We start from the raw sequence: 144,179 nt of genomic DNA, 5'->3' as shown, positions 1-144,179 counted from the left end.
GCAGCAGTAGTAACATCAGTGGTAGTATTAGCAGCGGTAGCAGCAGCAACAGTAGCGGCAGCGGTGGTGATGGGTAACAGCCAGAGAGGGTTTACGCTCGCCGGCCCCCTACTCGCCGTCCTCGGGGAAGCCATGTCAGCCTTGATAAAATTCATGAAACAATTAAAGGGCGCTCTGTCTATGCAGAGAATGAGACACAAGGTGATACTGGGAGATGGTGTCAGTGAGGTTTCTGAAAAGGGAAAAGAAGCCTTCACTGCAGCATCAGCAAAGACAGAGCGAAGGGTTCCGGCCTGTCAGTGGTCACGGTCTGAGAACAAGGAAGGCACAGGCGTAGGTTCTTCATCTACGGGCCCATCTCCTACTCCACCCAGGTCACAGAGCTGGGCTCAGCAGTTGGGGGCAGGAAGGACAGAGAGGAAGCTGCCCGGCTGCCCCCGAAATGTGCTGTCTTGAGAAGCTGCCTTCTTGTGTAAGACCACATAAGATCCAGATGGCAATTTTTGGATTTGTGACTTCCTATGCAGAAGTCACATTTTCCAGTACATCCTAATTCTATTTAGTGCGTGTGTTTGCAATGGCCAAATGTCGTTAACAATGGACAGGCATGAAAATGAAGACAGTCATTAGGCCCGATGGGCTTAGCAGCTGCACCAGCTCTGTGTTCGTAGAGGGGAGGTGTGGTGTGCAGGAGCCCTGGCAGGGCTGCATCCAAGTGTCATGGGGCCTCCAGGGACCGTCACTCATCTGTAAGCACAAATCGGGACTGACAGCAACGTCACATTCAATCAAGGCCTAGTCTCACCCTCGGAGCCATAGACTTGCTACAGAAAATGCCCGAAAGGCTTCACTCAGCCAACAAATAGCTGCGTATTTGCATTAGAACTTGAATTTGTATGTTGTTGACTTCACTTAGGCACAGAGAAAGGAAGTGTATATAGTGTATTCTCACATAGTTCTCCGTCCTTCTGCTCTCAAACTGGGTCAGCTAAGACTAAACCAACCAGCCATGGGGCGGGCAGGGGTGAGGTGGCTCATCAATCAGACGGCCTGGGTCTGGATGCTGGTTCTGCCTCCCACTCTAGCACGAGGCCCGGGGACATCTGCTTAGTTTCCCAGAGGTTTGCTCTTTCTGTAAAATGGGCACAGTAGAAGCACCCACGTCACAGGACTCTCATGAGAACTATATGAGGCAAATTTTTAATTTGGTGCCTGACGTACAATAGGTGCTTAAGCAATGCAGGGTTATGACTAAGTATGCCTGATTTTTATTGTGGCAGTCTTTACTTAGACAGGAAGCTAACTGAATAAGGAGACATTACACTGAGGTGGCTCTGATGCCTGGTGGCAAGCAAGCAAACCAGACTCTAAGCAAGCATATGCCCCCAGGTTACGAAACCAAAACCTAAGGACGACCAATCACAGACAGCCAAGTAGGCTTTGAGCTGTGGCCAAACACCTTCCTCCCTTGGCTTCTGTACCTTCTCGAAGTCTTTCCCCGGCTCCAGTCAGTGGAGCTCTCACAACCACTTCCGGTTTGGAGCTGCCTGACTCCAATAGACTTTCACCCAAATAAACTCTCCAAGTTTTAATATGCCTCACTTTCTCTTTTAACAGCACAAAGAGGAATTTACCCCAAAACGGGGACAGGATTTGCCCAGATGCAAGCCTTACAAGAAGAAAAAAAGAAGAGAGAGGCAAGAGAAGGGAGTGAGGTTCTGAAATACCCAACACGAATGGAAGTTGGGAAAAAGAGAGCCTGTCACAAAAGTACTCATAAACACAAATTAATCTGACTGACAGAGCATAACATTTAAAATAACTTGGTGGGGAAATGCATATGTTTATTCATAAATAAAAAGGGAAATGAGACAGAGGATAATTAAAATGTTTATGGTAAGTGGGAAAGGAAGTCATTCTGCTTTTGCAGGCAATATCAAAACACTAACGCTGATCGCAGTCTCCTGTGGGAGGACAGCCTTCTCTTGCTGCCACCAGAGAGCCATGGTCTCCCCTGGACCATGGTGGCAGCTTCTCAGCGGCCTCCTGCTTCCACTTGCGCCCTTGCACAAACTAGTCTCTGCCCAGCTGCCAAAGTTATCTTTTAAAAATATAAATTTGAGAGGCGCCTGGGTGGCTTAGTCAGTTAAGCCTCTAACTTTGGCTCAGGTCTTGATTTCATGGTTCATGATTTTGAGCCCCACATTGGGCTCTGCACTGACAGTGCGGAGCCTGCTTGGGATTCTCTCTCTCCCCTTTTCTCCGTCCCCGCTTCCCCCCACCCCCATCCCGCTCAGTAAAGAAATAAACTTAAAAATATATCTATAAATCAGATTATGTTACTGCTCTGCTTCCCATTCTCTCTAAAGGCTTTGCAACAGACTTAAAATAGAATCCATACTCCCTGCAATGGCTGAAAGGTCATGACCAGGTCTTTAAACACTTCCTCGGTCCCATCATACATCGCCATCTCGCTGATGATTCTAAAACAGGCCAAGCTCTTTCCCACTGCAAGACCTTTCCCTCCCCCTGGACCACTTCTGCCCACATCTTCACCTGGCTGGCTTCCTATAGCATATGAGGCTCAGTTCAGACATCACCTCCTTGAAGAAGCTTTTCTCAACCACTCAACCAAATGTTAATTCTCCTGCCCTATTCTGTATCCTATTACTTTCTTTTATTCTCTTTCTAGCATTTTAATGCTAGGCACGGTCACCTTCTACATTTCTTTATGCACTTAGCATCTGACCCCCACACATACTAGGATGGGAGCCTCTGGAAATAAGGAGCTTGTTCACCAATGAATCTCACAGAGTAGAGTGGCATCTAACACTGAGAAGAGATTTCTTGAATACATAAGTAAATAAATATGTATTTCAGTCTCCTATAACCCTCTCCCTCTCTACCTCCCAGTGACACAGAGCTAAAAGCAAAAACTGTCCAAAGCCAGCCAGTTCTTCTCTCTTTGTTGAAGATCTTACCAAGCTCACCAGATGGAAGGGGGCATAGCAGATCTACACAGTGAGGGGTCTGACTTTGGGGAGATGAGCAGGGTTTTCTCCAGCAGAGGGAGATCTGCAGACTGGTGAGTGATGGGACCCTAGAGATATTCCCCTGCAGATCCCTGGGATCACATGGAGACCTGGGGCATTAAAGCATGGGACGGGGAGAGCTTCATGGTGGGCTCAGGGAGGCAGGACCCACATGTGGAAGCCCAGCTTGGGACTGTTCCTCCCTGAGAAGCATGCAAATGCAGGGTCAGCAGGCTACAGGTGCTCAGCTGTGCCTGGACAAGACCCAAGCATCTGTCTGTGGTGTCACCTACAGAGGTCTCTCCACTCCCTGGGCACTCTGTGAAACCTGGGGATGGAGGAGCTGGAATAACAACTGAAACTGAGTTTCCTGAAAGCCTCATGGAATGGGGGAGTACAGTTGGGTTTCTTTGGATTTTTTACAAAAATAACCAAGTAATGGGACATTTCAGACACATCTCAGTTGTGGAAGTAGATTACACTTGTCACAGTCACTTTTGTTTAGTAAGACATTGCAATGCCAGGCCTGACCTGGGCACTTTTCACACCTTACTCCCCCTTAAACCTCAAGACAAGGATATGAAGAAGGTGCTATTATCTATCTATCTATCTATCTATCTATCTATCTATCTATCTATCATCTATCTACCAACAGATTTAGAAGCTGACTTCCAGTGATGCTTGGCAGCTAGCTCCCAGTCTGTCTGGGGCCCGTGGCAGAGTGTGGTGCTCTCACGCCCCTCACACTTAGAGGTGACCCCACTTTGTGATCGGCATCCCCGCCCTTACCCGCTTTGACTGTGAGGTCTGTGAAGAACCCCTGCTCCAAGACCAACCCCTGGCCTAGGTCATTCTGCATCAGCTCTTTGTCCTGCTGCTAGAAACAAGAAAGGGCTGCCAGCCTGACTGTGGAAGGGAACAGTCACAGCAGCCTGCTCTTGAAGGGGGAACAAGGTGTTCTGTCCTACAGGGCCGCAGGGCAAGGGAAGGGGATATCGCTTTCCTCCAGAGGTTTGGGCAGGGATAGTTTTCACCCCGAAGAGGCTACAACAGCAAAGTGCTTAGGTAGACTGTGAGCTCGCTCTGACGTCCTCCTCTCTCCCCCATGCCTGCTGGAGGCACCCAAGGGGACATAAACACTGCCTGTTATTTCCTTTTCCTAGTCCACCCACTGCACGACATTAAGAGTTGTTTTCTTGCCTCAAAGACACAAAGATCTCTTCCTTGAATATCTGGAGACAGGTCAAGTGGTCTTAAGCACATTAGAAAAAACAGAATTGCCTGCACCCACCTGGCAAGGAACAGTGGTCTATTATATAATACATCATGTTTTCATGGTCGGGGCTTCCCATCTGCCCCCCTAACCACTCCTCCTCACTGTGCCCATCCCACCCCCTTATACACAGCCAGTTTAGTCCTACGGCCCAGGGTTTTTCCTGGGATTGAGAAAAGGTCCAGGGAAATGAGTTCATATGGGAGCATTTGAGACTTAATTATTTCATTCTTGGAAAGTGAGGGCAGGATGGGGGTGAGATGAGGAGCATAGTCCGAAAGGAAGAAGCCAGGGCGCCCACGTGACTCAGTCAGTTAAACGTCCAACTCTTGCTTTCAGCTCAGGTCACGATCTCACAGTATGTGGGTTTCAGCCCCATGTCGGGCCCTGCATTGACAGCATGAAGCCTGCTTGGGATTCTCTCTCTCTCTCCCTCCCTCTCTCTCTCTCTCTCTCTGCCCCTCCCACACTCACTCTGTCTCTCTCTCAAAATAAATAAATACATTTTATTTATTGGGATTCTCTTTTATTGGAAAAGACTGTTTTGGACCCAGGAATGACTGCTTTGGTAGAAGTTCGGTCCACAAAGGCAGAGCAGCTGAGACCATCACCAATCACTGTAAGTCACAATCCCACGCCTTTCCAGTTTTCATTCCTGAGACAAGGCCTGTACCCAGGGCCAGTGAGAGGGATGGGCATGGGGTGGGATGCGGAACAGGCAGACCAGGAGGGGCATTTGGCTGAGCTTCTAGGGCAGAAGGGGGCCTCCAATTCAGATGCTTGGAGGTTCGGGGCATTTACATATTCTTGCCGGGCTTAGTCAACCAGAGCCTATAGTCAGGGCACCCACAGCCTGGGAGACCAGAAAAAGGCTGCTCAGTTCTCACGCTGCTGCAAGAAGCTGGGGAGGGTGGGGTGTGTAGCTGACCGACAGTCCCTCTAGTCCCTCCGTAGGTCTGTGCCCAGTCCAATGCTTTCCAGAACTGCTCCCAGCAATGACTCTGCACAGCAGAGTCCTAGTGCACGATTCCTCTAACTCTGGCTTGAGAACTCTCCACTGGCCTGGCTGAAAGTTTCTTAGAACCACTCCACAGTCAGAGACTCTTCCTGACCATCTTTCCTCCCTAGGTCTCTTTTAAACTTAAAAAAAAAAAAAAAGTACACTTATTTATTTTGAGACGGGGGGTGGGGGGGCAGGTAGAGAGGAGAGAGAGAATTCCAGAAAGGCTCCATGCTGTCAGCATAGAGCCGGATGCAGGGCTCAAACTCATGAACTGTGAGATCATGACCTGAGCTGAAATCAAGAGCCGGACACTTAACCGACCAAGCCATCCAGGTGCACCCTACGTCTCTTTAAATAGATATCAGACACACAAAAGGTCTGAAGACTCCCCCTGCCCACTCCTGCTCCCTCCATTTTCCACAAATAAGTCTTGTGAACTTCATCACATCTTGGCATCTGCTTCTAGAACCCAGTCTAGCACAGGAATGGTTGGAGAAAGCAGGCGGAAAGATGGGGCTGCGGAACTGGCCTCACTCACCACCAGGAATGCAAGGAGGACACGATCCTGAATAGAATACGGGGCACAGAGTGTCTGGCATAAGGTGACAACCTCACTGCTGAAGTTTCACTGGTGGTGGCCTGGGGCAGCATCCCGGCGGAAGGGAACAGCCTGATGGGAGTGGTAAGAAGTGGGCATTTGCACAATGTGGGAGAGCAGTGTGGCTGATGTCTACAAGGGCAGCAGAGTTAGCTGGTTATTGCTAAATTGTCTTGAAGCTCTGCCAGCAGGGAGAAACTGAGGGTCATTAACAAACTGTTAAACAAACAGTTAAAGGCTAAGTATGACAGCCAGAGGGCTTATCTGGTAGCTTACAAAGAGGCCCTTATTTCCTGGAGTAGAGAAGCTAACCTAGCGGAGGAACAGAAGCAGAACTTGATTGTTGGGAGTTGCAGAGTTGCAGAGACACGTACAAGCTCAGCCCGGACTCACTGTTATACTGAGGTCAAAGTCCTGGCTGGAAACCCTGAAACATAGGATGGGAACATCTGGGTAGATGCTCTGGTCTTGTTCACATCCACGGGGAGGCCTCCCTCTCCCATGAGGTGCCTCTGCAGAGGTAGCCCACTTCTTCCTGGTTAGAGTTAGCCCTTGCCAGTGCTGGATGGTGCTGTAGAGGCCTCTCCCCAAAAACACCTCATGGAGCTGCCCTCACTTCCCAATAAGCAGGATTAAATTCCAGGACATGCTGGGCTTCTTAAGGGAGAAAGCGATTATACAATAAGAGCAGTAAGAATTAGCTAGCCTGCATCACCTGCAGCTAGAGAAGGCTCTCAGGGGTTATATTTGAGGGTTCTTGAGCAAGGGGCAAGAACGTAAGACTCAAAATACTTTGACTTAGAGGCACCTTCCTGGGACATGGGATTTAATGTGTGAAGAAGGGACACACGGGTGGCTCAGTCAGTTTAAACGTCTGCCTCTTGGTCTCGGCTCAGGTCACGAGCTCACAGTTTATGAGCGTAAGCCCCACATCAGGTTCTGTGCTGACAGAGTGGAAACTGCTTGGGATTCTCTCTCACAGGTGCACACACACACACTCTCTCTCTCTCTGCCTCTCCCCTGCTTGTACACTGTCTCTCTCTCAAAAAAAAAAAAAAAATGTGTGAAGGAACCCAGGGTTTGAGGCAAACTTGCGGTTAGAGTAGCTATGACAGACAATCTCCATTGGCCCTCCTCCTCCTAGTACTCATGTTCTTTTTTATAATCCCCTCCCACTGAGTTTAGGTTGGATTTATGGACTCATTTGTACCACACAGAATATGGCAGAATTGGGGCACCTGGGTGGCTCAGTCAGTTGAGTGTCTGACTTCAGCTCAGGTCATGATCTCCAGGTTCATGAGTTCGAGCCCTGTATCGGGCTCTGTGCTGACAGCTCAGAGCCTGGAGCCTGCTTCACATTCTGTGTCTCCCTCTCTCTCTCTGCCCCTCCTCTGCTCATGCTCTCTCTCTCAAATAAATAAACATTAAAGAAAAATTTAGCATATGGCAGAAGTGATAGGATGTCACTTTCGTGATTAGATTGACTTGGAAGTTTTGGGCTTTCTGACTCTTCTCTTTCTCTCACAGAGTCCAGCCACCATGTAAAGAAGTTCAGACTGTCCTGCAGGAGAAGCCACATGGAGAAGAAAGGTCCTGGAGGATGAGAGGCCACGCGGAAGAGAACTGAGGCATCCCAGCCAGCACCATGTGCCAGCCATGTGAATGAGCCTTGCTGGAAGCCCTCCTGACCCCAGTCAAGGCCTCAGACCATACAACCCTGGCTGACGCCTTGACTACAACCCCATGAGGATCCTTGAACCAGAACCATCCAGCTAAGCCACTTCCACCCCGGCCCACAGAGAGCATGACATCATTTATATTTGTTGTTTGAAGCCACCAGGTTTTGGGAAATTTGCCCACAGCGACAGACAACTAATCTACAGACCTCAGAAGCCTGGGGGAAATGACGGTCCATAGTGAACACAGTGCTTTTCTCTGAAACGGGGTCGAGGGAGACCAGACGGATCTGGAGAATGGCTGCAGACTACCGTAACTCAAGCGGGTGGCAGCCCTGGCTGTGTGTGCTGCACTGAAGGTGCTGTTTTTGCTAGAGAAGATTAATAAGGCCAAGGTACACAGCATGTGGCTCTTGCTTTGGTGAATGTGTCTTCTATGTTCATTAGAAAAGAGGATCCGAAAAAAAAAAAAAGTGATTAAAGGCAACACGTACCGCTCTGGGGAAAAAAAAAAAAAAAAGGATCAGAAACAGTCCGCATTATCATGAAACGGACAACATTTATAGTTCTGCTTCCATGCTCTTTTAACTCTCTCACCTTCTGTCATATACAGTTCAGCGAGCTGGATCACCTGGACATCCCACAGAGCATCATGCCGATCCGCTAGACTGATGGCATCAGGCTGATCAGACAGGATGAGGAAGAGGTGGCCACACACTGGAAGGCTTAATAAGACAGGGCAGCCAACAGGGTGGGATAAAAATGCTGTGAAGGTTCAGAGACCAACCACCCCACTGCAAAGTGTTTAGGGGTCGAATGGCCAGAGGTGTGCCAGAGTTCTGCCTCTAAGGTATAAGACAAATTGCTAAAAGACCCAGGGGAGAATCATAATGCAGTCCAGGGATTCTGGAACAAGGCCATGCAATCTGTAGCAGACAAGCATACACCTTTGGGCAAAGAACGTGGTGAGCCCTGGTAGAGACAGAACGCTTGACCATCGGGAACAAAGTGATCATGTGTCTGTAACTGCCTATCACAAGCTGGGTTCTGTCACATCCACCAAGTCACGAAGTTGGGTGGGACCAGCAGCTGTACGGCTGTTGAAAATGGTGTATTTGGGATCAAGCTGCAAGGACAGATAGTCCAGACTTCCAGGTAGCCTCTGACAGTGGCACAAACGTCCCTGCACCTACGCCATGGTGGGCGCCCTTAAGATCAGCTGAAGGAGGATGAAAAAGCCCTAGCTTGGTTTACAGATAGGTTGGTCTGGTTGCCCAATATAAGGCAAAAATGAATGGCAGCTATATTACAGCCACATTCAAGAATGGTCTGGAATGAATGGGATGGACGTGAAAAATCTTACCAGGCGATGGAGCTGCAAATGATGCATGGTCTGAGGTGAGAATTTATAGAGATTTATGGGCAGAGGCCATCAGGTCATTGGATGAGGAGGCTGGCAGAAAAAGGACACCTCAGTGGAATGGGGCAAGGACTCTAGGGTCTGCGTGGCCTCGAAAAAGTGAATTGAGACAGAAGACCAGAACGGCATTGCCTAAAAAAAGAACAAGAATTCTGAATTTTCTGTTGTCACCCTAGAAAAGGATTAACACTCCAAAATGAGAGAAGAGGGCAAATGGAAGTAGAGGCCTTCTTGGCTTCCTTTGCTGGTATCTTCTCACATCTTGGACCTCTGAATAAGCAACCATGGTGTCCTTGGATACTTCCATTCCTTATTAAATTAACTTCCTAGAGACTCTCATGGAGTCTTGTGGCTTAAAATAATATCTATATGCTGATGGCTTTCAAATTTATATATCAGTTTGTCAAAATTAAAAACTTTTGGGGGTGCCTGGCTGGCTCAGTTGGCGGAACATGGAACTCATGATCTTGGGGTTGTGGGTTTGAACCCCATGTTGGGTGTTCAGATTACAGAAAATAAAATCTTTTAAAAAATTAAAAACTTTTGTGTTTCAGAGGACATCCTTAAGAAAGTAAAAGACAACCCAAAGAACAGAGAAAATATTTGTGAAACATATACCAGACAGGGATTTGTATCCAAAATATATAAAGAACCCTTAGCACTCAACAGTAAATAGACAAATAGCCCAATTAAAAATGGGCAAAGAGCTTGGAAAGACATTTTTCTGAAAATGAAAGACATTTTTCTAAAAATGATATCAAGTGGCCAAGAAGCACATGAAAAATGTTCATCATCATTAGTCTTCCAGGAAATGCAAACCAAAAACCTCATGCCCACTAGAATGACTATATGCAAAAAGACAGTAACAAGGGTTATACAATATCTGGAGAAACCAGAATCCTCATACATTGCTGGTGGGAGTGTAAATTGGTACAGCTGCTTTGGATGATGGTTTTGAAGTTTCTCAAAATATTAAACAGAGAGTTACCCTATAACCTAGAATTCCTCTCCTAAGCACGTACTCAAGAGAGCTGAAAATACGCATTCACACAACAACTTTCTCATGAGTGTCCAGCATTATGTAGCAATAGCAGCATTATTGCTACAGCCAAAAAGCAGAAACAATCCAAAAGTCCATCAGCTGATGAATGGATCAACAAAATACGGTGTACCCATGCAATGAAATCTTATTCTTCCATAAAAAAGGAATAACGTGCTGATACTCGCGGATGGACTTGGAACACATTACACTAAGTCTAAGAAGCCAGACACCAAAGGCTATCTATTGTAGAATTCCATGTTTATAAAATGTCCAGGCTAGGCAAATACATAGCGAGAGAAAGTAGATTAATGACTGCCAAGGGCTTGAGAGGAGAGAGAAATGGGGACTGATTGCTAAAGGGCACGGGGTTTCTTTTTGGGGGCTGATGAAAATGTTCTAAAATTAGATAGTGGTGATGGGTGCACAACCATGTGAATATATGAAAATCCACCAAATTCTATACTTGAGCCAGGTGAATTTCACAGTATGTGAATTACATCTTATTAATGCTGTTACCAAAGAATGCGAAGAAATCATAGAAATGAGAAAGAATAATTGCAGGTCAGTAAACGCTGACCTCTCTCCTCACCTCCAGACTGGTGTAGCCCAGACTGGCTATTTGACATTTCCTCTTGGATGCCTCAAACTTGACATGCCCCAAACTGAACTCACTGATCTCAGCATCTTCCTGCATTTGTTCTCCATAGCTTTCCTTGTCTCAATAAACGCCAACCCCGTGCCTCCAGTTGCTGGGGCCCCCCAGATGGGAGCCATCCTTGAATCTTTTCTTTCTTCACACCCTCTGTCCCACCCATCAGCAAGCCCTATTCTCCCTTTAAGGTATTTGCAGAATCGGACCACTTCTCCTTACACGCCTATCGGTCTGCTCTACACACTGCCAGTTCTTGCTAGCTTCCAAAGCAGTCTTCCTGCTTCTACCCGTGCCCCATTGTGGGCTGAATTGTGTTCTCTCCAAGTTCATGTGTAGAAGCTCTAACGCCAGTACCTCAGAATGTGAGTACACACACATATATACATTTTTTTTGAGAGAGAGAGAGAGAGAACAGGCAAGAGAGAGAGAGACACAAACAGTGGAGGAGGGAGAGAGAGAGGGAGAGAGAATCCCAAGCAGGTTCTGCACTGTCAGCACAGAGCCTGATGCAGGGCTGGAACTCGCAAACCGTGAGATCATAACCTGAGCCGAAATCAAGAGTCGGATGCTTAACTGACTGAGCCACCCAGGCACTCTCAGGATGTGAGAATATCTACACATAGGGCCCTGAAAGGGATAATAAAGTTAACATGAAGCCATCAGGATGGGCTCTGATTCAATCTAATTGATATCTTCACCAAGAAGATGACATTTGGACACACAGAAACCAAACATTTGTGTGCACAGAGACCATGTGAAGACACATGAGGAAGGCCTCGGAAAAAACCCCAAACCTACCGACATCTTGATCTTGGGCTTCCAGAACTGTGAGAAAATCCCCTTCTGTTGTTCCAGCCACCCAGTCTGTGGTATTTTGTCACGGCCTGCCCTAGGAGATGAGCCAACACCCTCTGCAGCCCATTTTTCACACAGTGGCCAGAGTGATCTCTTGAAATCATATCACCTCTCTGCTCGACATTCCCCTATGCTGCCCATTTGACTCCAGTTGAGAGTCAAAGTCGTCACGTGGCCTGGAAGATGCCACTCTCCTTCTGACCTCATCTCTTCCCGGGGGCTGCCAGGCTGCACAACCCCAAAGGGCATCGCACACAACTTCCTGCCTCCCCCCTGGCCCCTCACTGTGCTCGAGCCCCACTGAGGTCTTAGAAGTTTCTCCAACGCACCAGCTGCCCTCCTGCTTTGTCGTCTTTGAATGCTGCCCTCTGTGCCCCAAATGCTCTTCTGCCACGTCCACACATCTCACTTCCTCACTCCCTAGAGGATAGCCCCAACCGTTTAGTCTGAAATGGCTGCACCCTCCCCTGGGCTTCGTACCTCCCTGCACATGGTTTCATTTATCTTTTAGCATTTATTATCACCTGACACATGGTCACAGTTCACTGTTTACTTGGATATGGTTTCTTTCCCTCAACTGGAGGGACCAGTTTTGAAGTCAGGGACCTAGTTTTGTTCATATGGCTCTATCTTCAGTGCCTAGGACAGTGCCTGGCACAAAAAAGCTCCATAAATGATAGATTTCTTTTTTAATAAAGGAGAAGGTGAAGGACTGGAGGATATTTGAGTTACCTTTAGGACTGATCACTTTTTTTTTTTTACTGTTTATTTTTATTTTTGAGAGAGAGAGAGAGAGAGAGAGCAGGGGAGGGGCAGAGAGAGGGGTGGACAGAAGATCTGAAGCGGGCCATGCACTGACAGCAGCAAGCTCCATGTGAGGCTTGAAGTCACGAAATGCAAGATCATGACCGGAGCTGAAGTCAGACGCTTAACCAACTGAGCCACCCAGGCGCCCTGATCACTTTTTTGCTTGCTAAAAGGCTCAGAACCAAACCTGGGTGCTGCCTTTTACTTAGTATACCAGAGAATTCATGCAAAAAAATTCTACCTGGTTTTGTCTGTTTCCCTTCCTTTACTTTCCCTTTGTTTTCATTCCTCTTGCTGAGATACACTGTGTACATTTTAGCAATCTGTCTCAAGTTTTGAAACAACACCAAGTTTAATAAAATGAAATTTAAAACAAATTTTAAAAACATCTCCAGTTTCTGGCCTTCTGGGATGGCTGTTTGATCTCTGGCTCTCATGGGGGTGGTAGAAAGACATTCTGAGCATTCCCAGTCTGTACTGCTGGGTGGACATAGGTTTCTCTTGTCTCCAGAGTTCCTAGGGGAATTCTTCTGAAGATCTATAAATTTTCCAGGGATCAGCAGCTGCAGAGGAAGAAAAGGGACCCTCTTGAAGGCCTCAGGGGCAAAGAGTATGGAAAAACTAGGCTTTGGGGGAGGAAAGGGCATCTTCTCAGCCTCTGAGATGTTGGGCCAAAGTTGAAAGGAGAGCTTTTAAATTTGCCTGCCCCGAAGGGCACAAGGGCAGTTTCTGGGTTAACTGCCTGGGTGCTAGCAAACACAGGAACAGACTGGCCATTGTCTGGCCGGCTAGGTTCCTTAGAGAATGGCTCTGCACTGGCCCTTAAGGGACTCACACTGCTCACAGTGACCGCCGGGAGAGGGGACACAGGGGTGAGGGCTCCATGGGGCTAGCAGCAAAGCCTGCCCTAAAACACTGCACAGACACGTGGACTGCACTCCTATGCTCCCTTGAGGTCAGACGTTGCAGGCTAAGGCCAGGGCTGAGGCATCTGACATTTGGGATACAAGTTCCCAATCTCTCTGCTCACACCGTCCTGTCCCAAGACTGCCATGAGGAGTCAAAAGCCACATAAGTCTAGAAGCAGCTTCTTCTCTGGGAGTAGGTTGCTAACTACAAGCAGCCCCTGTATAGTGTCGACAGTTTTCAGAAAGTTCACACATCCCATTTCACCCTCCCAAGCTTTGTCACAGTCAAGGTGAGGAGCCTTAGTGTTTTTCCATCAGAATTTCTTGGACTCAGACTCAATGTGGCTTCAGATTACATCGCTTTTCTACTTTCTTTGCTTCTTTGTGTTCTGTTGGCCAACACTTCTCTGAGTTGCTGAGGGAAGCATAGTTGAGTCAGGGAAAAAATATCTGGGGTCTGCAAGATAGAAGTACAACTTTTATCGTTGCAGAGCAGTGGCATTCCAAGCGTCAGGATGTGTCAGAATCATTTATGCAGTAGCTCTCTAACGTAAATGTATTCAAGACTGGAGGTTAAAGGCACTTGTTAAAAATGAAGCCATCCTGGGGCGCCTGGGTGGCTCGGTCAGTTAAGCATCCGACTTTGGCTCAGGTCATGATCTCGCGGTTCATGAGTTCGAGCCCCATGTCTGGTTGTGTGCTGACAACTCAGAGCCTGGAGCCTGTTTTGGATTCTGTGTCTCCCTCTTTCTCTGCTCGTCCTCTGCTTGCACTCTGACTCTCTCTCTCAAAAATGAATAAACATTAAAAAAAAATGAAGCCGTCCAATGAGAAAGAATAAAATCCTGCCATTTGCAGCAACGTGGATGGAATTGGAAGGTATTATGCTGAGCAAAATAAGTCAGTCGGAGAAGGACAGATATCACATGTTTTCACTCATCTGTGGATCTTGAGAAACTGAACAGAAGACCATGGGGGAAGGGAAGCGGAAAAAAAATAGATACAAACAGAGAGGGAAGGAGGCAAACCACAAGAGACTCTTAAACACAGAGAACAAACTGAGGGTGGATGTGGGGGTGGGGGAGAGGGGAAAGTGGGTGATGGGCATTGAGGACGGCATTTGTTGGGATGAGCACTGCCTGTTGTATGTAAGCCAATTTGACAATAAATTATATTCATAAAAAATAAAAATAAAGCCATCCATAGGGAAATAAATCAGATAGACAAATACTGTATGATTCCACTTATATGTGGAATCTAAACAAAACCAAACCAGTGAACAAACAAAACAAAACAAAAACAAAAACAAACGCATAGATACAGAGAACAGATTGGTGGTTGCCAAAGGGGAGGGTGAATGATGGTGGCCAAATGGATGAGGGGAGGTTAGGGGAATAGACTTCTAGTTATAAAATAAGTCATGGGATATCATGTATGCCATGGTGACTATAGTCAGTAATATTGGACCCCAAATTTGAAAGGTGCTAAGAAAGTAAATCTTAAAACTTCTCATCACAAGAAAAAACTTTTTTGGTAACTTTGGGGATAGATGGTAACGAGACATATTGTGGTGGTCAGTGTATACAAATATGGAATCATGAAAGTAACACAATGTGGAATGTCAAGGACACTTCATTCAAAACAACCTGAGGCCTCAATATTCTAGAGCTGTCTATTTCATGAGTCTGGGGTGGAGCCAAGGAACCTGCATTTAAAAATTTTTTCTAATGTTTATTTATTTATTTTTTTTGAGAGAGTGAGCGAGCGCAAGCAGGGCAGAGAGAGAGAGAGAGAGGAAGACACAGAATCCAAAGCAGGCTTTAGGCTCTGAGGTGTCAGTATAGAGCCCGACGCGGGGCTCAAAGTCACGGACCATGAGATCGTGACCCGAGCCGAAGTCGAACGTTTAACTGACTGAGCCACCCAGGTGCCCCGGAACCTGCATTTTTAAGCAAGCACTCCAGGTGATTGGATTCAGGCGATCTATAGACCACAGTGTGAGAAGTCCTGATGATACAGGTGTCTGGGTCTATCCTTCCAGAACTTGCAGGCCTGTGGGTGTTCCTACTCCATAGAGGAATCTAGCACACAGGTAAGTGTGGGACGCACCGTCACAGAAATGATTTCATTCAGAAAAAAAGTAAGCCAGACTTCCACTTTTCAGGTCCCTTCCCCCAGGGACCCTAATCACTACCTGAGAATCAAGGCACACAGCTGCTGGCACAGAAACCCTGGAGAAAAACTGACATGTGCCCCAGCAGTTGAGATCCTCAAGCAAACATAACTACATATATGGAAAGCACGATTGTAATCATTTTACAGAGTTTTTCCTCTCTTTTCCTGGGAATCCCCAAGGTGAAAGTGGCCACCTGGAGCTACCCAAGTGGCCGGGAGACTGTCCTGCTCTGTGTTATTTGGGAGCAAGGGACACTGGGGCTGCAGCTGTATCCATCAATCACTCGGGAGCCGGCGTGGCTGTCATGCCTCCTGAACGGATGCTTATTTCCACCAGATGGGCTCTTCGGTGCCAGGAGCTACAGATTGCTACAGCTGCCCCAGAGATAGGGTTCTGCTGGTGGGGCTGTCTGCACCTGGAGGGAATGACGAAGCCTGCCGGAATGCTAGATTCACCTGAGTGCAGACAAGCCCTCTGGTGAAAATCAGCAGCCTCAACACCAAATGATGGCTGATTCAACTGCAGGGTCTGTGGTCAGACTTGCATGTTGAGGCAGGTTGCTGCTCAGGGGGACTAGATAGCTTCCCTCGGAGTTTATCATCAAGCTGCAATGTATGTACGTCTCAAATGAATGTGACCCTTATTTCCCAGGCCTCAAAAGACATGTAGAATCACGGGCCAGTCTCAAGCTCCTGCCCTGATCTCCCAACTCCAGTGGGTATCACTGAGGTGGCTTAAGCAATTAATCTCCTTCATTCATCGAAAAAACATTTACCACGTGCCTCCAATGATGACAACTCACATCGTCTAAGTGATTGCCCTGGCCAGGCACTAGCCTAGACCTGGCATGGGCATCTTACCCAACACTCACCAAACTGTGAGCGAGAGACTGACTCCATTTTGCGTGTGGAAACTGAGGCTCACAGAGGTGAAGCGGCCTGCTCAGAAGCACCACACCGATAAGCAGTAGTGTGTCCTTCCCAAGTGCCAGGCTCAGTTCTCACAATGCCCTCTTCCTGCCTTCCAGTTCATTCATCCTGCCCATTCCCTCACAAACCAATCTTCATTCTCTCTGTGAGGTCTGCCCCTTAGCGCAACAACCCTGCCTTCTCTGGCAGTGGCCTATCAGCCCTCTCGTAGATCTAACCCTGCCATCCCAGACTCCTCTTGAAGCCCACACCCTACACCCTCTGCCTCTTCCAGAGCTGGCTTCTAGAACCTTCCTGTTCCTCAGAGTTCTCAACGTTCAGCCCCCATGACATTTCTTGCAGGAAGTCATCTCTGGCCTACCCCTTCCCCCACCTGCAGGACTCCACTGTGTGATCTCACCACATCCTGGAGACGCCTTTATTCCAAGATGATATCCCATATTATGTTGAGATTTTGTGCTTCTGTTTGTCACCGTCTCCTATTAAAATAGCTGCACGGGGGCGTCCGGCTGGCTCAGTCAGTAGAACACATGACTCTTGACCTTGGGGTGGGTTGTGAGTTTGAGTCCCACATTCGGGGTAGCGTTTACTTCAAAAGTAAGTAAAATAAGAAAATGAAATGAGACAGTTTCATGAAGATGGATGACTGTTGCCCAGCACGCTGCACGGCACATTGCAAGGACTCATAAATATTTGACAAGCCAACCAGAGCAGACTCACATTCCGCACAAGGGCATGGGCAAGGGAAAAAGCACACGGAAAATTTAACACAAGAAGGTAAACACAACCTCATGAATGTCACTCATGTGTGGAAGAGGGAAAACCGTGACTGACATACGGTAACTGAACTACACAGGAAAGGATATTACACACAGGCTAAATGTATGACCCAGGAATCTGACCACCTGGGCTGGAGTCCCAGCTTCCCCGCTTACTGTGCGATCTGGAGCAAGTTATTTTACCTCTCTGAGAGAACTAAGGGGTCTCTCTTCTATAAGAGTAGCTAATCTTATAGGGCTGTGTGAGGATCATGGAGACTATGATGTTTTTGTGCAGTAAATGTTATACTCATTTTTTGGCTATTCATAATAAGTTGATTTAATAGAAAAGAGTGAAGGAGGAAACTAAGAAGACACAATAGTTTTAGTATGTTGAGAGTATGGTACAGATCCCCAGGCCAGATAAAAAAATCCAGTCAGATGGGCACCTAACTCAGCTGGAAGAGTGTGAAGCTCTTGATCTCAGGGTCATAAGTTTGAGCCCCACACTGGGTGTAGAGATTACTTAAATAAGTAAATAAAACTAAAAAAAAAAAAAAAAAAAAAAAGGATTAAAATCTTTAAGTTAAATATTAAAAAAAATCCAAGTCAGAATCGACCAACCAAAGGCCCTGATTTTAAAATTTTTAATTAGCTGCCATATTTAAATTTTTAAAAATGTTTTTATTTATTTTTGTGAGAAAGAGAGAGACAGCAAGTGGGGCAGGGGCAGAGAGAGAGAAAGAGAGAAGGAGACACAGAATCTAAAACAGCACAGAAACTGACGGGGGCTTGAACTCAGGAGCTATGAGATCATAACCTAAGCTGAAGTTGGACACTAAACTGACTGAGCCACCCAGGTGCCCCACAAAATGAAGAAACAAATAATCTGATTAAAAATGGGCAGAGGAGCATCTGGATGGCTCAGTCAGTTAAGCATCTAACCCTTAATCTCAGCTCAGGTTTTGATCTCAGGGTTGTGAGTTCAGGCCCCACACTGTGCTCCATGTGGGCATGGAGTCTACTTAAACAAACAACAAAATAGCTGGGCAGAGGATAGGAATAAAAATGTTGCCAGGTCACGTGGGTGGTACAGTCATTTCAGCGTCTGACTCTTGATTTTGGCTCAGGTCATGATGTCATAGTTTCAGTGATCCAGTCGGGCTCCAAACTTGATCTTGGAGGCATGGGGCCTGCTTGGGATTCTCTGTCTCCCTCTCTCCCTGCCTCTCCCCGACTCACGTGCATGCACAGACTCTCTCAATAAATAAATAAATAAATAAATAAATAAATAAATAAATATCAACTAAAAAACAATTTTTGTCAAAGAAGATATACGGATGGCCAACGGGTACATGAAAAGGTGCTCAACATCACTCATCATCAGAAAAATGTAAACGAAAACTACAATGAGTGATCACCTCTTACCAGTCAAAACGACTACGTCAAAAAGATAAGAAATAAGTGCTGGTGACGATGTAGAGAAAAATGAAGCCTTGAGCACTCCTGGTGGGAATGTAAATTGGTACATCCACTGTGGAAAACAGTATTGAAATTCTTGGAAAAATAAAAAATAGAAATACTATACTATCCACTACTGGGTACTCACCCAAAGAAAAGGAAACTTTTCTAACTTGAAAAGACACATGCACTTTTTTTTACTGGAGCATTATTCACAATAGTCAAGATATGGAAGAAGCCCAAGTGTTCATCAATGGATGCATTGGATAAAGAAGATGTGATATATATGAATAGTGGAATATTACTCAGGCATAAAAAGAATGAGATCTTGCCATTTGCAACAACATGGATGGACCTGGAAGGCATTATTATGCTAAGTGAAATAAGTCGGAGAAAGACAAATACCTTACGATTTTACATATATATGAAATCTAAAAAACAACACAAAAGAACGACACCAAAAAGAAGCAGAAACAGACCCATACATACAGAGAACAAACTGATGGTTGCCAGAGATTAAGAGGCTGAGGGTGGTGAGCAAAATAGGGGGTGGGGAGTGGGAGGTACACGGTCCAGTTATGGAATGATTAAGTCGTGAGAATGAAAGGTACAGCATCGGGAATACAGCCGTCCTCCTATGGCGACAGATGGCGGCTACACTTGTGGCGAGCATAGCGTCATGTACAGACTCATCGAATCACTATGTGGTACACCTGAAACTGATGTAAAGTGTGTGCCCATATGCCTCGATTTAAAATAAAATCTAGTCTGTTTTTAAAAATGAAGAAACTTCACGTTAAGGAAAAGAAGTCGAGTTCTGACTTCTCTCGGGACATTGTAAGATTTGGCACCTCTGGACTCCCATTTTCCCGTGGCATTAACTGTCTGGATTCGTGTAGTAAGTGCCCACTTTAGACTGAGGGCATGTGCTCTAGCTGACCACAGCTCCTCCAGGCCCTACTGCTTCTGATCTGACCTGCCTCACTCTGCAGGCGTTGTAACTGCGACTCCTGCAAACAATGATGCTTTCTTAATACCAATATAATTCATTCTTACACACAGTTCTCTGCTTAAGAACTGACTCCAACTTTATCTGTCACCTCCTCCATCTGGGGAACCATCCAGCCTCACTTCCCACGACTTTGCATCATATCCATCACCCCTACAGGCTAATATGCCTCCTCACACTCGAGCTCCTTCCTGCTATGGGCTGAAAGGGCCCCTCCCTCCCTTCCGCTCCCCCGGAGCCCCCTCACCTGTCAGGGCTTAGTTCACGTCCAATTGCCCTCAAGGGTTTCTTCCACGCTCTGCAGCCCACAGCGTGGTCTCCCTGCCCCAGGCTTGCACTGCACAGGGACAGAAGCGATGACTGTCCAGTGCACTTGGGTGTTTCTCAGTCTTTATCCTGAACCAAAATCTGTCCTTATCCACTCTGTTCTCTCCTTGCCTCCCCCCACTGCCGTGTGGGGTATCTGTCCTTGCTAAATCTATCCCTGAGACTTGTGTGATTTAAAACAAAACCAGAACCAGGTTGAGGGAAGAGGACAAGAGGTGCAGGAGATTAGGGGCAAAAAAGGAGAAAACTAGGGCAAACCGAGGGTTGGCAGTGAGCGGGAAGGAAAGGGGGAAGGGGCTGTAGCAGCAGCTGGGTATGAGAGAATAGAAAACCAAGGAAGCAAGGAAGCAAGAAAAGCAAGGAGGGGGATTTTGCAATGTGACTGCTTCCACATGTAGTCAGAACCACACCGTTCGGGGACCCCTGGTCTTTGGTTCTCTGTGGCAATCCCACCTACATGGGCCAGGGACTGACTGCACATATTCATGCAGAATGACTGACCTCAGTGTCCTCAGGTGTTCTCAGGTAAGTGACCTGAAGAAGATGCCAGGCATCAAGAACGTGGACTCTTAGATTTCACCTCTTGGCAGAAGTGTGATGAGATCAGATGGCAACATGGTTTTGCATCCCAGCTAATTCCCAGAAAGATGTTCTGGACTACAGAGCAGTAGTTCTCAAACTTGAGCCAGCGCCGCAGTCACCTGGAGGGGATGGGGGAGAAGAAAACACTTGTTAAAACAGAAATCATTGGGCCCCGCCCCCAGAGCTTCTGATTCAGCTGGTCTGGGACACAGTCCAATAACTTGCTTTCCTGCAACACCTCCCAGGTGATGCTGATGCTGCCAGACTGGGGACCACACCTTGAGAAACCCGGCTCTAGAGTTCAGGGCGGAGGTCCAACCCAAAAGTCACACCACTGAGCCACTCTACCAACAAAGTAACCATCCCCTCCTCCTTCCTTCACTCTTTAATAGGTCATGCAACCTTCCCCTTCAGGGTCTTTATTTGGACCATGGACTCCCATGGCAGGGTGGCGGGTGCCCCCTTGTGGCTCAAATGGAAAACTTATGTGAACGGTAATGCACTCGCCGTAATCCTTCAAGTTTGCCGAACAAATTTAGTTTTATCTGCCTGACAAAAGATCCACAGAAATCTTAGATGTTCATCATTCACCAGGAGGGATCCAAGAGCCACTCAGGTGTGCGTTGTGCCAAGTGCTTGGCCCAAAGGTGCTCCAGGCAGCAGAAATGATTTATTCTCATGGCTTGGGATTTTGTAGGGTGCGAAGTGCTTTAGAAGTCCAAACCAGATTATTCCCCGCATTCTTTGCTGGTGAATATGCCTCAGTAACTTAAGTTACAACTGAACAATTTCAAAGCCCTGTAAGTGCTATGTGGCTAAGAAGGGACTCTGAGTGAGTTGGAATCATGCTTTCCCCCCTACCTTTCCCGAAATTAGAAAGGTGGCATTATTGAGTGTGAGGTAGTGCACTGGTGCCAGCTGTCCCCAGTTAATCCGGCGCAAGTATGCAGTGTCTCATCTCAGCTTTATGCAGGGCTTACAGTTATCTGGTCCCGTTATTCTGGTCGGCTGCCACCTGCTGCTCAGGCATGGAGCGTGCGGGAGGAGGTAACCTGGGGACACGGTCAGCTAAGCAGGCTTTTCAGCCTTGAGAGTGTATTACAATCACCTGCAGGGCTTGCTTGTTAAACCATAGATTTCTGGGCTCCACCCTAAAGATTCTGATTCAGTGGGGAAGGGGCGGGGCCTAAGAACGTGTGTTTCTCATAACTTCCTGCTTGGTGATGCTGCTGCTGGGGGCGGGGGGCTACCCAAAGCACCTGGATGGCATCTGTAGTTCTCCCTGTGCCACACATTTCTTGACGCTTGATTATTCATCAAAGTCTGTAAATAACCAAGAGTCTCTAACTCAGCGCTGCTCACCTGGGGTACTAATGATATTTTGACCTGATCCTTCATTGTCCTGTTGGGGAGTGGAGCGGAGGCTGGGCTGTACATTGTAGGATGTTTAGTCTCATCCTCGGCCTCTCTCCTCTAGATACCTGTAGCAGCCGTGCCCCCCCCCCCCACCCCCAGGTTTCGACAAGCAAATGTGTCTCAGACATCACCAGATGGCTCTGGGAGGCAAAACTGGCCCCAGCCGAGTATTACTGCCCTAAAAGGTGGGCAGATTTTCCTTTCCCATTTGGTCGAGTGTAAAGGCATCCTCAAATGTTGCCTCAAATACATAATGATACTGACATAAACTAAACTGTCAGCTCTTTGGAATTAAATCACAACAAAAAACCCCCCATAGCTTACATATGTTGAATACCTACTATGTGCAAGTCACCCTGCTAATGCTTCTTAAACTAGCCCCTTTAGAGGAAAAAGAGAGAGGGGCAAACCAAGAAACAGACTCTTAACCATCAAGAACAAACAGTTACCAGAGGGGAGGTGGAGGTGGGTGGGGGATGGGGCAAATAGGTGATGGGAATTAAGGAGTGCACCTGTTGCAGCAGTGCTGAATCACTACATTGTACACCTGAAACTAATATCACACCGTAAACTACACCAGTTTTTAAATAAAATCTTTAAAAAAATTTTTAAAATAAATTACCCCCTTCAGTTCTTGCCCAAGGTCATGGTTACTACCAGTGTGGCTATGGGTGGCACAAGGGGAATAAAGGGGTATCCAGACCACCACAGCCCAAGAAAGATATAAAGCAAGTCACAAGGAGGAGCCATGTGCATATTTTTACATTTTAAAGAAGCCACGTTTACAAAGAAAAAGAAATGGTAAAATTAATTTTAGTATATCTTATTTAACTCAGCATTTATATCCCAACTGTGATCATTTTAACATGTGATCAATATTTTTAAAATTGTTAATAGAGTTTACGTTCTTTCTATGTCTGGTACTTGGTCTCTGAAATCTGTGTGTATTTCACACTTCAATAAAGCACTTCCTCAGTTTCCACTAGCTATGTTTCAAGTACCCGAGAGCCACCCGTGCTACTGGCTGCCCCTCTGGAAGGCACAAGCCCAGACTCTCTGCTCAGCTGTCTTCGAGCCTTTATTTGTAGAATAACATGTGCCAATTTCACTTCAATGTCCTTCAGTTTCTGCCTGCGCTTCAGCCATTTTGTCAGACTCACATACCTATTCATGTACTCTACAATCTGTTCCTGAAATATCTCTACTTATTTTAAAACGAGGTCTACAGTTTTATCACAGTAGATGCCTCCTCTGGTGGCCAGACTGTTGACTACTGTCTAATTTTAGTTCTGATAGCTTTTCCAGTGGCTGTTTCCCCACACAGTCTGTGTTTGTACTTGCATAACAGAGATGTTTCATCTTATCTGATGCTAACCACACAGGCACATGTTCATCATGCTCTTGTGCCTTCTGGTTTATCTCCTGACATCTAGGAATGTTCATCCTCATGCGAGAATGCCGACTTTCTTGCGCCCCCATGCAAGGTTTCTCCCTGTAGTTTCTCACGCTGTCCCTTTTAAAAGTTTCTGATCACTCAGGAAACGAGTGATTCTCTAGAGAGTTTTGCAATACACCTCTTAGCCTTATCACATGTGTTCATTCACCTTTTACAAGATGAAAATCGAGATGGACTTAGATACTGAGGTCAACTTACACCCATAAAAAGTAGTGATGAGAGTGACTGCTTACGAAATGGTTCCTATGAGCCACGCACTACGCTCAGCACAAGACACGCATTGTCTTACTCATTTTTTCCAATAGTCCCATGACATATGTGCTATTGTGATGGCCATTTTCAAGCTGAGGTGAGGAGGCACAGAGAGTTCAAGTAATTTGCCCATAGTCTCCCAGGTAGCAACTGGCAGAGTTGGGGGTCTCTCCAGGTATGTTTGATGATAGAGTGGCTCTCCTCGCCTCTAGGCTCCACTGTCTGAAAGATGTTTCGCAAAGATTGTTCTTGTTCCTGAGTTTGTAAGGATATAGTTCCATAGATCATACCCTTTACCTGGGTTACCATACACCTTCATGGGGAAAAATAAGTATTTTTGGTATTTTAGGGACTGCCTCTGAAGCTATATGCCAAGGCTTCTCAGGATGCTGGGCCCTTGCTGCCTTGAACAGGAGGCTGAGACTCAGGTCCATCATAAGCTCAGACCAGGAGACCCAGCAAGACCCATCAGAACCCAGAGGAAGAAGAGCACAGAGGCAGAAGCCAGAGCAGAGTGGGTTAAGGAGTGAAGTGAAGTGGGATATGAAAGGGGATGGTGAAGACAGGCTTGGGGGGGGGGGGTGGGGAGGGCAGAGACAGAGAGAGAGAGAGAGAGAGAGAGAGAGAGAGAGAGGGTGGAAGGTGAAAGACAGGGCTCAAAGGAGGGGTTGTGCTTTTGTCTTGCGCTTTTGTTTTGTAAAAGACTTGAGCATGTGGCAGTGCAGAAGGGGTTAAGTGAAGAAGACACTGGAGAGCTCAGGGAGGGGTAAGTGGGAATCAACAGGGACCCTGGAGAGTCAGGATAAGAAGGTGTTTGGAACCCATGTGGGGGAGACATGCCTGCCAGATTTAATGCCAAAGCCTTTTTGTGCCTGCATCATTCTGTCACCTCCCAATGTCACTGCCTGATAAAAATACCCACTGTCAAAATTCCCATGGCCAAGTGGCTTAGGAAGTTAATTGTTTATACATTTTCTTCCCACTCGGCATTACTTTGAATCCTTTTCAGTGAGGAAATACAAAATACATGTATCTGGGAGCAGTCCCGTATGCAGGTGACATGGTTTGATGCAAGGAACACTAAGTCTCCATCTAAAACAACTCTCACCGGCTTTCTTGGGTTCTTAAAATATCCCGCCTTTGGAATTATCTTCCTGAAGAGTCCTGTGAAAATACAAACAGGTCAAAACAATCTTGAAACGAGCATCTATGTTCATTGTAGCATTATTCACAATAGCCAGAAAGTGAAAGCAATCCAGATGTCTATCGATGGATCAACGGACGCACAAAACTTGGTTTATACATACAATGGAATAGTAGCCTTAAAAAGGAAGGAAATGTTGGGATGCCTGGGTGGCTCAGTCAGACGACAGGCTTAGGCTCAGGTCATGATCTCACAGTTCATGGGTTTGAGCTCCACACAGGGCTCTGTGCTGACAGCTCAGAGTCTGGACCCTGCTTGGGATTCTGTGTCTCCCTCTCCCTCTGCCCCTCCCCCACTCACCCTCTGACTCTCTCTCTCTCTAAAATAAATAAATCTTTAAAAAATATTTTTAAATAAAAAAGGGAAGAAAATGTTGATACATGTTACCACATGGATGAAACTTGAGGACATTATGCTAAGTGAAAGAAGGCAGTCACAAAAGCCCAAATACCGTATGTTTCCACTCATATGAGGTGCATACAATAGTCAAGATCATAGAGACAGAAAGCAGACTGATGTTTGCCAGGGGCCAAGGGGAGGGAGCGATGGGAAGTTGTTGTCTAAGGGCATGGAGTTTCTGTTTTGCAAGACAAAAAGAGCCTCTGCTTTTCTGCCTTCTCCCTGCTTTCCTCCCCAGTGGAGCACTGCTCAGGCTGCACCACTCTCTCCAGGCTCCCGGCTCCTGCTCACCCAAAGCCCCACTTGGCTGTCTCCACCTGCCACTGTGATCATGTATTGCAACTTCATCAACCATGATGGTAAGTCCTCAGACGTCAAGACCTGGGAGATCAAGGGTGGGCAGCCCCTGGAGGTGGAGGAGAAGATGGCCAGGAGGACAGACATACCGCTGGTGATTCACTCATTTATGGCGTTGCCTCTGCTAAAGACCCAGAGAACGAAAGTACCAAAAACAATCGCCGGTGTTGATACTATCAACGAACTATCACTTGCAGTAAACCAGCTTCACAAAAGAAGCCTACAGGAAGTTCATCAAAGACCACATAGACCCAACCAAAGGCAAACTTGAAGACCAGAGACCAGGAAGAGTAAATAAACCTTTGATGAATCCAAATCAAGCGTATCTTGGCTAACTGCAAAAACCACCAGCTGTTTATTGGTGGAAACACGAAGCCAGATGGCAGCGTTGCCCGGCTGGACTACGGCGGTGAGGATGGTGTGGCTCCTTGTATGACTTTCTCTTAGGATGGTTTAGAAATGGAAAAATGTTAACAAGTTTGGCTATGACTTTAGATCTGTCGCCTGGTGTCATCACTGCTGCTGCTTTTGATCCATGCTACCAGGACTTCGAAAAGTGGGAGATGTCATCTTGAGCTCTTCATTCATTTTCACCTTGATTTATTTGGAGTAGAGGAATTGTTTTTAAGAAAAAAAAAATCATGGGGCGCCTGGGTGGCTCAGCCGGTTATGCGTCTGACTTTAGCTCAGGTCATGATCTTGCGGTTCGTGGGTTCAAGCCCCAAGTCGGGCTCTGTGCTGACAGCTCAGAGCTTGGAGGCTGCTTCGGATTCTGTGACTGCCTCTCTCTGCCCCTCCTCTGCTCACACCTCCGTCTCTCTCCCTCTTTCTCTCAAAAGTAAATACACATTAAAAAAATTTTTTTAAAGAAAAAAAATATCATGTAGGTTGTCTGAAAATAAATACATTTAAACTAAAAAAAAAGATGGAAAGAGTTCTGGAGATGGAGGGTAGTGATAGTTGCACAATAACATGAACGTACTTAATCCCACTGAACCGCACACTTGAAAATGGCTAAAAAGTCAAATTTTATGTTACATACACTTTATCATAATTTTTTAAATGTTTTTTAAAGATTTTGTTTTTAAATTTTTTTAAAGTTTTTATTTATTTTTGAGAGAGAGAGAGAGAGAGAGAGAGAGAGCCAGCAGGGGAGGGGCAGAGAGAGAGGGAGACACAGAATCCAAAGCAGGCTCCAGGCTCCAAGCTGTCAGCACAGGGCTGTATGCGGGGCTCGAACCCACAGACCATGAGATCGTGACCTAAGCTGAAGTTGGATGCTTAACTGACTGAGCCACCCAGGCGCCCCAAAGATTTTGTTTTTAAATAATCCCTCCACCCAACGTGGGGCTTGAACTCACAGCCCCAAGATCGAGTCACATGTTCTGCTGACTGAGCCAGACAGGCGCCCCAACACAATTAAAACAAACACACACAAAAAAGCCCATTAAAAACCCAGGTCATTTAACAGGGCCACTTGATCACTTGTTCTCGTCTGCTGTTAGCTTGGCTCAGCTTTGTTTTTCAGTAAAGGACCATCGGTCTGGAGCAGGACCCCGAAGAACAGGTGACATGCATGACGGTCACCAGGAGAGTTCAGGGGGCTCTAGCACGTGCTTTGAGGAAGGCCCAATCTGGCGTTCCCATCCTGAGCTGAGGGGGACACCTCTGCATGTCCTCGGTAGCACGAGGAAAATGTGAAAGCCCCAGGCACCGTGAGGAGCTGCTTTATGAAGTAGAGGACATCAGCCTCTGTTTTCTCTGCCCTTTTACCGAGGGCTGCCTGGCCAGAGGCCTCCCTCGGGGAGAGTAATAATACTACAAAGGTATGGTTATCAATTAGGTTCCTATGAGCCAGCGACACTGGCTAGTCTGGAAAACCTTCTCCCAGCTCCCCCATCTCACAGGCTGGTGGGGCCCTTGACACCATGTCTCAAAGTCAAGGGTGGGTGTGAGGATGGTAGAGCCACACCTGACTGGCCAGAGGGGGCTTCACAGCCTGGTAGCTTTCCTCAATTCGGCCAGCACCTCCTCCACCTTCAGCCCTGGGAAGGAGAGGCGTTTTGGTCACAGAAAGCAGCATCTTAAGCCTCTGTCATTCATTAATGAGGAAGACAGAATTGTTATCCTAGTAGGGGAACACTCAAGGAAGGAATAAATTTCATTTCCATGCATCTCCAGCTTGAGTCCCAGGCTTAACAGATGCTATTTTTATCAAATGCTTTCTATTCTCTGACATGCTTTGCTAACTTTCTACTATGAGGCAAATCAGGAAAAGTCCACATTTGATTTCTCTTCCTTCTGGCTTCTCTCTCCCCATTTGCGAGAGGGGTGGTGGCATGGGTGGGGGCCCTGTCCTTTCAGTAGGAGGTAAGTGACAAGGCAGGCATACGAAAACTCAACCTGGTGCCAAAGCATCCCGGAAATGGGCTCTGCTTCCTCTGCAAATGACATCGCGTCCTGGCTTCACCCCATCCCAGATGGCAGAGCTGATGGGACAGGGAAAAAATACAGATTTTAGAGTATTTACAGCATCCTGGCTCCCTACCCCCACTTCCTGTGACGGAGGATTTAGTCTTGGCAGCTAGGTTTTGGAGCCTTTCTTGTGTGGAATGTAGGAAAATGCTGGAAGGGATTCTGAGTCACGCAGTGCTGTGAGCGTGGGTGGCTTGGTGAGCCCACCAGAGAAAAGGCAGGGAATTACCTGCAAAGGAAAGCAGAATAGATCAGAAGGTAAGAGGGAGGATAAAGGAGCTGAGAGCCAGAGATGAGATGAACTGAGGGGAATTCAAGAGATAAGTTAAAGGGGATTGGCGTACCTGGTGGGCTATCATGAGAAGGATTTGGAAGAGAGATGAGAGGAGATTTTCCAGAAGCCTTGTTGGTGTTATGAATAGACCTTATCCTCCTGGTTGGCATATTTAAGACATTTCAGTAAAGACACAAATTTATTTCAAACTTTTTTTTTTTTTTTTGATATGAGGGACTGGGGTTTATTCAAGGCAGCCTGGACTACTGGAGGCTAAGGTTAATAGTGAAAGATGACCACCTTTAACCCTCCTTATCCCATCAACACATCCTGTAGTTCAGCTATTTCAAACTGGTGTCCTATGGGCTGGATTTGAACTGCAAATGTGTCTTCTTTGGTTTCTTGAGAGTTAATTTTTTTTTTTTTGTAGCCACCATTGAAAATTGTGATTTCACACTTAAAAAGCTTGCAGTTCCTACTTCTTTTGAAAAAAAAAATTGAAAAATCTGGCAACAAGAGACTCTCACTTCTATAAGGCAAAAAAGACTCATGCTCTCCGGTTAACCCCAGTGTCCACCACTCACATAAGGTGTGCACGTGCACATATACCTGGCCTGCTTCCTGCATTTATATTTCCTACCATCTGGAAACAGCAGACTAGATAGTTGGGGCCTGCTCTCCTGCTGAGGACAATTACAAAGGCTGGACAAAATAAAAATAAAATCAACCTGAAAGCATCAAACAATTAAAAAGACAATAAAGAGGTGCCAAACCAAGATCTGGGAAAAGACGGGCATTTAGGGAGGCAAACCCAACAACCATCTTTTCCCCCTTGGGATATTTGCTGCTTCTGGATGAGACAACTGAGAAGCTCAGACGCTTCTTTGTAGGCAGTTTTGCATGTAGGCATTTTTGCATAGTAAGCAGTTTTGCATAGTAAGGGGATGAAACTTGGAATCCAGTGCCCATCAAAGGAGAGGAGTGCCCGTAATTCCCCATTTTAGGCTAGGGGCCATATGGATTGCACCTTAAGACTGGATGAATAGGAGATAGACCATATTGTGCAGGGGCTCAGCTCAGCTGCCAATGAGCTTAATTCTTCAAATTGGATTAAGGTGATCCCAGATTGCTAGTATCCCCAAGTACCTCGCAGAAGCAAATGTAAATACTCTCTGGAGGAATATAACACCATACTGTCTCGTGTAACTTCTACCAATAATTTTTCACACACAATTTCTGCACACATGAAACTAACCAGATATATAAGGAAATAATATGAATGAGATCCAGCAGAAACAACTACCATAAAAACCCAGGAAACTGCAGTTACTAGAGTTATCAGACAGACTATGCAAAGGAGATAAAATATTAAAAATTCTGGCAGAGAATTAGAAACTTAAAAAAAAGACAATGATGATTTGTAAAATAACCAATAGAAATGTACAATTGAAAAGCATAATAAATAACAAAAGAGCTCAGAGGATGAGTTTAACCACTGACTAGACACAGTTGAAGGGAGAATTGATAAAGTGGGCAGTAGGTTAGAAGAAAACATCAGGACAAGACACGAAAAGACAAAAGGATGGAAAATACGGTGAGAGAAGAAGAGATATGGAAGATAAAGTGAAGGCTGAAGTTCTAGGAGGTGATGAGAGAGAAATTAGCAGCAATATATGAAAGTAAAAATAGCTGGGAAAATGCCAAGATTCCAGAAGACCTGGACACCCCAAACAGTAAATAAAAGAAAGCCACTCCTAGGTACATCAGGGTAAAATAGATGAAAATCAAAGACAAGGAGGATAAAAATGTTAAAATCAACTAACATTACTTGAAAAAAAAAAAAGAATAGACTGTTATCTTGCTTCTTAACAGAAATAATAGCAGCTAGAAATTAGGAGAATTTAAATGTCTTTAAAGTACTGATAGAAAACCTAGAATTCCATACCCAGAGAAAACAGCCTGCAATCATAAAAATGAAATGAAGATAATCTTTGGGATTCTTTACCAGCAGCAGATACTAAAGGAGTGTTCTTTAAGCAGAAGGAAAACGATTTTAAATGACAGGTTATAGATAATAGGAAAAAATGAAGAAGAATGCAAAGGCTAATTTGAAGAATCCAAATGAATTAGACTGTACCAAATAACTTAACAATGTCCATTGGGGATTTAAATTTTTTTAATATATAACAAATATATATAAGTCAGAATGAAGGGGTAAATGAAATTAAAATGGTCTAAGATCCTTGTATTACTGTGGAAGAAGATAAAAATATCAATTAACACTAGACTTTGATTCAGTCAATGACACACACTGTGGTCTAGGATAACCTCTAAAGAATAGTCAAAGAAGTATATAATTTCCAAGGTAATAGACAGAAATATAGAATATTCAACCACACCAAAACAAGCAAGAAAGGAGGAAAAAAAGAATATAGAACATGTGGGACAAATGAAAGCATTTAATAAGATGGTAGACTTAAATCCAAATATATTAGTAATTACATCAAATGTGAATGAACAAAGTACTTCAATTAAAAGTCAAAAAGTATCAGGGCTCCTAGGTGGCTCAGTCAGTTGAGTGTCTAACTCTCGATCTCAGCTCAGGTCATGATCTCACAGTTCATGTGTTCGAGCCCCATGTCAGGCTCTGCACTGACATTGTGGAGCCTGCTTGGAATTCTCTCTCCCTCTCTCTCTGCCCCTACCCCATTTGTGCGCGCTCTCTCTCTCTCTCTCTCTCTCTATCTCAAAATGTATAAATAAACTTAAAAAAATTTTTTTAAAAGTCAAGGAGTATCGAACTGGATAAAAAGATATGCATGCTATCTATAAGAAAACAGATAAACATTAATTTTAAAAATGTTGAGTGGTGCCTGGGTGGCTCAGTCAGTTGAGCGTCTGACTAAAGCTCAGGTCATGATGTCATAGTTCATGAGTTTGAGCCCCATGCTGGGCTCTGTACTGACAGCTCAGAGTCTGGAGCCTGCTTTGGATTCTGTGTCTTCCTCTCTCTCTTCCCCACCCCCGCTCACACTCTGTCTCTCTTGAAAATAAATAAACATTAAAAAAATTAAAAAATGTTGAAAGTAAATGGTGGAAAATATGTAAATATTAATTAAAATTAGATTAATATTAATAGTATACATTGATATCAAACTATATTTTAAGGCAAAAACATTACTACAGCTAAAGAAAGATTTATCATCATAACAAATTCACAAGGAAGATACAGTGATTATAAAACTTGCACACATCTTATAATGTACAGTCAAAAATATGAAGCTAAGATTGGCAAAACCACAGGAAGAAGTGAGCAGGTAAATGAATAAGGATACAGATTATTTGAACACGATTACCAAATGACTTAATGGATTTATATAAAATATCATACCTAACACTTAGAGAATTCAGGTTCCCCAAATATTTAGGACTCCTTACCTTCCAAGAAACTAATAGGATTGAAATTCTCTATATCGGGGCTCCTGGATGGCTCAGTTGGTTAAGTGTCTGACTCTTGATGTCAGCTCGGGTCGTGATCTCGCAGTTCGTGGGATGGAGCCACGCCTCCAGTTCTACACTGATATCAGGGAGCCTGCTTGGGGTTCTCTCTCTTCCTTTCTGTCTGCCCCTCCCCTGCTCTCTCTCTCTCTCAAAATAAATAAATAAACATTAAAAAAAATAAATTCTCCATCTCATTTTATGTAAGATGTGGACATAGGATTTGTTTTGGTCAATGAAATGGGGAAAAAAGTAGCTTCTAGGTTCTAGAGTAGTAGTAAACGTTACCTCTTTTTTCTTTCCTGAATGCAGAGGACGAGTTCCTTGACCTCCTTGAGCTCTGGGTCCTTGATTAAGGATTACACGGAGCAGAGTTGCCTAGCCAACCTGAAAATGGACAGGTTGATGTCCATTAATGAGAAATACAGTTTTGTTATTTTAAGTCACTGAAATTCGGGGATTATTTATAACCACAGTATAACCTAGTCTATCCTAATAAAGGTATAAAAAGAAGAGGACTGCTTTTCAGGCACAGAGGTGAGCTTGTCTTGAAAGGATATGGCATGATGAAGTCCCAGGAGTCCACCGTTGGACTCCCAAAGCTCCAGGGAGGTGGGGGTGGGAAAAAGGCTGGGAAGGGCGAGCAGCTCCCAAGAACAGCCTAGGAGGACTGACTAGAGGCAAGTTTGGAAGGGCCTTGTATTTAATAAGGAATGGGAATTGTCCTAGAAGTTGAAGGATCTCCAGAAGTTGGTGAGCGGTTGAATATTGGTAGTAGTAATGAAAAGGATAAACTGGAGACAATCTAAATGATGTGAAAGGAGGAAATTATGTAGAGGGTTACTATCAATGAACATGTTCCAGAGTTATTTTCCATTCCTTAGAGGGAACCATTAGTAGGATTTGGTGACAATTTCTTTAGTAATTGCATGCATATGCAAACACACACATAAACCAATTTAAAAACACAAATCACATCAGGGTGCCTGGATGGCTCAGTCGGTTAAGCGTCCGACTTCAGCTCAGGTCATAACCTTGTAGTTTGTGAGTTCAAGCCCTGTGTCAGTCTCTGTGCTGACAGCTTGGAGCCTGGAGCCTTCTTTGGATTCTGTGTCTCCCTCTCTCTCTGCCCCTCTTCCACTCACACTCTGTCTCTGTCTCTCTCTCAAAAAATAAATAAACATTAAAAAAGTTAAAAACACAAATCACATCAGTTATACTCTACGTGCTATTTCCCATTTTTTTCCAGTTATCAATACCTTCATGGTTATTTTCTGTGTCATCTCAAGGAGACTTGCTTCTTTCCTTTTTATTGGGCGCTATTATACGGATATACTAGAATTATGTAACCATTCCCTTACAGACAGATACTTAGGTTGTTTCCACTATTTACAAACAATGCTTCAGGGACCAACTTGCTAATAATACGCATACATTTTTATCTCTTATTTCTCCAGACAGTAAGACCAGTTTTGCCACTATTTGAATGGTGACAGTTTTAGGCTGGATCACAGAAACACAACTGGGCAGGCCATTTGAGGTGACAATTGTGGTTAAGGGATACCTGGTATGCCTCAATTATGCCCAGAATGGTGTCTTGAACATAGTGAGCACTCAATAAGTATTTGTTGAATGAATGAACAAATGAATCCACATCTACTACAGACACTTGTGTGGTCTGCCCTGCCCTCTTCTTCAACAGGGTTTCTCAAGCTCAGCACTATTGACTTTGAGGGCTGCCTGCTTTGATGTGGGGGCTGTCCTGTACATTGCAGAATGTTCAGCAGGATCCCTGGTCTCTACCCACTAGATGCCACTAGTACAACCCCAGTCGCAGCAACCGACAATGTCTGCAGAAATTGCCAAATGTCCCCTGGGAAAGAAATGAGTCCCAGTTGAGAAACATTGATTTACAACACGGATTTACTTGTGTAGGGGCAAAGGCCCTTTCTAAAAACACTTCTGCCAATCCTCCCATATTACAAGGGTTTTCATGGAGATTCTGCATTATTCTTGGTTCAGATGTTATTTCCCTGACATCTCCTTCATGACTTAAGTCAATCCTCATTATTTGTCAGTCTCCCTTATACCTTCTCTACTCACCAAATGCTCCTCCTTAGTACTTATCTAAAATGAATTTTAGATATGAGTATTATTAAATTAAGCTATTTGCCTCACTCAACTCTCTAGAGGCAGCCACAAGTAAAAATTTGGCATGTAACATGGAACTTTTTGCTCACCATGTTTCTATCTAGTGCCCGAAACAATGCCTGACATATAGTAGGTGCTCACTTCTCTTGGATGGATGGACAGCAATCTGTTACCAGTCAGCAATGGCCAGCCCCAGGTACAACAGGCTTCGGCCAGTTTTTGTTCCTGTGACTTCTGAAACAATTTTGAAAAACAAGGCCATCTCTACCTACATTTTATTTTTTTTATTTATTTTTATTTATTTTTAATTTTTTTAACATTTATTTATTTTTGAGACAGAAAGAGACAAAGCATGAATGGGGGAGGGTCAGAGAGAGAGGGAGACACAGAATCTGAAACAGGCTCCAGGCTCTGAGCTGTCAGTGCAGAGCCCGACGTGGGGCTCGAACTCACAGACCGCGAGATCCTGCGAAGTTGGACGCTTAACCGACTGAGCCACCCAGGCGCCCCTCTACCTACATTTTAAAGTTGATGTGTGACATGCTCATCATTAGGTTCATAGGGCTTCAAGATAATACCTTCCAGCATATTGTAAATATTGGAATTAAAAACTTAAGTTGTGACATCATTCTTTAAATATACTTATTCACGGGGCGCCTGGGTGGCTCAGTAGCTTAAGCGTCCAACTTCGGCTCAGGTCATGATCTCGGGGCTCGTGAATTTGAGCCCCGCGTCGGGTTCTGTGCTGACAGCTCAGAGCCTGGAACCTGCTTCAGATTCTGTGTCTCCCTCTCTCTGCCCCTCCCATGCTCATGCTCTGTCTCTCTCTGTCTCTCAATAATAAATAAACGTTAAAAAAAAATTAAATATACCTATTCATCTGTTATTATTTCCGAGATTCCCTATGATTCACTTTCACAGTAGTTTCCCTCAAATTCAAGGAATAGAAGAAACAAATTTTGTTAAATAAATAAAAAAAGCAAACTTGGGGCACCTGTGTGGCTCAGTCAGTTGAGCGCCCAACTTCGGCTCAGGTCATGATCTTATTGTTTGTGTGTTCGAGCCCCGCGTTGGGCTTCTTGCTGACAGCCTGGAGTCTGGAGACTGCTTTGGATTCTGTGTCTCCATGTCTCTCTCTGCCCCTTCCCAGCTTGCACACTCTCTCTCTCTCTCTCACGAAAATAAACTAAAAAAAGAAAAATACCTTAATTAATCATTAAAGGAAGCTGAATTAAATTATTAAAGGAAGTTTCCAGTTTGGGGACCTGGAGCTGGAGATTTTCACATTTGGAGTAATGGCACCTTAGTAAGATTTGTGGGATGAGGGGTACACTTTCCAGTAAGGGTTATTACAACACAGGCACTTTCTTAGGCAAATCAGTTTTAGGAAGGTGTGCCTAGAGGAACCAGTTCCCTAAAAACAATCCTTGTGAAGTCTGGACGGCCATTCTGGGGGTAATGCAGCCTAGAGGCCTGCAGGGGGCAGTATTGGACAAGCTGTTCGACTCGATCTCGGGGGCTCTATCTCAGGGGTAGTGGGCCGCCCAGCCGGGTCCCCTCTGGCGTGTTTGTGTTTGCACAGTGAATTATTCATAGAAAACGGGCTCCAAGGAGAATGGAGGCCAGACTCCTCTATCCTGTATCTAGAATCAGGGCCCAGGACTGTAAACAGATGAAAACCTTTTTCTCTGTTTCAAGAACTGGAATTAGGAAAGAAATTGAGGAGTGAAGTCATGCATCTGAATCCACCGTGAGGTTTTTTATTTTCCTCTTAGGAAATGAAAACAATAGTGAAATCTCAGTAATTTATAGCTTCAGCACACAGTAAGCACAGTGGCCCAAAACTCCTGCTCTGGAATCAGACAGATGGGTGGCTCGGGTCTTTCCCTGGCCAGCACACCTTTCCCAGCCTCTGCTTCTCTTGCTGTCCTATCCGAACATGACTACCTTCCTCAGAGGGCTGCTGGGAGGAGAAATGAGCCAGCGCAGGAAAAGGGCTCAGCACATGAATGGCATTTAGCAAGAGCTTAATAAATAACAGTGATGATCGTGAAGATGATGATACAGCGTTTGTCAGGCATGAGTGTTTCAAAACTTTGATTCATCTCTGAAGAGGAAAACTCAGAGGTGAAAAACCAAGCCATTTAAACATTTTAAGTTTTATACCCCTGGGAGATAGAAGCAGAAGCAGCCACCCGGTTGGGGGAGGGGGGAGTCAGGGCCCTTCAGTGTTACAACCTCACTCTGTTCCTTGACTTTGCTCCTGAGCGCCTTCCAGGTCCGAAGGTCCCACCCCAGTGCTGATAAGAGGGTCTCTATGTCTAAGATAGTGTTGTATGTTGGTTATATGACAGGTCAACCAGCCTCAGACATAATAGTAATGGCATTGTTCATTATACTTGTCCTCTGTGAAACCTCACAGGATGGGGGTAAGCTAGTTGACATAAAGTTAGTAATGTGGACTAACTGCTGGGATATATGAAAAGTAAGGTTCACAGCAAGATCCCCACAGCTCTGCCGTATACGGGGAGAGGCAACAGAGACTAGCTCAGACAGAGGCACGGAGACAACTTGGATAAGATAATGGTCCTTTCACCTGGCAGCTATCCAGCCCCCAAATAGCTTTTGTATCCAGCCCAAAAATAAGATCACATGAGAGGGGAGAAAGAAATACACAAGTGCCTGTCCTTGGGCTTTCCGTGGGTACCCCAGCATCAGCCGCACTGGTGGGGGGCCCCCGGAGAGGGTGGCCTCCCAGTGCACTGGCTGCCTCCCTCCCCTGGCTCTCCCGGGCTGGGAAAACAACCTGTATCAGGGCGGGTGTGGTGTGTGCTTTGCACTCAGCTCTTCTCTCAGGACTCCCTTGAGCTCCATTCACACCAGAGAGGCAGCAGGAGAGAGAGGACAGGCGGAACCAACAGCCTCAACTCCAGGGGAATAAGGGCATCGCCTCCTTTTGGTGAAGGACACTCCCTTCTGATGGAGAATGGGAACTCCCTTCCTCCTGCAGCGGCCTGCCTGCAGCACTCCCGTTAGGTCACCCTGGACGCTGTAGGCTGCTGTGGCTGCCTCGCCCCAGAAAGAAAGTGCCCCAGAGCCAAAGCAAAGAGGTGAGTGCATCCGTTTCGTTTCTCTGAGGGGCTCATGACTACAGACTTCGTGCTCGGGTCCAGCATGAATGCTCTCCCCTGCCCCTCTTCTTCCTCTTCGCCTCCCTGATCTGGGTCTCTGGCAGACTTGAGTCTGTGTGATGGATGCTAGCTTAAAATACCTGTACTCTCTTCTCTCATTTTGAGGCTACTATGCTCCCAGAAAGAACAGGGTAGGTCCAGTTCTTAGCGGGGAAGTGAGAAATGATTCCCACCAAGTGAATTATGTTTGCTGAGATCCAAGAAGATGTTTTCCAAGAAACCATTAGACAAATCCCATTGCAGTCGAGTTCATCTTAGTTTTAAAAAGCCCTGCATGAAATAGGAAACAAAAGGAGGCCGGCTCATTCCTTATTATTGGACAAAAGGGGGAAAAAAAACCCACAAGGGAGATGTGCAGATCTTCCTCTCTCCTCCTTCCTTCCACACCTTTTCCTGACTTCTTAGAACTCTGTAAAATATACTTAACAGATCCCAGAACTCATTTCTTTGGTTGAGAACAAGAGGGATAAAATGCAGGGTTTGGGGAGAATTGCTCTGTAAGCCGAGTCAAGGGACAAAGAAGACAAGGCAATTGTGCAGTCTCGGCTTCCCCTCCCAAGCACGTGACATGTACTTGTGCCTGTCTGGGGATGTGTACAGATGTCGCCATCACTAGCAAATGCGTACCACTGACCCTTGTTACACACCACGCCACCCCCTGACTATGGACTACAAATACCTATGCTAAGAAGAAGCCCACAAAACGTAGGTGGGAGCAAGACACTCCAGTAAAGCAGGATTCTTTTAGCGACAATAGACTGAAACCCGGTTTGAAGAGACTTGTGCCAAAAGAAGGAAATTTGTTTGCTTGTGTAACTGAAAAGGCTGTGGTATGGTGGGATCCAGGTGCCCAGATGGTAGCATCCCAACTCTGTCTCTCTCTGTTTCTTGGCTCTGCATCCCCGTGTCATTGTAGCCCAGGAAGACTCACCTAAGGCAGTGGCAAGATGGCCACCAGCAACTCCAGGCTGACACCCTAATGGCAAAGCCACCCTCTAGAAGAACAGGCATGTCCTTTTCCCAAGAGTCTAGAGTCTCAGAGTCGCATCTCACTGAACCAGTGTGGGCACTGTGGCCATCCTTGCCATGGGGTGTAGTCATCCCCACCCAAACCACACAGACTGGAAGGAATGAAGGGCTGGGTCCCCAAAGATAACCAAGGTGCTAGTCCTAGAGGAGGGGCCTGGACACAATGCTTGCCACTGTGCATTGCTATTTTTGTGATGGTCTGGATGAAGACTTAAAACTCCTCCAACATCACTTTTCCTCCCTCTTATAGTCCACAAAAATCAGTGACAGAAAGTCTCATAATAAGGATAGTTATTAGTAGAAGTGACTGAAAGACCCCATGGCATCTCATTCCTAGAGAGACCCCCACAGAGTGCAAAAGAAAACAGAAGGCTTTTCTCGGGCTCAGTGCCCAGACGACCCATCATGACGAGACGCACCTAGGCCCCCAACCTTGCCTGTGTGCAGACAGATCTCCCCTCCTCGGTCCCCTGTCCTTGTCCACCTGTGTCTCCCTCTGCTCTGTGGATGTGAACCCACCCTGCCTTTCAAGGGCCAGCCTCAGTGCTGCCTCCCCTGAGGCCTTCCCTGGCTCGTCGAGCCTTTCTGCAATCTCGCACCCTGTAAAAAACTTGAATTTTACATTCCTGGGGGAAACTGGATTTTATCCCTAGCCCTCTCTGTGGTGTCTGACACATAGCAAGTGCCAAGTGACCAATAGAAACCCAGCTTCCATAAATACCTGAGAGAGGATGGCTAGGTTATGTGAAGTCCTAAATTCTGATTTTAAAAGTAATAATTATAGCAAACATTAATTGAGCTCCAGCTGTATGCTGCAGCCTCAGAGTCATCATCTCAGGTAACCTTCACGATGACCCTACAAGGCAAATATTGGCATTATCCCTCATTTAACATATGGGGAAACTGAGGCTCATAGAATTAACTTACTTGTCCCTTAAGCGGTGACATGGGAGTTACAACCCAGGCATGCCTGCCATCTCATTTCCTATTAAATTTGGCATTTACATACTTACCAGGGGAGCTTCTGGCTGCCTGATTTTCAAGACCAAGGAACACCGTTGGCTGGTCAAAGAGCATGAGTAAGCTTGGGTGTTTTGGACCCACCTTCTGCCACTTGGGTCTCCGAGTGCCTCTACAGGGGGGTCCTTATTAGTTTGTACCCAGGGGCGAAGAGACACTTGCCTACCCCAAAGCCACAAAGGTCAGGGGAGCATGGATTTCACAAAAGGAGATGCCTCTGGGGCCCTGAAGAGGGAGGTACTTTTGAGGAAATGTTAGCTGAAAGTGGGTTTTAGAATTTCAACTTGCCCTTTTGGCTGTCCATCATTGGGCAGATGGCCCTGACGTTTCTACCCTCACAGGGTAGCTCGCAGGATTTGGAAAGCAACAAAATCTGATCTCAAAGGAAACCAAAACGTTGAGACTATGGTGAGTATTTTTTTGGACTAGCTATGCTTCTAACAACCAGCCACTGGCCTCTTGTCTGATGCTGTCACCTCTGATGCCAGCGAGGCCCTTGGTTTGAGGGTATGTGGTTTCCGTGACACACACTGACCTATTCGTATGGGTCAGCATCTTCTCAAGAGCAGATCCTATTTGATTTAGGCCATTAATCCTCACAAGGTCCTGCAGGAGGGTCAGAGACCTGGCGCCCTCACAAGTGAGACACGGCAAGACTGATCGGGTCCCAGATTACCTAGAAGCAGAGAAGGGCCTAGCCTGGGGGTAACAGAGCTCTGAGGTCTTAGGATCCAAGCCTGCTCGCTTCTCCATGAGTTTACTGTAAAAAAAAAAAAAAATTAAAACCAAAAGAATTATACAGGCTAAGTAAAACTCTTTGGGTAAGTCTTTCAGAGGAAAACCACTGTCAGACCCAACAGAAATGAAAATATATGTTCTCACAAAAACTATACATGTCCATGGCAGCATCATTCATCACAGTCCAAACAGGGAAACAAGCCAAAAGTCCATTCACCGATGAATGGATAAATAAAATGTGGCATATCCACACAATGAAATACTACTCAGCGATAAAAAGGAATGAAGTGCTGAAACATGCTGTAACACCGATGAACCTCAGAGACATTATGCTTTTGAAGGGAAAGAAACCCATACTGTATGATTTCATTTCTACGAAACGGCCATAACAGGCAATTCTACAGAGACAGAAAGTACATTGGTGGTTGCCTAGGCCTGGCAGGAACATGGTGTGGGGAGTACTTGCTAATGAGTATGGGGTTTCTTTTTGGGGATGACAAAACTGTTCTAAAATTAGCGGTGATGGCTGTACAACCACGTGAATACATTGAAACCATTTAATTGTTTACTTTAAATGAGTGAACTATATGGTATATGAATTATATCTCAAAGTTGTTTAAAAACCCAACCATGGCTAATCAAATAATGAACCCAGTGACGGCTTCCCTGAAGGATGTGGCCTCACCCCATCTGCTCTGATAAGCTTAGGTCTTCTCCCACAGAGCTCGGCCACAGACCACCCAGACAATCCAAGTGGAAAGAATATAGATGGGAAAAACGGGATCCTTAGATTTCTCCACAGAGTCTAAGCTGGGAGGATTTCTGTTCCCCTCTTTCCTGTGTGGATTATTCAAAATGTTATGGAAGCAATCTCACTATTCTCTTTTCATTTCTGGGTTTCAAGTCCTGCTCCAAAAAGCATTCTCCCTTCTAAGATTATAAATCTTATTGGGGCTCTGAGTGCCTCTGAGTGGCTCTGAGCAACTCTACAGGGGGGTCCTTATTAGTTTGTACCTTATTTAAAATAAATAATAAGATTATTAATCTTATTAATTCATGTTTTCCTCTAAGGTTTGTCTTCTTACATTTAACTTTCTGATTCCTGAGGAATTTAAATGCTAAACTAAGGATCCACGTTGTTTTTGGTTTTTTGCCACATAGACAATTCACAAATCAGGAGTTTTGAATTTTGACTTGGGGTATCTTGTAACTTCCAGGAATTAAACATAAAAAAGGTGTGTGTGTGTGTGTGTGTGTGTGTGTGTGTGTGTGTGTGTGTTCAGGAAAAGGGTTACAGACCTTACAGACCTTGTCAGATTCTCAGGGGTTTTGTGACTCACAGGAAAACCACTGGACTCCCTACATTTCATAACCTGGGGTCCAGGTAGACTATGTATGTGTGTTCCAAAGCACGAGGCAGAATCCAAGCCAAGGGGACAATTATTAAACAACTACAGGGGAGGCCTGAGCGATTACTTCTGGGCAAAATTCTCCATCACATGTCAAGTGAGAGTCATCCCACCTTTTGTTCTCATGGTTTACTGAGGCAGAGAACAAGATGGGACTCCCGTGGATCTCCCAGGGCCTATAAAACATTACATTTTTATTCATCTGCTGACGAATCAGTGGAGCTAATAAATCATGTTCTAAAAGTAGCTGACAAAACTTGGACCCTCTTGTCACAAAGAATTTGAGGAGACTTACAGACATAAATATAAGTAAATAATGAAGTGGAAAAGCCATGACAAAGAAGGTGGCAGTCCCTCAGGTGCACACTCATACATTCATGTGACAAATACATATGCACACCCACCGTGGGCCAGGCACTGTCGAGACTAAGGGTTCTCAGAGTTTGGTTCCTGGACGCAGTTTCACCATCATCTGGGAACTTGCTAGCCGTGCACATTTCCAGGCCCACTCCAGACCTCCTGAATTAGAAGCTTTGGAGTTGGGGCCCAGCAATCTGTGTTTTAATCAACCCTCCACGTGATTCCAACGCACATCCAAGCTTGAGAACCACTGGTCTAGACACGGAGGATGTAATGGTGAAAAGACAGATGAAATCCCTGCTTTCCTCATGGAGTTTATATTCCAGTGTGTGTGGCAGAGGGGTCAGGAAACAAACCAGTAAACAGCTAACTGAATATCATAATGTTCCATGGCAGTAAGGTCTGTGAAGGAAAAGAAAGCAGGAGGATGTGAAGAACAGTGATAGGGGCTGATTTAGAGCAAGTGGTCAGGGAGAAGGTGATCTGAAATGAGACAAGAATGATAAGCAAGAGCTTGCCATACAAAGAGGGGCAGAAAACAAATGTGTACACCTCAGGAAGCAAGAGTAGCAGGGGCAAAGGTCCTGAGGTAGGACGTTTGGCCTAGATGAGTAGTATGACTGGAACAAATGACCAAGCAGCTCATAGGAGGTGGACTTAGGGAAGCAGTTGGTGATAGCAAGCTTAGCTTTCATTCTTAGAGCAAGTCAAAGGCCCTGGACAGTTGTGAACAAACAGGTATATGATCTGATTTATCTTTTAGCAGGATCCCTCTGGAATGAACTATAGAGAGTAAGTTGGGTAGAAGCAGGGAAATCAGCTAGGAGGATTTTGCAATAGCCCAGGAACACTGGTGCTTGGACGGACTACACCAATGTGCAAAGATTTATTACTAAGTGAAAAGCAAACAACAATGCAGGACATTGCTCGTAAATTGTTTTTGAGCATATACACATTCAGGTGTATGAAGCCGTTTCCCCACTAAAGGGTCCAGGAAAAAAAAAGTTAATAGTGGTTATCTTTGGGGAGAGGGGCTTAGTGAGGGTCATTTTATACCCTTCTGTACACTGTGCATGTCGCCGTGTGTGCAAAGCATTACTTTTATTTAAAAATAAAATATATTAAAATAAAAATTTAAAAATTGAGATAAAGGAAAACATAAAATAGAAGAGGCAGTGGATGATCAATATCACAGAGAAGAAGAAGCCCACCCCTCATGGGTTAGTCCCTTCCAAGTACAATCCCCTGAAGAAGCGAGAGAGCCAGGCTGACCCTGGGGTGAGCTCCTGTTCTTGGATTACCATAGGATCAGGTGACTGCCCCCTTGAGAACCACTGGGCCCTGTTTCTGTCCTGCAGCTCTGTGACGTTTGTGGCTTTCAGGTCTCCTCAGGCAACTAATACAATTTCCTGTAAACGTCTGCGGCATTTCCCTATGCCCTGTGTGTCAAATCCCTCCCCTCCGTCATCCTGGCAGTTGGTTCGCCATGAGGCCAGCATGCCCTTCATTTAATTGCATGATTTGGCATAAACAGAAGGAAATACTTTGCTAGGGGAGAGAGGAGAGTGCAGCATCTGATTTCTCCTGTCAGCTGATCAGGATTTGTTATGTCCCAACAAGGTCAAATGGAATTAGAAAGAAAATGCAGTGTGTCTAGTGTGTGTTTCAAATAACTGCATCACTTACGGAAACAGGACGAACGAATGGGGAAATTTTAAAGCAAATACTGACTGTCAGCTTCAAGATTCAAGGCACAAGAAGCCATTGCTTCTATGTTATGCCCAGAGAGAGAAAGAATAGTTGCTGGGGGCATTTTGAATTCTGCTGATTCTATCTATCATGCTTTGGTTCCACTCTCATGTTGGGGCAATTAAAAAGTGATGTCTGCTTTTCAGAAGCCCCAAGCACAGAATAAGTCAAGGCATGGAAATGCCACATTCTACTTTTAGCACTCTTCTAAGGATCTTATAAGAGGTTTAGAGCCACGTTCTGTGATAGCAACTGCTGAAGCGCTCCATTGTGAATCAATCTCTTAGGACGTGGAAAGAAAAATCTCACTTCCAGAAGCAGCCACAACATTTCAGGTGTGGATGACTCCGGCCATGGCCACACCTCTGTGGATAAAACTACAAGGCTTCTACAGGATTTCTGTTGGTCTTGCAAATCTGTCATGTTCTTCCTTTCACAGACCCACCCCCTGCAGTGTTAGTAGGCCTGCATATAGGGTGTTTTTTTTTTTTTAATGTTTATTTATTTATTTTGAGAGAGAGAGACCACAAGCACGGGAGAGGGGCAGAGGGAGAGATAGAGAATCCCAAGCAGGCTCCATGTTCAACACGGAGACTGATACAGGGTTTGATCTGCCGACCCTGAGATTGTGATCTGAGCCGAAATTGAGAGTTGGACACTTAACCGACGGAGCCCCTCAGGCATCCCCCTGCAGATAGGTTTTAATCATTGCAGAAACGGCTTTAAATGTGGTCTAAGAGCTTTGAGGGAAGGTATGTTTCTGTTACATGACCTGCATAGGATCTAGAGCATTATGGATGCTTAATGAACAGCCTCAACAGCTATTATTTCCTGGCCCAGAGCTGGAGGGCTCTTCTGAGGCCAGACCTTCAGACAAGGCAATCTCCAAGTCTCTTCCCAGGCTAAATAATAGGCCAGAAAGCATTAACATTATCATGTCTCATGACTCAAAACATCCAAATGTATATTATTTAAAAGACAAATTTAGACGCTTGATATGAAAGTTGAAATAAATGTGGAGTTTGGGGGATATTAAAGTGAAATTTTTAAAAATTCAATATTGAGGGGAATTATATTACAGTAAATACTCTAAGGAACTGAGGATTCATTATTTCCCAGTATTTGGACAGTAACATTGCTGAATATCAGATATGCAGTAAAGAAATTAGTTTAGGGGAGCCCAGGTGGCTCAGTCTATTAGGCATCCAACTTTGGCTCAGGTCATGATCTCATGGTTCATGAGTTCAAGCCCCACATCGGACTCTGTGCTGACAACTCAGAGCCTGGAGCCTTCTTCAGATTCTGTGTCTCCCTCTCTCTGCCCCTCCCTCACTTGCACTCTGTCTCTCTCTTGAAGATAAATAAACATGAAAGAAAGAAAGAAAGAAAGAAAGAAAGAAAGAAAGAAAGAAAGAAAGAAAGAAAGAAAGAAAGAAAGAAAGAAAGAAAAAGGAGTTTATATCAGTAGCTAGGGATTATCTTTGTGGAAAATTCTTGTAGGTTTTTTTTTTTTTTAACAGCAGTTCACAACTGGATATAATGGAGAAATAACACTAAAATAATAACTTACACTTGTGTTACCCATTTTCAAGGTGCTTTCACACATTTTGGCACACTGGATGGTCCCATTACTCCTGTTGGCTTGCAGGGAAGATGCGGTTAGCAGTCTCATCCATCTCCTTTAGGAAGGATGGAATGGGAACCCGGCCGAGCTGCACAGGAAGGGTCAACCACACAGTGTGGGCAGGTTCAAGGGCATGACCCTGAGCTAGGGACACCTGCTTTTAGTCACAGCAAAGGCTTTTATTAGGGGATGCACGCTGGGTGAGACCCTGAGCCGCATCTCTGTCCTGAGAATTTTTAGTTAGCTATTTAATGGGTTTAATTTCCTAATTTACTGTTTCCTAACCTTAAGATCTATCTTTCCATGTGGTTGAAAGTTAACATGCACACTGGAGGTAGCATAATAATTCTCCAGTATTGAGAAGACGATTATCCGAAATATTTTTATCTTTCTGTGCTTCAGAAGGTCCTTTGGAATTGTGTAGACACTCAGGAAGATTATTATTTTTGAAAGCAAATTATGAGTACCTTTGAATACATAGACATGGCAGCTCACGGAGGTTCCAATTAATAAAATTTAGTGAAATCATTTTTTTTCTGTACTTTTCAAGTCCCTTTCAGGAGAGCCGTGGCTTATCCATCCTGTTCCAGGGAATGAGCTTCTCGGAGGCTCATCTCCTCAAAAGGCACAAAAACGGCTCCCTGGATGCCACGTGATGCCTTTGGAGAGAGGCTCCCACCTCCACCTTCCAAGGGGAGGTGGAGACCAGAGAGCATTATTTTTTTTTAATGTTTTTGTTTTTGTTTTGAGAGAGAGAGAGAGAGAGTAGGGGAGGGACAGAGACAGAGGGAGACACAGAATCCGAAGCAGGCTCCAGGCTCTGACCTGTCAGCACAGAGCCCGAGATGCGGCTTGAACCCGCGAACTCAGAGATCATGATCTGAGCCAAAGTCGGATGCTCAACCGACTGAGCCACCCAGGTGCCCCCAGAGAGCATATTTCTAGCTCTCACAGGTCACTCCGTACCTGTCTATCTGAATCAGCAGGCGGGCGGGCTGGGACAAACATTCATGCATACAAACACATACCTCCCAGGCTTCCAATGCCTACATACGGAGTAGAGACCTTCTTCAGTTATAGGAAACTATTCATCATGTTTCCATTTAGTCTCTTCAAAGATACCTCCTGATCCACATCCTTTTAATCCAATTTCCAGCTTCATTCCCTACCTGCCAGCCAAAGTTATTTGTACAGGCAGCTTCCTCCCTTCCTCACCCTGCGCTGGCCAGTGGCATGAAGATGATGCCTGTGGTCCTTTAATGAAATCCCCGCCCCTGGAGCTGGGCTCACCTGAGGATTCATTAGCCCGGTTCAGCAGTGACAGGCTTGACCACTGGTCAGGAACGACAGAAATACTCGCTCCACAGCCCCATCCAGCCCTACCCTGGACAGCCATTGCCTTGGATGGCTTTGCAACATGCCCGTTGCAAGGCTTGGCCCTAGGAATGGCACAAACAGACACACACACACTCTGCCACACGCAGACACCTACACCCTGCGCAGGGATGCCAGATGACAGAACAGAAAAGGACTCTTTCATCCAGCAGCCTTCTGATTCCAGAGGAGCGTCTCTGAGCCACGACCTGCTGTTTCCCTGGTGACTGAGGCTTCCAAATAAACAGGATTCTGCTCAGACAGGCCAGTAGTCCATTCGGCTCAGCCATTTGCCCCAAGACAAACCACGTTAAAATAACACCCAGGATAGCTGCCGTCTGTCGTCTCTGCCTCCCTTCCCTGCTGGCCAATAGCTCTGCCTGCTGCTGGCTGTCCAGAGTTGGGGGCACTTAGAGCTCTGTGTATGTCCCTGTGGGTGGGGTCAGTGCGGGCTAGAGGCTACAGGCAGGTCCCCTCTGCTGATAAACAAGGTCAGAGAGAGACCCAGAGGCTGGCATTCTCAGCTCCCCAGCCTGCCTCCCTGCTTCCCACATGGCCCTGCGGGACTGGTAGCCGGCTCTGTGGCATGGTGTCTGGAGGCAGACCAGCAACCTGATGTGCATGCCACGGCCCGTCCCCTCTCCCCACACAGAGCTGCAGTAACCGAGAAGTTCAGAGAGCCGGCGTGGAGCTGCTGGGAAAGCAGCCGCAGCACAGTGACAGTGACACGGAGCAGACGACACCCAGGGGATTTCCGTGTTGCCCTTGGACGAAGAGACACAGTCCTCAGCCTACAAGGTTTTCAGGTAAGAATCTGAGTCTCCGTTTCAGGGAGGAAAGAGCAGGTTGTGTGCAGAGCTGAGGGCGTGCGTATGTGTGTGTGTCCAAGTGCAAGGATAATATTACATGAAGAGGGGGGAAAAAAACGGGAAGACTGAAGGCAGTGGGATGTTTTAAGCAGATACCACTGGAACCAGTTCCCCGGCAAGTGGATCCCCAGAAGCTCGCCTCTGGCTGGGTTGTTTAATCCATGGTGCTGGCCGCTCTGGGGAGAGGCATCGCCCGTGGCACAGGCATGTAAAAATAGCACCTAGACTTCAGAGACTGTAAAAACGATCCTGCACCATGCTGCCCCAGCACCTTTATTCCTCCACTGCCGGGCCAGTGAGGACTGGAGGGGGCGGAATGTCCTCATTTACTGAAGCGCTGGATACAGCCCCTTGGGTTCCACAGAGGCCAAAATCGGTGGCTTTAGTAAGTCTGGAGGGCGTGAGCCCGCTGTGTCACACTCACCCTCTTGGGGAACCTGGACATTCAGCTGCCTCGGGAAGGCTGTTCACTGAGCACCTCAGACTTTATCCAAATTTCGATACAAAAGTCGGGCTGAAATACAGGATTAGCCGAATGTGATACGATAGGCGGCTATTCGGATGGCCCCGTGGCTCACCTGGACTATTCCTTACCTTCCTTCTGATCTTTGAACATCACATGCTCATCTCAGTGCCCCTGCAGACTGGCACTGGAGGAGAAGGTGCGGGAATGGCTAGCCACATCCACGTCACTATTACATGCCCAAAGTGTGCAAGGCTTCTAGAGAAGAACACTTGAAGAATTCAGACCTCCAGGTCTGGGGGAGAATTTAGGCATCAAGTGCCCATTTTCAGAGACCCAAGAGGAACTCACCTTATCTGGGCACTGGGGTCTAAGAGCTCCCTGCGTGACTCAGCAGAATGTAAACATTCAGTGCTTTCTCTAGCTGCTTTAACCACTGCGCCGCCACCCCCCCCCCCAACCTCCCCACACATTCTTCTGCATTCTTTTTCTGCTTTGGCACTTTCCCTTTCATTCCCCACAGAGATGTGATTGTTTATGATGTAGTTCTGCAAACAGCGGTGGGAGAGGCGAGCATCCGCCAGAGGATGACCGGGGCTTTGTGTGAGGCTCAGCCAGCCCTGATGGTGGCAAAGGGTTGAAAAGAAATAAGCCCGGCTTTGCAAAGTGGTGTCCAGTGAAGGGCTGGCCGGCTGTTTACTGGGACTGTCTGGGTGAATGAGTGTGGATTTTGGTGGAGACTGTGATTCACAGTCACAAATTCCCTTTTCCTTTGTTTTCTTTGTGTTGGTCATTGAGGGCTTCTGAGGAAATTCCCCTTTTCAGATCGTATATCTGAAGGCAAGATCATCAAAGGTGCTGCTGAGGGCAGCTGGTGAGCACTGGAGGCTTTCTTCTGTTGACCCTGCCTTTGCTAGTATGAGTAAATGGCTTTGCAAATGAAGTACTTGATCAAAGGCCAAACTGATACACAAATAATGAAGGGAGAAAAACAGAGTTTCTTGTAAACTCTCCCAGATCTGCTGTGCATACATACAGATACGGCTTGCCTGGTTCCGAAAAGGATTTAAGGAAGCGCTATGAGGTTGGTTAAGTGGTTTGACGTCATAGGCCAGTAGCATCAACCACAATGATGTTGCTTTCAGTGGTGAGGGTGGACGGCATCTTAGGCTCCACCTACACGAAGTGAAGGGATGCCTGACCCAGGATGGAGAGTGTGCTCGCTCGCCTGGCTCACATGCGTTCTGTGGATGCTAGTAAACCATGGAGGATCACGGAGCTGCCAGGCCTGCTGGGCCACCCTCTAGGAGTGAGGGAGGTACAGAGTGTAAGGCATTCCCCATCCACCTTATCAAAGGGTGTTGCTTGGCCAACGCAATGCTCCTTGAGTTAAGCTGCTGGAAAAGCAATCTGTCACGGGTGCCGCAAGCATACCCGGTTTTAGGTAAATCTAATGCCTACACGTGAAACGAATTATAGGTGGATGAAGATTTTTTTCCCCGTTTTTCACTAATCAACACATGCTCACGGAGTACTGACAAGGGGTCCCATCTCAAGGTACAACTGGATTGAGCCCACTCAGCCACAGAAAAGGGAGGGCACCTACCTGGGGGGGCGGGGGCAGGTAACAGACAGTGAGTGTGGACTGACAGGATGTCCAACTCAGCTGGGAGGCAGGGTCCAAGGTATGGGAACAAGGGCAAGCATCCAGGCCAGTGGTCTACAGAGAGAGAAGAGGAAGGAAGGGAATATGAAGTGTCTGATTCCTAAATATTCCGAATTAAGAGAGGCAGCCTAATATAGTGGTCAAGTGCATAGATTCTGCAGCGGGGCTCCCTGGGGTTCAGATTCAGACTGTGCCGTTTATTAATCTTGTGGCTTTGTGCCTCAGTTTCCGCATCTGTAAAATGGGGTAAAAAAGTATCAACCTTGTCGCTGAAAGGCTCATATGAGTCATGCTCTTAGTGCCTGGCTTATAGTAACTACTATGTATTTGCTCTTATTATTATTATTAGTGAAAGGTGAGTTCTGAACACGCTGTACAAGTCCTTTTGTTCCGAAGTCCAAAGTGACACTTTATGTTTCCTGTGCCCTTACTATGTGCCGGGTACTCGACTTGGCTTTATGTATCTGACCTTGCTGAATTCTCATAACAACCCTGGGAAGTAGGAATTGAGGCTTGCTGGGCTGGGCCATTTGCCAAAGTTCACGCAGTCACCAAGTGACAGAGTCACATGTCATACCCAGGCTGTGCTCCCACCTGATTTGCCATGTATGTTTTATCGGATCACTGGAGGGGTCCTAAGAGACAGGTGGAATTTGGTGACAGGAATTCACGACAGGTGATATTTGAAGACCTAGGAAAGTAGGCCAGGATTTGGAAACTCTCCTAAGAAAGGCAGACCCCCGGGGGTGCCTGGGTGGCTGAGTCGGTTAAGCATCTGATTTCAGCTCATGCCATGATCCGTGATCTCATTGTTCATGGGTTCGAGCCCCACATCAGACTGTGCCAATAGCTCAGAGCCTGGAGCCTGCTTCGGATTCTGTGTGTGTGTGTGTGTGTGTGTGTGTGTGTCTGCTCCGCCCCCATTCACACTCTCTCTCTCTCTCTCAAAAATAAATAAACGTTTTTTAAAAAATTTTAAAAAAGAAAGAAAGAAAGGCAGACCCCAGCTTGACCCACAGTCAGACTCTCCACTTTGAGAACCTACCGCTTTTGAGACCAGGTCTTCAGGAACAAGACACGAATTCAGTCACGGGGGAACAAGAGGGGCCTCAGGTTTTCCTAAACCAGTCAGCAGATGATGCCCAAGAAGAGAGGAAATGGTGCCTGACGACAGACACAGAGGCAGAGGCACAAGCCTGCTGGGCCAGCACCCCGCTTCAACTCTGCAGGCCTGAGGTCAGAGGTCAGCTTGAGGTCAGCTCAACGTCAAGACTGGGTGACTCCAGTCGTAGAGAGAGAAGGGATGGGCCATCCAGAACTTGGTGTCTGTAAAAGACTCGATCTGCCGGTGCAACCCCTCTAAGGAGAACGTTTAAAATGCGACAGAGATTTGTTTTCTGCATAACTGCTCACGACCTCTGACTTTGTCCAAGGAATGCTAGTGGTGGGGACAGGCGTGAGGAGCAAGCCCCTCTTGCACCAGAGCTGTACAGGTGTGGGAGGGGGACCTCAGACAAGACTCCCCTCTGTCTCTCCAGGACCTGTAGTTTGCAAACAAATGTGTATAAGAATCACAGGGGAGCTTGTTTAAAAAATCAAGTACCCAGGTCCGGCCCACCGAAGTCCCGACTTAGCCAGGTTCCGGAGGGACTCACAATTTTGCATTTCCTGGGTAGGGCCCAGGTGATTCCATCTTTGGTCCACAGGGGACAGTTGAGGAAACCCAAGTCTGACCATGGCTCTGGTTCTTTTCCCTTCATTGCTGTGAACGAGAACACAGAGTCATTTGGTCTGAGTCAGGGACAAGTGGCCTCTTCCTTGTCATCCCCTCCTTCCTGAATTACCATCTTCCTCGGACTAGCCCTCCACGTGTTGCAACATCCACGACAGTGTCCACACTGCACGCCGAGCTGTTATGTGCCAGGCACAGGGCCAACCCCTTCATGCTATTCCCTCACTCAACCCTCACAACCACCCCATAAGTTAGGTGCAATTATTATCCACCTTTTACAAGTGAGGGGAAAGCCCTCACTGCTAGGAAGTGGCCGATCTGGGGTATGAACTCTGGACAAGCAGATTACCAGAGCACCATCATGGAACCTCCTATCAGTGGAGTTTTACCTGTTGGTCACTTCAGCCTTCCCTTCTCGCTCTTGGGTGCCTTTCTCTGGTTCACGTTCCTCTCTGGTCCGCTTCCATGCCCAGGCCCCTGTATAACTTCCTCAGAAGATGATGCGGCCCTGTGCTCCCCTACTTTTTTCTCATTCAATCAATCAGAAAGGGCTGGGGCAAAGGGCAGGTGGAAGGCAGGTGTTAGGAGCTGAACTACGTCCTCTCCTCAAATTCACACGTTGAAGTCCTAACCTGCAGAGTATCAGAATGTGACCTTATTTGGAGACGCCTTTACAGAGGATATCAAGTTTAAATGATGTCATTAGGGTGGGCCCTAATGCCAGCATGACTGGCATCCTTATAGAATGGGGAAATTGGGACAGAAAGACATACCTAGAGGGAAGATGGCATGAAGACACAGGGAAAAGAAGGCCATCTACAAGTCATGGAGAGAGGCCTGGAACAATGCTTCTCCTCCCAGCCCTCAGAAGGAACCAGCCCTGCTGATACCCTGACCTTGGACTTCTGGCCTCCAGAACTGTGAGCCAATACACTTCTGTTGTTTAAGCCACCAGTCTGTGGTACTTGTTGGGGGAGCCCTGGAAAACTACTATGGTGAGAGCCTAGGTTCACCCCCAGGTCCTGAGTTTGGAGTGATCTAGTTTGAGGCCAACACATCCTACCAAGTTATGACAACTTTCTCGTCTCTTTAACTCAGGAGTCAACTTGTGTTGACTTTAAACAGTGTTCATGGGACTCACAGAGAGTCCAAGTCCCAGGAAGGAAGAAGGAATGAGCAGCAAGGATGACGAGGGGAGGAGAGAGGAGGGAAGGGAAAGTAAAGAAATAAAGAAGCAGCCTGATAAAGAGGACAGAGAATGGGGACTGGGAGGGGGGTTACTTGAGGGTCACTAGTGCCTTCACCTCAGGTTCATTCACCTCATTTGTGAGCTACTGCCAGTGTGCCAGGGAGCATGCTAGACACTGGGGCTGTGATACAGCCTGGAACGGACGGTTCCCGCCTTCCTGAAAGCTAGAGGCTAGAGAGGGACACAGACTCAATCACACAGTAATTTTCCTGCGTGTCTCAGGAAAGCATATGCAGTACCGGACCCAGTCATGGGGTCTGGAAAGGTTTTGGTGAGTTCGTGACGCTTGGGTTGAGATGTAGGGGATGGGCAAGCGTCCACTGGGTGAGGGACGAGTGTTTCAGACGGAGGGAAAATACTGCAAAGGTCACACAGTGTGAGGAAGTGCGGCATTGCCAAGGGGTGGAGGAAAGGCTAGTATGGCTGGAAGAAGGAAGGGAAGAATGAATGTAGGGAAGAAGGGGGACGGGTCAGAGAGCAAGGCCCAGGAGGGGGCCAGACCATGGCAGCTGGGTTGACAGTTTGGGTCCTTCAAGTGAGAACCACAGAAGGCCAGAGAAGGAAGGAATCCTGGATACGGCAAACTCCTTTCAACAAAGGGAATGCTGGGATAGAGACATCAAAGGCATGCTTTAGCAGTGGGTCTTTCCAAAAGCAAGACATCAGACTTTCTGAGTTCACAAACTTGGGGTTGGCTGCTTCGCCTCTAGGGAATGAAGTTCTAGCCATTGTCGACCCTCAACAGAGCACATTCTAGGTGTTTGTCAAGGCTCCATTGGGAAGGGTCAAACGGGGACAGTTCTGTCCTGTCAACGGTTAATGAGCCAGCTTGGCAGCTCGGACAGGTTGGCTGGGCAGCCCCCCATTTGGCAACACTTGGAGGACACAGGGGGGCCTCCGAATATAACCCGTCTGCTTGCTGTACTTTGTCTGAAGGTGCAGGAGCAGGCATGCATTCCAGAGGCACATTATTCAGTGGGGGCTGTGGAGAATGGCAGAGATTCCAGTTATGAAGGGGAAAGAGGTAAGGACAGGGAGCCCAGAGAGACCGCTGAGGGCACTAGGGGTGCAAGTGGGCAGAGAAGCATCTGAAAGGAGCAGTGCAAAGGACCTGATGCCAAATGCTGCCTCACTGGTGAGCTCACGGGAGCAGTGGCAAGATGGGCCCACAGCCGGCGAGTTCCCACTTGGGTGGTGCCTGAGCGCCCCACTACCACACGCACGCCATCTCCATCGCTGGGAAACTTCTCGTCAGTGCCAGGTATCGTTGGCGTAATACACTCAGGAGCCCCCATGTAAAAGTGAACGCAACGCCTTTGCCAGGAGCCCCGCCTGCCACAAAAAGAACTCTCTTCCTTTTTCTTCCTGGAGAGGGGCTGGATCTGGCTAAGCAAGGATGAGTTGTGGGGGCAAGCGGGGCACACTTTGGAAAATAGAGGGGATTTTCAGGAAGGTGAGTAAGCAGCCCAAGGCCTCTTGGGGAGCAGGATCCCCTGACTCTGCTCCTCTTACCTCTCCCACCCACTCGAGCCCCACTGGCCTCTTTTCTGTTCCTCTGAGGTTCCATGTCCTTACCAGCCTCTTGGACATTGTGACTGCTGTTCCATCCACCTGGAATGCTCTACCTTGTTCTTCTTTTTTTTTTTTTTTAATGTTTACTTATTTATTTTGAGAGAGAGAGAGAGAGAGGGAAAGAGAGTGAGCGAGCATGAGCAGGGGAGAGGCAGAGACAGAGGGAGGGAGAGTATCCCAAGCAGGCTCGGCACTGTCAGCCCAGAGCCCAACCCAGGGCTCAAACCCGTGAACCGTGATATCATGACTTGAGCCGAAGTCGGATGCTTACCCGACTGAGCCACCAGGTGCCCCAACCCTGTTCTTCACATAGCAGATCTTTTCATCCTTGGGCCTCACCTCTCTCAGCAACTCCCCCAAAGAGGCTTCCTTTCCCGTCTCTATCATGGGACTTGCCTCAGTCTGTATTTATCTTGTCAACTTTTTAAACACTTGCTATTGTCTGAAACGTGAGCCTCACAAGGGCAGGATCTCATCCATCTTGTTTTGTGCTGTATCCCTGGGACAGAGCCTAGCCACAGAGGTGCTCAGTAAATACTGGCCCAATGAATGAATGAGTGACTCATAGAATCTTGGATTCAGAAATCCAAGGCCCAGGACAGAAGTGGGATCTCCCGCTCTCTGCTGCTCCTCACAGTTCTAGAAAAGGGTGCACCACATGTGAAAGCAAAGCTGACAAGTTTGTGTCTAGGGCCTGTGACCCTGACTTAGGGGACCACACTCCTCGTGGACCCCAGGCCATATGCCACCTACTCTGGCTTAGCCAGCCTACTCTCAGCTCTTCAGAGAACTCACTTTGGTTGCCTGGAAAAATCCAGCTTAGTGGTATTATTCATGCTTAGAGATGAATAACTTCTTTTGGCTGATGGGCATCAAAGGGAAACAAGTGATGTCAGGCACCTAGAAGGGAGACATCGATCTGGCGTGTTCCGGGCCTCGCACCCATGGGGGCAGATGGACCACAGCATCTCTGCCTTTGCCATCGGTCTGATGGGGACACAAGCAGTCTGCGTTGATTAATCAATGTGTGCAAAGTGCTGCACCAATACCTCTGGGGACATAAAGAGCCTCTAGAAAACAAGCCTCTTCTTTTACTTCCTCACAACCTCTGTCAGAGTTTAGAAATGGCAACTGTGGGAGAGCGGAGATGAAGGCTCCAGTCATTCCCTGGAGCCCACACAGAGCAAGTCTGCAGCCCAGAGAACATTCCCCTGGTTCAGAGTCACGGGCTGAGTCGGCCCAGGCTTCTTGGCCTTTGGTGACAGGGTGTTTAAGTTGCAGGAGCAAAGGCAAAATCTCTACTCAGTTGGCCAAAAAACCTTGCTGCCATTTTCCCTGGCTGGTCCTGGATGTCTTTGCTGAGGGCTCTGGAAGCAGAGTCCTAACTTCCTTGGAAAGAGAGCTAACATGGAAGCCCAAGACTCTTCTCATTATTTCATTATTTCAGGGTGACAGTCAGTGGTGCATAATGGTAGGGTAGCAAAATGGCCAACAGCATGGACTCTGGCGCAAGACCGGGTATGAATTTTGGCTCTGACCCTCAATAGCTACGTGGCCCTGGCCAAGTTTCTGTAAAATAGAGAGAATAGGGGCACCTATTTCCTCAGGTTGTGGCCAGGACAAGTCCATACTGGGTCCCATTATCGGCACTAGGGGCTGCTCTCTCACAGGGCTGCCCTAAGACTTCAGTGAGACAGTACATGTAAAGCCCCAAAAATGTTTCAGTAGGCAACACACAGCACAGTATTTGCCCAATAAAATATTAATTATTGCTACCAATAGGTTTGCAGTCTGGCTAATGCTTTTCTGGAAGCCTTCATAAGAATGTATTTGATGTTAAAAAATGGTCCTGGGGCATGAAGGTGGTCACCTGCTGTCCTGCTGTTCCTCCATCAGCTTTTTTTTGTTGCAAGGGGCAATTATCACCCTGTGCTTTCTCAGCACTTAAAAGCCTCAGATCAGGAAACTAGAACTAGCCGAGAAAGCAACAGACCCCTTACAGAGCTGAAGCATGGAACAGACACAGGCCATTTGTTCAGCAGTTTTAGGCTGAGGGCGTTTCCAACAAACAATTAAAGAAGGAGTCAACCCCAGCAGGCTCCTTCTGCTCAATCCACAAAAGGGCTTTGGGATTCCCACGCACAGACAGGCACGGGGTTTCTCAGGGCACAGACGACTCAGAAATGCTGCTCAAGGGCCCTGGCCCGGGGCTTTGAGCTTAAATCATTTGAAAATCAACTACAGGGATGAAAGGGACAGTCTGCAGGAGGCTGGCCTGCACTGGATCTTGCATTCGGGCCGTCCAGTACTCCGCCTCTCCCTCCGGAGTGACCTTGGGTACGGAACTGGTCCTTTTTAGACTTTGGGTTCCTTCTCTACAAGAGCTGCCTCTGGAGAGTGGCTTGGAGGTTAAGCATGGTGTGCAAAGTTCCAGCTGTCTCCCTCCATACCCGTTCCTCTGTGGCCCTCTTGACCATCACATAGCTGTGGATATGGAAAAAACCCAGTGGTGATCAATGTTGTAAAGGCTTGCAAATATTTGCTTGCACCAGGTGACCATGAGCGCATCACTTGGCTGCTGGAGCAGCATAGAGAGATGGATTATGGGAAGGGGTCCAGGCCACAGTCTGAAGGAGGGGATGTTGGCAGCCCCCACACTCAGCTCGGCCCATCCTTGCACCACAGGGACCAGGCCGAGATTATGGATTTTTAGCCTGCTGTTCCCCTGGGTCGTCAGACTTCTCACGAAGGCCTGAAGATTGATGGTCTTCCTTAAAAGAGGTGGACCCCTTCCTGACCCACTCTGACCTTCCCCAGATGCCTCCCCACCTCCCACTAAGGCCCGAGGATTTAACACACAGCTGGTTCAGGGTGGATCCAACTGTAGGCAGTGCACGTGGGGGGAGAGCGTTTCCAAGGCGATGTCCGAGTTGTCTCTAGTGACCCATTGACCTGACCCTCCCCGCCTTACGCTGCCCCAAAACTGAGCTAAGACTTTGGAGGGCGGATACACCTTAGGATGTCTGGCGGGAGCCCTATTATGGTGGGAGGTTCAGATCCCACGCTGGGATGGGCCCTGGGGAAGGTCAGGGGGAGGGTGAGCCAAAGCTGGCTTCATCGCCTCTGTTACCTCCCGGCCTTTCCTTCTTCTACTGGAGAGGCAGTCAGATGCGGGGTGTGGAGGCCCCCGTTTTAGCAACTGTAAAGAACGTCTTGTCGAAAATCTCTCAACATGTCTTGTTGTAGGATGGAAGCATATCCTGAGTTGGCCACTTTAAAGTCTTTTTATACTGGAGATCAAGAGAAAGACCTCTGGTGACTAATTAGGAGTCCTACATTCGCCAGACTATTACAGCCCCAAAGTCAGTGTTTCCCCGGAGTCAAGGTCCCTTTCTCTTCCTGGCCAGTCCCACATCCTGCTGGGCCTGCGTTGGCTACTCATGTTTCTCATTATCTCTCCCCCATCCTCTTTAAAGGCTTCTCACTCCACCCAGGGGTTTTATTTTTAAACTTGCACAGTAATGCTAGGGCTGAACAGGACACACTGCCCACATTCACGGGAAACTGGGCTGCCTGGAAAAGCAGCCCCCTTTTCGGAGACTTCCTTCCTCCCTCTCTCCCTCCGTTCCTTTCATCTTCATCGGGCACCTTCTCCATGAGGGGCTCTGCCAGAGAACACAACAACAAAGCGAAAGATCTGGTTCTGCCCTTGGGGCGCTTACATTCTAACAGGGTAGGGAAGACCGGGGATAGACAGACGGAGTATGTAAACACACACCAAATAAGCCAACAAATAAACAAACGAAATAAGTAGAAATTTGTTAAGATCTACTCTATAAAAGGGACATACAAGGCACCGGAACAAGAGAAGCTGTTACAAAATAGGTAGACAGGGGGGCGCCTGGGTGGCTCAGTTGGTTGGGCAGCCGACTTCGGCTCAGGTCATGATCTCACGGTCCGTGAGTTCGAGCCCCGCGTCGGGCTCTGTGCTGACAGCTCAGAGCCTGGAGCCTGCTTCCGATTCTGTGTCTCCCTCTCTCTCTGACCCTCCGCCATGCATGCGCTGTCTCTCTCTGTCTCTTAATATAAATAAATGTTAAAGAAAAAAATTTTTTTAAATTGCATTGAGGGGTGCCCGGGTGGCTCAGTGGGTTAAGCATCTGACTCTTGATTTTGGCTCAGGTCATGATCTCACAGTTTGTGAGTCTGAGCCCTCTGGTGAGGGCTCTGCCCTGACAATGCAAATCCTGCTTGTGATTATCTCTCCCCCACACCCCGTCAATAAATAAATAAACTTAAAAAAAAAAACACAATAAAAAACTCCATTGAAAAAGACCTAAAGGAGATCATCCAAAATGTTAGTGAAGCAGGGATATGAGTAGATTTTCTTTTTTGTTATTATTTCTTTTTAAATTTGTTTTAATGTTTATTTATTTTTGAGAGAGAGGGAGACAGACAGAGAGAGAGAGAGAGAGAGAGAGAGAGAGAACGTGAGCAGGGGAGAGGCAGAGAGAGAGGGAGACACAGAATCTGAAGCAGGCTCCAGGCTCTGAGCTGTCAGCACAGAGCCCGATGTGGAGCTCGAACTCACGGACCGTGAGATCATGACCTGAGCCGAAGTGGAACGCTTAACTGACTGAGCCACCCAGGCATCCTTATAATTGTTTTTTAATGTTTGGAATACATAGTGCCTGGTACACAGTGAACACTCAAAAATAATTTATTTACTGAAATTACTGGGTTAATAAGTTACTTAAAAATTACTTTTACATCATTAATATATTTCATTATAGGAAATGTAAGAAATACCGGAAAAAAAATTTACCCATTATCCAGAGAAAATCATTATTAAAATATTGGTAATATTGATGTCCTTCTAGTCCTTTTCCTGTATTTATGTATGTCTATTTCTGTCTGTCCCTATCTATGCATAGAGATAGTATGTGTGTAAAACAAAAATGGGATCATACAATACTTATAGGCTTTTAACTTACTTTTTCACTTGGCAATATATCATGGGCATTCTCCGTTGCATTTTATATTCTTTTAAAATAGAATTCTTAACGGTGGCAGTGCATTCCCCTATAATTTATTTAATGAGCACTATATTATTGCATATTCAGTTTGTGGTACCCATATTAATAATGCTGTCTTGAACTTCCTTCCAAAAAACCTTTACGCATACCTATATTACTTATCAAAGAAAGAAGAGAATTATATATTGAAATACAAAGAGAGAAAGATACCTATCTTGGGGTTTTTTGGGGTAGGCCAACTAGCATATTTCTTGCATCTGTCCTTCAGAATTCAAGCAAAGGCGAGGTCAGTTACCATACCCTCCGTTTTCCCAGTCTTGTCATTACTCACTTCTCAAGCATGTTTCCGGTGCAGTTGTGTCTCAATGCAGGTAGATTAAGAAAAATCCCAGTCGTGGCTACAGTGTGGGCCCTGACGTTACGCAGCCAGGCATAAGTTCCAATCCTACCCCTAACCAGATATGTGACTCCGGGTAAGTCCATTTTTCTGAGCCTTAGTTACTTGGTGTGTAAATGGCATATCCCCTGGAGGATACAACGAAGTAAACCAGGTAAAGCTCTCTTAAGTATGTGCCCAGCCTAGAAGGAATGCTCATAAAATGGTGATTACTATTATTATAAAGATAGAGGAAGAGTTTTCTCCGAAGTTCAGTGCTTTGGAAGACTCCCTCCCAGCCTACACTGCAGGATCCCAGTAACATGAACTTAACTTAAAAGAAAAAAAAAAAAAATCACTGAACATACCCTCTGGCTATATTACCCTTTTCCTCTTTGTAAGACTAAAGTGTTAAAAAGCAATTAACTTTTTTCCCCCTTCCTTGCCAAAAGCCAGGTTTGTTGGATTAGAGATATATTTAAATTACGTTGTTCACAGCTGCATTTAGCATTTAGCCAGCTGTGTTTTATAAATGTCTATCCTAAAATAAAAACAAAGAGGCAAAAAAAAAAAAAAAAAGCAGAACTGTCTACATCGACCTTAAACTGCTCTCAGTGTTCTATAACAAAACAGAAATTATCTAACTCCTAAAACACAGACCACAGAAAGAATTGACCTGAGTTGTATATTGTACACTGTTAACACAGACACACTGTTGGCACATAGTAGGTGCTCACTGAACTTTGTTGAATATATTTATTGAATACATGTTTTCCTTGCAGACAGCAAGTGGGTGAGAAATAAATCAGTATATTCACTTCATCTAAATACTGTCAGTGCCTATTTGGAGGGGCAAAAGAAGAGGGTAGAAGATTGAGTGAACAGATGCTTTTTGAGTCTGTAAATTGAGTGTTGGGAAACTTTACCCTCGTAATTCAAGGCCCGTGAGATACATTTATGATCCCAACGGGATTGTGTAGGGATTTCTCTAACCTGCCGTCAAGGAGAGCACATATGAATGATAAAGCACTTCTGATGGCCAGACCAAGTTTTTCCATTTTGTCTAACTATGGGAAACGCTCTGGAAAATATTAGTGTATGTGCAATAGTGTATCCTCAATATCAAAATGGCTCGAGAGATCATGGGGAACACATATGATTATAAGGCAACCCACCACTGGGCCAAGGCATTAATTATAGGGCAAACCCTTAAAGACAAATAACTATGAGGCACCCCACAATTTCCAAAGAAATAACTGGGGGTGCTGGAACTGCCAGCATCTACTGCTCTTAGGCATTTCTCGCTTCAGATGCTTGGCTGGTACTGGTTGACTGCCTTCCCGCACAAGAGCTCATGCTGTGGGTGATTCAAAGATACAATGTGTTCTTTGCTTTCATACATAAGCTAGGGGAGGAGAGAGACAAGCCAACAACTCCATGGAAACTTAGAATGAAATGATTGCTAGGCAAAACACTGCATGGGTCCTTGAAGGGAGGAAAGACCTTATTTACTGGAGATATCACAGAACGCTTTGCAATGGAGAGGTAACATTTGATAGAGGCATTGAAGGATAAGAAGAGTTGTAATTAGCAGCAAGTGGAAGGGAAGGGCATTCCAGGCTGGGGAACAGCATACACTAACCATGAAGGCCCGAGAATACTTGGTATGCAACAAGGAGAGGGAGAGCCCCAGACCGATGAGATGGGGAAGGATAAAGTAGGAGGTGGGGCTTTTCAGACGAGATCTGGGGTCACTGAAATGCTTTGCAAAGGACTTTGGGCAATGGGAAGCAATGGAAGGTTTCTGATAATGGAAGCACTGGCACACGCAGGTCCTCTGTTAGAAGAAAGGCTTCAGAGGCAGCAGAAAAAGAGACTGGAACAACAAAGCTTGGAGGCAGGAGACCAATCCTGAAGCTCTGTCTTCCATTTTCCATCTGCTTAACCTCCGTAGTCGTGCACAGTGTGGACCAGTGCCAGCCTCCCCCTTGGATGCCGTGATCCTGTACCTTTGGGCCTGCCTCCTGTGGCTTCTCTGAGAGAAGGGTCTTACATTGCAGATCTTGGAGACCGCGGGGCATCCCCCGCCTCTGTTCACTTCTCTCCTCAGGCTCCGGGTTATTCTCCCTTGAAGATCCCACCTCACTCCTCTCCTGCATCTGCCCCCAACTCTGGCCCCTCTGCAGAGCCCTACTGTCACTGCGGGCACTACCCTCAGCTCCGTTCCGATGGGCGACTCTTATTTCAGACGTAGCACACACCATAGGTAGCTAGCTCATGTCTGCTCTGCACAATGGGATTCTCCTGGTTACATCCACTCTGTCGGTAAACAGCACTCCATCCCTGTCTCCTTCCTGCACACTCTGAGTCATCATCTGATGATCCCTTTGCTAAGTTCCCATCATCTGCCAAATCCTCCTCATCGTCCTCCCCAAGTGGTTTTGGACCCATCATCTGCCTTCTACTCACAGCTCTAGTTTAGGACCTTCTATTTCAATTCAGCAACTCTTTACAGAGCACCAGGAACTGTGCTGAGGATATGACACTGCACAGGAAGCTCATGGCCCCTGCCCTTGACTAGCTTACAGTTTAGTAAAGAAGATGAGCATTAAGCAACGACTTGAAGACTGATGAACGTTTCAGGGAGGGAAACACAGAGCACCGTGCTCCTTGGCCTCCGCTCTGCCTCTGCCCTGCCCTCTCCCAGCACTGCCATTTTCCTATAAGTTGTTACCAAAAGCATCTTCCAAATTCCCTTCTCGGAAATCTCCACTGGCTCCCCAGGGCTCGCAGAGAAGAGTGCAAACTCTTTAGGATGGCACGGAGGTCCTCTGTGATCTGACTCCACATGAGTGTGCGGGGACCCTGTGAGTCCTACACATCCCCCTGCCCAGCAGAACCTGTCCTCCTGCGGGGAAAAGGCCACCTCCACTCCCCATGCCTGGGTCTCTGTTCAAGCTATCCTGGGATCCCGTGTCCATATGCATGAAGCCTATGTGTTCTTCTGGTTGAGCTCCCACTGCTTCCACCAAATCCTTCACGGCCCCTTCTCCCTCAGGCTTTCATCCCCCACCACGGCATTTACCACAGTCAGTCTCATTTACAATTTCACTTCCCACCCTCCATCAAGGACAGGGAGTTGGTCTTATTTGTTCTGAAAAATCATAACAAAAATAATAGCTAAACCTACCAGATGCTTTACAGGCAACAGGAGTCATGTGCTTCACCCTTTAAAAAAAAGTTTTTTAATTTATTTTTTAAATTTACTTTGAGAGAGAGAGAGAAAGAGAGGCAGAGAAAGAATCCCAAGCAGACTTTGTGCTGCCAGCGCAGAGCCCCATACGGGGCTCGATCTAATGAACTGTGAGATCATGATCTGAGCCGAAACCAAGAGTCAGATGCTTAACCAACTGAGCCACCCAGGTGCCCCACCTTGTTGCATCTTTATAACAAGCACGGGCGTGGGGGGTGGACACTATCCCTGGTCTCACTGTACAGGCTAACTTTCTGGATTTAAATCCAGGAATCCTGACCTAGGAGCCCATGCCTTTGACCATGACTCCACCTTTATTCCCTCACTGGGTTTTGTCAGGTCCCTTATACGTAATGAAGGTCACTCCATATTAAGTGAATGGGGACAGTGACAACCAGGGCAGTCAGTGAACTTCAAGGTCACACGACAAATCACAATGTTTGAGAGATGTCAAAGGCAGAGCAGTGAGTGACCACACCTCACATGTATTAACTAGGTTACAGAAGCGGGTTTCAAAGAGAAGCCATTTTGACTGATGCGGGGGCAAAGGACTGGGTGACAGCTCGTGGCATCCCGATTGGTTTAATCTGATTTGATTCGGGAGGTGACCTGGCCCTCTTACGCAGCCCCATGACACAGGTGCCCCCAGCAGAGCACTCTCCTGTCACACAGTCACCTCGCCTCTCTGCCTGAGCCTGTGAGGAGATACTTAACAAGGGCAACGCCCTCTCCCCAACTCACTGGACTGGACCTGTCTGTTTCCTTAAGGAGAGAAGAGTGGAGCCCAGGCCCTCCCCTGGGGCCTGCCCTGCTCAGCTCCAGACAGACCTGCCTTTGTGAGTAAGGGCAGGACCTCTGTGGCATCCTACTGCATGGGAGCGGGGCCAGAGGGGAGAGCCAGGATGGGAAGGTTGGGAAAGGGGAAGAGCTGCTTGCCCAGAGGGCTATGCACAGGCAGCCACCATGAGACCAGCCAGGGTGCCTCCTCCATCCTTTGTGGGCACAAACAGGGGAGTGTATGAACAGGCAAGAGCCAGCCCTGGAGGGCCGGGAGGAATGTGGCCCCAGGTTCCAAAGCCTGGCCGTACAAGGCACTTTGATCTTTCATATCCCCCTGGAAGAAAACCTCTGCAGTGTGGACATGTGGCAAGGGAGAAAGCCCACTCCTTTCTATCTACTGCTCGGAGGGACTGCCAGGTGCCCAGCCTTTCTTTGCTTTCTTCCTTTGCCTGGCTTGAGTTTGGCTCATCTTGTTACAGTCTGGACATCTTTCTGATGCCACACTGTCTTCCATATGCTGGCTTAAATGCCGCATTTTGGGGATGGGGGTATGTCTGACAATATACAGATGGGCAGATAGACAGATAAATAAATCATTGTGGGGAATCTCGTGTAGGAGTCCGTGCTTTCTAGTCTCGATGGGACTAGATTCAGCGATGCCACACTACGGCTGCTTGTGTGAAACCTTACACCCCAACCCAGCCAGCACACTGCACTACGCCCTTAAGATTTCTAAGTGAGCAGAAACACGTTTGGAGAGGCTGGGACTTTTTTGACCTGCTCCTAAGATCATGAGAGCCATTCTGTTGTGTTGCAAACCCAGCAAAAAAGTCCTAATTCCACAGCTTCCCCCAGGAGCATCCACAGGGCCCCTGCTGCTATTCCAGGTCTGATTCCATGATAACTGGACCTGGAGGGGAAACCAGTGGCTGTTAAAGATAAAGAACTTCCAGGGCGCCTGGGTGGCTCAGTCGGTTGAGCAGCCGACTTCGGCTCAGGTCATGATCTCGCGGTCCGTGAGTTCGAGCCCCGCGTCGGGCTCTGTGCTGACAGCTCAGAGCCTGGAGCCTGTTTCAGATTCTGTGTCTCCCTCTCTCTGACCCTCCCCCATTCATGCTTTGTCTCTCTCTGTCTCAAAAATAAATAAACATTAAAAAAAATTTAAAAAGATAAAGAACTTTCACTGGGGCGCCTGGGTGGCTCAGTTGGTTAAGTGTCCAACTCTTGATCATGGCTCAGGTCATGATCTCATGGTTCATGAGTTCGAGCCCCACGTTAGGCTTGCTGCTGTCTGTATGCATACAGCCTGCTTTTCAGATCCTCTGTCCCCCTCTCCACACCTCCCCTGATCATAGTGTCTTTCTCTCTCTCAAAAATAAACATTAAAAAAAACCCTATTATTAAGAAGAAAAAAAAAAGAATTTTCATCAAATGCCATCCTAGAATCACTCAGGTTACACTGGAATTTCCACTGGCAGAGCCGTACATAAAAGTCTGGGTATTCCTGCCCCTGGGATGGATGCGATGAGGCAGGCCAGTTATTAAAGGTACAGCAAGGCAGACTGCAGGAGCGGGTCTCCCCTCAAAAGAGAAAGGCTTGCCAGAGAGCCAATCTGGGGAAGAGTCATTAGTTCGGGCTTCTGTCCTCATGATGTGAGGAGAAATATCAGGGGTGAAGAAAGGAACTGGCAGAGACTCTCTGGGCAGCCTCCCCGGAGGAAAACCTGTTTATAGCGCTTGCAGAGGAAGTCTGGGCAATGTTTTCAGAACCATAGAGAACTTTGTTTGTTTCTTTTAAATTTTGTAAAGTTTATTTATTTATTTTTGAGAGAGAGAGAGAGAGAGAGCAGAAACTGGGGAGGGGCAGAGAGAGAGAGAGGGAGACACAGAATCCGAAGCAGGCTCCAGGCTCTGAGCTGCCAGTGCAGAGCCTGACGCAGGGCTCAAACCCACGAACCACAAGAGCATGACCTGAGCTGAAGTCACATACTTAACCAACTGGGCCACCCAGGCCCAGGCCCATAGAGAATTGGATAGGAATAGAGAATTTGGATGGGAAACACCAGGGAGATTGGAGATATGGGGAGATTCTGGTGTGTGAGTTATTGATGTGATAAATGTAGACCTTGACTGATTTTGATAAGCCAGTCTCATTAGGGAGAGGTAAAAGGCACTTGTAGGCTACTGCAGGTTGAGGGACAGAAGCAGATAGCTGGGCAAAGTGAGCAAGTATGCAAGACAAGACAGGAGGATGACAGGACAGAGAAGAGCCTCGTTGGGGAGCTCTTGGGTTATTAATTGCTTGAGAAACCCCATCCAGGATCTGTGGTGGTCTTTTCCAAGGGAGATGACGGTGCCCTCTTTTCCAAAGGAAACAGTTCCTAAACAAATGTGTCCAGAGATGCCAAAGTCCTAAGGAGGGGAGTGCTGGAGAGACGGAAAGCTGGCTCAGGAAGAAGGATGGCAGTGGGGGAAATGGTTCAAGGTCTTAGGCTGCAGTCCTAGATACCCACCATCACAGAACAGAAGGGCTGATTTGGGTTCTGAGATCCCTGCCCACCCAGAGTCCGAGCTGGCTGTTTTGTGGTGGGGCTCCCCAGGTATCTCAGGAATAATAATAATAACACTTTTTAGAAAATGTGATCTTGTTATCTAAGTCAATGTACCATTTAATTATTACTCTTGTCATCATCATTATTCAATGTATATACAACTGCAGTACTGTGCTAAGCACTTTACAGAACTCTGTGCCATTTAATCCTCACATAAATCTAGGAGGGTGCATAATACTGTTATCCCCCTTATAGAGGAGAGGACACCAAGGTTCAGAGAGGTGATGTCACATGACCCTGGTCTCACTGTGATTCGTAGCCAAGTCAAGACTAACCCTCAGTGGGGCTGACTCCAGGACCCAGGCTCCTATCCCCCAGGGAAAAGGCTCAGCCAGCTAGAGTCAAGAATGAAACCTCTAGACATTGACGGAACCATGAATCTAGCACAGGTAGAATAACCACAAAACACCGCAACTGCCTTTTACTGGATGTCTACTTCCCTATCTCATCAAATTTAAGACACCATAAATTGAATCATACACCATCATTTTACATACAACTGTGAAAAAAAATGCTGTACTTCCTGATTTTAGAGGTGGTAAAACACCCACAGAAAAGTGCCTGTGAGGCTTGGGAAGCATTCTAGGTGCCATACTGCTAGGAGCTTTGCCTCTACTATCTCATTTCATCTCAATAACAGTCCTTTCTTCTCACCCCTGCTTTTACAGACGAGGCACAGGGCTCAGTGTGGTGCAGCCAGTGTGCATGTTCAGTGACACAGAGCCAGGGAGCCACAGAGCCTGGGCAGCGTCGTGGGCCAAAGTCCCTGCCCTTGATCAGCAGGCAAGATGGCCTCTGAAGGAGATGGGCTATCTTTGTCATCTGGTCCTCCTGGTGGGTGGACAGCTGGGCAAATCAAAAACAAAATGGAGGCGACTGACCTCAAGAATAAAGAAAACCTCACCTCGTTCATCTGTGCCTGGGTTCACTTTAATTCTCAAGCTTCCCTGAACTCCGGGAGTGTGTCTTCTAGTTGTAAAGTCAGTTGTAAACTTACAACTTCTAGTTGTAAAGCCAACCCCTTTAGGAAGATCCTCCAAGATCTTTATTTTCTAGCTCATAAGCCTCCTGGGTCTCGGTTCTATCTCTGACCCATCTTTCCTTCTCCCCAAGCTCTAGTTAGCAATTTGCACTGGATTCTGTGGCGTCATCCTTGACCCTGAACTTTATTCTGCCCACATCTTCCTTGTCTCCTCCCATCTCTTCAAGTGTCTAAACTCTCTGACCCTGCCTTGCCTTGTGCAAGAGCCATGTTCATGTCTCAGTCAGTTCCTAGCCCTGTTTCACATCTCCTTCTCATTACAGGTTTTCTAGAAACCCTGTGTATTAAAATGAAAACATGGGGGTCGGGGCACCTGGGTGGCTCAGTCGGTTGGGTGGCCGACGACAGCTCACGTCATGATGTCACAGTCTGTGAGTTCGAGCCCCGCATCCGGCTCTGTGCTGACCGCTCAGAGCCTGGAGCCTGCTTCCGATTCTGTCTCCCTCTCTCTCTGCCCCTTCCCTGCTTGCTCTCTGTCTTTCTCTCTCTCTCTCAAAAATAATAAACATTAAAAAAATTTTAAAAAGAAAAAAGAAAACATGGGGCAAGACAGAGGTGGAATGAGGAGGTTGTATGTGTAGGAAAAGTCAACTGGATGAGTTTTCTTGCTTTAATTTTGACCCAAGACCTCCATCACCCACCGTGGGCTGCGTATCTACAAGCCCGCCTCTCGGGTTCCCAACTGTGTCATCATTGTATATCTTCTCGCCCTCTATCTTGACCCCTTGGTTATCCTTCCCATAATTTTCCATTGTGAAGAAGGCTGTTGTACGGTAATGAAATCTTCCCCATCCCTTTGAAACACCCTTGTTCCCTCCCCTCCCAGCCACTGAGTCACTCTTTCCCTTCATATCTCTTCTCGAAGACTTCCCGACACTGGACATGAAGGATGGTACTTGGCGCTTTCCCCTTTCTCGATACTATCCTCCACCTCAACAAGAACTTAAAATCACAGCTTGGAATTGCTCCTTGGAACCAGCAAATGCACTGGAAAATGCCGTTTTCTTTTTGTCTCGCCTGACCTTCTTCTCACTCACCCCCAATCCCTTAGAATCGGTCTTCTTTTTCTTTGCATGACTGTCTCAGCTCAGCCTAAATGCCCACAAAGCCCCAGTAAGGGCAACTTTAACAAAATCCCCACTTTCTGTGTATGTAAACCTTCAGTGAATGTTAGATATTACTTGTTTTCAGATTTGATCAAAGTGCTAGACCTGCTCAGGACAGGTTTCCTTTGCTGTAAGTTCCCCCAGGGCAGAGACATGTGTGTTTCATTCATTCACTCCATACACCATGAGGCTGCAGTAGACATGTCCTGAGTGAATGATGCCTATAGCAGTCATCTCATGCCTAGCTGGGATTTTGTGTCCATTTGGTATGTGAGTTCCATGACTTGGAACAGGTTAAACATGGTGGATATAACAACCAACAAAACAAAAGTTCCTGCTCTCTTGGAGCTTACTTTCTAATGGGAAATAACAGTTTAAAAATCATTAAATAGGGGCACCTCGGTGGCTCAGTCACTTGAGGGTCTGACCCTTGACTATAGCTCAGGTCATTATCTCATGGTTGTGGACTTGAGCCCCGAGTTGGGCTCCATGCTGAGCGTGGAGCCTGCTTAAGATTCTTTCTCTCTCTCCCTCTCTCTCTCTCTTTGCCTCTCCCTCTCCCTCTCCTACTCTCCCTCTGCCCCTCTCTCCTGCTTGTGCTCTCTCTTTCCCTCTAAAAACAAATCAACCTAAAAAATAAATAAAAATCATTAAATAGATGTCTAGCTACCTAACACTGGATCTAAAAAGTGTGTTGGAAAAAGTCCTAAAATAACTGGAAGTTGTATTCATATTTGTCCTAGGAGAGCTAAGGAACTGGAAAAGACATTCAGTTAGAGAGATGAGAACATCTTTTAACAGCTTTCTTGAGATATAATTTACATACCACACAATTTACTCACTTCAAGTGTTCGATGCAATGGCTTTCACTATATTCACAGAGTTGTGCAACTATTGCCATTAAATAATTTCAGGACACTCACCACACTAAAAATAACCCACTCCTATGAAGCAATCACTCGCCATTCTACCCCCTCCCAGCCCCTGGCAACCACCAATCTACTTTCTGCCTGTATGGATTTGCCTACTCTGGACACTTCATACAAATGAATCACACAAAATATAGTACTGCGTGGCAGCTTCTTTCACACAGCATAACGTCTTCAAGGTTCACTCATGTCATAGCATGTTATCAGTACTTCCTTCCTTTTTACAGCCCCGTAATATTCCATCATATGGACATACCACATTTTGTTTCTCTATTCATCATTTGAAGGCCATTTGTGTTGTTTCTACCTTTTGGCTTTATGAATAATGCTGCTATGAACATTAGTGTACATGTTTCTGTATGAACGTATGTTTCATTTCTCTTGGGTATATCCCTAGGAGTGGGATTGTACTTTCATATGGTAACCCTATGGGTGACCACTCGAGGAACTGTCAAACTGGTTTCCAAAGTGGCTATACCAATTTTACATTTCCATCAGCAATGGAAGAGGGCTCCGATTCCCCCACATCTTTGCCAACATTTGTTATTAACCATCTTTTGATTGCAGCCGTTCTAGCGGATTAAAACATTGTAGTTTTAATCCACATTTCCCTCATGGCTAATGACGTTGAGCATCTTTTCACATGAGGAGAATACAGTTGACACTTGAACATGGGCTGACCTCCCATGCAGTTGAAAATCCATGTATAACTTTTGATTCCCCCAAAACTTAACTACTAATAGCATACTGTGGACTGGGAGTCTGAATGATAATGTAAAGAGTCAATGCACATTTTGTATGTTATCTACTGTATTCTTACAATTAACTAAGCTAGAGAAAAGAACATGCTAATAAGAACATTATAAGGAAGAGAAAACATATGTGGAAAAACCCACATATAAGTGGACCTGCACAGTTTAACCCCATGTCGTTCAAAGAGTTCAAGTGTATTTACATTACGTCCGTAAGGCAGCTACTGACCTGGTTCTCGGCACAGTGCCTGCATGTCAGGTGCTCAATCACAGTTGTTGAATGAACACATGCATGAATGAAACAAAGGAAAATGCCTTGAAGGACAATGATTCCTTTAGCTATGGTAGGCCTGGGAGAGGCATGGCTGCCTGAGGAAGAAAATAAGGCAAATATGAAGCTATGTATCTTGATCCCTCCCACCCCATCCTGCTGCCTTTAAACCATGCTCCACTTGGAGTCTCCTTGCCCAGAGCCTGGGTCAGGGGACCTGTCACACAGCGCCAGAGAAGGAAAAGGGAACAGAGAATAAAGAGGACAGTCAGCTCAGCTGCCAAGATTTGTGAAGAGAAGACTTGCAAAATTGCTTGAGCTCCCATTTAACACAGCAATCTGGTGGACAGATCGTGGTGTTTCTACCACTGTGTAGGGGATGCCGTCTGCCACGGGAGCATCTGAAGATGGAGGTGGAAAAGAAGGTGTGTGTGTGTGCGTGTGGGGGAGTGAGGGGTAGAGGTGGCTTGCCCATGGAAACATCCCGATAAGCCGAGCGCAGGATGGCTGGCCCTGTAACATGGGGAGGGCTGGAGGGTTGAGAGTATGGGTGAGTATGATCCAGGGGCAAGTGGGCGTAGTTCATACTCTGTATCTCCTGTGATTCCTGCATGATGCAGATGCTGAGATGACAGCCAGAGGCCACTGTGGGGTGACCCTGCTGTGGGGCCAGGGGGAGACCTCCTGGCTGGGGAAACAAGGAGCCCATGGCCAACAGGAGCTGGTCAGCCAAGGAGCCTCCCTGAATTCTGACTGCAACAAGAGAGACCAGGACCTCAACTTGAGCCATAAAGGCAGTGAGTAGGCAGTGATAGGGCAGGCAAAGGGTTCCACGCTGAGACCTTGGGCCCCAGAGGCCTATGAATGAGTATCTCAGCTCTTCCAGTGAGAGACTCAGGGACCTCCACTCCTCTTACTGCTAGATGATACTTCCAAAAGCAGCGGGAGGGCAGCCAAAGGGGAGGGAATCTCAGGGGCAGAGTAGTGCCTAACAGGACTGCTTAAAATCTTGTTTTTTTAAGATTATTTATTTATTTTGAGAGAGAGAGAGAGAGAGAGAAGCATGAGCAGGGGAGGGGGAGAGAGAGAGAGAGAGAGAGAGAGAGAGAGAGAGAGAGAGAGAGAGAGAATCCCAAGCAGGCTCCAGGCTGTCAGCACAGAGTCCAACGTGGGGCTTGACCCCAAGAACCATGAGATCATGACCTGAGTTGGCATCAACAATTGGATGCTCAACTGACCGAGCCACCTAGGTGCCCCAGGACTGTTTAAATTCTTATACTGGACAAGACTGAACTGTTTTTCAGCCACCTAAGAGCTGAGGTCTTGTGAGGAAGCCCAGATTACAGGCAAATGGAGAGAAACTACAGCCATACTGTGTGACCTGCCACCTGGACCTGTTTATGGCCACTTAGCACAGCCTTGAACCAGGCTAACGTACGGCAGTGGGAGCAGGGAGATGTTCAGAATGTGAATGAAGCCTGTTGTGCGTTGTGTCTGTGGCCACTTCTGTGGGCCTGCTATGGAGCCAGGGAGCGTATGAGCAAGAGAATTTCTTTTCTTCAACCAGAAAAATAGCTTGAAGTGCATGTCCTTTGTCGTCTTTGGCTAGGATTCTCTTAGAAGCTTTTGGAGGCATTTGGATGGGCTGAGCTAAAGAAACATCAGTCCTGTGACAGCGGCACCTCCCAGTTTTTGAGTCCTAACTTTGTTTCAGGTGCTCTGCTCTTATACGTGTCATTGAATCCTCCCAGCCACCCTCTGAGAGTAGGTACTGTTATTAGTCATATTTTACAGGTAAAGACATTGAGGGCTTGGTGAGGTTTCCCAGGATCTACTGTGGGGAGTGGCTGGACCAGTATTTGAACACAGGGATCTAGCTGCATAGGCTGGACATTTAAGCACTGTGTATACTGCCTCTCGTTTTCCTGCCTTAAAAAACTCCCCTAGAATTGAAACAAGATCTGGTTAAGAGCTGTTTATTGAAGAAAAAATGTAAAATATTATTGTTTTCTTAATTTCTAAGGAAAAAATGTTTGCCCAGAGTATAGTGAATAATATTACATTAACTTTATATGGTGACAGATGGTTATTACACTTATTGTGGTGAACCTTTTGTAACACATGTAATTGTTGAATCACTATGTTGTATGCCTAAAACTAATATATTATTGCATGTCAACTATACTTCAATTCAAAAAAGACTTGCCCATTTCACAATAATAAGGATGAGTAGATAGAAAAACTAACATGTAACTAAAGTGGTAGAGAACCTGAGTGAGAATTCTTTTTAGTCACTCTTCTCTAGCATGAACCAACTCCTGCAAAGTCAGAGCCTCAGCTTTGTTGGTTATAAAATTATCCCCCAAAGACAATAGACTCAGTTCAGCTTAAAGCATGTGTGTTTTTACTCACCCATCTATCCATCCATCCATCCACCTATCTATCCATCATCTACCCACCCATCCACCCACCCCCCACCCATGTATCTGTCCATCCATTTACCCATCCATTCACCCACCCACTCACCTATCCCTCCAGTTACCCATCCATCCATCCATCCATCCATCCATCCATCCATCTATCCATCCAGTTTTTCATCTCACAGTTATTGAGCCTACTACATGCCAGGCACTGGGGACCCAAATGAACAACTGGGGACCCAGTTTGAACTGTTCTCATTGAGAAGATCACAGTTAGGGCAGAAGCACCCCCAAGGACAATGTATACAAGTACTAGATGATGGTTCAGCCTGCATGGAGTGCAGAGTAGACAGGAAAAGGGAGTGAAGAGAGGCCAGAATGAGAAGGAGGGATTTTGTTTAGAATCTTTTCTCCCTTCAGGTTTCAGGTTAAATGTCATCTCCTCAAGGAGTCTTGCCTGACCATTTATTCTAAAGTTGGATTTACTCTTTATTCTCTTAGTTCCTTGGTATTGAATTTTTCCTTGTCCTTTAACGTGTGTGGTGCATATTGAGGGTGGGGAGTCTATAAGGACTCAGTTACAATGTGGTCCCATAAGGGCAGGGACCACGACTTGTTTTCACAAAAGTATCTTCAAGGCCTGACAAATCATGGGTGCTCAGTTTGTTGCCTGAATGAATAAAGGCTGAAACCAGATCATAAAGAGCCTTGAATGCCAAGCTAAGAAGTTTGAACTTTGGCCTGTAGGCAGTGAAGAATCATGAAGTACATTTGAGGAAGTGTGAGGCCCAATCAGATCTGTGGTTTGAAAGGACAAGGCTGGAGGTGTCGTGCATGAGTTAAGAGGAATAAGCTACAGAGGGAAAAATTAGAAGCAATTGCCCTGGATAAGGGGTCAAGATTTTGCTGGCCTGACTCAAGACAATGATGGCAGGGAAGGAAAGGAAGGACAACGTAAGGAATAGTTAGGTCAAATCATTAGGAGAGGCCTGTGGGTAGTGAGGGAAAGGGAGTATGACTAAGGTCTGTGGTTTGGGTTACTTTATAACCACTGTACTGTCATTAATTAAGGCAGAGGCAATTTGGGATTTTGGAGACATGAGTGGAACCTGAGGAAGACCGGATACTCAGGGAGACAAGGAGAGCATATATACCAATGACGGACCCCTGAGGAATGCTGGACTTCAAAAGATGGCCAGGACAGGATGCTGAACAAGGGCAGCTAAAGAGAAAGAAGAAGATCTAGAAGCTGGTGCTGTTGTTGAAACTAGATAGAGGAGAAGGGTCTAAAATGGAATGAAAAGCTCTCCTGCCCGCAGGGCCAGGAGATTCCACAAGACAGAGCAGTGGAGACCCTGGGTCAGGCTGACACTTAATTCTAGCCACGTGGGAAGGTGGGTGTAGTGGGCCAGATCTTCTGGTGGTTGAAGAGAAGACAGAGAGCAGGAATTCTAAGTGAAACTTCCCAGGTAGTAAGCATCAAATCGATTAAGAATAAACACAACCAAATACGTGGCTCTAGCAAACTATACAGCCTTAGGCCACACCTGCCTCATGGGTCACAAGTATGCTACCCTGGTGTTGGAGGAGATCACAGGCACTTTGGATAGAAGAGTGAGGTGGAAGGAGGACTCCAGAGGCCCAGGGAGGACTGTAAGGTGTTGGGGCTCTGGCATCCTTTGGGATGCCTGGGCCTGCAGGAAGCAACAGGACTCAGGGCAGAAGTGGGCGGGGGAGGGGGGCATGGGAAGCATTCTCCAGGAGGATGGATTTAGCAAGTTTGGGAGCTGTAGGAAAGGACTGAGTGGATAGCATTTTTGCCCTCTTTTCAGAGGGCTTTAAAGATGTTATTGGTTTTTCCTTTAAGTTAGAAAAATACCTGCAAAAGCAAAATAAAATGTGAGTTCCTCCTTACCCACCCCATCCCATTTTCTAGAGCTCATCAGGCTTTCAGGTTTCTAGCTCTGTATCTACAGATACACACATAATTTTAAAATTCGGGGGCACCTGGGTGGCCCTTGGGGTTTGGTCAGTTAAGCGTCCCACTCTTGGTTTTGGCTCAGGTCATGATCTCACGGTTTGTGAGATTGAGCCCTGAGTCGAGCTCTGTGCTGACGGTGCAAAGCCTGCTTGGGATTCTCTCTCCCCCTCTCTCTGTCCCTTCTCTGCTCACGCTCTGTCCCTCTTTCTCTCTCTCAGAATAAAAAAAAAATTTAAAAATCAGTTATAGAATAATTCCACATATATTGTTCTAGGGCTTCCTTTCCCCCCCACTCATCTATGGACATTTATGTCTAGCTCTCTTTTTTATGGCCGCCTGGTATTTGCTTGGCTGTATAATTTATCATACCATTACTGGGGCACATGCTTTCCAAATTCCTGCTATTAACAACGCTGCTGTGAACCTCATGCATTGGCCTCTGGGTACTGGTGTGAGTCCTGCCATAGGACAAATTCTTAATATCGAATTTGCCAGTCACAGAGCCTGCACATGGTATGCTGTCTCCTCCAAGTACTTGTTGAAACTGTCTGCTCTTTCCTCAGGGCCTGGGAATAAAAACTGTAGGGAAGAAACTGTATTTCCAAAGAAGTTGGTAAATGGAAACAAGGCTTTAAAGTATCTTTTAGGCTTTAAAGCTGACAAAGATACAGCTTCCTTGTTAGTCAGGATGCTGTGGGTAAGTACCACACTCACACAGATCGGTACCTTTCATTCATTCACTTGATAAATATGTAACACAGACACGTAACCCTCAGAAACATCAAGTAAGTCCACCCTGCTTGGTTTGACCATCCATTTTTCTACGTGTAGGGTCGATATTCGAAGAATACACCAATTCCTGAGGGACCATTTAAACATAGTGAAAGAGTCCATGGTGTGGGAAATTTGTTCACAGATTTTCGGGAGACCAAAGGTTGAAGGCCATTAAAAAGATTTTTTTAAACATGATGATCCTCTTGGGGTTTGGTATTCAATCTGTGAAATCCTCAGTTTAGTACTACTTTCAGAAGATGATTCGCTGGCACAGGGGATGAAAACTCTCTCTCTTATGCCTACAAGACAACACAAAAAAGTAGAAAAAAGGAAAGACAAGTATAACCAGTCTCTTCTAGAGATTCGAGATTTTACCACAGCCGTTGGCACACTTAGTTCAGAGCGCCCTCTTCTGGACCTAGGGTTCCATGGCACCATCTGGGGCCCAGCCCACCAAGGGCAGTCAGATTTTCAATCTGATTTTCAGTTTGGAAACCTGCTCTAATCTCCATTTCCAACTTCACCGTATCTTTCTCCTACCTCAGCCACTGGAACCCCAAGATGTTCGCTTTCAATATGTGTGCTATATTTTCAGGTTACATAGGATTCTTTCTCCTCTTTAAAAATGACTCTTTGATTGCTATTTAAAAAAACAAAAACAAAACACCCTCCTTTGATCTGATTTGCGCCAGTGGGATTCCACTTAACTTGTTAACTCTCAGGAACACATTCAAAATTTTCGATGAGTGGGAACTAAGTCTAGAAGCTAAAGGAGAATGGCAAATAGTTCTATGTGCCATTACCCAAAATGTTGGAGCAAACTATGCTTAAAATGAAGGCTTTCTGTCCCACTCTGGAAAACTGTCAGAACCTTAAGTTAGCCTCACTCAGTAAATCCCGGAATTAGTTTAACAGATATTTGCAAAGCAAAGTTTACGTATCTGCCAGGGAGCCTGCTAGGAGCAGGTTCACAGTGGGGGACAACGGAGGGCAGTGTCCCTTTAATTCATCCTGTGTGATAACTAGTCAGCGTTTTTATTGCAAAATGCTTGGCAGTCCACAAGCCAACGTCATAATGGGTCACTGGAGCCTCACTGTTCTTTCACGTTACTGTTAATCTATCATGTGCTACTACTATTAAATTCAACTAGGTTAATCCTCTTACTCAGAAAAGGTTTCTAACATCTTAAAAGGGGCTATTCAGCCCTCGGAAGAACAGGCTCATGATCTGTTACGATAGGAAGGAGGAGGCAGGATGAAAGCAGCTTTTCCAAATAGCTGCGTGTTTTCCTTGGAGCTGGGGTGGGTAGGGCTGAGGCTGGGCCCCGCTTGGATGTGGGAGCCTGCGGTTACCTGGCACTTATCTTCATAAAACTCTGCTGGGTGAGCACCAGGCCTGTAACCCACAGACTGCCCCTCGACCTCCTCATCCCCCGGACAGAAGAGAAGCCCTGTTTGTTCTCTTTCCCCCGCTCCCCAACCCCGTCTCTCAGGTATGGAAACCCTAGGACCCATTTGCCAGACCAAAGGACATCAGCGCCTGGAAAGGGTCAGCCCCAAAGACGGGGGTGCTTCCAATGCAACCAGACCACAACATTTACAGAGTCAAAGTCAGCAATGACAGCAGTGGGGAAGAAGCCAGGCGAGGTCCCCCAAGAGAGATAAGGAAATGACGCAAGGCCGAGGGCCGTAAGGAGCCAAATCCCAGCACAGCTTCCAGTGAGAGTCCACTAGTTATTTCCGCTCCGACTTTTTCTAAACTTCGGATGAACCTCTGAGAGGCAGATGTGCTTTCTTCCTCACCTCTCTTGGCTTTAGGACTGTAATACGATGCTTCTTTGGGAGAGTCATGGCTCCCTCTATGCCACAATCCAAATTATAAGGGAACTTGGTTTTTTTAAAAAGCTAACCTTCTCTCTAACATCACTCCAGATTTCCAAGAGTGGGGGGTGGATTCAGAATGACGGTATTTTGTGGGCTCTGATTTCTCTGAGTTTTCAGGCGCCCTTTCTCCACTTACACTGTTCCATTAAATCCCGTCCATTCAATTCAACTCACCAAATATTTACTGAGCTGAGCACCGTGTTAGAAAAAGACCTGGATGCTGCCCTCAGGAAATTCACAGACCAAGGGATGAGAAAAATGAATCAATAAATCGTTTCGGTCCGGCGTGGGAAGCGTAGTGGTGGAATTATGTACAAGGTAGCACTTTCAAGCCCCTGCTCTCGTGGACTAAGGGTCCGGAGAGGGAGCCAGATGTTAGCCAGAAAATTGCACAAGTAAAAGTAGGATTTCAGTCCAGACCAGTACCCTTGAGCAGAGGCAGGCAGGGCTATCTGAACTTGAATGGAGCATCTTGCTGGCGGGGGGCGGGGGGAGGCAGTAGGGCATCCTTGAAGAATTTGCAGTTGAGATCTGAAAGATCGGTCAGGGAGGATTCGGCGCACAGTGGAGGAGAAAGTGGCCCAGGCAAGGGGAAGAGCGTGTGCAAAGGAACTCTGGTGGGAGAACATGGTGATCCAAGGGACCAGACCGAAGCTGGTATGGCTAGAGCCCAGGGCTGGAAGGGGCGTGTGGGGTGGCTGGGACAGAGAGGTCAGCCACGGCCCTGGCTTCTGTCTGCCCACGTCCTCATCTGTATCATGGGGTCAGAGCAGCACTTATACGTCAGAGGAAGAAGCGAATCCCATTTAGCACCTGGAGGAGTATGCTCTAAGCAGCAGCTGTTCTTTCTGTTGTCTTCTCATCCTCATCATCGCACCAGGATGAGCCTGTGGATGAGGACCCTGCTGGCCCCAACCGGGCATTTCTTTTTAACGCTACACACCTCCACAGAGATCTCAGAGGCCACAGAAATTAGCATAAATCCTATAAGGGTAACAACTGCAGGCTCTCTGGAGACATTCTGAATGAACGACCGGCTGGGCTGCTGACCGCAGGGCTTAAAAACAACCATCAGCAGTTTATCCTCAAAACCCAGAAAAAACCGAGACAGAGGAAGGAGGACAGTGCCTCCTGAGAGAAAGCTGTCTATAAATGGAAAATTACACTGAGCAAACAAATCTTATTTGATGTGGACCCATTTTTGACTCTGTCTGGAAATCCAGGGCAGAAGGAAGTGGAGGGGACAGGGAGTGAGCAGGTGTGCCCCGGCAGAGGGTGCCGGGGGCCAGTGGGTACTGTGACCAGGAAGATGAGGAAGAGCTGGAGCCAGCTGCCAAGGCACCCACACCTCAGGCCAGACACCGGTCAGACCCAGACGTTCCCGGGCTGCCTCTGTGCCGTGACGCACGCCCGGAGCTGCAAATGTTGGCCAGGCTGCGGTGGGGAGTGGGGAGGTGGGGGCGGGGTGGGGCAGAAAACACAGGAGAAGCTTCAGGGGTGGATGATGAGCAGAGCTGAGTCTCCTGGGCTCTTCTGTTTCCTAAAATGGGTTGTTGTAGCATTGGATGGGATAACCTATCTGTAAGTGCTCAGGAGATGATACCTTAAAAAAACCCACCAGTACTCTCTTCGGAGCAACTCAGAGCCTCCATTAACCCTGGCTTTTAATTTTGGTTCCAGGCTTGTGAGGCATGAGGAAGTTTCTGACCGCACCCCCCCCCCCCCCACCAGTGCCTCATATTTCCCTTTAGAAAAGAATCGTGACCTTCCAATTTAAATGGCTCTGCTGCAAAAATTGTAACAATAATAAGTTTGGTGACACGTTTTTCTCTATGTGCCAAACACTGGCAAGAATCTTCCTGGAAGGTTATAGCCTCAATACTAAAACCTGGAGTCAGAACATTTGGGTTCGAATTCCACACTGTTCCCTTCCTGGATCTGTGGCCTTGACCAATGATTTATCTCCCCCTAAGCTTTAGTGTCTTCATCTGTAAGGGAAGGGGCAGGCGGTTGTTCCTAAGACCTATGTGACAAGTTTTAGGAAGGATGAGGTAAGGTAGGGCAGAAAGAGGCATTCAGCAGAGTGGGTGGTATTGAGCACTTAGAACATTCATGCTTATCATTATTACAAATTCTCTCAGCCTCCACTACCCAGAGCCCTGTAGACTGAGGCTAAGAGAAGGTAGTATGTCCACATGTTAGAATATGATTCAGCACTCAAGAGAAATGAGCTATCAGAGCACCTGGATGGCTCAGTCAGTTGAGCATCCGACTTTGGCTCAAGTCATGATGTCTTGGCTCATGAGTTTGAGCCCCACATTGGGCTTGCTGCTGTCAGCACAGAGCATGCTTGGATCCTCTGTCCCCCTCTCTCCCTGCCCCTCCCCCCTCTCTCAAAAATATACATTAAAATTAAAAAAAAAAAGGGCTATCAAGCCAGGGAAAGATGTGGAGAAACCTTCCATGCATGTTATGGAATGAAAGAAGCCAATCTATAAAGGCTACACATTATACGATTCCAACTCTACAACATTCTGGAAAAGGCAAAAGTAAAGACACAGCACAATGATCGGTGGTTTCCAGGAGGCTGGGGGGAAGGGAATGAATAGACAGAGCACAGAAGATTTTTAGGGGAGTGAAACGATTCCGTCTGATACTCCAGTGGCAGCAGATACCCACCTGTCATCATATATTTGCCCAAACCCACAGAATGCCCAGCACCGAGAGTGAGCCTGCTACAAACTATGGACTTCGGCAGAGTATGATGCGTCAGGGTAGATTTATCACTATAACAAATGTACCGCTCAGGTGGGAATGTTGCTAACAAGGGAGACTGTGCCATGTGGGGGGAGGGGCAAATAGAAACCCTCTGCACTTTCCTCTTAATTTTGCTGTGAACCTAACAACTGCTTTAAAAACATAAAGCCTATTAAAAAAAAAAAAAAAAAGTTAAGTGACACAGATCCTAAGAGGCAGAGCTGGGACTCAGACCTCTGTATGTGAACTCTAAGCCAGGGATCCTGAGCACTGCCCCCTGGCTGTGACGGTAGATTTGGGCTTGCGGGGGCTGAGGCACGTCACAGGAGAAAGGTGAACGGAGACACGGGGCACAGGAAGGAAAGGTAGTGGCCACCCTGGGTCATCGTCCTCTGTTCCTTGTCTGCAGACCAGAGCCTCCCCCCGGCCCCCTCCGACCAAACCCTTGCAGACTTTCCCTCTGCTCTGGTTCCTTCGCCCTCCAGCCACTGGCCCTATTGGAAAGGCGCTCCTGGGGAAGAGGGGTAGCTACTGCTGTGTTACCACTGCCCCTGTGTCGACATACACTCTACTCCTCCACGGGGATCATTTTGGGCCGTGTGCACGCTATGAGGGGGCATGTGCATGTTAAGGTGTATATTTACACTCAGAGTTTAAAATCTCTATGCTTCGGATCCAGCCCCCTACCTCAAACAACACGGGGACTCCCCAGTTTCCACTTTGATACATTTCTAGAACCGGCGTCTTACAGCTGATTGTATGCGTTAATCATATTTCCCCATGAGAAGAAGAGAGTGGCTGAGGACTACATATTGAAGATCTCCATCCATGTGACAGGAAAGCAGCATCTGGATACTATAAACCTCAGCTGTAGTTTCAAAAATGGGCTATGACCCAAACTATGAGATGTGTACGTACGGATTACGAAGGGGGATGAAACTTCTGCACTCACCACTACTGTCCTCATTCGGTGGCCGCCTAAAAAGTTTCAAATTCTAGGTTAAGCAGGTTATGTGCCTTAAATCATTTGATCTTCATAAAATTCTTCAGTCAGGTACTATTATATATTGCAGATGAGGAAACTAAAGCTCAGAGAGGTTGTGTGACTTCCCAAGGGCACACAGACACTAAGTGGTGGACTCCACGGCCTTTTTAAAAAAAAATTTTTAATGTTTATTTACTTAAAAACAATTTTTTTTAATGTTTATTTATTTTTGAGAGACAGAGAGAGACAGAGGGTGAGCAGGGAAGGGGCAGAGAGAGAGGGAGACACAGAATCCGAAGCAGGCTCCAGGCTCCGAGCTGTCAGCACAGAGCCCAATGCCGGGCTTGAACCCACGAACCATGAGATCATGACCTGAGCCGAAGTCGGATGCTTAACAAACTGAGCCACCCAGGCGCCCCAATGTTTATTTATTTTTGAGAGAGAGAGAAACAGAGTATGAGCAGGGGAGGGGCAGAGAGAGGGGGAGACACAGAATCTGAAGCAGGCTCCAGGCTCTGAGCTGTCAGCACAGAGCTCAATGTGAGGCTCGAACCCAAGAACTGTGAGATCATGACCTGAGCTGAAGTCAGATGCTTAACCAACTGAGCCACCCAGACACCCCTCCAGAGCCTATTTTTAACTGCCATGGTCACCTTTGCCGAACTTCTGAACTTCCTACATGTATTATCTTGATAAATCCCCATGGATTTCCCCTTCCCTGCCACTCCAAATATCATTTCCTAGCACAGTGCCTGGCACAAAGGAGCTGTCAATCAGTGTTATTCTCCATTCTTTTCCTTGCATACCTCTCTTCACCCCCATCCCCTCTCAGAGGAACGGTCTGTCTCTCTGAAACTTCCCAAACTGGAGAATGCCTGAGAATCTCCTGGGGAGAATTATTATAGTGTAGAACCAGTAGATCTGAGGCCGGGCCCAGGGATCTGCATTTATAACAAATGTCCCATGTAATTCTAATTTTGGCATCCCTTGGATCATACTCTGAGAAACACTAATCTGCAGGTTTTTAAGGAAAACGAATTTTTCTTATTTCAAACACCTGTTCAAAATACACATGGTAAAAACTTCAGAAAGTTCAAAAGAAACGACAGTAAAAAATACACCTCTTCATGTGCAAGCGTGTTCGCAGCAGCAGTGAAAAACTAGCATAAATGTCTGTCCCTACAGAATATATGCACCTACAGTGGAGGCCATTTGTAAGATCAGAGCTTACTTATAGAATTTACTCCTATAACATCTGTTGATGTATCTGCATGGGTGTGTCCAAGTGGATAGATCTCAGATATCCTGTTGAGTGAAGAAAAGCCAACTGCAGAAGTAGGCAGCACACTGTGGGCATTACACACACCCTAAGCTCATAATAGTAGCTGCCTCACAGGAAGAGAGAAATATTATGCAAAAAGGAAAGAGAGGGAACTTCACCTTTCTCTCTAATGTCTTATCTCATACACAGAAAATATCTGACATAAATTTGAGAAAATGTTAACATTTGTGAAGTCTGGCTAGAGTGGACACAGGTGTTTTCTCCCTAGTTTTACTTCTCATTTCTTATTTCTTAAATTGAAAAGAAAGCTGCCCCTGCCTTTCCATGCTCACCCAGCTTCTTTCGCCGAAGGCAGCCTATTATTTTCCCTGGCACCTGCCTAGGTCGGTCTCCGTGTTAACACGCACAGGAGTGTAGTCTACACTTCTTCATCTGATTGTCTCCTACGTGCTGCACGCCTGGCCTTATCAATTAAATTCTCTTTGGATCTGCAGTCGATTCGGTCCCTTTGCTTGCAGGTTTCTTCTTCTTGAAAAACATTCTCAGGTCTCTCATTCTCATTCAAGAAAAGCTTCTCTCCCTCCCTACTCCCTCGAGGCATGAATTTTCTTTTGGTGGGACCACAGTTGTTGCCGGGAGGGTGGTGTGGGCTCACTGCTTCCAGCTCCTCACACTGGTGCAAGCCTCTCCTCCCCTCTCGTGGCTCCCCCATCCACCCATCTCTGGAGACAGAACTCATGGTTATTTCTTGGACTATGTCCCCTGATGTTTCTGCACAGCTGATACATTGGGTTGCCCCTTTCTTGACCTTGTCCCTTGTCCTGACTTAATTTAGAAGCATTCCTCATCAGTCTCTTTCTTTTCACACTTCCACACCTCAGCTCCCCTCCTCTCGTGCCATCCTGGGGCTCTCCTGTGGCCCATCAACTCTGTCTTCTCTGGTCTCTTGTTCTTCTCTCCCCGGATGACCTCACCAAGCCCCTACACGCCAACCCTCAAAGAGCATTTTGGTGAAGACACCCACTTCCTCTTAAATTCTCATTCTGGGACTTCAGAAACACCTTCCCAATGGTCTTAGCGACAAGCCCACCTCAATGTCCTACAGATATAACAACTTCACCCAGCCAAATTCAAAGCACTTAATCCTCGGGAATTGTGTATTTCTGCTAGGTCAGTGCTTCTTATATTTAATATGCATACAAGTCACCTGGAGTATCTCATTAAACTGCAGATTCTGGTTCTCTAAGTCTGGGGTGGGGCCTGAGATGCTGCATCTTTAACAAGTAACGGTGTGAAGCCTGTGCTGCTGGTCCAAGGACCCCACCATGAATAGTAAGATACTAGCGAGATTTCCATTCTCAAGACCAAGGTCTCAACTCTGTCTTAAACTTAGAACTACCTGGGGATCATGCTAGGTATAACATGGTTAAAAAATATGCCTGCGGTTAAAAGATTCAAATTAATTAACTCTTCTTTTGCCTGGCCCCAGCCCAGACAAATGAATCAGAATTTCTGGGTGTGTGGCCCAGACCACCTGCATTCCATGAATAACTATTAAGTACCTTTGCAGGCTAGGATTGTGCTAAGGACTGAAGGGACAGTGCTAAGACAAAGCCCCCATGGAGCTTACATGTTCGTAGGAGTGGTGGTGATAAAACGGAAAAACAAACATCGGTATTAGAGAGCATTTCAGATAAGCGCTATAAAGGAAAAAGCTGGAGTTCTGAGTAGAGAAAAACTGAGAAGGGGCTGTTTGCTTTAGGAGGGTCAGCAGAGGAGGCCCTTGTGCCAAGGTGACATCTGAGCTGAGCTATGAACCGTGAGCAAGCTGACGCATAAAGGCGTAAGGAAAGAGAAGCATTTCAGGCTGAGGGAACAGTGTTCTGGGGGAGGAAACAGAAAATGCAAATCTGCTGTGGAAGATCCACTTGGTGAGCTCAAGGAAGAGAGGATAGCTGGTGGTGTAGGTGGGGCTCAAAGAACAAGGAGGGAGTGGTGGCAGGGGGTAAGTCCTGATCACGAGCCTGTGGGGCACTGTGTTTTGGAAGACGCTGGAGGGTTTTACCCAAGCAAGGTGGTAAAATCTCACGTAAGCAAGCTGCTTACGTAGCTGCTACGTAGGAAGCCAAGGGTTAAAACAGGAGGCAGGTGAGAAACGATGGCTTGGAACACAGTGGTAGTAACGGAGAAGATAGAAGAAGTCAGATGGAGGGTAGAGCTTGGAGCGAGAAATCACAGAGCTTGGGGAAGGAGATACAGAAAAGGCTTCTCTGTTCTTTGGCTGAGACACTGGGGATGTTTATTTAGATCTGAAATACTTGAAAAAGAAAGGCTGAGGGACGATGTAGGGGAAATTAACTCCTCTTTCTGGGTCATCCTAAGTTTAAGATAATTATTGGACATGCGAGTGGAGATACTGCCCAGGAAGTGAGATATGAGATCTGGCTACACTGTCTTTCTTGCCTTACTCCCTGCCCCCAAGAACCCATTATAGATGAGCCACCCCTAACTCAAAGGGTTCTCATTCCGCTTCTCACCTCATTTTCCTAACTCTGTTCCTTGCCCATGCTGTATGCTGTATCCTCTGTCCTGTGTGCCTTCAATCTTAGCCTTTTGAGACCTTAGTCCCGCATACATACCATCCCAAGTAACCACTGCTCCCTGATATCGCTGTCATCAGTAATCTGTGCCTCCTGGGAACTCCCATAAAACCTGATGCCTTATTTGTGACATCTGTCACGTTTCTCCCCCCATGAGTTACTTGTGTGTGTTTACCTCCCCTGCTGGGCGGTAAGTTCCTGGAAGGCAAGGCTTGCCTCCTATTCTTTACCATATCCTCCATGTTATCCAGAAATGTGCTCAGCACACAGAAGGCTACCCATTAAATGTGTCGAATAAAAGAATGATTAAGACATGTCCTGAGAGGATCACCTGAGGTTAATCTAGTCATCAGTGATCAAAGGTGACAGTTTTCTTAACCCTGGAGGAACTGATGATTGTGGAGTCTCTGCATCATTGGTCATAGAACCACCTGGTACAGTGCTAAAAGTCTTGACACATTATGCCATCATTTATCTCTAAATAGTAATGCATGCTTTAGGCCAAGAGTAGATCCTTTAAAAAAAAATCTGAATCTAATTTATGAACTCACTGAAGAGGCCTATTATTGGAAAAGCTGGTGGTATGTTCTTTTCCAAGGAAAAAAAAAAAAAAAAAAACTACCTTCATAATTATCACCAATGCTGCCCAAAGCCCAAGTTGGTAAAACTGGCCTGTAGTCCACTTTGCTTTTCGTGGGTGCGTGTCTATTATGCTAGGGCACTGGAAGCTGGTGTTGAGCCCGGATTAGTTTACAACCTCTTGCCCAATCTGTCCATGAGGCTTCGTTATAATCAGATTGATTTATTATAGTGCATTCTGCCTCATGGCATGCCAGGTCATGGATTCTGAACGGGGGAAGAGACAATGACGGCTCAGATATTGGGTAGTGGGCTCTCAGTATACAACCTGACAGACACCAAGAGAGTGAGGGAAAAACAAGACAGGAATGGAGTGTAGTGACCATGAAAGGGAGGCTGCGGTGTGGCCTGAGCTCAGAGGGTGCCAGAGGTAAGGGACCACTCCTGGAAGAAGGGCATGGAGGCTGAGTGAGATTAACAGAGAAAAAACCAGAAAGGATGGAGAAGTAATGGAGGCTGGTGGAGGGAAAGGGTAAAAGAACATTATTGGTACTGGCAGTGATCATCTACTGAGTGCAGATTATATGCCAGGCATTGTGATAAAAAACTTTATACAGATGGTCTGATTTACTTTTCCCATGACCTTGTAGTAGATACTAGGATCTAACCCATTTTATAGGTGAGGAACTTGAGGATCAGAGAGGTTAAATAACTTACTCAGGGTCACGGAGCTAGAGTAGATGAGCTGGGATTCGGACCCAGGTCTGGTGAATGCTGAAGCCTATGTTGGTAACCACCGCTTTATATCACCTGCTGATATGGATTCAGGGGCATTTCCTCCCACCAAGCCTGCTGTAGGCTGAGAAACACAGTGTCTCCCAACACCCCAAAGAGCAAAGTACTGAGTGGTGAGCTAAGTTGGAGGTGTAATTCAAAAGCCCTACTATGACTGAGCGGTCTGCCGGGGCTGAGGGTGCTGAGGGCAGAGATGCTCTCATCCATCATCAGGGAATACTCACTCCATTGTGTCGGGCCCCACCTAAATGTTTTCTTATTGTCTGCTCTTCACCATGAGTAATGCCACTTTCCATTTTAAGCTGGGAGCTTCAGGAGATGACCACGTTATAAGCCAGAGTTTAAAGCTAAGTGCTGCCTGGGGGATTACTCACCCACTTTAAGACGCGGCCAACTTCGCACCCTCCCACTCAAGATGCTGCTGGAATATGCTCTTCCTTGCCAAAGCCTAAAGGAAATCTGGCTTCCCCTAGAATGAGACTGGGAATGGTGCCAGGTTATCAGAAAGCTGGCAAGTTAACTGATTCTTCAAGTGGAACTACTGTAGTTATTCTGGTCCCCACCTATGTGGTATGGTTTTGGTGCTTGCTCATTCATGTGGCATTTGCTGAGGTCCTACTACGGACTAGGTACTCTGTTCCATGATAGAGATACTGCAGGGATCTAGATGGCTTTAGTCCTCGTCCTCAGGGAGCTAACAATCTGGGGAAGATGGGCAGACACTTATAATAATATGTCATAACCAGTAGGGTGTAAGAAATGCCATAGCATGAGAAGCTCAGAGAGTTTGGGGCACTAACAGCTGAAGGATTTATGCCAAAGTAGGAGCTGGCTAGGCTTCTTAATTGTAAGCAACCAAAATCGATTTTGACTGTGAATAAACAGGAAGAGAATTCAGAGAACGTGGAGTTGCCCAAAGAATCACTAGGAAGTCATGGTGGTCCAATATCACAGGAAGGGACAGGCCAGACCAAGACGCTGTGTGTGTGTGTGTGTGTGTGTGTGTGTGTGTGTGTGTGTGTGTGTGTGCGTGGTAATCCCCCAAATTGGGGATGTGGCTGTAGATACTGGGCAGTCAAAGGCATGACAAATGTCCAGGACAGCAGGTAGAAGTAGGGAAGGAGGAGAAGCCTGTCTCAGAATGATCTAAGATAGTCTGAGTCAGAGACACCAAAAGGAACAGTTTAAAGAGAGTGCTGGCTTATTAAGGGAAGCAGGCAATGGGGCCAGGCAGCCAGGCTCCCAGGGGCTTCCTTAGTGAGTGAAGTTTCCTGCTCAACCAGACGGTGAAGCTTCTGTGGGGAAACAAGCCCTGTGCCAGCAGGTAAGGAAGAACTACATTTTAAGCCCTCCCCTTTTCTGAGGGTTCCTGGGGCCATTCTGGAAGGCCCTGGTTCTCAAAGGATGCCTTGAAATAATAAAAACCAGCTAAATCAGAAAAATGTTCTCCATATAATAGTTGGAAAAGATGCCTGGGACAAGCCAAGGAGATAATGGTAATAGCCAACATTTACTGTTTGTGCTAACATGAGCTGACTTGCATTAATTCATTTAATCCTCAAAATAATCCTATTCGTTTATAGACAGAGGCACAAAGATGATACATGACTTGGCCAAGGTCCCATGGTTAGCAGACTGTGGAGCTGGGGTGCAAATGCAGATCTGCTTTCCTGTAACTAGAGTCTCCTAACAGGGGCCACAAAGACAGAAAGGTCAGATGCAGAAAAATGGTCATGTTTCTAGAAGGAGAAATTATTTTTTTTCTATGCTCAATATGTCATAAGGTATTGTAAGCCTAGTCCCTTAGCTACACCTGTCCCCTGGGTGCCATTTTGAATCTTAGGTTTAGCAATTGCTCCCTACTGAGAAATTTTCAAATTTTATCTCAAGGGAAAAAGGTCTGTTTTCCTAGAAGGTGCATCAAGTGAGGAACTTGCAGCAATAACTCAAGGTATGGACCCCTAGACTACAGCAAGAGGTATATGTAGCATTTTCAGTGGATTTCCAAAATAGAAATTTCTCCATTTATACAAATAATACATGCTACTTATAAAAAGTTAGGGAAATGTGGAAAATATAAAGAAGAAAAAAAATCATCTGTAACCTTACCAGTCAATGATGGCTGTTGTCACATTTGGGGGTGTGTGCACATATTTGTGTTGTGTTGTGTTGTGGTGTGTGTGTGTGTTTGTGTAATTTGTACTCTCACTTTCCAATGCATATATATGTAGTACTGTCTTTTAAAATCATTCTTCATCGCTGAAATAATTGTTATTGTCTTGATTTCATCATTTTTCTCAAGGAAGAATTGTATCACAGTATTCACTTTTGCAAATCTATTAAGTGAAAATCAGTTCACAGAGTAGAGCATGGTATGGAATGCAACTAATTTGTTCAAATAAGATAACAAGGGGTTTGCTGGGAGGCACTGGATACAGTGTATGTGAAAGTGCCTGTTTATTTTTTTTTAAGTTTATTTATTTTGAGAGAGAGAGAACATGAGCAGGGGAGGGACAGAGAGAGGGTGAGAGAAAGAATCCCAAGCAGGCTCTGCACTGTCAGCTTTGAGCCTGATGCAGGGCTCAAACCCCCGGACCAGTTTGAGCTTGACATGAGCTGAAATCAAGAGTTGGACGCTTAACCAACTGGGCCACCCAGGTACCCCAAAGTGCCTGGTTCTTTAAGGACGACTTGGTTTTTTATCATTTACTAATATTTCTAACTGGTAAACATTACCTGCAATAAGTCTAACATAATGATTAACCTGATCATTTATTATATAACCACTTAATTTATTAGCAGAGATTTATTTCACCATCTACCATATGGGTAACATTCAAAAATGAATGTTACGTAGGTAGAAATTAGAAGGTCCATTTCTAGGACTGAGCTCCAAGTAGAATCCTGGTTCTGATTCCACTTTCTCTAGCCTGCGGGGCCTCAACTCCTTCCACATCCACCAAAGGCAGTTCAGAACCCCACAGTCCAACATACACAGAAAGTTCCCTTTCTCAGACAGGAAAGAAGCTTGGCCTTTCCAGTCCTCTCTGAGCATCTCCTCTGGGAGCCCATACGCTCGAGCCAGCACACAGCCAGGTCTACCAGGTCGCTGCTCTTGTCAACTCTTGGCACCTGGTGCCATCCACCTCTTGTCCTTTTCCCAACTCATCAAGACAAAGTCCTACCAGGTCAGGAGTCCTGTGTGTTTCCTCTATGCAGCCCAGACATCTGTTTTGAGTTGAGAGTCAGTGGCCGGTCAAGCGCTTGCACGATGCAGCTGGATTTGCTGATGTAAACAAAGTAGCTTGCATGTGAGTTTCCTGACCCTGAAAACGTCCCACAGGACCATCCCCTCCGGCCTCCATCAGGATTTTAACCTTAGTCCGAGGGGACAAGGAAAATGAATTTGGGTTTAGTTAATAAGCTACAGCCAAGCGAGAAGCAAAGCACTGGTGTCCTCTGTTTCCTTCCCTATCTCCATGTAACCCTTTCCTTTCTGGGCCATTCTTCATCCTCAACTCAAGCGCTATCATTGCCAAGCAACCCAAAGAGCCAAGGGTTAGCGACTCCTCTGCTAACAGTGGGCGCTTTCCTTCACTCCTCCCGGCACACAGCTCCTTTCTATCCTCGCATGTCTGCTTTGGGATTCCATGCTTCATTAGATTACTTCCAAAAGCAAACAGTTAACACATAAATTTATGTCTTAAAGGCTAATAAACTCTGGCCCCACCATCTATTCTACTTTTTAGCTCCATGAAATTCATGCAGTCCTCTTTCCGTATTCCATTTGCAAACAAAAATGAAAACCAAAATAATAATTCAGATGGGAAGACCTCCTAACTCTGGGAGCTACTTAATTTCTTAATTTCTCAAGAGCTCAGTGCTTTCATCCACTAAAATGAGAATAACAGTATTTGTGTCGAAGTGCTGCTATATGAAATCATGGATAAAATCTAGGAAGCACTTGATAAGACAGCACATACAAATTAGGCTTTATAGTTATGTATTTCCTATTTTTTTAAATTTCCTAACATGCTATATTTTGATCATACTTGCTTTTACAATTCCCTTCTGTGGCATTTGGTACTGATTTTATATTTCCAATACGAAACTTCCCTTTGATATAAATTCCAGTTTGAACACTAATTCAACTTTAAAAATACTAATTAAGTGATAATTAAAGATACATTCTAGCTGCATATATCTAGGACAAAACATTCTGATCAGGACAAAACATTCTGTATATATGCAAAATAAACTCAAAGGAAGAAATGACCAAGGAAACAACAAACCCCAACCAACACTTAAATCAACCAACAAACCCAGGCAGCAGCAATCTTCGGGCACACACGGACATCTGTGGCACAGGGCTGGAGGGAGCGTAGAAAATGATTTTCAATGGTTTTTAATCACCAACAAGAACAAAACAGCCAAAATAGCCATTGAGTCCTCTCTGCCCTGCTTCTTTCTGTGCCCCCCACAACTTTCTTTTCTTATCCTGCCCCCTCCACTGGAAAGCCTCAAGGCATTCAATGTTCTCCACTAGAACCATCCAAGTGTGGGTCTCCCTCAAAAGTTCTATACTCCAGGGGCACCTGGATGGCTCATTTGGTTGAGTGTCCGATTTTGGCTCAGGTCGTAATCTCACAATTCATGGGTTCGAGTCCCATGTCAGGCTCTCTGCTGTCAGCACAGAGCTTGCTTCAGATCCTCTGTCCCCCTCTCTCTGCCCCACTTGCACGCACTCTGTCTGTCTCAAAAATAAACATTAGGGGGAAAAAAAAGAGTTTTATGCTCCAAATTACCATTCCTGTGACCCAAATCAAGACTTTTTAAAAATAGGTATGTTTTCAAAGTATTAGCCAGAAATCTTAGGTATTTGATTTAATAAATGTCAGCAGACATTCACTGAGCGTCCATAAGTGCGAGGCAAGCATGTATCCATGGGGGAAGGGAATGAATAAGATCTGATGCCTGTCCTCGTGAAGCTGAAAAGGCCTTAGGGAGGCCAACAACAGATGCAAATAGCTCTAAGTGGTGGGTAGAACATAGCGACCACCACAAACAGCTCTAGCCAGCAGGCTGCAGGAGGAAACGATGAAGTCGAGCTTGGGATGATCAGGGTAGGTTCAGGATAGAGGCAGCACTGGCCCTCAGAGAAGCATCTGTCCTTTGAAAAGATTATATTAAGTCCTGCGCACCCTCCTCTCCCCCCATTGGTGAATTGTTTTTGAGTCCTTTGCCTCTTCTGGACTAACACCTGGAAGAAAGTTTAGCATCTTGACTTTTCTTCCCTGAAATGTGCCAGCTCCTTGCTCACTGGGATCACTCAGTCTCCTCCCGCTGGTGAAATGGACGCGGATGCATGTGGCCCTGCACACATCCCTGACCCCACCCGCTGAACTCCTGCTCATCTTCAAAGGTCACAGCTCAAGGTCACCTCCTCAGAGACACCGGACCACTCTCCCCCTACCAGTGCACTTCCCCCTTCTGTTGATACTTGATTTCAACAGAGGAAAACAGGAATTGGCACTGCTTCAGATTTTCTTAGTCAGCTGGACGCTTTTTAAAACTGCAGTATCTCCCCCTACAGGAATAAAAAAAGACAACGAAAGCGAGGACTTTCTGTTGCCTCCTTGTCCTTAGTGCCTGATTTATAAATATTTGTTGACTGAATTAATGAATAATAACAGATCAATTTAACTCTTCTCTTCCCTGGTTTTTTCATCTCTCTTGATCTGTTAGTTATAGTAGGGAGAGATCAGCGGTTTTAGAAAATATGTAGGATTAATGTCGTATGGATGTAACCAATCAAAAATACTCTTACTTGGGGGTGCCTGGCTGGCTCGGTCGCTAGAGTGTACAAATTTTGATCTCAGGGTTATGAGTTCAAGCCCCACATTGGGTGTTCAGATTACTTAAAAATAAGATCTTAAAAAAAAAATACCCATACTTGGGTTCAGTATGGCAAGTGGCTAATTAGCATAGTTTCTCGGGCTTTGGTTCATGAGGGGTTTCTAAGCACAGTGCGTGTCTTTTAAGCAAAAGCAATATGCTGCACAGCACAGATCATCATTCCCCTCTCTTCCTCATTTTTTTCAGCAAATATTTATTAAGCACATATTATGTACCAGCACTACGCAAGGCACTACAGATAAAAAACTGAGCACCAGAGACAAGGGCTCTGCCCTAAGGGGGCAAAGTCGAGAGGGAGAAACAGTTCAGTAAACAGCAACGGGGGAAAAACAAGAGGAGGATAAGGGACACCCCCCACCCCACAGGGCTGGGTCTGGACCTGGGGCTGGTGGTAAAGGAAGGCTTATCTGAGTAATATTCAAAGTGAAGGCTGAAGGAGAAGTAGGAACATATTGGGGGTGGTAGGCAATGTTGGCAAAGAGAGCTCCAGGCTAAGGGAAAAGTGGTTGAAAGGCCCGAGGGTGAGAGAGAGCTGGGCACATATGCAAAATGGAAGTTCACTCTTGTTTGAGGCCACCGGAAGGTCCGATGCCAGGGAATGTGGGCCTTCTTATTCAACACCAAGACCAAGAGAGCATGGAAGTAGTGTGGGTCACTGGTTGTGCCTCAGGAAATTACTGGAATTTAAGCTCTATGGGGTAAAGACACTGCCAGCTTTGTTCATCACTTGAGAATGGGGCCAGGAACACAGCAGTTTCTTAATAACCATTTGCTGAGTAAATGAATGAGTGCCCTTGAATGACCTCAGCCATCTTCTATGGTGTCACCAAGCCCCAAGGTGTCATAAGACCAGGAAGCATCTTGAGAGCTGGCTGGTCCACTCCCTCCCCTCCAGGCTGTCTGATCTGCCCTTAAAACTCTCAGAGATGACAGGATCTTGTATATTTCATAAAGTATAGTAGCATGACTCGGAAATGCAGTTCTTGAGGTCATACACAGGCAAGTGAGAGACAGATGATCTGTCCAGTCATTTGGTGAGTCACAGCAGGATGGACAGGAGCAGGGAGAATAGTCCTTAATGCCCAGACCGGCAGGTCAGGCAGCGAGGGCACTCTGGCTCCCCCGCATTATTTGTCATCTTGTTAAGATGCCATGGTGCCTCACTTCCAAATTGGCTACTGAAGATCAATGAGCCCCACAGTCACAAAGCAGCACCATCTCATGGGGAGAGATACATTTCCTGGTATATCTGGCAGTGAGGAATTTAAAATCCAAGTTTATCTCACCTCTCAGTGCCATGAACTGACTGAATGCTGCTGTCTCTCTCAGAGAAAGCTACGGTGCTTGTGATCTAAGATAACCTGGCTGGGAAGCCATGAAGAATGGACACCACATGTTGGCTTATGCCCACGTCTGTCACCCTATCTGAGGTCCCGCTGCCTCTTACTTGGGCTACCTCACCTATTCCCTGCTTCTGCCTCTACTCCCATACTTCTCCACTAAGTAGCCAAGTGGCATTAAAAAAAAAAAAAAAAAAAGCTAATCTGATTATGTCATAGCCCAGCCTGCATCGTGCAGTTTTCCACAGTCCTTGAGATAAAAAGCTCCAGAGCTCCGCATGGGCTGACCCTGCCAAGTGCCCCAGCCACAGCCGTCTCTCCTCATCCACAACCGACTCTTTTCTCCCCAAGTGAAACATGCTCTTTCTGGACTCAGGACCTTTGCACATGCTCTTCCTGCTACCTTCTTTTCCCTACTCACTAGGAATATAAATTCCACTTCCAGAAAGTCTTCCTGTCTCTTAGGCTCCTTAGGTCCCTATCATCTAACTCCCATGGTATCCTGGACTTCACTGCAACACTCACTTCACTGGGAGTCCCTTTTATGGTGGGTTTCCTCGCTAGAATGTGAGCTTGAGGAGGTCCTCATTGCATCTGCCTTGTTTCCCACTATATTCCTCATGTCTGGCACACAGTGGAACTCATCAAGTGAATAAATGAGTGCCCTGATCTGTGGACTGTTGGAACAACTTTACCCATTAAAATAAGAGGCAGAGAGAAACGGAAACATAACAGAACCTCATTACAGTCCTAAACCAGATAACCTTGCTCACCCTGGAGGCCCGATTTCATCTTATTATGGACTTGTGTGCTGTGATTAAGCCCAAGTTTATTCTTCAGAACTGCTTTCTGGTTTGGTTTGGAGAACTAAGGGCCTTGCCACCACGTGCCCGTGATCAGCCCGTGATCAGACACCCAGAGTTTTGCGACAACCCGAGTCAAGTCGGGGTGCGCTGGTGTGCCTACCGGAGGCCTGTGCCTCTTGCTGCAGAGACAGGCAGCCCACCTGCCCCAGTGTCACACAGCAGAACAAGGCTACAGGGACCTGGAGCCTTCATTCATTTTGCCTTACCCTCTGTTTTATTTTCTCCCTAACCCCCCCCCCCCCCACAAGCAAGGACAAACAATAATTCGGTAAAGGAAATATGAGTAATGGAAAGAAAGAGGAAAAAATAAACATATCAAAATGGGCAATGTCCCTCAGGCCACTGCTTTTAAAGAAAACAAGGAGAGTAGATTTGGAGATATTTCAGTGACTTTGCTAAAAAGGAGAAAAATAATCAAGCTGGCCTCTCCCTTCTAGGCTGAATTCCTTATCTCTCTCTTAGAAAAAAACTTTTTTCATGTTTATTTATTTTTGAGAGAGGGGGAGGGGGGGAGAGAGAGAGAGAGAGAGAGAGAGAGAGAGGGAAAACATGTGCCTGAGAGGGGGAGGGGCAGAGAGAGAGGAAGACACAGGAACTGAAGTTTGCTCCTTCCTAATGCAGAGAGCACGATGTGGGGCTCGTACCCATCAACCGTGAGATCATGACCTGAGTCGAAGTCAGACGTTTAACCGACTGAGCCACCCAGGCACCCCCTTATGTCTCTCTTGATGTAGCAAGAAAGGATTTCCCAGACCAGGGGTTCTCACTCTGGTCTGCATCAGATTCTCCTGGGGAGACGTGTTGAGCTTACAGGCGCCAGCCCCAACTCAGGCCCAGTGAGTACAAACCCCTGGAGGAGGGGCACTCCCATGATCCCCACGCAGGGGGGACCCACTCAGGAACAAAGCTCAGGAGGCAAAGGCAGAGTTATGCCCTATGCCTGCTGACATAAGGTATAGCTTAAGTAAAAAACTCACATGTGCTCCTGAGGTCCCCAGAGTCAGGGACTAAAAAGCTTGTTCAAAGTAAAACACCACAAACTATAGTTAGGATCTGCAGAATGACAAAGATTTCTGATTTCACCTTCTGGCAGAAGGCGGGTGGGGCACATATTCTATTCATGGTATTCATTTAAGCTGCTGAGCTGACCCCACAGGCAAGGACTTGAACTAGGTCCAACAGAAAGGTGATGCCAGCATTCAAACATGATGATGACAGTAACTCACATTCATGGACACCTTAGTACCTGCTAGGTGTTTTACACGCATTATCTCATTAATCCTCCAGACCACCCTATGAGGTATTATTATTATCTCCATTCAAGGGATGAGAAAACTCAAAGCCCAGGGGAGTGGGTGACTTACCTGCCTAAAGCCACCCAGCAAATAAGTGCAGACCCACATCAGGGCCCAGGTCTCCCTGACTGCAGTCTCTGGTCTTAATGTTACAGTGTAAGTTTCCTTTAAGATGCCCAGCCCTTGTCTTCCCGGTGCTTCCAATGAATGGAAACGGTCTAAGAAAATCAGAAGTGTTAGTGCAAAATATACAGCCTTAAGAAACAATGAGCAATCAACCTGTGGATCCCTGGTGAGTCTTCTCCAGTTTTGGTTATTAACCGGACAGAAGCTTTGTTATCTGGATTTCAGGAGTCCTGAAAGGAAAGCAAAGTCCTCTTACCAGGGCAACCATCTCCCTCTGCGGAAGGGTGGAGTGAGCGTGCTTTTGAGAAAGCCAAGTAGCCTTCATGGCGCGTCCCCCACGGCTCACAAAAGAAGAGGCAAGCAGGAAGCTCCACAGCCCAAACCCGGGACGGAGGCTGGGTCTTCTGTGAAGACCCAAAATATCAAAGACATTAATAACACCGTTCATGGAGAGCTTGTCACACGCTAGATACTGTGCACATTTCACTTCACGTGCTCCTATCGAATTTGATCTTTACAACGCTATGAGCAGGTACTGTTCACGCGAGGAAACAGATTCAGAGAGCATTAGCAACTCGCCTGTAGTCACACATCTATAAAGGGATGAGTCAGAGATCATATCCATTGGTCTGAATCACAGCGAGCTCTTAACTAGTATCCTGGCTGTCTCTTCTTTTAAACATGAGGACAGACACCATTTGGCGTGCTTACGTGAGCAAGAGTTCTCAGTTGTCTGCCATTTGTATTTGGCTGTGCCAAGCCTCACCTCTGCCTGGGAGACAAACCGGGTTCTTATTTCAGTAAATGTTTACTGACTGCCTTCAATACACTGTGCTCCGTGCCAGGCCCCACATTTAATAAGTGGGAGACGAGGTCGCCCTTGCAAGAACTTACTGTGAATTTACAAATCTACAGTGGATAAAGGGACGGACATAAAGCATGTACAGGTGATTTCACCAGAGGTCTGGGAGTTGCTGGATTAAATGGAGTCATTGATGCCTGGGGATTTGTAGAGGAGGTGAGCTTTGGACAGAGGTCAGGACTGGTTTGTTGGAGCTGAGAGTAAGGGTGGTGCAGCAAGGGAGTAAAGTGGCCCAAGTGTCAGTCAGAAGACAGCTCCAGTGCTGCCTCGGGGCATTCTGTTCCCCCTTAGTCTAGGCCCACTGGACTCTGGCAAGTGCCCAAGCCCACACTGGAAAAGCAATCCTGGGGCTGAGTCACGTGTCCAGAAATGCCTGCAGTGAAATCCTATGAAGGATAATGTGCATCCTCAGAGCAACTTTAGGCAAAGGCAACAAGGCTCCCATTTTATGAGGTGACTTTGAAACCAAAGTCAGCAGGTCTGAAACTTTCAAATCAATTTCTCCTCTGCTTCAAAGATCACACATCTAAATCAGAAAGGATGTACATGTAAGTCAAGGGGTGAAAACGGAACTTAAGCCTGTAGCAGGTAGAAACTTTCTGAATATTTTGAGTACAAACCTTAACAAAATGCATGTGCTTTCCCCAGTAATTCCACTTCCACAAATCCTCCCCAGGGAAGTAACAGCGACTTTGTTTATAATGGTGACAAACGAGAGAGGATTAGAGTTTTCATGTCTACATAACGGAATCCTATAATCCTATGTAGCCATTACAAATGGAGGTGTAGGGGCGCCGGGGTGGCTCAGTTAAGCGTCCGACTTTGGCTCAGGTCACGATCTCACAGTTCGTGGGTTCGAGCCCTGCATCGGGCTCTGTGCTGACAGCTCAGAGCCCAGAGCCTGTTTCAGATTCTGTGTCTCCCTCTCTGCCCCTCCCCCACTTGCACTCTGCCTCTGTCTCAAAAATAAATATTTAAAAATTTAGAAAAAAAATGGAGATGTAGATTTACGTTTATTGATGAGGAAAAAAATCCTAATGTATTTAGTACAGCCTGGTTATAAATAAGCAGATTATAAAACAACCTATGTATACAAATTTTACAAAGAGGAATCATGTGATTCTTCAAACCACGCCTGAATCAATTTAATAGAATTGAAATCATATGGAATAAGTTATCTGATCACAATGTAATTCACTTAGATATCAATAACCATAACATATCTAGGAAAACTGCAAATATTTTTTTAATTTATTTATTTGGAGAGACAGAGAGAAAGAGAGAGCACGAGCACAAGCAGGGCAGGGGCAGACAGAAGGAGAGAGAGAGAGAATCCCAAGCAGGCTCTGCGGTGTCAGTGCACGGAGCCTGATGCAGGACTCGAACTCATGAACTGTGAGATCATGCCCTGAGCTGAAATCAAGAGATGCTTAACCCACTGAGCCACCCAGGTGCCCTGGAAAACTGCAAATATTTTCAATTAAACAACACACTTTGAAATAACCCACCAAAAAAAAAAAAAATCAAAGGAGAAATTATAGAGTAGTTTAAACTTAACAATATATAAAGTACTGGTAATGGAAATTTGGGAAGGCAATGAAAACAATTATTAGAGGGAAACTTTCACCTTTAACTGCTCATATTAAAAAAAATTTTTGAAGGTCTAAGTAATATTAATGACCCAAGATTCTGCATGAAAATAAATAAATAAAAGGGCAAGGTAAACTAAAAGTAAGCAGAAATAAGAAAAATTAGAAATAAAGTTAGCAACAAAATACAAATCAGGCAAACAACGCAGAAACCTAACAAAGCAGAAAGCTGTCTTTTTGTTTCAGAAAATCTCAAATATTCCTATATATAAGCTGCTTTGTAAAAGGTTTATAACTCTATGAATTGACATGTTCACAGAAGTTCTCTTCACCTGATAGGATCAGGAACAATCTTAAAAAATTTTTATTGATGTTTATCTGTATTATCTTTTTTTCTCTCCCTCTTTTATATTTGAGAGCTTCTAAGGGGACTGACATCCTCTGCTTATTTGCTGAATTGCTAGAACAGTAAAGTAACACACCCTATTAACCCTTTGTTTCCCAAAGTAGAGGCATGTGCCCCTGTTGATACAGAAGTTCTGAGTGATATGAAGATATCTTTCCATAACACTGCAGACAGAAAGGGAACCCTCTTTGAAGTTTCCTTCAGTCATTTTGATTGTAGTCAAGGAGACAGCTTTGGTTTCTTGCAATTAGGTTTTCAATTGCTTTTCTCTCTTTGTAAGCCAAAGAGGTGGGTGGGCAGGAGACAGCATCTGAGCAGAAGTCAACCACAGCCGGCCTTGCACTGTATTTATCTTGAGGACTGCCTTCTGTGTATGGGATGCTTCTGCAGTTACACCGGAGGGATAAAGCTTCCTTTAAATAAGGAAATTAAAATTTAAGGAAAACCACATGTCAGTAATTTAAATCAAATTCAAAAATAAGGGATATGGTAAGGGGATAACGATCAAAATGCTGAGGCTAGCACACCTGTACTGAAGTCCAAGGAAAGTGGTGCTAACCTCTGTGAGGGTGAAAGGCCTTCAGGATATCAGTGTGCACTGGGATATACCCATAGTTCCCCCAGGCCTCGACTTCAATCTTGTCATTTTAATATAAAAACAACAGCACGGACATAACAAATGAGCAATTTGCTCAGGTAATGACCCAGGCAGTAGGGAGACGATTTCAGAACAGGATTCCAAGTCCAGATAAATCCTGCTGGGAGGATGACTGACGTGGGAGGTTTCTAAGAGCAGATAACATTTCTTTGCAATGTTTGCCCAGAGGAAAGAGGCCCTTCCACAGGAAGAAGGTCAATTCCGGTCTATTTTTATAAAAGCATTTCAAGTGGTTAACGGACTTACTTCCTGTGGTTCCCAGGAATCCTGCAGCAGGTTCCCAGGAGGATGTTGGTGATAGGTAGCAGAGACCTGATGAGTGGCAATCAATAATTATCTCTATATTTGCTTCACTTTTTCCAATAAAAATAATCTAGGTGAAAAACACTTGCTCTAGAAGAGCAAAGTTCATGACAACAAAGAGCAGAATGGGACATGAAAGTCCCTTCGCATGCAGCAGAGTCCTCAGGTCAACATTTTAGAAACTGAAGATTGGTTTATTCACTCATTCCCTTTTATTCAACAAATAATCGAGCAACTGCTCTGTGCCAGGCACTGTTGAGGGGCTGTGGAAAAGATGGTGAATAAGCATGGCTTCTGCCTTCCAGGAGCTTTCTGTCTACTGGTGGGAAAAGGCATCAGACAGGCCAGCAATGCCTGGGTAGATATATATTTAATTACAAATGGTGGGAAGCATTGGGAAGAAAAGAAGAGGACGTACAAAAGAGAATAATGGAGGCTGGGGGGAACAGAACTTAGATGGGGAGGTCAGGGAAGACTCTTGAGGAGGTGGCTTTGGCTGCCATCTGAAGAGTTAGCAGGAGCCAGCCAGGAGAAAGGGCCAGAAAGCAAACAATCTGCATGAAGGCAGGCAGGTAGAAGGGACCACCCTGGACTCAAGGATCCAAGGGCAGACAGGACTGGAGGACTGGCTAGAGCATAGTGGGCAAAGGGAAGGAGTGCTGGGAGGTCAGGCCAGACCATACAGGGTCTCGCAGGCCACGGGAAGGATTCAGATTTTACTTGGAAATGAAAAGCTATGGAAGGTTGCAAGCAGGGGGTGAGGTAGGTTTTCAAGGATCCTTCTGACTCTATGTATAAAGATGATGGCGGGGGGGCATGCTGAGGACAAAAGAGGAGACTATTTCAGAAGTTGCGACAGTGGACTGCACTGGGCGTTGACAGTAGGTACTAAGTACATAAATTTGACAGCCTTTAACTTCAACATAAGAGTTGAGAAAGTTGACCAACACACAAGCCTGGGACTAAGGCGAGGCAAGGAGGTACTTGCTTTGGGCACAAAGCAAGTTTACTCAGAAACCAAGATAAATAATATTTTAGTGCAATATTTTTTTTTAAGTTTGTTTGTTTAAGTCATCTCTACATCCAATATAGGTCTCAAACTCATGACCCCGAGATCAAGAGTCGCACGCTCCTCTAAGCCAGTCACCCATTTAGTGCAGCATTTTTTTAGAAAATCAAATTTAGGGCAAAACAGTCCTTGATGAACAAAAAATCAAATTTCTTTTAAAAAGACAGGATCCACAACGGTGCTGTGCCAAGCCACAGAAGGAGCCTGGGGCAAAAGGAAAAACCTTGTAATACTGATCCTGGTGGTATTTAAAATTTTGATATTTTGTTCACATCCTCACTGTTATTCTGGCTCACTGACCTTCCCCACCTGTAAACCAGGGGGCTACCATGTAATCCTCGGCTCGTAAAATAAATACTATGCAAAGAAAATGGAGGACATAAATCATCACAAGCCCCCTGGTGGTCCAGATGCTATTCTTTGTCCTGATTCTGGAGACTCCGAGACAGAAAGTACATAATAGTTGCTCCATCAATACTTCTGATACTGTTAATGGCTAACATTTATCAGGCTCTTAATATGTCAGGTACTTTGCCAGAAGCCGGTAAATACAATTATCTCATTTTATCCTCACACCAATCCTGTGAGGCAGGTATAGTATCATCCCTCCCCTACCATGATTGGTATATATTTGATTAGCATTTAGTAAATACAGGAAGAAACAAAGATGTATAGATGGAAGGGAAAATGAGAGAAAAGGAAGGGACAGGCTTTATTCTATTCCTTATGAGTCCTATATGGATCACAGTGATCCCAGCTTCCTGGGCAAACACTATTTTCTGACAAACACAAAACACCACACTTAAACAGACCTGCACAAAAAGGGAACTACACTTAAATATCACCTTTCTCCATAGGGATTATTTTTGATAAGTTAGGTTTTTTAAACCAAACAGCTTTTCTAAGAAAATATTTCTTTCTTTTTTTTTTATTAAAAAAAAACATTTTTTTTAACGTGTATTTATTTTTGAGACAGAGAGAGACAGAGCATGAACAGGGGAGGAGCAGAGAGAGAGGGAGACACAGAATCTGAAACAGGCTCCAGGCTCCGAGCCGTCAGCACAGAGCCCGGCGCAGGGCTTGAACTCACGGGCCGCGAGATCATGACCTGAGCGGAAGCCGGACGCTTAACCGACCAAGCCACCCAGGCGCCCCTCTTTTTTTTTTTTTTTTTTAATGTTTATTTATTTTTGACAGAGAGACAGAGCATGAGCGGAGGAGGGGCAGAGAGAGACACACACACAGAATCTGAAGCAGGCTCCAGGCTCTGAGCTGTCAGCACAGAGCCTGACGCAGAGCCCGAACTCACAGACCCTGAGATCGTGACCTGAGCGGAAGTCAGAAGCTCAGCCGACTGAGCCACCCAGGCGCCCCAACTAAGAAAACATTTCTTGACTTCATCCATTCCCAAATATTCACTGAGCAAAATTATAACATACCAGGCACAGATCTAGGAACTAACATATGTGAGCAAAACAAACCTGATTACGGGTCCTCATTAGATTCATAGTCCACCGTGTGTGTGTGTGTGTGTGTGTGTTTGGGAAGGGGGTCGGCATGAGACAGTCAATAACTAGTAAGCGAACACATACATAAAGTCATAAATTATCGTAAGTGTTATACAGGACTCATACACAGAGGAATGCAGGGAGCTACCCTAGACAGGGTGGGCCAGACACATTTAGGCACACGGAGGCAGAAACCCTGCTTCACATGATACTTACGTTGCTGAAAATGCAGTGTTAAGAAGTTTTGCAAATCAAATCAACCAAACACCCACTATAGAGTGTGAAACTTTACAACCTAATGACTTACTCCTATGGAGGACAGTTTTGGAAACACAATACCACTGACTTATTTCCTATACAAACACATCTCTGAGAAAGGTATTCTCACCACTGAGGGGTCAAGAATACAATATTGGCGGGCCACATGGGCGGCTCAGTCGGTTAAGCATCTGATATCAGCTCAGGTTATGACCTTGTGGTTTGTGAGTTCAAACCCCTGATCGGGCTGGCTGCTGTCAGCACAGAACCTGCTTCAGATCCTCTGTCCCCCTCTTTCTGCCCCTGCCCCCCTGTCAAAAATAAACATTAAAAAAAAAAGAACACAACATTGGGGAATGTTGGAAAATGTTCTGCCTCCTGTCTGCCCCACACCCATCTAAATGTCTAGATTTATGGAAATTCCAGAGGAGCCCCTTGAACCTGACAACACCAAGGAGGAACCAAGGAATGCAGGACCTTTGAAAGCCAGCAGAAATTATGTGCAAAAAGATGGCAGCCAAGAGAAGTAAGGAGAAGTCCATCTGACATTTCTTCTTACCTCCTGTTGCCTAATCTACTCTCAAAGGCCAATAGTGTAGAAATTCTTCATTTTTCAAACAACCCCACCCAAAAGAGTAGCACTTTGATCTCTAAAGCATGAGAGAGGAGCAGTGGATAGTGCGGGGTATAAATGGCTTGGAAACGTTATGTAGAAAAAAGAAATAAACAAGAAGAGAAGCCATGAGGAGTTGCAGGGATGAAAGCAAACCATGCTTTGAACCACCTGCCAAAATGAAAGCAGACTCCCGTGAGAGGCCATGTTTGACAGACGAGCACACTGTCGAGCTTCCCGGTACCTACCTATGAGTGGGACGCACAGTGTGCACCTTCCTGGAGATGCTAGATACCGGGCGCAGATTTATCTCTGAGTTTACCTTCTTGGATACGAGATTCCAACACACTTCCAAGCTCTTTCATCCCTTATCAGACACCAGTCCTTGCCCAGAGTCTTTGCTCGTATTCTCTGGCTCCATCTCCTTCCCATAAAACCCACCTGGCTCCTGCCAACAGCTGGGGTGTGTGCAGGCCTGTGTGGAGAATGCCAATGACACGGTCATAGGACCATGAGAGCATTGGGCATGCTGAAACAGGGCAAACTGGGGAGACGGGAGAATGGTCCCTTTTGGACTTTTTGTGTGGGTTCAAAGAGAGTTGGCAAGTGGAAGGAACCTCTAAAAATAGCCAAAGTCCTTAAAAAGAAATAATGCAAAAGAAAACAAGGTTTATACTGTCCTAATGTAGGCTCTGCAAAAACTAAGCCCTGGAAGGCTGGCGCTGGGGTAGCTTATTATTTGCTTCCTGTTCTTTGGCTGAGACACCCACTGGGTCCCTTTGCAAATCCTGGGCCCTGCTCCCCACCCCCTGCCTCCTGCATGGTGCTGGAAGGCTCCGCAGGAATGCAGCTCTCTTGGGGCACAGCTGGGGCCTCCGAGGCCCACTTTCAAGATCCAGAATAGACTGTGACATGTGAAACGAGCTCCGTGGGGTTTTACATTCCTCCTTCGTATCCAAGCACCTTCAACACAAAACCTCACGCCGGGATTGCTAATCATTCTTCCAGAAACGCCTGGATATCATCTGTCTGGCAGAAATGTGAGTTTTGTCTTTTTTTACTTTTCAGTGTTTTCAGTGAACATGGGGCCCTTGAAATGAGGCTGCCCAACAGAGGCGTGACATAATAAAGTGATGTCTTGGGACTCAGGGTTTTGCTCTTGGCTAAGCCACAGATTTGCTTTGATATGCTGTTTAGCCTCTCTGTGTCACACTTCTCTTGGCTAGAGAAAAAGACAAAGTGTTCACTATCTCATGTAATAGGAGGAATAAAAAATACAAAATGATTATAAAATACCTCTTATATTATTTACACCACAGGCACCTAGAGATGCCTGCTTACCCACATGAAATGCTTTGTGAAACTCCAAGTGCCATAAAAATGCAAATAATCCATGCATTAAAACATAGGCTCCTACTGGGGTGCCTGGGTGGCTCAGTTGGTTGAGTGTCCAACTTCGGCTCAGGTCATGATCTCACAGTTCGTGAGTTCAAGCCCTGCGTCAGGCTCTGTGCTGACAGCTCAGAGTCTGGAACCTGCTTCAGATTCTCTCTCTCTCTCTCTCTCTCTCTCTCTCAAAAATAAATAAACATTAAAAAAAATTTTTTTAACACAGGCTCTAATTAACAACCATAACAACACCTTCTATTTCCTAGGCATTCACTGTATGTGAGACCCTTCCCAGGCCTGCCTTTCTCTATTCCTTTGTCGTGGCACCATGAGGAGATCAGCATTGGTTTTTTGTTTTTGTTTTTTTTTTTTTTAACATTTATTCATTTTTGAGAGAGACAGAGTGTGACTGGGGAGGGCAGAGAGAGAGGGGGACACAGAATCAGAAGCAGACTCCAGGCTCTGAGCTGTCAGCACAGAGCCCAATGCGGGGCTCGAACTCACGGACTGTGAGATCATGACCTGAGCTGAAGTCAGACGCTTAACCGACTGAGCCACCCAGGCGCCCCGAGATCAGTATTCTTAATAGCTTCAGTTTACAGAAGAGGCAGCTGAGGATCAGAAAGATTAAATGACTTGCTCAGTCATGCAAATAGTTAATGACACAGCAGAAACCAAAGCCCAGGTCTATGAGAACTTCCCTTTTCCATGGCCTTTCCAGCCCAGTCTGAAGTAGGACTATCCACTGGGTTCCCAGAGTGGGCTCTGGGCTCACCCCAGTCCTTTAAAAGCAATGGCAAGTGATTCTACTGTGATAAAAGCTAAGAGTGACTTGACTGCCACTGGGCCAATCAGAAAGTGCTGGTGAGGCCATTATAGTGCTTCGAAAGGGGACAGTTCTGTGTCAAGGGAGGAACTTGCAAAGACTCCACTCAAGACACAAGTATCTGTCGATGGGGCTACCTGACTTATGTGGGCTAGGGGACTGGAGAATAAACAGAATAGAGAAGCTAAGGATCACTCAACCAAAGGCATTTTTTCTGTTTCCCCTATTTCTGTGGCAGTTACAATCATGGACGCTGCAGTCAGAAAACCCTACCTTCTGATTGCAGCTCTAACATTGATTTATCTGTATGACCTTAAACGAACTGCTTAAACTCTCCAAGCCTTGGTGTCCTTAGTTGCAAACTGGGGATAAAAAAAGCAATGCCTTGAGTTCAGTTCAGGGCAAGCCTCCCTGTTCATTTAATTAAATCTTGGGACATGATCAGGCTACGGAAAACGATTACATGGAAGATATCACTCTATTCATTGATCTCCCAGCCTACAAAAGAAAGAAAGAAAGAGAGAGAGAGAGAGAGAGAGAGAGAGAGAGAGAGAGAGAGAGAAGGAAAGGAAGAAAGAAAGAAAGAAAGAAAGAAAGAAAGAAAGAAAGAAAGAAAGAAAGAAAATAAGAAAATGCCTATCTCACAGAACTCTGAGGATTAATTAAAATAATGTATGTGGGGCACCTGGGTGGCTCAGCTGGTTAAGCATCCGACTTCGGCTCAGGTCATGATCTCATGGTTTATGAGTTCAAAGCCCCGCATCGGGCTCTGTGCTGACAGCTCAGAGTCTGGAGCCTATTTCAGATTCTGTGCCTCCCTCTCCCCGCCCCTCTCCCACTCATGCTGTCTCTCTCTCTCTCTCTCTCTCAAAAATAAATAAACATTAAAAAAAAATTTTTTTAATAATGTATGTAAAGCACTTAGGACAGGATCTGGTACATAGTAAATGTTCAAGAAAAAGTCACTATTTTATTATTTATGGGCTTATTTGATTATTTATGGGTATGTTCAGAACAGACTGTTGGGAAACATATGGTAGGGAAAGCCCCCAGCATTTCCAAAGAGATAACAAACACTTACTTCAAAAGACTAAGCTTGGAGAAGCCAAATTTTGTAGCTCAGGAGGGAAGAAAAAAGACCCAGCAAACAAACCATCGTCCTGTGAGTTGGAAGGTCTGCTGTCTTTGAGAAAGGAATGTCCTCGTGGGCTGGTTCTGGAGATTGTAACTTGCACAACATTTTCAAAAGATTTTTGGAGGCACATCAGTAAGGGAAGGCTAGAGGAAGGGACCAGGGCTGATGGAGCCCCTGCAGAATTGCTCTGCATTTGGCTGGAAGCCCAGGCCTTTAAAGCATCAGTCTGTAGGAAGGATAATTCCATTTAAGACGTGTGCTGGTCTTCAGGATGGCCGAGAGCCTGCAGGATGCTCTGGGCCAGGGTGTACCATTAAAGTTCGGGCACAACTGGGGCCTCAGAGCATGTCGCGATGCCAGGGAGTGCTCTGTGGTTCCTCTCACAGGGTGTTTTGTCTAAGCATTAAAATAATTCCTGACCTCCAACAGAATGATGCTCTATGGGAGTCAGCGTTTTGGGGGCAGAGAAGCCACACAGAGAATTAAAGATCCAGAACCCAGGGAACAATTAATGGGTATTGGAGATCATTGGGAAAGTGTGTGTATCTGCTTATATCTTTTGCTCCTCATAAAGGAGTGTGGGGGCTAAGACTGGGATTGAGCTGTTGGGTGATACAGCTGGACTGGCTTTACAGGCTGCGCTTCCGGCCAGCTATCTGTGGTCCAAGCATCTATGCCCCTCTTATTGGAAGCTCGGCTTGATTGATCTGGTATGGCCAGACTCTAACCTCCGTATGACAGACACTGTGATTTCTACTGCAGGCCCGGAATCCCTTATCTGAAAAGCTAGACAAATTTCTGAACCCAGGATTTGGGGGATTTTAGAAAGACAATTGGTTGCATTTATTGTATATTAAGGAAGAACTTCTGTGGGGTCTGGAGCAGTCCCGCATAATCAAACACATTGGTGATTCTGCACCAGATCACACACATATGAACACATAGGTGATAAATAAAGACTTTAAGCAGTCTCAGGACCGTCTGGGTCAGGTTTTGCCACAATCTGAGTTACGAAAGAATGTCTAGTTTTCAGAGCATGTTGCATTTCAGAATGTAGATTAGGGATTTGAGGTCCTTCTTTTCATTTCCTTTTCTTTCTCCTTATTTTCTTTCTTAAATTTCCCCAACGGTCTGCCTGTGGCAGGTGCTGAGTACAAGTGGTTGGCATCTAGAGTATAACATCTTGATCTCCCTCAAGGAATATTTGATTCTGGAAGCCAGGGGACAGTTTATTCTCAGTAACTTGGGGATTCTTTAGGATTAGAAAGAGTCTAAATTAACGAAGAGGAGAGAGAGACTACTGAATCTACAGGTTCTCTGTCATCCTGGATGGTAATACACAAACCTGTGAAACACACTGAGGATGGTCACTAGTACATGATATTCAGCTGCTGAGTAAATAAGAGGGCACCACTTGCACATCAGGGGTAATGGTACTTAGAAAATAATGTTTTAAATATTGCTAAAATATTACTAAATGTTAAGAACCAAGTTTGTCCAATCCTCAATCAATAGCACAGGTGATTAGCAAAAGACAACAAGATACATGGAGAATGATAATCAAGCAACATCTATGAATGCTTACAAGTTTTCAAGTGCTGGGCTTAGCGCTTTATGTGCCTGATCACTTAACACTTACAGCAACTGTGTGGTAGCTACTGTTATGGGGTCCTATTCTGCAGATGAGAAAACTGAGGCCCGTGAAACTGAATGAGTTTGCTAGTGAGTGTCCACCCAGGACTGAAACCTGAGTCTAGCAGCATGCTGGTAAACCAGCTACCAGAGAAAAAGAAGGAAGGAAGGAAGGAAGGAAGGAAGGAAGGAAGGAAGGAAGGAAGGAAGGAAGGAAGGAAGGAAGGAAGGAAGGGATATTTGGAATATTCAAAAATTGGCTTTCACAAATCTGTAGGAACCATCTCCTGTACGACACTACCAAGCCTACCCCATGGCCATGTCCAGAGTTTGCTGCCAGCTCTGGAAGACGAGATTTCAGCTCATGGAACAGAACTGGCCTGGGAGAAGCACACCGACATGCTAGTCCTGCCAGTCAGCCATGGCTAGATTCCCTCCCCAGACCTGGTATAGATCACTGCGGGTGGAGGACGGGGAAAGAGAGAAGAACACTCTGTCTCTTTCTTCAGGCAAGTTTTCCTTCACCGGAGAGTGTGAAGTGAGTTCCTGCCAACCTGGCACTCCCAGGCAGAAACAATAAAACCTAGAATTCTTTTAAGGCCCTACAAGCTTTTTTGTGGTTAGATAGAGAGTTCAGACTTGAGACTAAACGGTCGGATCTTTTCTTGAGATCCTTCAAGTCCATGATATTGCCTTCAAAGAAGTAAGGAAGTAACTTCTACAAGATGGAAAAAAGGATGGGTCTGGTTTTTTTCTTTTAATTAAAAAAAAAAAAAGGTCATTTATTTTGAGAGAGAGAGGGCGTGGGGGAGGGGCAGACAGAGAGGAGAGGGGGAATCCAAAGCAGCCTCATCGGCACTGCGAGCACAGATTTCACAACTGTGAGATCATGACCTGAGCCAAAGTCAGGATTCGGACGCTTAACCGACTGACCCACCCTGGCTCCCCTGGGTCTGCTTTAACCAAGCAGCCTAGTTTGAACCCACTTAAAATCCATTTAGGTTCTTGGTTTAGCCTCTCTGTTAATACCTGAAAGACCTCACCTACTAATTAGGTCCCATGATAGCATGTTTCCACTAGAGGCTCCCAAGAAGGAACTGGCCTGGGATTCAATCAACAAACATGCAGAGAACAATGATTATGTGGAGGCATTTGCTAAGTGCAAGGCCTAGAAAAAACAGGCACAGATTTTGTTCCAGAGCTGCAGAGACAGTCAGGTAACCTTAGTTACATTATATTCATTCACTCATTCAACAAATATTTATCAAGGGCCCATTAGATGCCAGGCATTCTGCCAGGCACTGAGAGACCATGGTAAGCCAGACAGATTGGTTTGTACTATTGTGGAGCTGACAGTCCAGTCATAAAGGGAGACATTAATTAAATAATCACAAGAATGAATGTGTAATTAAAAAATGAAGTAAGAGCTCTGAGGAAATGTTAAACGGTCCTTTGAGAACTGGAGGAACCTGACCCAGTTAAGGAAAGTCAGGAAAGTCTTCCTTGCGGAATTGGCAACTGAACTAAGGCTTGAACAAAACGTAGGAGTTAACCAGGCAAGGTGGGTAGAGGGAAAGAAAGAAAGAGTGCTCTAGAGAGAGGGAGCAATGTAGGCAAAGATCATAGGGCGAAAAGGGACACAATGGTTTCAAGCAAATGGAAGGCCAGTTTGGGTACAGAACATGGTGGAAAAGGAGGCAGGGGAGGAAGCCAGGGCTAGTCCTCAGAGCCCTGCAGGTAGAATTTTTTTTTTTAAGTAAATGTTAACTTTTGTTTATTTTATTTTGTTTGTAATTGAAATGTAATTGACACACAATATTATGTTAGTTTCAAGTGTACAACATAGTGACTCAACATTATATACATTACAAAGAGATACAGATAAGGCCTTAGTCTTTATTCTGAGAGCAATGGGAAACCAGTGAATGATATAGGTGGGAAACATACGCGGAAATTATACCCAGTGCTTCCATAGGGTAAAAGAAATGTTGCTGTGGGAGCATTAGGAAATCAACTCAAACATAAACTGGTGTGTGTGGTGTGGCAGAAGAAAAGGGAGGTTAGGGCTGGGGGATGTATCCAAATCAACTTTCTGAAAGAGAAATATCTGAGATGAATTTTTGAAGGGTGAGTATGACCTAGTCAGGCCATGGTAGAAGGTGGAGGGAGTAAGGGAGAGAGAACACTGGTCGGTGAATGTGAGAGTGTGTGTGTGTTGGCGGGGCGGGGGGGGGGGGGGGCTACAAGAAGAACAGGCCAATAAGAGATAAGGCAACAGAGTTAGGCAGGGACCTGATGATAAATGCCTCACAGGTCAAGGTAGAGTCTGGGTTTTATCCTGATGGCAGCAGAGAACCCAGTGACGCAAAGATCTTTAGCAGGAGAATGATGATTAGACTCATGCCTTGGAAAGGATATTAGTAGTGGAATCAAAAGTGGGTTGGAAGGTTGCAGAGGTGAAGAAGACAGACGCCGTTTGCCTGCCTTAGCAGCCCAGGTGAGACAAGGTGTTCCATCTGTGGTGAGCAGCCATAGCGAGGATGGAGAATAGAGGATGACTTTAAGAGACATTAAAAAGGTACAGTTGAAAGGGTTTTGTCACTAATGGGACGCATAGGAGTGATTTCTACCCTCCCCACAGAATAGTCTGAACAAAATGGATTCTTCTACTTCTGTTGAGTCTCGCTTTATGACCTGGTACACCGTCGGTTTACAAAAATGTTCTATGCATCCTTGAGAAGAATAGTGTTCACTAACTGTTGGATGCAGGGTTCCCTGATATGTTCACTCAATTAAACTTGTTAATTGTGCATTACGATCTGCAACTTTATTAATATTTTTTGTCTGTTTGCTTTATCATTTATGACAGAAAGGTATTAAAATCTCATCGTGGTGGATTTGCCAAGTTCTTTATATTTTTGTTAATTTTTGTTTCGTATAGTTTGAGGCTATGAGGCTATGTCATTAACTATACACAAGTTTAAAGTTGTTATATCTTTCTGTTTAATTATTCTACTTATCATTATGCAGTGATCCCTTTGATCCTTGATCACTCTTTTTGCCTTAGACCTAGTTTCTATGATATTAATATAGCCATACCAACTTTTAATTTTTGTTAAGATTGGTCTGGTATCTATTTTTCATCCTTTTGATTTTAACCTTTCTGCCCTTACATTTTAAACATGTCTTTTATAATCAGAGTATAGGTGAAATTTTTTAAATCCAGTAGCAAGGTGCCTGGGTAGCTCAGTTGGTTAAAGCGTCTGACTCTTGATTTTGGCTCAGGTCATGATCTCATGGTTTGTGAGACCAAGCCCCACATCAGGCTCTGCACTGACAGCATGGAGCCTACTTAGGATTCTCTCTCTCCCTCTCTCTCTCTGTTCCTCCCCAGCTGGTGCTTGCTCTCTCTCTCTCTCTCTCTCTCTTTCTCAAAATAAGTAAATAAACATAAAAAAATCCAGTAGCTAGTAAATTTAGTCCACTTACATTTATTGTGAATATAAATATATTTGGATTTATTTCTGCCACCTAATTTTGAGTACTATTTTTGATTTTCTATTCTTTTTCTAGATTATTTTGGGTAAGTACAGATTTTTTTCACCTCATTTTTCACCTCATTCACCTATTCTTACCAGTTGCTGGTTGGAATCACTGCATTCTATTTCTTTTCTTTTAGTGGTCAATCTTTTTTTTTTATTAAAAAAATTTTAATAGCTATTATTTATTTTTGCGAGAGAGAGAGAACAAAGAGAGAAACAGGGGAGGGGCAAAGAGATAGTGAGCAACATAGAATCCAAAGCAGTCTCCAGGCTCTGAGCTGTCAGCACAGAGCCCCATACAGTGTTTGAACTCACAGACCACGAGATCATGACCTGAGCCGGAGTCAGATGCCTAACCAACTGAGCTACCCAGGTGCCTGTAATTTTTTAAAAGTTTATTTATTTATTTTGATAGGGAGAGAAAGAGAGTGAGAGAGAGAGAGGGAGAGAGCATGAGTGGGGAAGGGCTGGAGAGAGAGGGAGAGAGAGAGAATACCAAGCAGACTCCATGCTGTCAGCACGGAGCCCAACGTGGGTGGGGCTCAAACTCATGAACCGTGAGATCATGCCCTAAGCTAAGATCAAGAGTCAGATGCTAAACTGACAGAGCCACCCAGGTGCCCCTTTTTAGTGGTTACTCTTAACATTTAACATGCATATGTGACTCAATAAAATGTAAGGTTAATTAACATCTCTAAGAGTTAATGCTTCTGGGTGATGCCACTGATGGAGACAGGGAGCAAGAACTTAGAGCCTATTTGGAACCAAAGGTAAGACCTATTTTACATACGCTTGGTCAGAGGACACTTATCCAATCATCATCTTGACAGATGTCTATACATCTACCTTTGGTAGCATTACACATTTGGTAGAATATTTATAAAATATTCCCTTTCATAGGTATTCTGCATTACTTAAGCAGTGACAGGGGTTAAAAATTAAAAAAAACCCTGGGCGTCTGGGTGGCTCAGCCAGTTAAGTGGCCGACTTCATGTCATGATCTCATCATCTGTGGGTTCGAGCCCCACGTCACGCTCTGTGCTGATAGCTCAGAGCCTGGAGCCTGTTTCAGATTCTGTGTCTCCCTCTCTATCTGCTCTTCCCCACAACTGCCTTTCCTGGATCCTTAGAACCCTAAATTTTTCCTGTTAGCTTAGTTTCCAGGGCCGAACTGAACACACATGTCTCCTAAATCGGGGACTTGATAAGTGTCCCTTCAACAACTCTTGATGAGCTGAGAACTGAGTCTGAAATGGCCTGGATTCTCTCTTACATAACCATAGCTTACCTTTACCTCCTTCATCCCCTCTGCTATGTTTGTGGCTTAAATGATGGAGGAAAGAGCTTAAACAATTTTTTTCAAATATGAGAGAGAATGAAAACTTCTATTTTCATTCCAATTGAAAAATTATTTTAAATGAAGCATTCAGTGGCAGCTGACCTAGACCACACCAGGCTTCAACTAGTTCAACATAACCAGTGATTCACATCTCCTATAGGTCACATCACATTTTTCTAAGTGCTGTTATGAATACTGTGAAAGATTATTAACCCTTCAGACATGTGTCAGTTTAGGTTCTCTTTGAGTGGTTACAGCTGACAAAATATGCCAGCTTTACCACGGATGTTCTAATACGCTTCGTGTTGCCCTTACTTTGGTGTCACTGATAAGTCAAGAGAATCTTCCGGCTTTTCCCCTAAATTTCACCGGTGCCCCGAATCTCAAAGGGCTGGGCTTAGCACACAGCGATGAAAAGAAGTCCACTGGGCTTGATTTTTTCCATGTCCCAGCAAATATACACAGATATACCCCTGACAGCCAACAAAAAGAGAATAATAACAAGAAGTAGAATTTATAAATTTCCATTAGGCTTAATGCCTGATTTCATGTAGTTAATGGACTCATTTATTAGAGCAATTTGTGAAAACCCCCAAGGGCCCACGAAGGCTGTTACTTAATGGTTTTATCATGTCATAGATTTCTTTTATCCCTATCTTCTAACAAATCCTGAAGAGGCAAGGAAATTAGGACTAACGACTGCCTCAAATGTAGGTAAATTGTAAATAGAGCCAATAAATAAATAAATAAATACATACATACATACATACATAAATAAATAAATAAGACCTTTTTGTGCCTCTGGGGTTTCCTTCAGCAACAAAAAGAGATTTTACTTTTTGTACGTTTCAGCTGATTCAAAGATCCCACTGCCACAGACTATCAGCTTCAGGTTGACTCAAAGCTTATTTTCAGGAGTTAACATGTCCCCCCTTCAGGTTTCCAGATGTGGATGTGAACTGCAGAGTCATGGGAGCAATCTGAAGTTAGTACAGCCACCCCCACTACTGTCCCTCTTACTGGTGGTGGAGGTCGACGGGGAGCAGGCAAAGAGCAGAATCGTGGCTTTATAACAGCAGATGGCACTGTGATGGAAAGGAAGGGACACCTGAGGGCCTGTTGGTCTCTGGCCGAGGTTGCTAATCTGGGGAGAGCTCCACAGTGGTGAAGTCTATGCTGCGTGGCTTATACACACATGGGCACGTGAGCATGGGACAATCCCGGGCCACGGCTGCTGCCTCTACCCACAGGAGCCTTCTGCTGTATCTGTTCCCGTTCATCCCAAAGGGCTGGAAGCACGAATGCAAATGGATACAGCCAAATCTATACCCAACACTTAGACAACAACTTAACGGAGACTCCCCGCCGGTGCTGGATCTAGAAGGGAAGCCATCCTTCACTTGCACCTGATGCACAGTCAGGGGCCCACGGAGACCTCCACTTGAGGAAACCCACGGACAACAAGAAACCAAAGTCCATCCCCCGAAGACTGACAACATGAATGGCTATTTGTACAGTTAAACGGCAAATATATATCCACCAATATATAATTATTTTCTCCTGTACCAAATTAAGTAGACAACTTAGCAAGTGCTTGCGGGGAGAAAAGGAACAAAAAATCTTTTTTATCTCTTGGCTGTACTTGAAGGAACGGGGAACTGATCACGGTTGCATGTCAATGGAGAGGTGACGGGTGAGGATGTCAAAGCTGGAAAGAGCTAAAGAGCTTTATATCAAAAGGGGATCCAGAAGCGAGTGGAATGAGAGGGAGCTTGAGAAGCTGGGTGAAGAAGGGCTGAGCAGAAAAAGACAGAGGAGAGAGAGAGAGAGAGAGAGGCCCAGAGATGTAGAGGCTTGTGGATGAATAAGAAGGGTTTGGAAGAGAGAATGTGGGTTTGGGAAGCAAAAGCAAGGTGCCACGGGAGATAAAGTCTGTGGATGTAAGTAACATTTTCAATCTGTTACTGTATTATCTGAAATGAGCTGGACAGAGTTTCGCCACATGTGAAGAGGATATTTGAGATGGCCTGACTTTAAACATAGTTTATATAGTGTATGCAAAATTCCCTTTGGGGGTACTCAGAGGGACGGCAAACCATGGCTGGAAGTGGGGACAGTAACGAGCTCACGTGAGTACAGACTGGCAGATACGTACCACAGATGTTAAAATGCCTGGAGCAAAAGAAACAATGAGATGCTTCCAGCATGAACCCCAATTCCAAAGTCACCAGGACAAATTACTCAAATTGTTGTCTCAGTTTATGATGGAATTGCCTTCCACATGAGCAACTCTATGAGGTTGCTCTGGGGATGGATGGTTGGATGGATGGATGGATGGATGGTTACTTCAGGGGATGCGGGAGGCTGGCAGGCCTTCCGCGAAGTTCACAGTGTTCCCTGGTGATGTAGGGTCTCCTGGGAAATGAGGAGATGCCTAGAGTCCCACTGTAAGGTTGACAGGGACAAAAGTGGAGGGTGTTGGTGGTGATGGCCAATATCTGGACCACAAACGAATAACGTAATGAATAATGAACTCATGGGGGCAGATGTATGTGCCAGACCGTGGGTAAAAATCCCACTTCTGGCAATGACACTGCAATATCAGTGAAATCACTTCACCTTTTCCTGGTGTGAAGGGCAAGTGATGGCTTTGTTTCAACACACCCCTTTTGAGGCTCAGCTCCCACCACCCAGTAGCTGTTGACCTTGGACGGGCCATCGAATGTCTATAAGCTCTGGTGTCATTTTACAAAAAAATGGGGATAATGAGTGTCTGTCTCAAAGAGTAATAATGAAGGTTATAGGAGTTACCTTATAGCCCGGATTACAAGTTAATGTTAATGATGATGATCACTACCATTATGAGGCCACTCAATAATCAGTGTGTGCAATCAGGACCTACTCACACTTGTAAGGAAGTTCCCGCACTAGTTCCCCGGCTCTTTTTCGCCTCTTCCTTGTGTGTCCTTAGAATCACCAGTGCTTTGTTCTCCTAAATGGTGGGACAAGTAGATGTTTTAAAATTCTGTTTATTAGTTTGGATTTAAAAAAATCTTCTTAATTTATTTTTGAGAGCAGAAGAGACAGAGCGTGAGCAGGGAAGGGGCAGAGAGAGAGAGGGAGACACAGAATCCAGACCAGGCTCCAGGCTCTGAACTGTCAGCACAGAGCCTAAAGTGGGGCTTGAACCCACGAACCATGAGATCATGACCTGAGCAGAAGTCAGAGGCTTAACTGACTGAGCCACCCAGGTGCCCCTATTAGTTTGGCCTTTTAAAACTTAGATTCATGTCACTGGGTGTTTTAACATTGATACTATAAGTCTCTCTATAGTGGGTGTATACAATCTTAGAGGATTATAATGTGCAATATGATGGTTTCTGTGTCACACTAAGTATGTCTCATTAGCAAATACTTAAAATGAAGCTGGCTTTTGTACAAGGGCCAGACCTACCTTCTCTATGTGACATGAGAATGTATGGAAAGCCAAGGAAGCAGGCAATCACTGGCAGAACCTCCAAAAGATCTGTCTCATAAAGTTTCCTTTGGGACAGTGTCTGCCCTTCAAAATCCCGCATAACACCCCCAAGTGTTTGTTCCCTGGTTCTAGTTCTGTTCCCACCAGCAAATCCAGAACTTGCCATTACAGGTGAACCCTTGGCCGTCTCTATGGCGGGTGGTCTGAGGGCCCTTCTGTACCGTTTCCTACAGGTCCCAAACAGTCGGGCTATCTGAGCTATCTGCGTGCACGGGGCAGGCAGTCCCCAGCCCACACAGTGGGAGGAGAAGAGCAAAACCTCAGTGCTGGCCTCTCGGCTTTCGTGGGTTTCAGCCAGAACCCAGGTGTTATTTTAGTACAACTTCAGTGTTTAATTTGAGGATGTGTGTGGATCAGGAGGGACCAAAACATTATTTTTTTTTTTTCCCTTGGCCAAATGATTAAATTTGAAGTTCTAAAAAATGCATGGCTTTGTCCAAAGCCGTGGCCAATTGGGAAGTAAGAAATGTCCTGAAAATCCCTCCCATGCCAGAGACCTTTCTTCCTTAACCACTGCCCACCGCACAGACCCGTTTGCTGTGGGCATCGCCTGGGCAGTTTGTGGTTTACTAACCGAGCAGGGGCCCCGTGCCCCGAGGCTCTCCTTCCCGTCTCGGAAGGGGACGCAGCACCTTGGCTGGTGGGACACTCTATAGGGTTGTCTAATTTCTTACAGCCTTGAAAGCACACTCTGAGCAGCAGCCGCTGAGCCATGGCTGAAGGGGAAATCACAACCTTCACGGCCCTGACGGAGAAGTTCAATCTGCCTCCAGGGAATTACAAGAAACCCAAACTCCTCTACTGTAGCAACGGGGGCCACTTCCTGAGGATCCTTCCAGATGGCACAGTGGATGGGACGAGGGACAGGAGCGACCAGCACAGTAAGCACCCATTTCTCTTGTAGCCCCAGACCTTCCTGGTGTCTTTCTTAGTCAAGGACGCGAGAAGGGAGGATATCTGGGTACGGGTACCCTTTTCTCCAAGGTTCTGTTCAGGCAGGGTGACATAAATGTGCACAGGGCCTAGGTGTGGAAAATAAGGAGCTGTGAGAGCTACAGCCTACCTAAAGGGGTCCTATTTCAAGACTGTAAAAGGATGGTCTGTTGACCTCACACAACTGCTTTGAGATCAGATGTGGCTGCCAGTGTTCAGCTCTTCGGGGTTTCTGTAATTTAGTGAAGAAAGGCCTGGCCCCCAAGGCCGGTTAGGACCCTGCCTGCTCTATGACAGGAAGGGCCACCTGGGGCGGGGCAGTCAACCCCACACACAGACGCAGGCTCAGTTTCATGGGAACGGACTCTCCAGGTTATGTTTCCACTGAGCTTGATTTGTGAGATCCTAGTTCATAATCACAGGCTTACACATCATAAATTATGCAGCTTTCGCTCTGCAGATCATGCAGATGTGGTTGTGGTAACCGGGAGAGGTAAAGTCATTCTCCAGACCTTAGAGAAACTGGAGAGCAGGAACAGCTGAAGCCAAATGCCGAGCATCTCTTCTGGGCTTTCCTGCCAGCTTAGCTCTCAGATGGTGCTGATAAATGGAGGTATGACTTTAGAGAAAAGAGTCTTCCTGACTATCTAAGGATAAAAATCTTTCCCTTCTGCTTTAGTACTTCTTGCGGTGAGTGGTGTGCATGTTTGGTATTAGGTGCCTGCGTCCTGCTGTGATGTTAGCAGGGATTCCCTGAGCACCCCTGAAGCATTAGCTGTTGTAGAGACGCCAAAAGCCAGACCTAGTTCCTGCGTAGAGGGTCAGCGATCTAACGGGTAAAACACACTGTGAATCAAGGGAAGAAAGGCGTAGAGGAAACCAGGAGGTACATAATCACAGCCCAGGTAGAAAGTAAGGTTCTGCAGAACTAGCTTTAAAACAGAATGCAAAATACTGGCTTTGATGTGATGGTTTATATACCAGAGAGTCTTCATGATTCATGTAATATGTGCCAAAGGCTGCAGGCCATAAGCACAGATGACCACCTCAGTGGTGCTCATGCTACTCTCAGATGCAAAGGTCATGGGGTTGGAAGCCAGCACGTATGGACCAGAAGGCATTGTCTCTTCCTTCCCAACCACCAGGCAGACCCTTGAGATAAAGAGCAAGAAAACTGATGTTGAGGCCTGCACCCGCAGGATTAGATTTTTGAGGGGTTTTGTTTTGGTGGTTTGTCGTCAAATAGGCCTAGCGAATGCCTTATATTTGATGAAAACGAGGCACCAGAGCGAGTCAAAAAAGACTCTACTTAGTATGTCAAACGTATATATAAGTAACATTTACTGCAAACAAATGGACTTAGACTGTAGTCCACTGTGTGAGGCAAGCTATAGAATTCATGTGATCTGCCCCACACAGCACAGGGAAAGAAGCTTTAATTCCTCTGGGGTTGTTTTGTTTTTTTTTTTTTTTTTCTTTAAGTTTATTTATTTATTTTGAGAGAGAGGGAGAGAAAGCACACTCAAGTTGGGGAGGGGCAGAGAGAGAGAACCCCAAGCAGGCTCTGCACCGTCTGCGTGGAGCCCAACATGGGGCTCGAACCCACGCACCATGAGATCGTGACCTGAGCAGAAATCAAGAGTCGGACACTTAACCTACTGAGCCATCCAGGCGCCTCATAATTCCTCTGGGGTTTTAAATGTTTCTGATAAATCTTACCCGTTTTCTGAACCAATGGGGATGCTCTCTGGTGCTCAGAATCCCAAAGGAAAGACAACCATGATGATGTATTCCTCACGGTTAGGCTGGCTTTTCTGGGAAATCTTGAAATCTGAGAAAACAAGATGCAACAATTAGGACTTATTCCAAGTACTGGAATTTTAGTACAAATGGCATGCGACTTCACTGTTGTCATCCATCATTAGCATTATGGATTGCATTCTGGGCATGTAACATGGGGACAACTTCTGAATGTGCTCTGAGTTCGGCCGCCTGACCTACGATGTCAGGAACCCTTGGAATGTAGCACAAGAAAATGGGAGGCATGTGTGAGGAGGGCGACTTCCAGGCAATGCTGAGTCGACTCTTTGCCAAGTGAACTTGGGCTAGTTACGTAAGCTTTCTGGCCTCCCTTTTCTCACTTGTAAAATAAGAATAATATTACTTGCCTCCCAGGTTCCTTGGGAGGATGAAATGAGATAATCTAAGGAAAGTGGCTGGCACAGTGAGTGGCTCTGGGTAACAGCTCAGCACACGGCGGTCACTACTGCTGCTGTTGTCATCACCGTCACTGGGACTTCCAGATACTCAACCCAAAGCATGTGGAAATACAGTATAACATTTGAGGACCTTCCTTTCATCACTTCTATAACAGTGTCTCCCAGGAAGGCCAATGGTCTAGATTCCGGTTTTGATTCAAGGTCTCTCTGGCAAAATGCAGAGTTGTGTTGGCCTATTTATTTACTCTAGAACTAAGAACAAGGACTAAGGAGGACAGAAATCAGAGTACGTGGGGTGAGTAAGCAGAAATCCATCCCTGTACCTGTCAATGCCTGGAGAATGGGATAATCCACATAACTCTCTGAAGAGACTTAGGAGGGGCCTAGATTTAGAGTCAGAAAGCGCGGATTCATATTCCCACGCTGTCAGGAGCAGTACTAAACAATGACCATTCTCTCCAGTTTGCATAAAATGCTCTGCAAAATAAATGTCAAGTCCCTCAACCCAAGGACCCTTCCAACCATCCTCTCCTGTCTAGAAATGTAGATGTCTCCAGGGTTCCCAACTGTGTAATCTTGGGGAAAATATTGAGACTCAGCTTCCTCACCCATGGAATGGGAATAAAATCTCTTGTGTGCCTGACAAGGCTGAAAAGTCCTGCAGGCAAGAGGACTCCCTGGTGTGGATATACCCACTGGGTGTGGTTCTGTCGCCCTCTACTGCCCAGTGGCGGTACTGACACAGTCCATCTTCATGCCAAGGGTTATTCTGAATCAATCTGATCAATCTGGACAGGCAGGGTTGGACAGAGTGGGATGGCCCTGGCTAAATGATTAGCAAAGATACTCCCTCCCATTAGTTTGAACATGACTAGACACTGTGGTCACAGGTATAGAGCTACACTCTAAGACTTCCATTGGAAAGAATATTTCTAAAAGCCAATCAAATATTGAAATAAATCTACATAAATCATACAAAATAGAACCATATGCCTTCCAGCTCTACAAGGTAAAAAATAACCCTTTTCATAGCTTCTCTTTGTCCCCATTCAGCGGATCTGCCCTGGGAAAAATTGGGATATTTTCAAAACTTATCTTCTTCCTACCTCCAGGAGAGTAGATTTCCAAGTACCTGACACAAACCCTTTCTTGGAGTGGTATAAACCTACAAAGGATGCTTGTGCACAGGCCAGTGTAATGTATCTCTGAGTAAACTGTCCCCACTGGTGGGAATCTCTGGCCCATAGAGAAGATGCTTTTGGTTTATCCCATTACAACTCCTCAAATCGTGGTCGTAGGCAATCATCACTATAGGCTGTGAACATCTGTTACACTGCCATTCTAGGAAAGCCAGGCACAGAATAAAAGCTTCAGACCATGAGACAAGGGAAGGGACATTAAATTGTAGGAAGATCCATGGGGACTCCCTGCGATTTTCTTTGGAAGATGAGTAGAGTGGTGTCACCATGAGAGGGAGGATCCTGGAGGGAACAGGCACAGAAGAAGGATGACCGGTTCCATTTCAGACACAGGACATTTGAGGAGTGCCTTGTACCATGCGTATCTCCTTGTAGTTATAATTCCACATTTGTTTGTGTGATTATTGAATGGTTTTCTCCCCAACTGAGCTCCCTGAAGATGGGACTTTGTCTCTTACAGCTCAACACTGCAATTTTGCATCCAGTATGTTGAATGGCATTTGGTATAGTGCCCAATAAATATTAATTTGAGGAGTGGATGCATTGTATTGGTGGCAGATAAATTCAAATTCAACAATATATTCAGTAAATACCTATTGAGCTCCTGATATACGCCAGGCATTGTGTTAGATTCTTTTTAAAAATTTTTTTTTATATTTATTTATTTTTGACAGACAGAGAGAAACAGAGCACGAATGGGGGAGGAGCAGAGAGGGAGACACAGAATCCCAAGCAGGCCTCAGGCTCTGAGCTGTCAGCACAGAACCCGACACGGGGCTCAGACTCACAGACCGTGAGATCATGACCTGAGCCAAATTGGACCCTTAACCAACTGAGCCACCCAGGGGCCCCGCATTATGTTAAATTCGTTCATTTCCACTTAACCCACAGGTTATGAATTGTCATCACTCTGCAAACACTGAGTTAACAGGACCTGTGACCAGCTAGTAACTGGGAAGGGTTGTCACAGTTCCATAGCTTCTTCTTCCAAGACTAAGTCTCTTTCCACATACCACTACCACCGTTGACATCAATACCGTGATGGTGGTTTTGCCCCACAAACTGATCAAATAAACATACTGGATTCACAAAGCCTGTCGTGTGGGTCAGATAGGTGCAGATGTAGGTCCCTGGCTACTAGTTCCTTGTCACCGTGGGGAAGTTACTTCCCCACATGCCTCAGTTTCTTCCTTTTAAAAAAAATTTTTTTTAATGTTTATTTATTTTTGAGACAGAGAGAGACAGAGCATGAACGGGGGAGGGGCAGAGAGAGAGGGAGACACAGAATCGGAAGCAGGCTCCAGGCTCTGAGCCATCAGCCCAGAGCCCAACACGGGGCTCGAACTCACAGACCACGAGATCGTGACCTGAGCTGAAGTCGGACGCTTAACCGACTGAGCCACCCAGGCGCCCCAATTTCTTCATTTTAAAAACAAGGATGACAACAGTTCCCATGTCACAGGAAAGTAGGAAGCTCAAAAATGTTATACACACTGCCAGGTACACAGTAGGTGCTCAAAAAATGTTATTTATCACCCTCATCACCCCTAGGCTTATTTGACCCTCCTCCTGGCTTACTTGACCCCTAGGCTTACTTGACCTTCCTCCTTACTTGACCTTACCTTTCTTCATCTCTGTGTCACTGGGACTATCTAGGTTTGGAACTCTCAAGGGCTGGCATGTAGGAAAAATGTGCCCAGCGCCTGGCCCAGCAAGGCCTGCCCTGTCTAACTTCTCTGGCAGAGTGTGCTGTCTTGGGCAAAGCAAGGAGGGGCTCCATGTTTGATTCTGCTCTTTCTGCTGGAGTCTCCTCTCAGGCGAAGAGGGACATGACTTGTTCCCCAATGGGATGAATATCTACACCAGTAACTGGAGAAGAACAATAAGCTCACGAGCATCCCCAATCTGCTGCCTTCTGTGGCCAACGCCCCCTGGCCTCCCCAAGCACACAGGAGGGCTGTGTGAGGAGCAGGATTACTGGCAGTGCTCACCACACAAATGGAAATGTTCCTGAGCAAAGTGTGTGCCAATCAAATATTTATAAATCAAACCACATCCTAAAGGCACTAAGGGAGTTCACCGGTCAAAGGAATCCTACTTTGCAGCCCTTTAGAAAGGGCAGACTCCTCTAGGGTGCAATCCCTCCTGCCTCCTTGTACTGGGGCAGTACAGACTTCCGGTTTCTAGTTTACTATGACTCGGCACCTGATGGTAAAGGCACTTTGTTCCCCACCAGCTGGGGCTGAAAGTCAAGACGGCTTTCAAATCACCAAGGTGGGCAGAGCTGGGCCCTGGTGCCAAAGCCAGAGAGCAGGGCAGGTCTTCGGGCAGAAAAACTCCCCTCTGTGGGGTATTCCCATCTTGGTGGGATGTGATGCCAGAGGGATCCCTGCCCCTCTCCTCCCACTCACTCCTTATCTGGTTATACAGAAGAGATTTTTCTAGATAACCCTTTTTTTTTTTAAATATCACACAGTCCATGGACTAGATCAAAATTTTCCAGGCACCTTTTTTTCAGTCCCAAAGCAGAAGCAGACACCTTTACACATTCTAAGAAAAGTCTTTTTCATATATATATATATATATATATATATATATATATATATATATTCCAGACCACTGGAATTTTTTTTTCCACAAGCTCAATTTCTTTTTCTTCTCCATCTCTCTCTAATGCTTTAGGGAGCCCAGCTTGTGGCTACATTTTAATTATAAATGCCATTGACATAAAACAACCTCACAGAGTTCTGAATGAGGCTGACCTCACTTTGGGTAAACACAGCAAAGGACGGGAAGTCTCCAACCCAGAATAAACCAGGCACGTAATCTCTTTTGGCCTCTCTTTGGAGAGCAGAGGTGGAAAGCAGGCTTAAAGGCCACAGACATGCTACCAAAGCAGAAAGGACCTCCCTCTGCACTCATTTGTCCCCCAAACACACCAGCTGTAATCTTATCTTTAAAAATCCCTAGGAAGACATTTGCTGGGATTAGCACTGGGTGTTATACGGAGGGGATAATCACTGGATTCTACTCCTAAAATCATTATTGCACTATACGCTAACTTGGATGTCATTTTAAAATTAATTAATTGAAAACTAAAATAAAAATAAAACTTCCTAGGGCAGGACAGGAAGATGCCAGGACGGCTTGGGGCTTGGAACCATGGTGCAGTGCCCCAAAGCTCCCTGATCTTGGCAGTGGCAGGCTCCTAATAACTCTTCCGTCTTTCTCTTCTTGGAAAGTAAGAATCATGTGGATCTAATGTAAATAAACTACTGCTAAGAGCTAATGGAAGGCACTGGGGAGAAGAGAAAACCAGAGATATAGCTCTGCAGAAAAAAAAGGTACACTGCCTAGTTGGGGGCTAGCATATCCACCCAAAAGCTCTGGGTTCATCTTTACATAGGCTCCCAGTAAAGATCCGTGAAGGGGTCGAAACTATAAACACAGGGCAGGGAGGAGCATGATCCACGAAGATGGCAATGACATTTAAGTATTAAAAAACATTTTTTTTTTATGTTTATTCATTTCCTGAGAGAGAGAAAGAGGGAGAGAGTATGAGTGGGGGAGGAGCAGAGAGAGAGGGAGACACAGAATCTGAAGCACTCTCCAGGCTCTGAGCTGTCAGCACAGATTCGGACACGGGGCTCGAATTCATGAACCACGAGATCATGACCAGAGCCAAAGTCAGATGCCTAACCAACTGAGCCACCCAGGCTCCCCTGACATCTATTTTTGATAAACAGGCCATTCCCAAACCAGCACTCCCTAATGCATTCCTAGTAAAGAAGACATGATGGTCACAAATCCACCAAGCTAACATTTACGACCTTCTTTTAGGACATTTTTTACAATGCTTTATAAATGTGAATTTCTCTAAGAAACGTATTTCTAGAGTATATTTCAAAAAATTGCTGGCGAGCGGGGGCAGATAAGAGGCGGGCTGGGGATAGAGAAGGCAAGAGCCCCAGGCAGGGGCAGGGCCTCTGTGCTTGTGCGGGCCCTGGGGGCTGTGTGAACTGGTGGCCGTAACAAAGAAATTTAAAAATAAATAAATAAAATAAAAATTAAAAAAAAATTTTTTTTTAATGTCTATTTATGAGAGACACAGCGTGAGCGGGGTAGTGGCAGAGAGAGAGAGAAAGGCACAGAATCCTAAGAGGCTTCAGGCTCTGAGCTGTCAGCACAGAGCCGACGCGGGGCTCGAACTCACGAACCGCGAGATCACGACCCGAGCCGAAGTCGGACACTCAACGGACTGAGCCACCCAGGCGCCCCCCAAAATTTTTTTAATTAAGAACTGCTTCCATTTCTTCTGCTAGTGCAGAAGTTCCTATTCCCATTTCGAAAGTATGGAACAATACATACTCTGTGGATGAAATGACTTGTCTCATTTTTTGAAAAGTCCTTGCCCCTTCATCCTTGGGATGTGTGAGAGCCAAGGACCTTCCTGCTACAGACTACAAGTCCTAAATTCCCTGCATGGGATAAAGAAAAGTGTTCCTTCCCTTTTGCTCAGGTGTTAGTTAACCTGGTACAATGTGGCAGAAAAGGAAACTGAGCAGAGAATGTGTGGCCCTAGAGGCCCCTCAGCCCTGTCCTGCCTTATCAGCTTTTCTGGCTCCCTGTCAACCGCCAAGGGAGTCACCTTCATGGATACCTACGTTCAGGTCTACATGGTGCTTGGGGCAAGCCTGAGCTGGGTCGTAAGGCACAGCAGGGGTCATCAGGGGCAAGAACTGGAATCTTGGCCAGCTCTGAGTATTTGCCCATCAGTATTTGTGTTGAGCCTCATCCATCAACTACTGCTCCGGAAAGGAGTGATCCACAATCAGCAGCAGCCCCATCACCCAAACTGAGCCAGGGTCACCCACTGGCTGTTCTTGCCTCAGAATTAGGTTTGTTGGGGCACCTGGGTGACTCAGTTGGTTAAACATCCAACATGGGCTCAGGTCATGATCTCCCAGTTCATGAGTTCGAGCCCCGCATCAGGCTCTGGGCTGACAGCTCAGAGCCTGGAGCCTGCTTCGGATTCTGTGTCTCCCTTTCTCTCTGTGCCTCTCCCCTACTCATGCTGTCTCTCAAAGATGAATAAACATTAAACAAATTTTTTCAAATTAAAAAAAAAAAAAGAATTGTGTTTGTAAGGAAATGAAGAGCTAGGACAAAGGGGAAGTTCCTCCCACCAGCAGTCCCCAGACTTGGCCCTTCTTCTCATCCTCCTCATGGCAGCAACTGGTATGAATTTGGTCTGAATCCAATGCACACTTTCCTATCTTACTCCCTATATATTCATGAGCTATGCACATTGTTTTGTGTTTTTTACAGAATTTCTTCAAGGATTTACTAGAAATATGCTTTTGCAATGTGCTGTTTTCAGCACACATTACTTTCAGCTTTTTGCATCTACCCCATCCATAGGCATATCTGCTCTATCTAATAATACCTAATACCCATGCATGAGACAGAGTCTCTGTTGTAGTTGTTGCACTTGTGTTCGTTTTGAGCTCAAAAGCGAGTGGGGGGAGGGGTTCTGTGGTGTGGCTTTATCATTTCAGGGTCTGAACCCCCGAGGCTCCTGCGGTAGGGTCGGTGTGTGGCACGGGGCACGGTCCCCAGCACGCAACAGATGGGCGGTTGCGCGCGTGTTGACTGAGAGCCTTTCCAGGCCCCTGGCCCTGCTCCGACGGGGAGGAGCCTCCGTTTCAGCCGGGCTGTGGGGCCGGCCCCTCCCTCCTTGAGAGCCCCCCTCTCTCACACGCCCCCTTCCCGCTCCCCTCCTCAGCAGCAGCTGCGGGAGACTGTAAGTTTAGAAAACTGGAATGAAGTCACCCTGGGGAGCTGGACGCCTCGTCGGTTACACGAGCGGCCCCGGCTGGGTGTTACTCCTTCCTGCCAGGCCTGCTCGCAGAGGATATATGTTTAGGAAACTTCGCCAGAAAGAAATCCAGTGAAAATGAGCTATGAAACTTGGACATCCTGGAGAAATAATATTTACAGAGGAAACTCTTGAGACGAACTCTCACCAGTGCAGCAACCCTGGTGTGGGGGCTCACGGCCGAGGACTGCGTCCCCGTGCCAAGCAGCCCTGGCTCGTGTTTACCTCCGTGAGGCCCTCACGCGGCCAAGATGGGAGTCCAAAGTCGACTCTACCTACCCCCACAGAAAGACAAATGCAGGCTATGTAAGCCACAGAACACAAATGAACTAGGAAATGAAAAGCTTTTTGAAAATCCTCCTTGATGATACTGACGTGTCAGTGTTTAGGTCCATCATGTGTAACCCATGTACCACTGTGACGGGGGAGTTGATAACGGGGCGCTACACGTGTGTGACCGCAGGGGGTACATGGGAAATCACTGTACCTTCTCTTCATTTTTGCTGTGAACCAAAAACTGCTTTAAAATATAAAGTCTATCTTTAAAAAAAAAAAAAATCTTCCTTGATTACCCAAAAGGACCTGCCCTATGGGATTCCTGTAGCATCTAGAATGTGTTTGACTCAATACCTACACATATGGGTGGTAGGTGGAAAAAAGCCCCAGGCAACTAACATCATTCCGTTCCGTAGCTACAAATGGGATCCTGGATGACCATCTGCCATCTTGTATGTCTTGTTTGAACATAAGTGGGTGCAAGAAAGGGAATTTGGCTGGATTTGGACCCATCTTCCCCATCACTGGGTCCCAAGGTGTTGTATGAAAGAGAAGAAAAAGCAGGATACTTGAAATACTCAAAGCTGGGCTCTGGTCACGACTTTTTTCCTGATTATAAGTATAATGTTGAGTAAAATATGCTTTCAGCAAGCTTCGGTCTCCTCACCTGTAGGACAAAGCCACTGCCATCTTCCAACAGGGAATGCTGTAAGAAGCAATGAGGTCACCGTAGCTCGGTGGAAATGACAGTAATGGTCCTCGGCACTCTCCATATATTAGATCATTTAATCCTCAAAACAACTCCATGAAGCAGGTACTATCATTATGCATAAGGTAACAGAGCTGAATAATTTGACCAATGATCACATATCGTAGCCAAGCCAGAATTGCAATTCATGTAGTTTGATTCTGGAACCCGTGCTATAATTTTATACTATTTATACCAGGATAGAAACTACCACAATGCCTGGCACATTATAGGTGATCAATACACAGTTAGTTCCTTCCTTTTGTCTCTCTTAAACATACAGGATTATGCTGATAAATTGACAGAAAAATCTATGTACAACTTCTATGTAAACCATCAAGTCCAATGAAAATACAGGGTACTAGAAAAAAAAGTTTTATTGAGATATGAAACCCTATACCTCTCAACCATAATGCCCCCTTTGCTCTCTCCACCTTCCTCCTCAGCTCCTGCCTATCACTAATCTATGTCCTGTCTCTCTGGGTCTGTACCTTCAGGAACTTTCATTTAAATAGAATCATAAAATAAGTGGTCCTTTGTGACCAGCTTCTCTCACTGAGCCTGTTGTCAAGGTTCATCCACATTGTAGCACCTATCAGTACTTGATTCCCTTTTACGGCCACACACTATTCTGTTGTGTGCATCATTGCTATTAAAGGCATTTACTTGCTTCATAGACTGTTAGAAAAAACTGGGAAAAAACTTTAGAGACTGAATATAAACCCTACCCATGTTACTGATAAAGAGACTGTGGCCTTGAGATGAAGGAGCCTCGCCAAGGTCACCCAGCTGGCTGGTAGAAGAGCCTGTAAAGCTCTCCGCTTGGTCCCTCTTACTTCACTCCACAAAGCATGACTGGAAACATAATTCAAAGTGCACGGCTTATTGATGATGGACCAGTAGGATCATCTCTGCAGATATTAGCCTAACATCATTCATTCGGCACACATATGTTGGCTGAACCGTTGCGCAGGGCACTGTGTGAGGTGCTGGAGACCTACGGGGAACAGGCCAGAGAAGATCCCTGCCCTTTTCCCCAGGTATACACTCTCCTGGGGAGGCAGAAATAAACCAGTAAACTGTTAAATGGCAAAAATAACTGTACGCTGTATAAAGTGCCATGAAGGAAACAAATAAAGGACTAAGCCAGATGATCATGTGAAGATCATAAGGTGGCACTGGCAGGGGCAGTGGGTGGAGGGTCTCTGTACAGCTAGTCATAGGGGATTTGGGCAGGAAAGGCCTCTCCAAGTTGGGAGCATTTAGGCTGGGGCCTGGAGGAGGAGAAGGGCCAATTTCGTCAATATTGGGAGGAAGAAGGTGCCAGACAAAGGGTAGAATGCAGGCAAGAATCCTGAGGCAGGAAACAGCCTGATGTGTTGGGAGAGCTAAGTGAGTGGGGCAAGGTGAGTGAGTGAGTGTGTGGTGTGGTATGAGGCTAGAGGGGAGGCCCCAGCCAGGATGGAGGCCTTTTGGCCCGTGCTATCATGACTACCCTCTCCGAGTAACCCATGTCAGAAGGACCCGTGGGAAAGGAGATCAGTAGCTGCCAGTTTCCTTCCAGTGGATTAAACTCCACTAACCACAGGAAGCTACAGGAGACCCGAGTCTCTGTAGCAAACACCTCCAAAGACAAGAGAACTGCATCTTGGGTAAGGGTGATGGAACTATGTATCACCCTTGGGATGAATCATAAGATAGAGAAAACAGAGGGAAATGAGAAAATACAGACATATTAATAAGGAAGTGGTTACATGGTTATGGTATGGCCACATGGTAGAACACAATTCACGTGGCAAAAAGAATGCGGTTAACTCTTTCAGTACTGAACTGGAAAGCTCTCCAGTTAATTTCTAAGCAAACAGACAAGCAAAACCAAACAAGGTATATAGTTGTATGTATATCATACCATTTATGTAAAAAAAACCCAAAAAAACAAAAAAAAGAAAGGCAGGAAAGATAACACGGAGTTGCTCATATATACCTAAGATCTCTCTAGAAGGATACACATAAAATATATCTAGGAGGGGTTTACTTGTTTGTCTCTGTCTTCCCCCACCCCCTGAGAATGAACGTATCCTTGGAGGAAGGACAAGGGTCTCATCCATCCTGTTTACCACTGTATCCCCGTCAGTTGCAAGTGAGGGCTGGGGGGTAGAGGCAACAGAAGGGAGAGTCCTCAGAGTCTCCTCTTACACGGTTTCCAGGTTTGACGCATGGGAATGTATTTCTTATTCAAAGAAATTAAATAAAACATGAAAACAAAGAAAAGGCAATGAGGAGTCCCCATCTGCCGACCAAACCCCAATGTTCCTTCCAGCCCACCCTGCCCCTCAGCCCCTGAGTAAGCTGACCTTTAGGGAGGTCAGTTTGTCCTCCTGGAGAACTGGGTGCTCACTGGTCCTTAGGCAGGTTTCACTCCTAACGATGGTTGTGACAGTCTAGTGGCCAAAGAAATTGTCCAGGGAGTTCAGAATTAATTTTGATTCTCAAATGCTAGCCATCAAAAGATCTCTCCCTCCAGAACTACCATGGGAAGGATGAACAAATGAATAATGAATAATTATTTGAACAAATGAATAATTATTGAATGGGTATCACACTCCAGTTAGTTGTCCAGCAGTGGGCAAAGCTCCTCTGGGGTATCAATCGGTGTAAATGGGGAGACTAACTCAGAGGAACTCATGTCCTTGCCTTCAACCTCACAGTTTCTCAACCTCAGCACTACTGACCTTCTGGGATGAATAATTTCTTGTTGTGGGGGCTGCCCTGTGCATTGCAAAATGTGTCATAACATCCTTGGCCTCTACGACCAGACGCCAGTACCATAACCCTCACTGCAGCCAGCACAACCAAAAATGTCTCTGGACATGGTCAACTGTCGCTTGACGAACAAAATCACCCCAGGGTGAGAACCACTGTTCCCATCCCTGCATTCCCAGGCAACTGCTTTGTCTTCCCAATGAGAAGCTGGCGTTCCCCTCTGCCTCTATCCCAGCTGGGCCGCCACAGAGGCTGGGAGTTGACTGAACTTCACTGTGGGAGAGTTCCCTGAGTTTCAGATGCACCAACCAATCCAACTTCCTGGGAAAACCCTCTGTATGGCAAGCTAGCGGATCAGATTTTTTTCATAACAATCTGTCCATGAGAAGCTCCCATGCCTAACAGGCTGGGGCTATAAAAAGGCGTCCCCAAAGCAGGCTGATAATTGAAGGAGTACATATTCAGGCTGGCCAACTGCCCACTCTACAGCACCTAGGAAAGCAAATGTCGCTTCCTCCTATGGTTATTTCCTGCCAGGGGACAGGGACAGAGGAAGTGCATGAGGGGTCATTGTGTAACAAACAGGGGGATGGTGGGCACGCCTGCCATCATCTCTCCTTCTCTCAAGAACATAATTCCCAAAGGACAGCTTTCTTTGGAGGGCAAAGAAAAAGGAACTGTATTTCAATGTTTTGATTAATTTGAGGCTCATCCTTGAGGGCACTGCAAAATGAATGAGCAGAATTTTCCATGGCTAACTGTCCTGGCCGCCAGGCCCTATCGCCAAAGCTTTAGTGTTTATTTACTTTTGCTCGTGTTATTTTTATTTCAGTTCAGCTGCAGCTCAGTGCGGAAAGCGTGGGGGAGGTGTATATAAAGAGTACCGAGACTGGCCAGTACTTGGCCATGGACACCGACGGGCTTTTGTACGGCTCAGTAAGTATGAGGCTGACATGCTTCCAGACACGGCCAGGGTTGGAGGTTTCCAGAAATCTTGTTACGTTGAGTGATGCAAAGTGTAAAGCAGCAATTAGTCTCTGTTTGTTATTTTTTCCAGCAAGATTCCCACCCTCTACCCTGCTTTATTTTAGGCTCAGACATGAAAGGGCTTCTTGTGATATTCTCTCAAAATACTCGAATGAATTATCACGGAGACACAGAGGAGACATTGACTGAAATTTTAGTAACGCACCAGTCAGTCATTTCAGAATACCTATTCCCATTTCATTCATTCACTCCAAACATGTTTCTGGAGCACCACCACACTCTCTATGCTTTTCACAAAAATTATCAAGCCCGGACTGTAGCATGGGATACGTCATCCAACAAACATGTATTGAGTGCCTCCTGTGTCTAAGTATGAAGGGCTATGAAGACAAATGAGCCACATCCCTGTCCTTGAGAAGCACGGTCTGAGAGTTTATTCAGTAGCTAAAAATGCTCAACATCTTCTACTCCCTCTCTCTCCTGGTTGATGTTTTATACAGGTTTGACTCAGTACATACTGATCTTTGTGAGAAAAGAATAGAAATAGACAATCTGATTTTGCCCCTCGTGGTACCTTTGGTAAAAGATCTCAATGGAAAGAGAACTAAAGCCAATGGACACAAGTTTTGAAATTATTTCTCAATTTCAATGATCCTCTCTCTTTATCCTAACAACTGATCATTGAGACTTGGCCAGACTCCTTTTTTTCCCTTTTGGAGATGTCTACAAAAAGGCAGTGGTAGGAGGGGGTTGGTCTGAGGCTCTCTTTAACTTAAATCAAATTGCCAACTGGCAGCAGGCACAGAAAACTGTCTCCCGAAGCTGTAACTTCAGCCAGGGTTTGGGATGTGGATATAGTGTGACTTGTAGCTCCTGCCACAAGTCAGGAGCAATGGGCCACCTCCTGTAGCCTGTTTGCTGAAATCTGTATCAAATGGGACAACTTTAAAGAGTTTGGAGCTAGACTTTGACTGCTACATGGAAGCACACTTTTCTTTTTATTCATTCATTCATTTGAGAAAGAGAGAGAGCACAAGTGGGGGGAGAGGGGCAGATGGGGGGGGAGAGAGAGAGAGAGAGAGAGAGAGAGAGAGAGAATCCCAAGCAGGCTCCATACTCAGTGCAGAGCCCAATGTGGGACTCAATCCCACGACTGTGGGATCATGACCCAAGCCAAAATCAAGAGTCAGATGCTCAACAGACTGAGCCACCCAGGTGGCCCTTGAAGTAGATTTTTCTTAAAGGTGGTTCTTCCGGTTGGTAATAAAATCAATCAACCAACCAACCAATCACTGAATCTTGGACTCACAACTGAATCTCAATTCTCTGCAACTTCAGCAAGTTACTTGCCCACTCTGAGCCTTGTCTAAAATAAGGATAGTAATGGATGGTCACTACCACACACAGGGGTTAAGAGGGGTCAAAGAGACAATGCACAGAACCACCCACCAATGTTGCTGGCAAATGGGGGAGGTGCTTCATCAGTGAGAGCTAGAAGACAAATAATAAGTTTATAAATCCCTTATCCTCATTATTTCCTAGGTTATATTTACAGTTTATGGCTTTTCCTCTTTTAAATCCGTTTTGATGCTTATTATAACCTTCTTTTATTTGTATAAAAATATTGAGGAAGAACACCCAAACCCAATTTCCTCTAGGCTCCCATCATAGTCCTGGCCATCACTGTGCTTCACCTGAAATATTGAGGGTAATCTTAATACATTATGCCTAATAATTGATATACTTCTCCATTAATAAATTACAATTTCTAAAAAATCTCAGAGCTCTACCTCATGCTCTCAGGCAGTTTTAGGTATTAATCCATCTTGATACAAATGTTTATGTCTGTGGAAAGGACATATTATTTTTAAAACTAATGAAATATTTTCTATTAATCATGAAAGGTTATATAAAATAATGACATATTTTAGATTTCATAATGAAAGGATACATATATATCAAAACATTAATGCATTTATCTCTAAGGGTGATAAGTAGCCAATTTTATAATATGTGAATGCCTTCCTGTATTTCCCAAATTTCCTACAGTGGATATATGTCACCCAAATAGTTGAGGGGAAAACAGCATGCTAAAATATAAAAAAAAGAAAATAATTTTTAAAATAGTCATGAATCAACTGTGCATCTCCAGGCTGCTGGCAATGCACCAAGCGCTTAACAACCCCTGACAAATCCTGGTGGGGTTGGGCTGGAGCATCTCCGAGCTGGCCTGCTGACTCAGCCTGTGACTCAGCCATTCTGAGTGTGTCGACCGCTCTAGTTCAATGGAGACATCAGGTGAGGGACGTGGCCACCCTCAGCTTCGTCACAGAACACAGGCCTGATGCCCACTGAGGGGTGTCATGGGGTACCCTCCCTACAGGGGAGCGGGCAACCCACACAGGTCCAAAACTTCCTACCTCCTCCCACACCTGACACTGTGCAGCAAACACTAACGTCTGGATACGTTCCTCTAGAGGCAGCAGAGTCACCCAGTTAAATATTACAACTATGTCCCATCTTATTCTAAAATGACCCAAAGTGTCTCACCCAGTTGTCAATGCCCTAGACTGCAAATGAATAAGAAGCAGGAAGCTTCCTGTTACGTAGTTCCTTACTAATCAAAGAGAACTTTACAGACTGCTTTCTACGATCTCAAGAATCAAGTTAAGCTTACCACCTAGCTGGCGAGCCCCTGTAATTTACAACGCTCTGTGTCTGGGGGTGGGGAGACACAAGGCTGACAAGACTCCACCTCTTCCCTAAGTAGGGCTCACAGTCAAGTACACAAACATGCCCACAAATTAAGAATAATGAAGAAGAAGCCTGGAAACCACCTGAAAGGGAATCAACAACCACTGTGGGGGAAGAGATAATACAGAGATCACATGCCTTAGAATGGGAGCAAAGTCAGTATACAGCATAAGTATTTTACATCCAAATATAATAAATGTATTCTAAAATCTTGACAAATAGAAGTTCAAATTCCTGGGGCTCTTCCCACTCTCCAACCAATGAACTCCCAGTGAAACAGTAATCATTGGTAGATATTTTTAAAGCAACTGTACTATTTAATATGTTATAGCACTCTTTCCAGCTTGATAAATTGGAAGCTGCCCTCAATTCCACTGTAGGGATGTACCACTACCTACTTGGTACACTACCTATCACCTTTCCATGAAGATTTAGGTTGCTTCGAATGTTACCATTACGTGCAATCCTGCAAAGACCATCGTTGAAAATACTGTTTTACCCTTGCCCAAGTATCTCCTAAGGGTCAATTCCCACCAATGAAATTGCTGGGTCAAAGGTAATACATATTGCCTAACTACCCTCAGAAAATGTCCACCAATATATCTCACAACAGTGCATGCAAGTGTCTATTTCCTATGCTCTCACCAATATTAAGCATTGTAAATCTTTTTGTTCTTTGCAGTTATTATAGCCAACATGTTAAATCATTTTTAACTTGTATTTTCTTGTGAGATTAAATGTTTTCATAGCTTTATTTTCCATTTTTTAAAAAAGAAATTAGAGCAGGGGTGTCTGGGTGGCTCAGTTGGTTAAGTGTCTGACTCTTGGTTTCAGCTCAGGTCAGGATCTCACCGTTTGTGGGATGGAGCCCTGCACTGGTCTCCACACTGATGGTGCAGAGTCTGCTGGGGATTCTCTCTCTCTCCCTCTCTCTCTCTGCCCCTCCCCTGCTTGTGTTCTGTCTCTCTCTCAAAATAAATAAATAAACTTAAAAAAAAGCAGATATGGGGTGCCTGGGTGGCTCAGTTTGTTGAGTGTCTGACTTGGGCGCAGGTCATAATCTCATGGTTCATGAGTTCAAGTCCCACGTCAGGCTCTGTGCTGACAGCTCGGAGCCTGGAGCCTGCTTCAGATTCTGGGTCTCCATCTCTCTCTGCCCCTCCTCTGCTTGTGCTCTCTCTCTCCCTGTCTCTCTCTCTCTCTCAAAATAAATAAACATTTAAAAAGGCAGCTATACCGCCATTTTGGTAACATCATCAGTCTATATCCATATGTCCTTATCCACGTCTGTTTGTGTATATGTACATAAAGACATGAGGAAGTATGTTAATCGACTGTTACCAGTTCCTTATATCTGGGTGGGTGGCTTTGGGCAGTTTTTAAATTTTTTCTTTCTTTTTTTTTAAAGTAAAGTTGTGATTTTTAAAAAGCACAGTTCTTCGTATAAGTAGATCTGTTTATACACAGGAAAAAATAAAGGTATTTTCATTTTTAAAATAACTTTAACTTCCAGGATATGTTTTATGCTTAAGACACATTTTGTGCAAGGATTTATATTCATGACAGCACTAAGGTAAAAATCCTGATATTGTTAGTGAAAATCATCAGGATATAAAATAATATTAGCAGGTTTTCATTTATCCTTCAAGCCTAAACTTAAAACTCCCCACCATATCACAGTCTGATTTTACCTATTTGGGCTGTTTTTCATGGTCATGTCCATGTGCCAGGACTTTACAGAGACAAAAGGCCCAGCCCTGCCCTTAACGTGCTCATGGTCATTCAGGATCTCCCCAGGGGGAAACTTTAGGGTCCTCAGGACAGCAAATGGAAGGGGATCTTACAAAAACAGCAAATGTATTTTTTTTTAACACTAAGCTCTTTTTATTTTTTTTAAGTTTATTTATTTTGAGAGAGAGAGAAAGCACAAGTCAAGGAGGGGCAAAGAGAGAGAGAGAGAGAGAGAGAGAGAGAGAGGGAATCCCAAGCAGGCTCCACACAGTTGGTGCAGAGCCCGATGTGGGGTTTGAACCCAGGAACTGTGAGATCATGATCTGAGCCAAAGTCAGACGCTTAACTGACTGAGCCACCCAGGTGCCCCGATAGCAAATGTATTTTATTTTATTAAAACAATTTTTTTAATGTTTATTTATCTTTGAGAGAGAGACAGAGCACAAGTTGGGGAGGGGCAGAGAGAGGGAAGGAGATATAGAATCCGAAGCAGGACCCAGGGCTCATTATGTGCTGGGTCCTACTCTATGTCCTCATTACCACCCTCAGATATAGGTTCCACTATTATCTCAATTTTCCTGAAGAAGAAACCGAAGCATAAAGAGCCTCAGTGAACTCGCCCAAGGCCACACGGCTAGTAAACAGAGAAACTTCACTGAAAACTAATCACTAGTAATTCTACTCTTGCCGTTGTATCTTTTTAGCAGACACCAAATGAGGAATGCTTGTTCCTGGAAAGGCTGGAAGAAAACCATTACAATACCTACACATCCAAGAAGCACGCAGAAAAGAATTGGTTTGTGGGTCTCAAGAAGAATGGAAGCTGCAAACGCGGTCCCCGGACTCACTATGGCCAGAAGGCAATTTTGTTTCTCCCCCTGCCAGTCTCCTCTGATTAAAGAAATCTCTCCTGGGTGCCGACCACTTCAGAGGAGGTCCTCACCCAGCTGACCCCAGGTTGTCCCCTTGACTATTGGCTGCACTAACCCCTGGCCCACAGAGCCTGAAATTGTAAGCAGTGCGCTTCCAAATGCCCAGTTCACTTTTTTGCAGAGCCTTTTACCCCAGCACAGTTTTGAACAGAGGGATCAAATAGCTCCTAGGGGCCAACTGGCTGGCCAGTCTGGGTGTGTGGATGCCCAGTTGCCTCTGGGCACCTGCTGCAGGCTGAGCCTCTCAATGCAAAGGCGGGGCCAAATGAAGTGTGTTCAGGGAGCTGCCAGGGTCATTAGTAACCGCATACAATTCCCTCTACTGAGAAAATCCTGTCTGTGATTCCCCGAAACACTTGGCATGATGCCCTTTCGTCCTTTCAACACCCCACAAATATTAGCAGGGAAGCTTATGGCTAGGTTAGGGGAAGGCAGTGTTCCATGAGTAGAAACTAGGATGAAGAAAATCTCCCCTTGAGAACAGAAGGGATTAAAATGGCAAGGGGAGACTGGGTTCTGGTGGGCTCTCAGTGTAGAATAAATGAAGGATGGTAGCTTCAGCCCACAGGAAAGCAGAATAAATGCATAGCATTGGGAGTCATTACAATGCCGTGACTTTCCAAGATAATTCGGCAGCAGGAAGCCCCTGGATGATGTCAGATGGACAGCATGAGAAGTGGGTTCTTGATAAAAGCAAAAACATCAGATATTGGTAAATTCATTTGGGTCTGGGGTGTGGGAGTGCTGAGAAAGAAAGGCAACGTGGGCTGAGGGGATGATTTCCTCTAAAGAGGTTGATTCCAGAAGTGAGAAGGAAAGATGGAGGGACACCATGACTGTGCCTGGTCCCCAGAAAGCAGAGGCTTTGGGGTCCCAGGCAATGCTTACAAATCACATGCAGATCGTGTTTGAGTGTAGGTTCTGATTCAGTGGTTCTGGGGTGCAGTCTGCGCATTTCTAACAAGCCCCCAGGTGCTACAGATGCTGCTGTTTCCTCTTGCACCCCCCCCCCCACTTAAAGTAGCAGAGTCCTGAAGCATGCTGTCCAAAGGAAGGGGGCCCAAGGCCCCCGAGCCTCTCTTGCCTTGCCCATAAAAAACGCATACCCCACGAGTCTTCCTGAACACTCAGGCAGCATCAGGAGCAGTTAGGCCCGTGCTAAGGAACATGGATTTAAGGCGCTTTGGCCCAGTGCCTATAAAATACCCATTTAGAATATATACAAAAGCATACTTCAAAAATGTTAAACCCTCACAAACAGCTTTTCTCAAGAGACCATTTGTGTTACGATTACTTGTATAAATATGCTTCCTGCTTAGAGTAAACTTGACCCAAGTGGCTAGCAAATTAGAAACAACATTCATCTCTGACATATGATACTGTTGCCATGTAAAGGTCTTTAATAGGCCATTTAAATTTACTGTGAGACTGTATGTTTTAATCACATTTATAAATATGTAGCTCAAACGCAGTTAACTGATTAGCATTCAGCCACTGAGAATGATAATCATAGGACATGATGTATAAGCTCCTCAATTATCTACTACTTGTACTACATTTACCTATAAAAAGAGATTGTACTTTGTTTTCAATTGTGGTATTACAAGTTTTCCTTTGAAAACAGGGACGCTTAAGCAACAAGAGGGTAACTGTGGATACAAACTGATGAGAATATTAGCTCATGTTCTAAGGAATTGACATTATTAACGGAAAAAATAACTCCTTATAATTGCATTGTCATATTTATGATGAAAAAAAAAAGATGGTTTGTGAAGGTTCAAAGCAATATAGTGCAATTGAGGAACCAAACTAAGTTAATGCTGCGATTAATAATATCATTCTGCATTTGTACAGAAAAATGACTTCAGAACTTTGTTTTTGTAACTTGGATAAGACCATTCTATTTTATTTTAGTAAATCCTTCCAGGCAAGCTGGACATAGTGCAGTGTGGTTTAACATTTCTTTACTATGAAGATTTGGCCAGAAAAGGGTATGCAGAGAGGAAATCTAAGATATATAATGGTCCATAATTTTTAGGGTATGAATCAAATTCAAATATAACATTGGCCAAGAAAAATTAAATGTTGCTAACAGATGAGATGGAAGCTTGTGGTTTCAAAGACCCAAAGCAGTTAGAAGAAACACTATCATGGCCTTGCCAGCCTCCACCCGGTCATCATTCATATATTCATTCACTGAATATTTTTTTCAGTGCCTACTGTGTGTCAGGCACTGTACTGGGTACCGGGGCACCTGGAAACGATGTCTGTCTGGTTTTCTGCTGTATTCTCTCCCAGGGCATTATATTTATGATGAAAGATGCTGTGGATTCATTTATTTCAGCCAAGTTAAAAACAGAGACTTTGTAGGTTGCTGCTGAATAAACAGCAAGTCCCAGAAACCCAGGTTCTGGAAGAATTCACAATACCCAGTATAAGATAACCCCCATCAAAGTATCCAAGGACCTGGCCAGGTAAACCTAATATTTCCAACTGTAGAACCATGACAGCTTTAGGAGGACCGGTTTCAGGTTGGGAAAAGAGCCTGTCAGATCTTGTAAGAAGGAAGTAGGTGGCAGTTCCCTGCTCCATTCGAGTTCCTTACACACGGAGTGTTCCTGTTGCCCTCTCTCTCTTTTCCTTGAGTAAGTGAGGTAGCCATCTGCTTGTCACACGTCTCTCATGTGGATTCATTTTCAGGCCAACTGTTAAGAACTGCCTGATATTCTCTACAAAGCATCAGGAGCATTTACGCTTTTGATTGTTTGCAAGATGGCGGTGGAGGTGGCAGTGATCTGTTTCCTTGGAAGGGATAGTTAGAGCCTCCCCCAGCCAACAGTGTGTGCTTACCAAAAACGGACTACTGCATCATACGTTACTAAAGATGGAGGTCCTCGCTTTGTGTCAGAGGCAATGGAGCCCAGCTCCCCAGCCTTGTTAGAATAGACTGCCTAAACGAACTGAGCCCATGGGCTGCGAAGCAGACCTCTGATGAAGAAGACACCTGTCATTTTACATCACTGTCTCTTTAATTTTGGCACCCTACAAGTATTAATAAACGTTCCACTAAAAGGCGATAATGTCTCTCTGAGTTTGGGAACATCACGATGTCTCATCTTCCCGTGGAAGGTCTGTCCCAGGCATCCATCAGGTGTGGTTGCTTTGTGTTCGACACATAGCTTGTCACTGGAAGGGAGACCTTACAGGCTGACAGGAAAACCTAAGGTAGAAACATTTTTCATCTTGTTTGGAAACCTAAGGCAATATTAGTGTTTTTCTAGGGATACATCAGGGAGGTATATTCAGGGAATTGAAGAACCAAGCACCATAGTTAACTGACACTTCTCCTTCACAGTATAAATTATGAGAAAATATGAAAATATGCTACTATTGTACAGCTGACCAGCTTGTGCTAAAGCAAAGATACCGTGACCTGGGGAAAAAATGAAGGACTTTACAACTTTAAGTCAAGGACAAACGGGTTATCTCTTGCATCTCAAGCATCTTGATGAAGGGTGATGGGTTTGCCCATCAGATCTTCTGAAACCTTTATCATACTACACAACATCTCTTTAAGTAAACTTGTCAACCTTCTGACTTCTTATTCTTAGGAGAAAGTATACTGCTGCCTAGACCTTGTGGCAGAATCAGATCATGCCCACAAACACTGACACATATACACACACATTTACACCGGCTCTCACACACGTACACGCACACAAGCACGTGCACGAATTAAAAAGCGTTGTGCAGTGTTTGTCCCTTCTACGAATTACATGCCAAAATCAATCCCTCCTTTTCCTTTCAAAGTCACCTAAACCTCTTATTTTCCTGCTTTTTGGAGTTTGATCCACTGTAAGAACTACATTTTCCATCACAACCCACCACATGCCTACCCTCACACATACACACAACTGAAACAAAGAAGGTCAGGAAGCCATATATATATATATATATATACACACACACACACACACACATACATACATATATATATATATATACATATGATGCATTTTTTTCTCTTACATTCCACTAAAACATGCTGGTCAAAGATCCATTAAATTGGGTCACAACTCAATAGGTCACAACCACAGTTTTCTGAAAAAACTGGCTTAAAGCAACTGGTCTTCTTCCTTAAGATGACAAGACCCAATTAGGATCCTGCATTATGACTTCAGTGTTTTCAAAGATGCGGTTTGTTCAAAGACAAGGGGGACATCCTGTTACCCAGGAACCATCTGTTCCGAGGGCCTGGTGAATTCTCTTAGTTGGTTTGCCACTAATATTGCAGAATGAGTGTAAGGATGCTGGTCTCACAGGCACACACTGCTGCCTCTATTGTCCCCAATGCTGTCATCACGTTTCTGCTTGCACAGCCCTGAGGACTTTGGACCCCTCCCCTCCTTTGGAATTCTCATCACTGTGGAGCTGGAGGTCATCCCCTCCCCAACTTCTGCAGTCTTCACTTCATTACTCCCTCTTGTTCCCCTACCTCCAAATTCCTATCTTATAACCATTTCTTAAATTTGTTTTAACATTTACTCATTTTTGAGAGGCAGAGCACAAGCTGGGGAGGGAAGAGACCCAGAATCCAAAGCAGGCTCCAGGCTCTGAGCTGTCAGCACAGAGCCCAATGCGGGGCTCAAACTCACAGACAGTGAGATCATGATCTGAGCTGAAGTCGGGCGCTTAACTGACTGAGCCGCCCAGGCACCTCTATAACCATTTCCAAACAAGACATGAAAAGTAGACTGAGCCAGGAGAAGGCTAGGTGCCCAGGATCTCTGACCATCCCCGCCAGCCTCCATCACTTTCTGGCAACTGCTCTCTGACCTACCAGAAGAGTTTGCCACCCATAACTCGGTGATAAGATAAACACCATTGCTACTGGAATGCATCTTCTACAGGGATTCAAAATTTTTCATCTTTGCTGAACCAACTGAAAACATAACTCTGTGCCCCAAGTGTTTGAGAGGGTTAGGCTGGCTGAGCATTGGCCTCTTATGGGTGAACTTGACAACAAAAGACAAACATATAATAAAGTCGTTGCCTTCCATATTTATCTGAGTGACAGACAGCCTATCTGCCATGGGGTGGGAAGGGGAGGGGAGGGGAACCCTAACCATAAGTGCTCTTGTGTCACTGTCACATTGAGGAGTATGGTAATAGTGACACATCAAACAACTGCACTTTCACAAATTAAAAAAAAATTATTTGTAGGAGCAGTAGTCCAATATAAGAATACTTAAGCCCAATCTAGCAGGTGGGACTTGTTTGTGTCTTCTCCATTTCAAAATCACTAGGCATTTGTCTGACAACCGTTAAAACTGAAATAATGGCTTGTGAAAAGTGGCACACCCCCTCCTTCCTCCTCCACTCCTTAAACCTGTCCTCTATGCCCAGAAAGAAACTCCCTTGTTATTGTACATAAAATTTATTCTAAAGCCCAGTTAGAGAACGTAAGAGCTTGAGATCTCGGGATCTGACATAGGACCCTCTGGACCCCAGTGATTCATCTAACAGTCTCTGAAGTTACCAGGGAAATGTACTAAAGCGTTACTGGGATCTTTCTGTATCATTGTACCTACTTTGCAGTTGATATATTGACCATGACATACTGCACTGTTAGCTTTCCACCCTAGTTATAAAATTAAAAAAGAAACCAGGTCATTCACAGCCTGAAGCTGGAGGTAGGTTTGCTTTATAAAAGCAAGTATTTTAGGACCTAGTTTGGGGGTCTTCTGACGGGGCTGAGAATGTCTGTGATGTGGGAAGGAGGTATTTCCTAAATTGCTTCCTTCCCTCTTAGCTACCCACTGTCACACAGGCTAAATTTACACATTTAGCAGCTAAACATTACTGTCTATTTTATTATATAACTAAGCAAAACCTCACCATGTCCTTCATGGGCTTTTCTATCAGCCTTAATGAAGCCTTGGGCATTCCTTGTTTGGAAGTGTGTTCAATTTCAGGACTTGGTTCACTTAGTTGCAGTGTTTGGGGATGTAGGTGTAGACAGGCAGTTTGTGCAAGTTGTCAAAGAGACGTGTATCGTTGGGGTTTTCATCCTTATTTTCCTGCCTGAAGAGAAATTTATTTTAGTCTCACCCAGGGATACAGAAGGGCAAGATGTTAGATTATTTTACTGATAGGCCTTGAACCAAAACTTTTTTTCTCCAAAATAAGTTTTAGGAATGTCATTGTATACTAACTTGCCTTGTCCAGACTGTAAAGACAAGACTGTTCATAGTTTGAGATGTCAACTATGCTGAGAGTTCAGGAGTGTCGTGTAGAAACGAACAGTATGATCTATGGGTTTCTCAAAACAAAACACTTGCATTACGAGCCGAGAGTCTGACCTGGGAAATGGTGCAGGTTTTAGGACTAGCCAGATTACTTCTGATAATACAGGATAAAATCGTAAATGCAGGGCAGATGTGCACAGGGGACAGATGAGAGAGAAACTTGTTTCCTTATTATCCTTGCTCCCTCTGGAACCTGTCCTAGAATATTTAACCCAAGTGAAGAAGAGATATGGGTTTTATAGACTTCTTGAAAATGTGTAACTCTCAAGCAACCTGCACATTTGGAAAGAGTTTGATAGGACAGAGGGCTACTCCATACAGTTGAGTTCTCAAGAATAAACAGGAGCAATAAGGTGAAAGTGAAGCATTTTTCCTCAATCCCCTCACTAACGCATTCATTCATTGGTCATTTACTGAGTACCTGGCACTGAGATAGCGAGGGTCCGATCAGGAAACTGAAACCCACCAACAATGTGAACAGGGAAATTCTTTTTTTTTTTTTAATGTTTATTTATTTTTGAGACAGAGAGAGACAGAGCAGGAACGGGGGAGGGTCAGAGAGAGAGGGAGACACAGAATCCGAAGCAGGTTCCAGGCTCTGAGCTGTCAGCACAGAGTCCAACGTGGGGCTCGAACCCACGGACCGTGAGATCATGACCTGAGCCGAAGTGGGACACGTAACCGACTGAGCCACCCAGGCGCCCCGTGAACAGGGAAATTGTAATGGCAAGAATTATTAACTAATAAAAAGAGATTAACTACTAAGGCGTTAAGGGATCTCTATGCAATACTGGAATAGCAGATGTAGGGAGTGGCTTCTATCCCAAGGCTAAGGAAATTAATCACAGAAGGAAGAAACTTGAGAGGGGGCCTTCTCTCAGGGATGAGATTCAGACTTCATTGGCAAAGGGGGTGGCTGTGGCCCAAGGATGGTGGGGGATCTCACTGTGGCGGTTCAGGGAGCTTCCCATTGGGGCGCTAGTGGAACCCTC

The 144,179-nt window shown here is 45.7% G+C and overlaps 1 protein-coding gene and 1 non-coding gene across 10 annotated transcripts; both read left to right on the top strand.

The window, feature by feature from the left end:
* The first annotated feature begins 36,646 nt into the window (after window positions 1-36,646).
* On the top strand, window positions 36,647-139,959 carry FGF1 (fibroblast growth factor 1). Of its 9 annotated transcripts, none has more exons than XM_027042661.2 (5): window positions 36,657-37,100; window positions 47,137-47,290; window positions 117,136-117,340; window positions 131,308-131,411; window positions 136,655-139,959. In XM_027042661.2, exons 3-5 carry the CDS (start codon window positions 117,172-117,174, stop codon window positions 136,844-136,846), a joined length of 465 nt encoding a protein of 154 aa, XP_026898462.1. In that variant the 5' UTR covers window positions 36,657-37,100; window positions 47,137-47,290; window positions 117,136-117,171; the 3' UTR covers window positions 136,847-139,959. The 9 variants fall into 9 exon arrangements, with proteins under 9 accessions (XP_026898473.1, XP_026898462.1, XP_053078452.1 ...); XM_053222477.1 differs by having other exon boundaries at window positions 36,663-37,100; window positions 136,652-139,959; XM_027042621.2 differs by lacking the exon at window positions 36,657-37,100 and adding an exon at window positions 46,419-46,707 and having other exon boundaries at window positions 136,652-139,959.
* Window positions 105,655-105,779, top strand: LOC113594894 (small nucleolar RNA SNORA36 family). Its single transcript, XR_003415378.1, has one exon. It is a non-coding gene; the product is annotated as a small nucleolar RNA SNORA36 family (small nucleolar RNA).
* Window positions 139,960-144,179: the final 4,220 nt, after the last annotated feature.

This window comes from Acinonyx jubatus, chromosome A1, assembly GCF_027475565.1.
Source record: "Acinonyx jubatus isolate Ajub_Pintada_27869175 chromosome A1, VMU_Ajub_asm_v1.0, whole genome shotgun sequence".
NCBI lineage: Eukaryota > Metazoa > Chordata > Mammalia > Carnivora > Felidae > Acinonyx > Acinonyx jubatus.
The sequence above is the reverse complement of the archived record's forward strand: the minus strand, read 5'-3'. Positions and strand labels throughout refer to the sequence as shown.

Bases quoted from the DNA above. Each gene is read 5' to 3' on its own strand.
- FGF1 (XM_053222477.1), top strand. From the start codon at position 117,172: ATGGCTGAAGGGGAAATCACAACCTTCACGGCCCTGACGGAGAAGTTC. The intron at 117,341-131,307 runs GTAAGCACCCAT...TTTTTATTTCAG, and splicing joins GGACAGGAGCGACCAGCACA to TTCAGCTGCAGCTCAGTGCG. The intron at 131,412-136,651 runs GTAAGTATGAGG...GTATCTTTTTAG, and splicing joins ACGGGCTTTTGTACGGCTCA to CAGACACCAAATGAGGAATG.